The sequence below is a fragment of the Fringilla coelebs genome (genome assembly GCF_963513975.1).
Source record: "Fringilla coelebs genome assembly, chromosome: 16".
Classification (NCBI taxonomy): Eukaryota; Metazoa; Chordata; class Aves; order Passeriformes; family Fringillidae; genus Fringilla; species Fringilla coelebs.
Window position 1 is genome coordinate 772,698 of NC_140042.1, and position 112,807 is coordinate 885,504.

Genomic DNA, 112,807 nt, shown 5'->3' on the forward strand with positions numbered 1-112,807 from the left:
GGGCAGCCACAGCTGCTCTGGGCACCCTGTGCCACCCTCACAGGGGAGAACTTCCTCCCAAAACCCAACATAAATCTCTCCCCTTTTAATTTACAGCCAGTCCCTCTTGTCCTGTCACTATCTGCCCGTGTAAGAAGTTGCTCCTCATGGTTTTCCCAAGGCCCTGGTCCTGAGCAATCCCGTGGGCACCAGGCAGGTGGCTCAGAACAGGGCGCAGGGAAAGGCCAAGTTCTGTGGGACGCCTGCCTCACGACGCCCCTGATCCTGCCAGCCCTGCCCGTCCCCTGTCACCAGCGCCTGACGCCAGCACCCTGCCCGGCCCCCGGCCTGCGCAGAGGCAGCAAAGATATCTCCCACCCACAGCTGAGGGGCTGCAAATTGCGTTGTGAGTGGGGGATTTTGCAGCCTTAATTGTGTTATTTTAACACAGCGTGTGTAGGTGTGAGCAGAGTGCACATGTACCGTTTCCTAGGCTTTGAACAAAGCGAGCTCAAACAGAAGCAAAGTCCGTGTCAGATCGTGTTGGCCCCTGTGGGGCTGGAGGTGGGGACACCCCTGCAGCCCTCTCGCTGCTCCATGAAGGGGGTGTCAGCTCCAGGAGGGAGCTCGGAGCTCTGGCCTCCCCAGGGCTTCGCTAAGGTTTGGGACCAATGAGAATTTGGTGACCTTGGTATCCTGCTCTGCAACTCACACTGCAGGGTCACAGCCTGGCACCCTGACCGGGGCAGCCTGGGCTCCTCCAGCTCCATCACCTCTTCCTGTTCTCTGCCCTGTCCATCATCATCCTCCTGCTCCCGGACCTGGACCCTACTGCGCTGGGCAAAGCAGAAACAAATGTAAAAATCCAGCCCACGCTGCAAAGATTGTACAACTCTTGCAAGAAAAAAGCTGTCCTTGCAGGCAAAAATGTCCTAACCCGAGATCAGTTAGGCTTTGTCCTCCCAAATCCAGCGATGAAAGCTCTGCTGCATTTAAATTGGCAAAGTGACAGGAAGTAAGTAGTCAGAAATAATCCCTAGCTGGATTAGGTTTTTCCTTGAAGGAAGAGAGGCTGAGACAAGGCGAGTTTGGGTCATTAGTGATGCAGAGAGATGCTCCAGCCCTGCCCAGCCTTCACTTCTCTCTCCTGCTCCCGGGGGCTGCGAGGGGATGAGGACTCCAGAGCCTTGGGCACATGTGTTCATCCTTCCCCACTCCTACGAGGGGATTATTTATATCTGCACCACTTTGGAAGCGCTGGCTGCAGTCCCCTGGCTCCAGCAGGACTCCAGTGGTGAGGCTGGGCTGTCCCTGCGTGAAGAGCTGCCGGGGGTGCCCGCGATGCCACTCGTGCCACACTGCAGGGCCCGTGGCACGAGCTGGCTGCCTCGGTGCAAGTTGGAGCAATTCCCTACCAGCTCTGCTCTCCCTGCTGGATTTCCGACAGTTGAGTAGCAACAAAAATAGCAGAGGAGGAACAGAAATCCATTCTGATTAAGCCTCTTTATTCTGAGAGATGCTGGGGGAGCAGGGGTGGCCGTGTGTGGGCCAACACCACGCATCTTCCGGGCCTGGGCGGCCCCTCTGGCAGCAGCTGGTGCCCAGATCTGGGGTGTTTTGCCCACACTTGTGATGTTCCTCCAGCATTTTTTCCCCTCCGTGCTGACACTCTGACTCCCTGACAGGAGGGACAGCCAGGTGGGGCTCAGTCCCTTCTCCCAGGGAACGAGGGACAGGACAAGGGGAAACAGCCTTGATTTCCACCAGGGGAGGCTTAAATTGGATATTTGGGAAAATTTCTACACTGAAAGAGTTGCCAAGTGGTAGAGTCCCCACAGCTGGAGGGATTTAAGAGCCATCCAGATGTGGCACAGAGGACCATGGGTGAGTGGGGCCTTGGCAGTGCTGCAGGAGCAGTTGAACACGATGGGCTTAGAGAACGTTTCCAACCTGGGTGATTCCAGGATCCTTTGATTCCCTGGGCAGACCAAACAGGCAGAGGAGATGGAAAGGGATGGCACAGGACAGCAAGCACCATGGCAGTGCCCCAGGGCTCCCACAGCCGTTCCATGGCCAGCAGCTCCCATCTTCCTGAAGAGAATCCCTTCCCCAAGGTCAGACAGAGAGCAGCCTGTACATGGAGCATGTCTGCATGGGATGGGTGGAAGGATGGACAGGGAACAAAGGCATCTGTGGGCAGTGGGAGCCCAGAGGCAATAAAAGAACAAATAGCAGAAGATTAAACCCATTCTATAGTCAGGTCCAGCCGGACCACGCTGAGCCACAAGGAAAGGTTCACCGCTGCTCCAGCCTGCCACAATTTAATTGATTTGATTTAAATCCTTTGAAGAAGAACTGGATAAGGAATAATGAGGCAAACAGGATTGTAATGCAAATGAAAGAGATGAAAGATGGCTTCAGGGAGACACTCTTGAAGGTCAGCGCCCAATGCAGAGCTGCTCCTGGTCACTCGGTCCAACGTTAATGAGGCTGTGTTCCCTGGATGCTTTGATGGATGGAGGGATGGATCGGGAGGCAAGCACCAGGATGCCCGGCCTTTAATCCCCTCGCTCCGGGCAGATGATCCCTCCCAGCCGCGGGGAGGGTTTACCTGGCTGTCAGGGGAGCCGCGTTCCTGCTGCCCGTGTCACGCTGGGTAAGCACACCTCCTAATCGGGCTTCTCCAGATACTCCAATGGAGGCTCGAACTTCAGAATTAATTAACTTCACTATCAAAAGCTGAGTCATTTGTCACAATGGTTTTGTCATTAGCTCCCATAATTAAGGAAAGTGTCACAAAACCAAATGTTTCACTTACACAAGCCAGGAGAGGAAAAGCTCAGGAGCGTTCCAACAGCAATGAGTCCGGGGAGGGGCTCAGCCAGGCACCCCAAACCCCGGTCCTGGGCACTCCAAATCTCTGTCCTGGGCTGGGAGCTGAGGGGAGAGCAGGTGCTGGGGCTCGGGGGTACCCCCAGGGCTGCCCAGCCCGGAGGAGATGCCAGGGGGTGCCCGCAGTGCCAGGGCTGGCTGAGCCGGGCAGTTTTCCCACCCCCAGGTGAATTGGGGTGTCCCTGGTGACCACCAGCCACACGGGGTGGCAGAGGCGAGGACATTTTGCTGAAAGCTTAGCTAACGTCCCCAAAGACAGGGGGAGAAGCCCCTCCCGACGCACTCACCCGGTTCCACACGGACACAAGCGGAGTTCCTCGATGGAGACAGACAGGGACGGGCAGGCTCTGCGGGGCTGGGCAGGGACTGAGGGCGCGCTGGGCCAGGAGCCGCCCCAGCCCCCGGAGCCCCTGCGGGTGCCGGGGGCTCCCAGAGGGTCCCGACCCCCTGCCCAGTGCCCACCGCTGCAGCCGCCCCATGCCCCAGCCCTGCCCGGTACCCCCAGCCCTGCCCGGTGCTCATACCCCTGCCCGGTGCCCCCAGCCTTGCCCAGAGCCCCCAGCCCTATTCGGAGCCCCCAGCCCTGCCCGGAGCCCCCAGCCCTGCTCGGTGCCCCCAGCCCTGCCCGGCTCCAGGGGCTGCCGCTGCTGCTCTGGGGGAGCCTCTCCGGCAGCTTTCAGTAACTCGTCAGGGGGCAATTAACTGATAATTAACCCTCTCTCCCCTCCCCGCCGTGCCCCTTTCTCCTCCCTGGGACCCGCGCCGGGGCAGCTGCGCTCATGACCAGCTCCGGCCGCACCGCTGGGCAGATTTTTGACCAAACCCCTGAAACTTCCCGGCATTGCCTGCTGTGCCAGAACTCGGTGCGGCCCCTCCGGGGGACCCCGGCCCCAGGACACCCCCACCCCACAGACTCATCCCCACCTCGTGGGCAAAGGAAGCCAAGCTCTCAGGGTTTGTTTAAAATTAAATATTTAATTTTTTCATACATGCAGCAAATTGAATCAAGAGTATATGCCCATCTAAAAGGAGGTCTTCATGAGAACCGTTTGACAACACACAGCAGGTAGTCTAGGATGTAGAAAAGTCATCAAATACTTGCAGGTGAAATCAAAGTCACAAACACAAACTGGTCAACAATAAACATTTTTCTTTTTTTTTTCTTTTTTTTTCTTTTTTTTTTCCTCCTTGCTTTAATTGCCACTTTGAATGTGATCAGAAATAAAGAGCTCAGATGACACTCCCGTGCATGGAGCCAGAGGCTGCGCTCACACAGCTGCTCCTGCCGCAGCACTGGGCGGTGGGAGCAGGTCGCACCCTCCAGGCGCGATCCCAGCCCCTGGGCACAGCCCATCCGTGTGCTGCGCTCCGATCCCCTCGGCTCCTCCCCGGGGTCACAGCCCTGGGACTCACAACCATCGGAGCGCAGCCACCGCCCTGCACTCAACTCCCCTCTGCCTGCAGGGGCTGGCCACGGCACAAACTCCCATTGACTGATTTATTAAATGGATCAAACCAATCGACAGCCCCTTTGGTGATGCTCTCGTGATGAGCAGGCTGCTCAGAGCCCCGGCCAGGGCACACAGACACAGCAGCAGTCCCAGCCAGACGAGTGGAGCTGCACTGGGAGCGGGGCAGGTTCTGGAGCTGCCCCAGACCAGCAGCCAAGGGGCAGCTGTCTGATCCACCCTGTCCCAGGGGAAACCAGCGAGAGCCTGAGCCCACTTACCTGCAGCACTGGGCTGTGATCCACGTGGGACAAAGCCAGCATGTGCCATCCTGCCGACTCAGCCCCTCCCCTGCCCTCCCCCGGGGCTCTGGGTCCCCCCCTGCCAGTCCCACTGAATCAGGGTGGGACACCAGAGCTGGGGACCCTCCCCCTGCATCCCCAGCAGCTCCAGGTATGGATTTCTTGGGCTTTCTCCACACACCTGTGGAGCACCTGGGGACTGGGCACCTGGGCTCTCCTGAGGCTCTCAGCTCTGAGCATCCTCCCAAAGCTCTGCTTTCCCCATCCAACAGTGAAGATTAAATCATCAAATGACATAAACAGTGACTCAACCCCTGTCACCCTGCCCTTCCTTGGAGGAGTCCACACAGATCTGAGTGTCTGTGCAGGGCCAGGCACATCCCACTGTACATTCCTCCACAGAAGATACAGGACATCTGGAAGTGAGTCTTGCAATAGGAGTGTGGCAAGCAGCAGAACGGACAGCATCAGGAATACTCAAGGAATGAGTCCCGAGAAGGGCACCTGGCATTGGCCAAGCTCGCCCTGCAGCGTGGATCTCAATGCCAAACTGCCTCCAAAGCTGCCTGGTGCCACATCCCAGCCTCCCTGCAGGTCCCCTCCGAGCCATCCGCTTCGCTCAGGGTGCAGCAGCGCCTGCTCCATGCACAAGTGTCACCCCAACACAGACACAGCAGCTCCAAACAGAAAGGTGTGAGTCCCCCAGGGCTGCTCCCGCACTGCCCTCAGCCCCGAGACCCTCCAGCACATCCTGGACAGACCCGGGAGCGCCTCCGGAGCCACAGATATGGAAATTAAAAGCATTCACCACTGAAGTGACACTAATTCTGCAGCAGCAGCTTTGAAGTCACAGGAACACACATGCTCTGACGAAGCTGTGGTCTGCAGAGGATGGCCCATGTCCTCGGGGCGTGCTGGGCTTGGGGAGCCCCCACCGGCCCCCGAGCCCTGGGCCTCACCTGCTGCAGAGCCCCTCGTGAACCCCCTCCTCGATCTGGCACAATTTGCAGTTTTTCTGGGTTTGGTTTGGGTTCCTCCAGCCCAGGGCAGGACCCGAGGCCATGGGCTCAGCCCTCACCCCCGGCAGGCACAGGACAGTGCCCGTGGCTGGGTGACAGGGAGGGGACACTCATCCCCTGACAGCACCTCAGCTGCTGGCAGCCTCTAGTTCTCAAGGAATCATTAAAAGAAAAAAATAATTTCCAAAGGCAGAGTTTCATGTTTATAAAAGATCTACAAACTAGAATTTCCTCTATAGAATTCCTCATGATTGATAAAATCTCCCCCATTTCCCTGGGGCCTGGAGGAATGGCTGCATCCAGCGGAAGCAGTGCTGGCTCAGAAAACACACCCGGGGTTCTGCAAACCACTCTGGGCTGTGACAGGAGCGGGGTGACAGGGCCTGGGGGATGCTCACCTGGGGCTCAGCCTCTGCCAACCCAACAGTCAGCCAGGGTCACCCACTGGCTGGCCACGGATGGGCAGTGCCTGCCTGCTTCTGCCTGCTTCTGTCTGCTCCTGCCCTCCTCTGCCTGCTCCTGCCCTCCTCTGCCTGCTTCTGTCTGCTCCTGCCCTCCTCTGCCTGCTCCTGCCCTCCTCTGCCTGCTTCTGTCTGCTCCTGCCCTCCTCTGCCTGCTCCTGCCTGCTCCTGCCCTCCTCTGCCTGCTCCTGCCCTCCTCTGCCTGCTCCTGCCCTCCTCTGCCTGCTCCTGCCCTTCTCTGCCTGCTCCTGCCCTTCTCTGCCTGCTCCTGCCCTTCTCTGCCTGCTCCTGCCCTCTTCTCCCTGTTCCTGCCTGCTCCTGCCCTCCTCTGCCTGCTCCTGCCCTCCTCTGCCGGTTCCTGTCTGCTCCTGTCTTCTTCTGCCTTCCTCTGCCTGCTCCTGCCCTCCTCTGCCTGCTCCTGCCCTCCTCTCCCTGCTCCCACCCGTTCCTGCCTGCTCCTGCCCTCCTCTGCCTGCTCCTGCCCTCACCTGCCCACCCCTGCCTTCTCCCTCCTGTCCTTGCTCCCTCCTTCCTGCTCCTGCCCGCCCCTGCCCTCCCGCACGCCACGGCTCTGCCTCACAAGCAGCTGCTGGAATTGTCTCTTCTCACTCAGAATTTAAAAAAAATTATTACTGACTAAAACCCCCAGGAATTTGGTGGAAATCAGGGAAATCAAGATGTCTGTGAAACCCATGGGTTTGGAGCCTGGAAGAGAATAGCAGAGGGTGGAAAGTAGAAAAGTTTCCGTTATAAATAGCCCTCAGTGCAGCCCTTTGGTCTTGGGCGTGTTTTCAGTCGGTAAATTGTAAACCAAGAATATAAATGTGTTTTGTTTTGGTAGAGTATTAATATCCTTTACAGAGCTGTTACATCTCGACAGTGTCTGTGAAAGATTTATGCGAGTGCTGACAGAGCGTATCAAAACTGCAAACTGTTCCAGATGTTACAAAACCCCCCACCTTTCACTTAGAAAAAGGTTTGCTCTGATTTACAAGAAGTGGCACGGGAGCGGTCGGGAGTCGCGATGCCCGCGGCAGGGAAGGCGGGTGGCGGGAGCTGGGCTGACCCTATGGACAATGCACTGGGAAAGAGAGGTCTAGAAGCAGATTTTTCCACACTGATCAAATATATCCATGTCTTGAACAAAAGGCTCCTCTAAGACAAGCTCACACTCATCGCAAGCTTCAGCACAACGCTTTAAGCGATCAACCATGCTTAGCATTCCACAGCAACGCTTTGGGACTAGCTGGGCCACCGGGATCTCAGCGTCCCGCTGCGAAAATTACAGAGACCGTAGCAGTTTGGTATATTTCTGTTTAAAAATTCTATTAGTCACCACCAACTATAGTTCCTAGAAGTATCACTGACCGGTAACTGGCACCCCGGACACCTCCGGCTAGGGAAGCCAAGCTAGCGAGTGGCACGGACACGGAGAGGCTCCGAGGAGAAGCGGCCGGCGTGTTTGGCGGGAGGGGACGTGTGTCTGCACTGCTAATCCCGGAAGACTAGTGTCCTATGTACAGGGCCACCTGGCGTGGGACAGCGAGGACAGGGCTGCGCCGCGACTACACGTTAATGACAAACTCGGGGTTGGTGTAGGAGAATCCAGCAAACTCGTTCTGGTCCAAGTTCATGATGAAGAGTTTGTCCGTGGGCGTCAGCTCCACCGGCTGCCGGGTGAACTCTTTGTCGAAGTTGGAAGTGTCACGTTTGTCCTTCTGTTAAACGGAAAGCACAGAGTTAATCTGGGGAAGGAGCGAGGCACCGGAGGTGACAGCACCACCAGAGGTGACAGCACCACCAGAGGTGACTGACAGCACCAGGGCGGCAGCAGCACCCGAGGGCACGGCTGGGGGAGCCACGCTGTCCCCTGGGAGCAGCACTGTCCCCAGGGAGCTGTGCTGTCCCCAGGGAGCCGCGCTGTCCCAGAGCTCCACACTCCACGCCGCTGTCTCAAGCTGCCCCCGAGCAGGAACTCACAGCCCTGTAGAACAGAAGCAGCCCCACACCAGCAGCAGGAAGAGGAGAACACCAGTTTAACACGCCTGAGACACACGAGCAGGACACAGAGGGACAGGTGAGAGACGTGTTGGGAAGGGAGCATCCCTCCTGTCCTGTTTGCTGCAGGAGAGAGAGAGCACGGAGCAGTTCTCAGCATGCAGAACCCTCACTGCAACCAGAGCTCGGCACTGCACGGGAGGAAGAGCCTGGAGGAAGCAACATGCCTCGAAATGGCAGCAACAGTCACTACCATGTCAAAATTTGCACAAAATAATCAGCTGTAAGAGCTCTTTCTGCTTTAAGCTTGATTTTTGAATGATGCCGTGATATGGTGTTAAGCAACACTGGTTCATTGATGGAGGATGTGATTTGCTCCAGGGTTGTACAGAGAAAACACACAGCACTTCAAAACCCCTGAGAAGGAAAATTCCACATATGCAACATTTTCTCCTTGCAATTTCTTAAGAAGAACAACTTTGCAGCTACACCCAAGCCAAAAAAGGGAAAAAAAGGACGTTAGTGTCAGGATTAGCACTGGGAACCTGCTATCAGCACTGCGGAGCCAGCGCCGGGAGTGCGTGGGCTGCTCCTCTAAACCCTGCAGATCAGAGAGCGCCTGCCTCAGGGCTGTCCTGCTGTGGGGGGTGACAGAGCTGTGGCTGGAGGGGTGACTGAGCACTGAAGGGACAGCACAAGCACCCCAGCTCCTTCACCCACAGTGACCAGTGGTGGAGGGACACTGGTAGCTGGGAACTGGCTCCGCTCTGCCTCTTTACTAAAGCCACCGGGGACAAAAGGCTTCTCCACCCCTTCTTCCATGTCCCCATCCAGGACAGACCCCAACTCCCTGCTGGAGGTGACCTTCCCCTGCTGTGACACAGGTAGGACCCTGCCAGCCTTGCAGGAACCTGTATTTGTTTTCCGTTTTTCCCAGACTTTGCTTTTGAAGTGTGGCCCCACCATGCCAGGTCCTCGCTGGGCTCTGCTGCACCAGGATTTCCAACCCTGGATTAATCTGCCAGCTTGAACCTAGGAAAGTAACTGGGGGGGCCTGCAGATCCTGCACCCCATCCCAACCCCCATGGCTGAGCCCCCACTGCTGTCCTGGGAAAGGACCTGGCAGGACAGATGCTGTGTCCTCCCTGCAGCCCCTCCTGGCCCAATGGGACACTGGGGCACCCTCATGCCTCGAGCAGGAGCACAGCCAGGACACAGAGCCAGCTTTTCCTGCCAGCCTGGACAGGCCAGAGGCACCAAACTGCAGCTGCAGCTGGATTGAGTCCTGGGAGATGAGCCAGCAGTGCATCAGGACCTTGGGGATGCTTGCAGATTCCACTTGCCCCAGCAGACATCCCATCAGGATGGCTTTAGCCTTGGGCAGGAAGATCAGGAAAAGCCAAGGATGATGGAGCAGAGACGAGGTGGGAAGAAAACAGGTCTGGATGGAGCTCAAGGAGCCGAGAGAGGAGAAGCAGAAGAGGCAGGAGAAGAGGCAGGCCGTGGCTGTGCTGTCAGGCTGTGAGCACAGGGTGATGTTCCACAGGGCACCGGTGTCTGCGGCTCCCAGCCGGGCCCTGGGCACCAGGGTCCCTCCAGGGCTCCTCTCTCCAGCACAGAGAAGGAAGGAGATGTGGATTTGGGGGCACAGAGCAGGAGCAGAGAAGGCAGACAGGGTGAAGGGATCAACTTCAGGTGCAGAGTTCTGCAGGCAAAGGGTGAAGCAGTGGGAATGTGAGGACAAGCCCACCTCGATGGCAGCAGGGTGCCTCAGGGTGCTCCCTGGCCGTGGCCGTGCTCGGGGTCTCTCTGTGGAAAGCTGCCCAAGGCTGCTGGAGAGTTCTGAGACGACTACATGGTTCCTGAAGGCCACATCCATCCAAACAACGTGGGCTAGGACAGCACTGTCCTACCAAGCCAGGAGCTTCTCCTGAGCAGGAAAGCTTTGGGGCGCTGCAAAGGGAATGACACATCCACATGTGACCGGTGCCGGTTGCCACCGTGGTCCCCAGCCCTCGGGAGTGCTCAGCCTGGGAGCCCTGGAGTGGGAAAAGCCTCCTGCTGCTGCTTTGGGCAGCAGAGAGCTCTGGGAGAGGCTGCTGCTGCTTTTGGGCAGCAGAGAGCTCTGGGAGAGGCTGCTGCTGCTTTTGGGCAGCAGAGAGCTCTGGGAGAGGCTGCTGCTGCTTTTGGGCAGCAGAGAGCTCTGGGAGAGGCTGCCGTGTGCCCGGGAGGGGGCTCAGGGCAGCCACGGCCCCGCAGTGCCCTCTCCAGCAGCCCCCACTCCTTGGGCCCCGGCTGGAAGCTGAGCACGGCCGAGTGCGGGCGGCTGGAGTCTTACCTTGAATTCTGCCTGAACTGGTGGCAATTTGCCCTCTGTCAAGATGATGAACAATCTCTCCGGGAGCAGGCAGGGAACGGCTGTGTGGGTCTGATGGAGAGAGGGGAGCGCGGGGGACAATCAGGGCTGACAGTGCCTCCAGCGAGGGGTGAATTGACTCTGGGAGGTGGCGAGGAGCACAGCAGGAGCACAGCAGGAGCACAGCCGCAGGGGTGGCGTGGCGGTGGCACGGTGCGGCGGTGGCACGGTGTGGCGGTGGCACGGCGTGGCAGTGCCCAGGTACGGCTGGCCCGGAGCAGCATTTCTGCCTGGCCCAGGGGTGCGGATCCTCCCTGAGCGCCGCCACGGAGCTCCAGCAGCTCCCGCCGGCGGTCGGGACCTCTCGGAACAACCTTGCAGCGTCCGGAACTTGGCAGCGGCGCATTCCCGGAGGCAGCAGGGAGGTTAACAGCAGCCCGTAATCCCTCTTTAGCTGCAAATGCCAATAGCTTCTAACAAGTGCTCCTGCGAGAGCGGGCAGGGATGGATGAGTCACGCCGGGCTCTGCAGCTCGGGGAGTGCGAGGCGATGCCGCAGCCAGGGATGCGCTGTGCCGGCCCCGACCGTCCTTCCTGCCGTGTCCTCAGCCCCGACCGTCCTTCCTGCCGTGTCCTCAGCCCCGACCGTCCTTCCTGTCGTGTCCTCAGCCCCGACCGTCCTTCCTGGCCTCACCCACACACACCAGCTCCTTCCCCGGCCGTGCTGGAGCCCGGAGCGGTGGGCGCTGCTGCAGGAGGCTGCGGGCGGTGGCTCCCTCCCGGGTGATGCTTCCCGTACATCTCACCTCGGATTTTTGGGACAAACAGAGGAAGAAGGAGGCGCGGCTCCACCGCCACCACTGAGCCAGCAGCATCCCCCAGCAGCCGGGGCAGCTTCCAGCCCCGGCTGTCGGCAGGAATCACCGCGCTGGACTGCAGAAACTCATTATTGCCAAACACAGGCAGGTTTCTGGGGCGGGTTTTCTTACTTTTTATTTTATAATCGGTATCAGAAAAAAATAAATTGGCACGTTACAAATGAAACAGATTGATACAGTGACAGCCCACGAACATCTGCAAGGGTATAAAAGGAAGCAGCGTGAGTGTTGTCCTTTCAAGAGAAACTCACCCTTCCTGAAATGTTTCCTTTGATGCCAGAAACAAGACTCGGGCCATTTTTAAGGATAGAAGTACCCGTTGAAACAAGTTTTTTTACACCCTTCATATCAGAATTCACAATACTGGTCAGAGTTAAGTACCTCCCGTTTGGGTCAATACCATTTTTGACACATTTAAAGCACAGGTAACAAACTCCATCAATGGCTTTGGCATTTGAGAAGAAGAAAAAGCTTTGCTACGGAATGGATGTCGGTGGTGTTTACTAGGGTGACCAAGGATTCAAAGGCAGCTCTTCCAAATTTCCCATTTACCACGGGATGTTTGCTTTGATTTTAAAAAATGCTACTTAGAAACTGTACAAGCAGGAGAAATCTTTGCCAACGGCAGCTCTGCCTTCCCGAATAGCTTATCCCACTGCTGGGGACCCGGCCAGCCCAAAGCATCTGTGCAGGGAAGGGGAGCTGTGGTGGGGCTGGACACACAGCAGGACACGGCCAAAAAAGAGCCAGAACCGGCATCTTGGCTCTCCTGAGCTTTTGGGAGGAGAGACTCTGGGGAACGGTTTCATTAAAAACACTTACTTGCCACTAAGGCTGAGAAGGCTAAACATTAAATTTTCATGGTTATTTCAAACACTAGAAAAAGGAAAGAGCAGGAATTAAAGCACATGATGAAGGGATTTCTCCCAGTTGTCACCGTGTCTCCATTTTCGTTCTGTCACCCACTGAGCTGTTCCCGCTTTCTCCAAACAAAATGTTACAAAAGCCACTTGCAGCATTTCTTGCACATCACTCCCCTCCAGCGACACCCCAAATAACAGGAAGACACTTGAGATACGGTCACTCCAGTAAGGAACTAAAGCAAGCCCATGGATGCGAGTTCTGCAATGGAATGTGTCACCACGACAGCAGCTGGGACCGGATGACAGATGCAGGGATGAGATCTGCACAGCAACTTAGCTCTTGGCTTGAGGCTTAAAAAACTCAGAGTTAACAAAGGAAAATCCTTCGAATTCTGACTGGTCAATGTTCCCGACGACTTCCTGGTCGGGAGGAGTTAGCACGGGCGGGTGCCGGGTGAAAAACCGGTCGAAGTTTTCAGCATTGCGTCCGCACTATGGGAGGAGAAAAGAACGGAGGTGGGTGGGGCGGGAAGGTGGGATGGGCTGCACCGCGGGAAAAGGTGCAGAGCACACCTGGTTAGTCACGGGGGCACGGCACGGCACGGCACGGCACGGCCAGGGCTGGCAAAGCCCGCTGTGCCCCGCAATGCAGCAGCAATGAGATGGGCTGCGATGGCTCACGGTGCTCCTGCCCGCACACCCCTGGCACCTGCTCGCAGGGCAGCGCCCACGGGGGCATCCCCCCTTCCCAGGAGGTTTCCAGGAGCAGGGAATGTCATGGCTGGACTGCTCAGTGTCCTCCTGCTCGAGGAGAGGAGAGCACCCATCCCTGGCCAGGCTGGACAGGGCTGGGAGCAGCCCGGGGCAGTGGGACGTGTCCCTGCCATGGCAAGGTGGCACTGGATGGGATTTAAGGTCCCATCCAACCCAACCCAGTCTGGGATTCCATGGTTCTGATTCCCAGGGCTGTCCCTTCCCTACAGTCCAGTCAGACCACAATAGTCCACAGCCTCACAGTGCCCAGTGGTGCCAAAACCTGATTTAATTTCCTTAGCCATCAAAACAAGGGTGCTGCAGCTTCCCAGGCTGCAAACCCTGATTTAAGGGAGTAACAACAGCAGCCCCTGGGATCAGGTGGGTGCCAGGTCACTGCACAGCCGCAGACCAGGCTCCATCCCTGCCTGTCCCCCACCTGTCACATCCCCACGGCTGGCACTGGGCTGGCCACTGTCCCTCCTGTCACACACAGCCAGCGCTCTGCAGGCTCTGGTTCCTCAGAGAGCGGCTCAGGCAGCAGCTCCCAGTCCCCCAGGCCTCTCTCCCCCTGCCCCAGGGAGAACACACTCTCCCAAGCGCTGCCACAATTTTTCCTGGGCATTTAACTTTCATTTGTTAAGTAAACAGATTTGCATTTTTAATAAACATCAGACTAAATGTAATAAAATATTAATGACAAATACATGCAGAAGTCAACGTTTCCCAATCCCTTCCTCTGCTCAGAGCTTTCAGGGAAGACAACATGAATATCCATCAGCCTCTGATGGGCTGTTCCTTTGGCAGCTCCTGAGTGTCCTTATAGCACCAAGTGAGACACTTGCTCTCCTCAAACCTCTAAACAAAGCTCAAGGGACAATGTTTGACTGGATTTAACTCCAGCTCCAGCCCCTCCAGCATTGACACCGTGGTGCCCTTGCCTTGGTAACACCACATCTTTACATTTCTGCTCTGGCTTGGTTAATCTCCTGCTCCCCAAGGCCTGAGCTCAGCAGGGCTGGACCAGCCCTGCTCTCCTGGGTGCAGAGCTGCTCCCCAGCATGGGACCAGGCCCAGCCTGAGCACTGAGCAGGAGGATGCTCGAGATGTCTGACAAGTCAGCCCCAGCCCAACACCTTCCCCAAACCTCTGCATCACATCAAAACAGCAGCCAAGCCCTGCCAATGGAGCTGCCAGCCCCACAGAGCCTGGCAGGGCACAAGGAGCCAGGCTGGGGTGGCACAGACCGGGAGCAGCACTGCTGCAAAGCGGCTGTGCCAGCCCTGGCAGGGCTCACCTGCCAGCCACAGTGCCACCCAGAGCCCCCCAGGGACCCCAGCCCCACTGCCAGCCCTGGCAGGGCTTACCTGCCAGCCACAGGGCCACCCAGAGCCCCCCAGGGACCCCAGCCCCACTGCCAGCCCCAGCAGAGCTCAGTGCACACCCAGAGCCCCCCAGAGCCCCCAGCCCCTCTGGCAGCCCCAGCAGAGCTCAGTGCACACCCAGAGCCCCCCAGAGCCCCCAGCCCCTCTGGCAGCCCCAGCAGAGCTCAGTGCACACCCAGAGCCCCCCAGAGCCCCCAGCCCCTCTGGCAGCCCCAGCAGCCCCCAGGGCACACCCAGAGCCCCCCAGAGCCCCCCAGGCCCCCTGGCAGCCCCAGCAGAGCTCAGTGCAGACGGGCAGGGCAGCCCACGTGCCGTGTCTGACAGCGCTGCCTGCCTGGTGGCTACAGAGAAATCTGCTGCCTTAGGAAAAAAAAAAGAAAAATAAAAACCACCAAACCAGCAACCCCCTCAGAAGGATTGGAAAATTAATCCTGATGAGAGGCTGCCAGTTATTGGAATAGGAAGCACGAATATATTTTAAAATGCATATTGGCAAGCAAGGATTTCTCACTATCGCACAATGAGGTAAGAATATGTGGATGGAAAATCTGAAAAGTTGCATCTACCCATGGTATTTCCTGCCCTGCTGTGTGGAATTTATGACTTTCTGTTTGGATGCAGATAAAATGGATGACTAAACTCAATACTTTCAAGTTGAAAACTGCCTTTGAGTTTATAGAGGGCACATCCAAGCCTGAGGCCTGGAGGAGGTGAGTCCCAGGCTCCAGGCTTGGCCCAGCCCTGGCTGAGGGAAGCAGGGAGGATCCTGCTCCTCAGTCCTGCTGCTCCAGGCAGAAAAGGTCACTGTCTGCACAGGCACCTTCTTCACAGCTTCCCAAACTGAGCTCCTGCTCCGTGGACACAGATGCCATGTGAAATTTTACATTTATCTAAAGCCATCTAGTGAAGAATTGTCCTCATTTTAGTCTGGTATTAACGTACAGGCATCACTCCATCCTGCCTGGAGAAAGGGGGAGGGTGGGAATTTATCTTACATAAATCCCGGTGTGTCCTGTCCAATATTTATAGCCAGCACAGAATGGCTTTTCCTCCTGAGCTGCAGAAATAAACCTGTCAGCTCCAAAGATGGCCTTGTGTTTAATCACCTCCCTGCTTGATTTCAAATAGAGACAAAAGGCACAATAAAATATTTGCCATGGCTCCCTGGGATGCAGTCAAGGACCACAAGGAGCTGAGGATGCTGCTGCCACCCACCCTGGCTCCAGTGCCAAGGGGAGCTGCTGGGCACCCTCGATTTCCCAGGGTTTTGTCCCAAAGCAGGGCACAGCCATGATCCCACTGACCTTGCAGGCATCTCCGGGCAGGTCTGACCTTCCTGCTGCTGCTCTGGCTCCCTGCACCCTGGGCAGGCTCAGGGCTCTTCTGGCAGTCACATTTGGGGGAATTTGGGTCTCAGCACGACCTTGGGGCCACTCTGGGGGTGCCTGTGCTGCTCAGGGGGACAGGGGTGCCTTTCACTTGTGTCTGGCTCCACTTTGGGATGCTGCAGCTCATCCCTTTATCCCTGCTGCTGACAAAGGGAGCACCCACTGTGAGGGCTCCTGGTGTAGGACCGTCCCTCTGCTAGGGAGAAGCCAAATTTCTGCCTCATACCCTGAAAACAGAGTCTGGGAAATCCCAAAGTCTTTACAGGGCCCTGGGTCTCCCAGAGCAAATCCTGACTGGATTACCAGAGGTGTTTAACCTCAGCACATCCACCTGCCCAGTGTCAGCCCCTCAATCCTTAAATCCCATCTAATTAGGAAATTACTTCTGCAAACATCAGAACTCACCCTGTACAGGCTGAACTAAGGCTACAAAACCCCTATGCATGGAACTGGTGTTTTTACACATCCAGGCCTGTAAGAGGCCTTTCAATATTAATTAACTCCGAGCAGTTAGGGGGAAATTAATTTATGCAATTAAAAATTATTAGATTAAAAGCTATTTTTTTAACCCCCCATGCTGTTGTGAATAATCCCGGGCTCTGCTGTGCGATTTCAGTGCTTTCAAAATGAGACTTTTCAAATCACTAGGCTTTATGTAAAGTAAAGGAGTAATTAGATAGCAAAAACAATAATTATCTCAACGAGAGACAGGGAGAGCAGGGAAGTGTAAATACACTCCCAGGGTAACTGCAGACCCAGGAAAGGAATTGTTATGCACCAGCCAGAGCAGGGAGCAGCCAAGCAGAGCCCCACGTCAGAACCACCAAAGACAAGCCAGCCCCTGATCTGTCTTGTTCCTGACTCTGTGATAAAGGTTAATCAAGCACAAAGCAACACAGGAGCTCCTGGGAATTGAGGAATTGGCTCTGAGCCCCGGCCAGGCGAGGCTGGAGCCTCCATCCACTGGCTGTCAGTGGGAAATGATGGAGCTCTTGGCAGGGGTGTGGATCCCTCCCCAGCAGCAGCAGCAGCGCTGGGCAGGCACTGGGAGCCCCCCGGGGACCCCTGCACCCCCCTGTGCCCCCAGCCCAAACTGCAGAGGGGCCACAGGAGCACGGGAACGTGGCCAGAGGGTTTGTGACTGAGGCACAGGGGGCTCTGTGGGGCCAGGAGGGGCTGGGAAGCTCGGAGACAATCTGCACGGAGCTCTGCTCCCCTTGGCTGGTGCTCCCAGGCCTGAGCATGCACTGCACAAGGGGAAGGCTGGGGACCGGTGGGGGCTGACTCCCAGCCCTCATTTGCATCTTATTCCTTATTTTGAAGCTCTGCATACAGACAATTACTGCAGCCTGACCTTTACAGATGCTAACTATGAAAAAATAAAAGGAAAACAAAATAGATTGAAGCCAAGGAGAAGAGCCAGGCCAGCACCAGCCCCCTGTGCAGCAGCACGTGGCCCTGGTGTGGCCACCAGGGCAATCACAGGTCACAAACACCGGGCCACATGTCCCCTGTCACCCCCAAACCCTCCGAGCAGTGTCCAAGCCCCACTGCCGTCCCTGCTGCTCTGCCCTGTGCTGGCACCAAAGAAACAGCTTTTTCCAGCACTGCTGGAGGAATATCAGCTATCAGCAGGTACCTGAGTTGTCTTAATCCTCCCTAAATCCCAAATCAGCTGCTGTTAATCTCCCTGTCCTATCAAACAGGGAATTTTCCAGGTGCCAGCCGCTGGGTGAAGCGACAGCCGGCAGCTTACAGTCCCCCTCCCCAGGGCTGGTGTCACAGGGATTTCTGGAGGAAGGAGACATTTAAAACAGGACAAAATTTGCACAGTTTAAAGCAGCAGAGCAGTAAGAAAGTGCTTTGGCTGGAATTCAGTTGTTTTTCACTGTAAGCACCAAACACCAACGCTGTGCCCCTGCCCAGGGCAGGCAGTGACACCGGGGACCTGCCCAGGAGGAGAGGGATGGGAGGAGGGCACACAGCAGCAGCAGCTTCACTGGAAAATGGACACAGAGGTGGGAGATGGCAGAAGCTATGGATTCAGGAGACAGGGACTTCTGCAGAATGACCCCTGGTGCCCCTTCAGTGAACCCAGGCATGGGCCAGGATCCCGTGTCTCCCCATCCCCAGCAGGAGGGGGAGCAGCACATTGCCCCTCTGAGGTGGGCACAGCTCAGACTGAGCGTGGCCAAGGACAGCACCCACGAGCTCCCTGCAGAGGCACCACTGCCAGCACTGAGCCTGCCAAAAAACACCTGCCTGAAATTCAAACATCAGCCCCAAAGACAGGCAGGGCAGCCCCAGGGCCAGGGGCAGCTCTCCAGGCCAGCACCCCTGCCCATCCCTGGGGCTGTGGAGGCTCTGCCCAGCCACCACAGGGCTGTTTCACTCCAGTTGGATCAGACAGGAAAGGAGCTGTGGGAGGGAAAAACCTGCTGGAGCAGAGAGGCACAGAGAGAGAGCAGAGCTAAAGGCACCCAGCACCCTCCACCAAAGCAGCTGGCAGTCCCTGAAAGCAGAGTTTTTCCAAGCACCAAAGGGGCCCTCAGAGGAGCAGGGGCTCTGTAAAGCAGAGGTGCAGAAGGTTGTTATGGGCAGGGGGACAGGGAGGCTGCAGGTGAGCACACGGAGCATTCCTGGGCTCTGAGCTGGCCTGGGAGGATGGATTAAGGAATGTCCCCACCCTGACCACAAATACCAGCCATGAGAGCAGGTTCAGGGTGGATTCAGCTCTCTGTGAAACACCAGTGCCCAGCTGGGGGAGGCACAAGAACAGTCCAAGCCTCAAGGACCTGGAGCACCACAGAGACACTTGGACACTGCTGTGACCCTGCCAGGCCCCCAGTGACAAAGAGAAATGGGGAAATCCAGGCAGGGACATCCCTGCTCCTGCAGGGATAAGGGCAGGGAGAGCACAGGGCCATGCAGAGTTTGGGGACACATGGCAGCACCACGGGCAGGGACACCCCCACTGGGGCCCAGGCTGCAGCCCTGCCCTGGTGGCACAGGGACAGATGTCACTGCAGGTACAGCTGGACCAGCAGCACTCAGGCATTCCTGTCTTTTCTGACAAACAGCTTCCAGTTGCTGCCTCCTCCACCTGGGCTTGCCCATTCCCCCAGGCACTCCCAGCTCATCAGGGCTGAGGAGGAGCAGCCAGGATCCCCCTGCAGAGCCAGGCTCCAGCCTCCTTCCACCCTGGAGAGAAGCTGTGGTGAAATCCAGCTCCACTGCCCAGCCAGGCACACTGAGCTCAGCTGGGTGTTGAAATAAAGCTGGGATTAGAGAAAAGAGAGACCTGAGAAAAAGGGAGGGAAAACCCAGCAGACCAACAGACCTGGGATGACAAAACAGGCTGCAGCACAAAGGGCTCCAGGAACTGAAGGTGTGGAGCTCCCACCTCTGCAAGCCAGAGCTGGGGCCAGGCATCAGGGACTGCTCCTGGCCCAGCAGGGCTGTGGCACCTGCCAGGGAACACCCCCTCCAAGGAGACAGGGACCCCCAGGACCCAGCCAGGGTGGGAGAGGCCCTGGAGGCTCCCTGGCTGTGGGACAGGGTGGGGACACAGCAGCGGGACACTGCGGGGGGGGGACACAGCAGTGGGACAGGGGGGGGACACAGCAGTGGGACAGTGGGGGGACACAGCAGTGGGACACTGGGGGGACACAGCAGTGGGACAGTGGGGGGAAACAGCAGTGGGACACTGGGGGGACACAGCAGTGGGACAGGGGGACACAGCAGTGGGACAGTGAGGGGACACAGCAGTGGGACAGGGGGCCCAGCAGTGGGACAGGGGGCCCAGCACACTTACAGCCTTTGGCTTGAAGGGGGGCTGGATCTCCTTGCGCTCCAGCTTGTCCCAGTCGATGTAGCGGAAGAAGGCGTGCTCCTTGATGTCCCGCTCCCCCTCGGGGCCGCAGCCCAGGCGCTTGGCAGGGTGCTTGGTCATCAGCTGGGGACAGCAGGCAGGAAACAGTCACAGCGTGCTCCCCAGAATGTCCCCTCTGGGAAGTGCCCAGGGAGCTGCTGGACACCCCGCATCAGGGTCCCACCTCCTGCAGAGGACACTGAGGAAGGAGCTGGAGTGACTCAGGGACAGGGAAGGCTGGCAGTGCTTTATGAGAGCAGACTGTGCAGATGGCAGGTACACGAGCGCTGGCAGGATGGGCACATCCCCTTCCCGTCTGAGAATGGAACCGGTTTGCCAAGGAACATCCCCGGGGAGCTGGCAGGGCTCCTCAGCACCTGGCTGCAGCAGGGGAGCTGCCCAGAGGTCCCTCTGCTTGGCACAAACTTCTCAGCATCTGCAGAGTCAACTGTAACACCACTGCCCCTTTAAGATGGACAAGCTGCCTCCAACACTTCCATCAGCCCTGGGAGCAATCCCCCTCACCCCCGGGGCAGACACGAGGTGCATTTCTAATGAGAGAGCCAATTTGGAGGAAGAATAGCACAAGCGGTCCATTAATGTTGTTTATCATCTAAACTTCTCCTCTTCACTGGCTCAATAAGGGAAAGGAGCCCCAAGAACTGTAGCTGTACAACATTAATTTCCTGGGGCAGGGTTTGAGCCCTGCTCAGAGATCAGATGGAGATTCCAGAGATTCACAAGACGTTGATAAGGATGGAGAATAAGAGCTCCATACTCACAACAAAAGCAATGCTTTATTAAAAGCAGGGCAGTTCGTGCTGGTGCCAGGGCTGCAGCAAGCCTGGCTCTGTGTCCCAGGGCTGGGGGTCTGTGAGACCCCCAGGGGGGGCAGGAGGTGCCAGTGCTCTGGCTGGGGAGCTGAGACACCTGCCACCGCTGGATACAGGTCAGCCCTGCCACCCCAGGGCACAGAACCTTGCTCAGGAAAGCCCATCTTTAACTGCAACAGGGCACTGAAAGCAAGGGAAACCCTGGGAAAAAACCCAAGCCTAAAACCCTGAGAAGACAAAAACTCCAACAAAGACAAGGAGAGAGCAGAGCCACCAACTGCTCTGTGAGCAAACAGCTCTACATCCCTGGGATCCAGCTGGGACAGCATCTGCAGCTGGAAGAGTGATGGAGAGCAGCTCCACGAGGCAGCATCTCCCTGGAAAGCCCTTCCCCAAACAGCGAGGGCCTGGCAGGCTCTGCAGGCTGGGCAGCCCCTGCTCCTTGATGTACAGCACCCAGCTCGTGCCTGGTGCAGCAGCAAACACGGCCAGCCCTGAGCCTGGCCCTGCACCAGCCCAGGGCTGGGGATGCTCAGCAGCACCGAGCGTCCCCCAGCCCCTGCCTGACCAGGAACATTCTGGATTTTCCCTTTACATCCCAAACAGCACCAGCAAGAGGATGGGAGATGGTGACAGCCTCTGTGGGAATGCCCCTCCAGCCTCCCAGAGGTTTCCGAATTCAGGACTTGATTTTCCTGCTGATTGTGGCAGGGCAGCACCCCCTCCCCGTGCCCCATTCCAGGTGGGAGCTCCTGCAGCAGCTTTTCCCCACGGGACAAGTGAATGCTCCTCTTTAACAGCAGCTCAGGATCCTGGCAACGCCAGGAAGAGGCTCTGAAATGCCGCAGTGGGAGCGTGAAGCGCAGGATGTGTCATTTGTAGATAGAAACACTATTTTGAGATACAGAACATTCAGATATTTTCAATATTAACTATTATAAGCAAACATTTCTTAAATTCCTACACAAACACTTATTTATAGCAGTGTGGCACTGGGGGGTGAGATGAGGCTCAGTCCCAGGCACACAGAACAACATCAGGACCCCGCCAGCCTTGATCCATCACATCCCAAATTAACTCAGGCTGCAATTAAGTCAGGCCTAGGCCCAGTCCATGGAGAGCCCAGCTTGCTATGCTGGGCAAGGCAGAGCCTCACTGCAAATTAAGAGACAGGATAATGAAAATGCTGCCCTGACCTCCTGGAGACACCAGCAGAGCTTCAGGTTGTCCTGAAGGACAACTTATCACAGCTAAGTGGAAGGATGAAGGTTTTGTCTCTGATCTTAGGAAAACTGTTTGGGAATCACATCCATTTTCCCTGAGCATCATTTTCCACTTCAGGCAAAGGTTCTCAGAGCTGCCCTGTCCTCCCCTGGTGAGGCACAGGGTGTCAGGGCAGGAGCCCTCCCTTCCCACCCTCCAGCCAGTTCTCTCCTGCCCCCAGGCCAGCCCCAGTCCCAGCTGTATTTCTGCTCAGTGCAGGGGCACGGGGAGGATGCAGGTGTTATTTTAACCTGGGTTTAGAACACACACAGCTGTGGCTTTAGCACTGGAGGGCACCAGAACCCAAGAGTGTCGGAGGCTGGCCATGCTGGGAGCAGGGGGTGGGCTGGGAGCCCAGGGGGGCAGGCTGTCACTCCCCACACTCCCCCAGCCCAGCAGAGGAGCCAGCCCAGCCCTTACCCCTTTGCAGATGGCCACGGCCTCCTTGGACATGGACTTGGGGTAGGCGACGTTGTGCTCCATGATGGACTGGAAGAGCTCGTCTTCATCTTCTCCCTCAAAGGGGGCCTGGAGCCAAGCAGACACAGCTTCAGGGGCCTTCCTGGGTCCCAAAGCTCCGGGGCTGCTCTGGTCCTCGGCCTGGAGCCAGCCCCGGGCGTGCCACACAGTGACACGAGTCCTGTCACTGCAGTCCCCAGACCATTGTCACCCCCAGCTCGGGGAGCTGCCCACCCACGTGCCAGGCGTGGCAAATGCCACGGCAGCATGTCCTGTGCTCACAGGGGAACGGGACCCAGCCCAGAGGAGCCAAACAATCACCTGGCCAGCCAGCATCTCATAGAGCAGGACTCCGAACGCCCACCAATCCACCGACTTGCCGTAGGGCTGGTAGGCAATGATCTGCAAAGAGCAGCAGCACAAAGATTACAGGGTAATACCAGCAAGAGCAGCGTCACCCCGGCTCTGACACAGGGCAAAGCCACCCTGAGGGTGACTGCAGCGGGTCACAGGGATGGGGTCATTCCCTGGGACACACTTCAGCACTGGAACCCTCCCCGAGGGACCCCCAGACCCCCCCGTGCTCTCAACAGCTCCCTGGGAAATTCAGGGGGGAGCAGTTCACACCACACAGGCCTTTAAAAGGAAAGAGCACTTTAAAGAAACCCCCTGTCCTGTCCTGTGCTGTCCCCACTGCTGGGTTGGGAAGGTCACAGCCCAGCAGGTGACACAGCCTGGCAGGGGACATGCAGCTTTGTTCAGAGGGAGTCACACACGGGCCCTGGGCAGGCTGTCCCTGTCACCTGGGCACACAGAGCCCTGCTTGGAACAGAAGAAGGCCCAGAAATGGGTCAGGCAAATGGCAGGACAGTTTTCCCCTGCAGCCACGCCGGCCTGGGCACGCGGCAGCTCGTGAAGGAGGAGGCACAGGGCAGCAGAAGGACCCAGGCTGGAGCGTGGCCACGGCACCACAGCCACACGGCATTCCTGCTGCTCCCAAAGGCAGGGGGAGCCTCCTCTGGGACCCATGGGCAGCAGGCTTTAATGCCTTTCCTGGGAGCCAAAGGGATTTGCATCCTAATTTCCCATTTGCTGTTCTGCTTTTGGGAAAAGACGAATTACAGCAAGGAGAAGAAAAAAAGAGTTAAAGTGAAAACACTTGGGCAAACACAAGGAGAGCTGGTCATTTGTCCTGCTTTGAAGGAGCATTAATCACCCACAGTCACAAGCTCTGCACCAACAGCACCAGAATTAATCCTGGTGGGATGAGGGATGGAACACACGTTGGATCCAAGAATGGGAAACCTCACTGGGTGCAGCAAACACAACGTGGTTTAGCACAGAAGAGCGCTGATGTCCTAGCAAAGAGAATCTTTCTCTGAAACATTTAAATGAATAAATATTAACTTCATCATTGCAAGTTCAGCAGAGTGACAAGAGTTTAGAGGGATACTTTTAAGTGAAGGGAACAGATATTTGAGAATACTCCTCTGAATTTGGCAAGTCTGGATTAAACTGTGCCCATACAGCACGTCATGGAAGCGTCATGCGTGACTCTATCACATCACTAATAACCACATGCAAAGTCATTTTGTGGGGATCCAGAGCCACGGATGGGGAGCCTCTCCCCATCAGACACACAGCCCCTCACTGCAAACAGTGGGCTGAAGAGATCTAAGGATTTCCACTCCACATGGAAATACTATCCCCTGATAATTCCCTGTTTCTCACTGGTCACGTTGTGCTGGAAGCTTCTATCACACACAGAGTGAGGGGCAGAGCTGAGCCCCTGGGTTTGTCATTTCCAAGGGAGTGAGTGAGGAGCAACCTGCAGTGGGTCTGAGCCTGCCAAGGACAGAACAGGCTCAGAGCTGGCAGCAGGATGGACAGGGGAAAACCCCCAGTGAGGAAATCCCACCGCAGGGAGAGCAGCATGAGGATGTGCTGCTCTTCGAGGTGGAAGCAGGACACAGCACAACAGGCAGGCAGATCCAGCATCCCCGCTCCCTGAGGGGGTGTGGGGACACACAGGGCCGGGGGCACGAACTTTGCAGGCTGATGGTGGGTTCCTGAATCCCTGTTGCAGCTGCAGAGCTGCCCAAAGCCAGGTGACCCCACCTGGGGAGGGAGCACAGGGAGCAGTTCCGTCCCTACCTCGGGCGCGATGTAGTCCGGGGTGCCACAGAAGGTCTTGGTGGTCACCCCGTCCCAGATGTTCTCCTTGCACATGCCAAAGTCAGCGATCTTGATGTGCCCCTCGCTGTCCAGCATCACATTGTCCAGCTTCAGGTCCCTGCAGGGCGAGAGCAGACCGTGACACCGGGCACAGCGCGAGCTCTGCTCGCCGCGGCTCGCACCCAGAGCCTTTGTGGGGAAATGTTTGGGGAAACGAGTGAAAATAAGCCAGAGACTGTCAGGATGGAGTGTTGATTGTACTTTTAACCCACAGGAATGCTGTGCTGGGCACAGTGCTTTGAAGTGCGCGATGGAAAGCACTCATCTGGCAGGAGACCGATTTAATTGATTTTTTCCTTTCACTCCTGTGAAAATCAAAGTGCACTTGGAGCTCTCACGATGGAGAAGCACCTACTCAGCACAAGTCCCTGCCTCACCTGTGCCCTGCCCCCCTGAAATACAAACCAACTGCGTTTCCCTCTGCTGCTCAGCCCCAGAATACCTGTTGGTACCCAGCCCCAGGAGCTCTGCTCCTTTGCACAAACTCCAGCAGTGGGTCCAACTGCAGATCCCCAGATCTGAATCCCAGCCTCGAGCCACCACTCCGGAGGTGGATGCTCCAGCCTCAAGGACACTTCTGTAGCAAGCACTGGGTATTTGGTGCAGTTTGTACATTCTGGCTGGGTTCAAGGCTGTATTTTCTAATTATCATGTCAGTGCTCAGAACCCTGACAGGCCAAAGGCAGGCGGACATGAGCTGGGGCTCGGATTCTGAGGAAGGAAGGAAGCAGAGCCACTGGGGACCAGCAGACCTAGAATCTCTCCGCAGCAGCTGATGGCAAGAAACAGCCCTCACGTCAAGTTTGTTCCACTTCTTTCATCTTTAGCATCTCCTGACTCCAGCAGCACTGTTGGCATCTCCCTTTCCAGAGCACTTAATGGTATCTGACACTCATTAGGATGCTCTGCTCCACCCTGGGCTCTGGGAGCTCTCCCAGGCAGGGAGGAGCGCTGAACGCTGGTTTCAGAGCTCAACCAGCAGCCTGTGAGCCTGGTCCCACACCTGGCAGTGACCCAGCTACCTCTGGGTGCTGGGATCACATTGGGGACGGCAAAGAAGCCTCAGTGGCTGAAGCAGAGGTGACAGGGTGGCAGAGCTCGGAACGAGCCGCTGGCAAGTGACTCCGGTGGCAGTGGTAAGAGAGCAGGGCCCTGCAGCCAGACCCGGGGCTTGGAGCTGGTCCAGGCTGCCAGGGAGCATTTGTGTTGTGTGGAGAGGAGCACATGGAACAGGGGCAGGAGAGAACCAGAGCTGCCTTCCCACGAACAGGGGTAAAGCAGGAACCTCCCCCAAACCAGGGGCACCCGCAGCTCCCAGCTCCCTTTTGGGACACCCCCTGTGCCCGTGGCTGGACTCAGTGATCCCACAGGTCTTTTCCAACCCTAAGGATGCTGTCATGCTGCTGTGGGCAGCTGCCAGCCCCCATGCATGGCACGGGCAGGGAGAGCCCGGGCTGGGGCAGAGCAGGACCCTGGGGCAGCGCTCTGCCCGCGGCTCCGGCTCGGGGTGGGGCTGGGGGAAAGGAGGGAGGCAGGAACGAGCTCACCTACCGATAAATGATGCCTTTGCTCTGCAGGAAGAAGAGCCCGATGGCTATTTCTGCTGCGTAGAACCTGGAAGAGGAGGTTTGAAGGGAAGACTGACAATTACAGGAGAGAAATGAAACCTTCCCAAGCGGGTGGCAGCGAAGGGAATGCATCAGGCGGCTGTGACCAAAGGACCAGGCAGGAATTCCAGAGGAGGATCACAGAGGGATGATCCCAGGCAGCCTGAGCTGGCAGGGATGCCACTGGGGGCTGTCACTTCTGGTTGCACAAATCAAGCAGGAGCTGGACCCACGGCTGCTCCTCACGACACACTGGCAGCATGGTTCAGAAAGTCATCCCTGCTCCTGGAGCCAGCAGGTGCTGCCACACTGCCCTTGGGCATTTCTGGGGGTCAGAGGGCTCTCAGACACCAGTTCAGCCCACCAGGCTGTGCTCAGCATTTGTGGGATTTATGTGAACATCTGAAGGCTCCCAGGAGCACATCCTGCTCTGCCCAACTCTCAAGGAACAGGAACCAAGAGCCCCCAGTTAAAACTTGGGTTGGGCACCCTGGCAGAGGAGCCAAACCCTGCCTGGTGCCCTGGGAAAGGAGCAGGCAGAGCAGAGGCCTGGTGTCTCCCAGGAAACCTCACACCCCCCTGCCTTGTGCCTTTATGTACCTACATTTATCTATTTCACTCCATTATTTACAATACCACGTACCCCAGGGGTGAGGTGGAGGCACCAGCACCAGACAAAGAGTTCTGATGCATCTTGCCATTCCTGATTCCTGCCAGGAGCCCCACTGCAAAGCCTGGGGCTCTGTTTGCAGCCCTGTGGCACAGGTACACCCCACACCACCCCAAGGTGCCAAAGCACTGCACTTACACGGCGTGGGGCTCCTTGAACCTCCCCACCTGCTGGATCTGGTACATCAAGTCCCCACCATTGACGTATTCCATCACAAAGTACAAGCGATCCTGCAGGAAAGAAGGGAGCAATTAGCACCGGGATTATCAGAGCAGGGAATCTGCAGGGGTCAGGAACAGGAGCCAAGGTGACGGGCAGCTCCAGTCTGTAATTCCAGGCAAACACAGCCATCATCCCTGTCCTCCCCACGGGCCCAGAGCACTGATTGCTTGGCAATGCTCAGGACTGCAGCTCTCCCTTCTGCAGACAGATCCACTGGAGAGGGCAAGTGGAGGCATCCCTAAACCAGAGGGTTTTCACTTCCCAGGAATGCATTTGCTCTTCCTGACAGCAGCCATTTTCAGAGTGCAGTTCTGCAGGTTCCTGCTGGCATTTCCCCAGGCACTCCATGGCTCCAGGCAAGGGATGCACAGGGGATAGGAGCAGTTTCCAAGGGGACCAAACTCCATCCACAGCCACCAGGACTGGGCCAGGCCCCAGGAGGGGCTGTGACACCCCCAGCCCTCTCCCAGGATGGCAGTGCTGGGGGGCAGAGGTCTGCAGGGGACCCCTGGTCAGGCTGGGGAGGCAGGAGGGGGCTGCTCCCCTCTCCTCACTCCTTCCAGCCTGGTCTGAGGGGTCCCTCTGGCCATGCTCACATGGGGTTAAGGGGGTCCAGAGGGGAGGACATGGAGCTGCTCCCAGGGCTGGAGCCAGCCTGGGGGAGCTGGGGCTGCTCACCTGGACAAGGTGGCCTCAGAGCCCTTGCAGGGCCTAAAGGGGCTCCAGGAGAGCTGGAGAGGGACTGGGGATAAGGGTCTGCAGTGCCATGGGCCCTCCATGCATGAGCCCAGTGACAGCCCCAGGCTGCCCCATGGCACCCAGAGAGGGAAGGGCACAGAGGCTGGAGCACTGCAGGAGCTGCAGGTTGGCAGCATTACGTAACAAAAAGTTCCCCATTGCTCATTTCCTCCCGAAATAAGCCTTGCCCTGCTTTGCAGACAGGAAGGACAGGGAGCCCACAGGAGATGCAGCTGGAGCACTGCCACAACCAGGGCTGAGGAGAAACTGGGGGCAGCACCCACAGGGCATTTCCCAGCCTGGCAGTGCCCACCCAGAGGAGCTGGGCTCAGCACCCACGGGGCATTTCCCAGCCTGGCAGTGCCCACCCAGAGGAGCTGGGCTCAGCATCCACAGGGCATTTCCCAGCCTGGCAGTGACCACCCAGAGGAGCTGGGCTCAGCATCCACAGGGCATTTCCCAGCCTGGCAGTGCCCACCCAGAGGAGCTGGGCTCAGCAGTGCTGCCCCAGCACAGCCCCCCAGCTCTGGGGCAGCCCCAGGGATGGAGCACAGCAGCACAGGGGCGATGGGGCCGTGTAAAGCACGTGGCACTGATGGGATGGCGTGGGGAATGGGGCTTTTCAGCTGCCTGGGGATTTGGGAGCCCCCCTGAGCGCAGGGCAGCCCCGGCAGGGCCGGCCAGCCCGCGTGTGGCAATGTCACCTTGAGCAGGCAGCGCACGGCAGAGCGGGGCTGGGCTGCAGCTGCCTCCTAAATATATCGATCTGCTTCAAGGAGGAAGAACATTAGAGAGACGGGCTCTTGAGGCAGCCAGCTGAGCTCTAAAAGCAGGAGCTGAGCTCTGCTCTGGGTGGGAAGGGAGCAGGGTGCCCAGCAGAGCCGGGCTGTGACTCAGGCAGGCAGATGGCACGGCTGCCCAGGGGCTGCAGGGGCCGGGCACGGCGCTGGGCTGGCTCTGCCCCTGCCACCAAGGACGGCGTCTGGCCAGGGCTGGAGCATCCCCACCCGCCCGGCAGCACGCAGCACACAGATGGAAACCCACTGCAGAGCCTGGCACGGAGCTGGTGACACTGCCCCGTGCCCGGGCAGCCAGGATGGCGCTGCCAGGGCTCCTTTCAGTGCCCTTCTCATTAACTGCTCCATCCCCTGCCTGACTGCACGCTGGCAGCAAGGGCAGGGCCAGGACAACAGCCACGCTCCCCCTCCACCCCTCACTAGATATTAGAGAAAAATCCTGGAGGGTGGGCAGGCCCTGGCACAGGTGCCCAGAGCTGCTGTGGCTGCCCCTGGATCCCTGGCAGTGTCCCAGGCCAGGCTGGATGAGGCTCAGAACACCCTGGGATAGTCCCTGCCCATGGATGATGTTCAAGGTCCCTTCCAACCCAAACCATTCCAGGATTGTGTGATTCTTCATCTTAGTGAGGCTGTGGCTGCTGTGCCCTTCACTGCCGTGCCCCAGAGGTCACAGCAAAGGCACAGCTCACCTGGGGACACCCAGGGACCCCCCTCAGCCCCCTCCCAGAGCCCAGGCTCTGACCCAGAGCCTTTCAGAGCACCCCAGCACAGGCACCTCTCACCCCCCAGACCCAGGCAGGAGCTCTCTCCTTGCTCATCTTGCCTTGCTCTTTAGAAGGCAGATTTAGGGCTTTTCTCTCTCCTGGAGCCGCTGAGCCAACAGCCTCGGTGGAGAATTGTGCTCTGGCCTGTGCTCCCAGAAATCAAAGTGCTTTGTGCCAGCCTTTGATAATACACCCTGCTATACATTTTGATTACATTACAAATACGATTACTATTAAGCTACTATAGGTCTGCCAGGAATAATCCCGTGCTGACTCACTTCAGATGCCAGGAGATGCTGTGTGGAATAGCTGCTCCTGCCACAGTCTGATTGCTGCGCTGCAAAGCCGGCCCGCAGGCTTTAAATACCCCCAGTGTGTTTGGGAAATGAAATTTCTGGGACAATATTAAAATGTAATCCTCCTGGAAAGCATTGTCATCGTTCTAAAGGACTCTGCCGATTCCCTCTGCTGGCTCCCACTGACGTGCACCTGGACATTCCCATTCACTGCTCGAGGGCCAGGCAGGGATCGTGTTAAAGGTGCCCTGTCCCCCTCTCCGCTCCTGACTCATACAAACCCAATCACACACCCATGGAAAAGTGGATTTCCTGCAGTTTGGATTAGGCTTCTCCCTCTGCTCAGGGCTTTGATCAGAGGAATGAGTCCTGGGAAAAAGTGCAGCACTTGCTGCTGAGCCTTTAGGGGTGCTGTGGGCTGGGGCACCTGGGGGGCTGGGAATCCCCTCTAATGTCACCAGCAGCTCCCTGCTGGACCCACCTCAGGGCCCAGCTGTTGTACATGACACTTTCATGTCACACACACACATTTGGGTCCTGGAGGCACTTTTGCCAGTGGGCTGGAGAAGGTGTGAGGCTGCCAAGGCAGAGAACACACAAGTGCAGCGATGTACAGAGAACATAAAATCCTGGAGGGATTCGGGGTGGAAGGCACCTTAAATCCCATCCAGTGCCACCCCCTGCCGTGGGCAGGGACACCTCCCACTGTCCCAGGTTGCTCCAGGCTGTCCAGCCTGGCCTTGGACACATTCCAGCCCGTTTCCCGAAGTGTCAGCGCAGGGTGCCCATCCCACCAGGCCCTCGGTGTGCCCAGCTGTGGCAGCAGCCCTTACCATGGTCTGGAAGCAGGAGTGGAGCTGGGTGAGGAAGGGAGGCTTCCCCGAGAGCGCCAGCACGCGCTTCTCCACCATGGTGCACTCCACGTCATCGTCCTGGATCACCACGTCCTTCTTCAGGATCTTCACGGCGTACAGCTCGTCCGTGCCCTTCCTCTCAGCCAGCATCACCTGCACAGGGCACAGCACACGCTGGCAGCTGCAGCTGAAACAGCCCCAGCCTGGGGCTGCCCCACAGCCCAGGGGAGAGCTGCAGGTGCCAAACCACCCACAGCTGCCAGGGCTCTCCCCAGGAACATTCAGGGACTCCAAGGAGCAGCAATCTCCTCTCCCACCACCTCACTGCCTCCAGGAGCCCACCCAAGGGGTTTGGTGGGGTCTGAGCCCAGCTCTCCTCAGGGGTTTGGCCCCTCAGAGTGACACCAGCACTGGGGAGGGTGTCAAGAGGCTGAGCCCATCAGATTACAAGGGGGTAAATATTTGAAGTGGAAAAGAGTCAGTCTCTAGTGAATAGTAAGAAAAAGCCCCATGATTTTTTCTGCCTCAGTTCCCCCCTCCACAACAGGGAGCAGACCCCATCATGTGCTGGTTCATCACCCAGCCAAGGCCCCTCTCAGCCAGCAGAACCCACCCAACCTCCCAGTTCCACCCAGTCCCGCCCACCTGCAGGTTTATTCATTGCAGTAAATGGGATTCACTGCTTCTGCTGGTGCCAATCCCTCGGGTTAATCCCATCAGCACAGCCAGGTCCCCTGCCTGACCCAGCAGGCTCCATCAGCCTAAGCTGCTCCTTGGGCTGCCAGCAAATAAACCCGCTCTGAAACCTGCTTTGGTTCCTGTTTCCCTCTCTCACTCTCTCATGGACTGAGATTGGAGCTCTGGGTGGAAATGAATTGCTCTTCATTTGAAGGAGCTGGCAGAAATCCTGCAGTGGCATCAGGAACAGCAGCTCGGGGCTTTGGGGAATAAATTATGTGAAGTCAACATCGACAGGGTGGAACTGAAATGTGCTTCAGGCTGGGCCAGACGGGCAGAGGACACATGAGCGGGTCTCAGGGTGACTTCAGAGGCACCAGGGCCAGCAGAATTAACCCTCTGGTGTTCCAGCCCTCTGCTGCTCCACAGGCTGCCCGGGCAGGGGGGCAGTCCCACCCCGGAGGGATTTCACAGATATCTAGGTGTGGCACTTGGGAACAGGGGGTGGCAGGGCTGGGGTTGGGCTCAGTGGTCCCAGAGGGCTTTCCAAGCAGCTCCTTGTGATGCTGGGGTGGAGCCCAGCAAGGCTCAGGCCTGGGACCAGCTGTGGCTGCCCCTGGATCCCTGGAGTGTCCCAGGCCAGGCTGGACAGGGCTGGGAGCAGCTTGGCACAGTGGGAGGTGTCCCTGCCATGGCAGGGGTGGCACTGGGTGATCTTTAAGGTCTCTTCCAGCCCAAGGCAGCCCCTGTTTCTGTGCCAGGGCAGCAGACACAGCTGCCTCACACAGTGTCTGCACCTCTGCCCTCCCCTGTGGTTCTGCTCAAATGGAACTGGTTTGGTTCATTGCCTCCATTTATCACCATTTTGCACCAGCTGAGCTTTACAAGGCACCACACACAGGTGCTAAAACCAGAGCTAATTTTTAGGTGATAAAAGCAGAACTGCTTTGGTTGCTCAAAATTGGTGGAAAAGAAGTAGTAACCACTCCAGGAACATATTTTGAGGGAAAATTAAACCTGTTACCTGAGTGTAAGAGCATTATATACAATACAAGTTCTATACAGACCTGCCTCACCATCCACAGCCCTGTCAGAGGAAAGGTAACTGAAGCAGGGAGCCTCTGAGCCTGGCATCTGCTTCTGCCCTAAGGGAGCGTGCTGAGGACGTGCTCCCACCCCACTCTGCAGTGAGAGCTTGGCTGGGGTACCCCATCAAAGCAGAACCTGCTCAGGCTGTCCATGGCTGTGAATGGTTCATCAGGCAGCTTGCCAGGCAGCCCAGTGAGCCAGCCCTGCTCCCTGGCACTCACGGGCACAGGGGCACTGCAGCTGCTGAGAGCCAGCTGGGGGACACCTGGGTGGGAGCTGTGTGCCCAGCAGGGCAGGCTGGAACCCCCCAGGGCTGCCCTCCTGAGCACATCTGGGCTGGAACCCCCAGGCCTGCCCTCCTGAGCACATCTGGGCTGGAACCACCCAGGGCTGCCCTCCTGAGCACATCTGGGCTGGAACCCCCCAGGGCTGCCCTCCTGGGCACATCTGGGCTGGCTGGAACCACCCAGGGCTGCCCTCCTGGGCACATCTGGGCTGGAACCACCCAGGGCTGCCCTCCTGAGCACATCTGGGCTGGAACCACCCAGGGCTGCCCTCCTGAGCACATCTGGGCTGGATTCCCTCTCTGTGTCACAGAACCCCAGAACCTTGATGTGGGAATCCCGTTAGTGTCTGTATATAAACTGCTGGTGATACCTTGAGGCTGGAAAAGCCCTCCCAGCCCATGGAGTCCCAGCTGTGCCCAATGCCCACCTTGTCCCCAGAGCACTGAGTGCCACATCCAGCCACTCCTAGGACACCTCCAGGGATGGGCACTCCAAACCTCCCCGGGCAGCCCCTGCCGAAGCCTGAGCACCGTTTCCGTGGGAAATTCCTCCTGGTGTCTGAAGGTGCTCAAACACCAAAGATCCAAACAGCCCAGAGCCCAGGACAGGGATAGGGATGGGTGACAGGGGGAGCAGGGACCAGCCTCGCCCTTGCCCTGTCCTCCTGCCAGGTGTCACACCCAGAGCAGAGCCTGAAGGTCACCCCAGCCCAGAGAGCCTCCCTGCGCTGGAGCCCAGAGGTGCAGCGGCCAAAGGCTCCGCCCTGCTCAGCCAACAACACAAACCCCAGAAAGCCTGACAGCTCCAGAGCACCACAGATTGATCAGCCGCAAAAATATGAGCAAGCCACCTAATTTCACTCTCCTCTATTTATAATACAGCAAAGCAAACCCAGGGTGGCTGTGCCAAGCGCTGCCTCCCTCCGTGGGAGCGTCTCCCTGCCGGTGCCAGCCCCGTGGAGCTGCCACCAGCCACAGTCGAGGGCAGCCCACGGGGACCCCAGAGCTCCAGGGACATCTGTGTCCCGGGGCTGAGCATGCCAAGCCAGGAGCACACACCCCACGGCCCTCTTTCCCAAGGCAGATCCATCTTCCACCCCCCAGGCCTGGCTCGGGGGACCTCCATCTGCCAGCGCTGGGAAGCAGATTGCATTCCTGTTTAACTTTTTATTGCTGCAGAAAAAAGCTGATATTTAACTTGATTTATTCCTGTAATATAGAGTATTTGTTTGGGAATGCTCCAGCATAAGGACTGGAGATATTCTGAACACAGAGAAAGCAAACTCCACCGAGGCCAGCGTGTCGGCACTGCTGACCCCAGAGAGAGCAAAATGCTGAGCAGGACATCTGAGGTGCCAAAGGGTTAACAGAGACAGACAGACAGACAGAGGCTCACTCAAACAGTGTGACTGCAGCCCAAGAGCTCTCCCAGCCAGCAGGGACTGGCAGGAGCGAGGCTGGCAGCAGGCAGCCAGGCGCAGGAGCAGGTGCCAGCCCTGGAGAGGGAAGGACACCGTGCCAGCCTCGGAGAGGGATGGCAGTGCCACGGACACAGCCAGCTGCTGGGCACACAGGGGCTGGGGAGCCGGGCTGTTCTCCGTGCTCCAGGCCCCTCTGCCTGGCCCCTCCCGAACATCTGGCACCTCTGGCGGCACAGGAGGCGGGGACAGGGCGGTGGCACCTGGGTGTCCCCGTGCCGGGATGCCCAGGGATGCCTGGGGAGGCGCAGGCACACGTGAGGGCGAGGCTGCATCTAGCCGGAGGAACCAACGTGCTGTTTTAATTAGCGCTAATTAGCATATTTATAACATGCTGTTCCAGGGAACAGTTTCTGTCACACATTCCCTTATATAAGCCAGAGCCGGCTGAGGAGTTTGCTAATGTTGCTCAAATTTAAGGGGAGAAGGCGGCGGGGGACCCGGCCCAGGCACAGAGCCTCCAGATGCCAGCACTGCTTTGGAAGGGGTGAGGGGCTGGCAGGGAGGGACAGGGGACATTCCTGAGTGAGAGCAGCAGGGCAGGAGGCACGGGGCTGTCCTGCTCCCCGGGATGCCAACCCAACCCACAGCACGGGGCTAGCACGGGCTGAGGCTCTGCGCTCTGCCAGGACCTCCCCATCCCTGTCTGTCACAAATGCCTCCATGGAGCTCTGAGCTCCCCACCTCTGCAGAGGGAGAAAACGCCCATGGAGAAGCTGGGACCTCCCAAAGCTCCAGTGCCAGCAGAAGGCTGGGAAGGAAGGGATGCTCCTGCTGCACCCCTGTGCTCAGGGGAGCATCCCTGCACGCCCTCCTCACCTCCACTACCTGCCCGAGGAACGAGCCTGCAGGCTCAGCAATATTGCCTGCAATTAAGGCAATTCACTAATGAGAGTGGGGCTGGGCCAGCCCTCACAGCAGCAAACGCTGCACCCACCTCCTGCAGAGCCCCAGCGTTCCCTGGAGCACCGGGATCCCCAGTGGAATCAAGAGAGTTGGCAAGACCCCAGGAAAAATTAAGGCTCCAAGTCACATAATTACCAGGAGAATGAAATTCTGTTACCGCTCACAACCGGTCTGGGAAGTTAATTAAAATGTTCCCGTATATTTGTAATTATTAGAGAAGAAGAAAACCCCAACCAAATAAAAAAGAGCTTTAAAGACACAGCTTCCCAAAAGGATGGATTTTGTGGTGGTCCCATCAGACATCTCTGGGGCTCCCAGCACTGTGACACCAGTGCTCCCAGTCCCCCCGGGGTGCTCAGGGCACACAGAGGGCAGCTCACCTTCCCAAAGCTCCCCTTGCCCAGCACCATCAGGAAGTTGAAGTCCGAGAGCTTCATGCGGTCCCGGCTGCCGTTGTTGTCCAGTTTGGAGATGGCATTCCTGGTCTTCTCATCCGCAGCCTTGGACCCCGTGCCAATCTTGGCTCTCTGCAGAGGTGGAGATGGGGCGGGGAGGAGAACATCACTGGGGACAGCAGGGACAATGGGCGTTATAAACCCCGTGGGTGCTCCCAAAATCCCACCTCAGCAGCTCCTTCCCTGCTCAAAAACCACTCTGAGCAATGGGAGCCTTTTCCAGGGGTGTGATGGGGACAGCACCAAGAAAGGCTCTGCAGGAGCCACCAGCCCTGGCACGTGGCACTGCTCTGCTGCTTCCCAGTTAACCTCTGCCAGAGCAACTGGGAATCACCTCTGCCCCTGGTCACCCCTGTGCCCGTGCCAGTGGGACACTGCAGCCTGCCATGCCACCCTGCCCTGAGTGCAGTCATCCAGAGCATGGCAAACAGCCCCAAAGAAGCTCTTTTGGGGCAAAAACTGCCTCTGTCTCTTCCTCACCAGAAAAAGAGGGTGAATATAAATGCATTAAGGTAAAACATGGGACTTTTTATCCAGCTCCACATCCATTGCTGCCCTGTGGTCCCTCCCATTTGAGACAGTCTGTGGTTGTATCTGAAACTGGAGGGGATCACAGAGGAAGCCACAAACCCGTTTGGAACAGTCCAGAACAGAAAGCCTCCTGAACAGACACACACACAGCCCCTCCTTCCCTGACTGACAGACAGACAGACAGCCCCTCCTGCCCCCTGGCCATCACAGGGGACCCTCACCAAGCCCCATTTTTAAGCAGCAGACCCCAGCAGTGGCCGACGCCCCCTGCCCAGGCCAGGGCTGTGCTGATCCTGCTCCCACAAAGGCTCTCCCAGGATTTTTCCCCTCTCCCTCCCAGCAGGGTGAGGCTGTGCCGAGCTCAGCCTAGCATGAAATTCCATTAACCCGATCCCGGCGGCTCCATTTGGCTGCTGCTGGCAGCCCCTGCAGATAGCACCTCCCGGGGAAGCTCAGGCCTCTGCTGCTGCTAATTGCTTCTCACAAGGTTCTCCAGGCTGCAGAATTCCCCACTCAAGGTCACCTGCAGCCCCTCAGAGCATGGGAACAGCTCCTGCACTGCAAACCTGAGGAATGGGCTCTGGGAATTCCACACCCAGGCCCCAGCACACTCCCCTCCTCATCCTCACTCCTCATCCTCACTCCCAGCGCCAGCCACGGCCCAGCTGGAGGGGGATCCCTGCCCTGACCCCGAGTCCCTGCAGGGCAGGAGTGGGGAGCACACAGCAAGGTGAGGGCCAGGTGTGCTCTGGCCCCTCTGCACAAGGTGTTTCCTGATCTGACTGCCCAGACCATTCCAACGCCACTGGAACAGCGTGGAATGCAAAAAAAGCCAGCTGTTGGTTCTTTGTACAGCCAGAACCCACTGGCTGTAGCCAGCTGCTGTGTTAGAACTCTTTCCCTGGATAGTCAGGAAAGTTGTGTATAAATAAGATAAAAAGAAAGGAGAGCAGGAGCTAACTCTCCGGCCTCTGCTACAATTAGAGTTCATGCTGAGAACCATAAGGGCAACTCTCTCATTTCTGTATGGCTCATTGCATGTGGGCCTCCAGATGTACCATGCTCATTCCCAGGGATCTGTGGAGACTTCAGCTACACTGAAAAATGGCCCATTTCTGCTCATTCAGCAATGTCTGATCCATCATTCAGCAAGAACTTCCATGGCTTATTAAGTAGCAAATAGACATTTCTCCTTGGAGCCTCCCTGGGCAGCTGGAGCCTGCTCCACGTCCCCTGCCCTGCCAGGGGAAGAGCTGGCAGGGAGAATCCCTTCCTGGGGCACAGCAGGCAGGCAGCGAGGAAAACCCCCGAGTCCAGGAAAAAATCAATTCACCTCAAATTTCTGCCTCAGTTCCTCGTTTCCTTCCTCTCCCTCGGGAGGCACGGGGACGTTGAAATACTCGCCCTCCTCCTGGCTGAGCAGCTTGAACCTGGAGGGGCAGAGAGGGCAGAGCTCAGGGGCTGAGGGAGGCAGGGCCCCCCTGCTCCAGCACAGCTCTGCCTCCGTGTGCCAGCACCCAGGGGACCCTTCCCGGGTCAGCAGAGCCCCCAGACCCTCCCCCTGGGCAAGCCCCAGACCCTCAGTGGTTGAGGGATGGGTCTGGGTCCCTCTCTGTCCTGGGGACCCCCCAGCCCAGGGAGTGCATCCCCTGCCTGCTTTGGTGGGCACACTGGTGTCCCTGCCAAGCCAGTGCTGACCCCAAACCCACAAACTCACATTCCTTGTGACAGCCACGGGCACGGGTGTGGCAAGCCCCCTTCCAGCAGCTGCCCCACGAGGACAGCCCGTGGCACGTGCCAGTGCTGGGCTGGCACTGCCAACCCCGGGCACACGGACAGGATGCTCCCCCAGAGGAGGAGAAAAGCTTCAGCAGCAATGATCAGAGATGGTGGGAACGCCACGCAGGTAGCAGGAGTGTCACCCTGCTGGGGACACAGCCAGGCTGGATCCAGGGGCTGCTCCAGGACAGAGCCCTGCCTGCACAGCTCTGCCTCTGAGCTTGTTCCTGCGTTAACTGCACTTGTTTGGATATGAAATATGGATCAGAGCTCCTTCTCCTGCAGTTCACTCCAGCCAGCACTGTGACAAGGAAAACTACTTAGATCGCCACTTCCACGCTTTTTAACAGGCTGGGAGGGGCTTTGGGCTGCACCAGGAGCTGGCAGTGCGTGGCACACACCCTGACAGGGGACTGGGGACTGGGGAAGGGACAGGAGGAGCCCTGGCCCATCAGGGCCTGGCAGGTGACCAGCACAATGCCACTGTGTCACTGTCATATTTTCTGGAAAATCCCTTTGCCAGGATTTCTTCTCCTGGGAAGCAGAGAAGCCTCAGAGAAAAATGAAAATAATAATTATCTGATTTGCTTCTCCTGTGTTTGCTGCTTTGGAATGTGCTTTGGACATTGTTTACCAACTGCACATAGTTTGATTGGTTTCATGTGAATTGTTTTGACTTAATGACCAATCACAGTCCAGCTGTGTCAGGACTCTGGAAGGAGTCACGAGATTTTCATGAGCATCTTTTAGCCTTCTGTCTGTATCCTTTCTGCACTCTTTAGTTTCAGTGTAGTATTCTTTAATATAATATAGATCATAAAATAATAAATTACCCTTTTGAGAACATGGAGTCAGATTCATCATTTCCTTCCTGCCACGGGGGACCCCAAAAATACCCCAGCACTGTGCCAGACACTGTGCCCAGCAGAGAGGGGACGGGATGGGGCTGGAGAGCAGAGGGAGCACCCACAGCTCTGCCCAGGAGTGGCCCCCAGCCCACCCAATTGCTCCTCTCCATTCCCCAAGCCCCCAGCCCGAGGCCATGGGGGAGGTGACACAAAGGCAGCCCTGGTGCCACACGGACACCCCCGTGGCAGCAGTGACCCTCAGCAGCCCCAGAGGTGGAGCAGCCCCTTCCACGGAGCTGGGAGGGGTGCCTGGAGCAGGGGGAGGCTGCTGAGGTCTGAGGGGCTGCCCACTCCCAGGCACAAACACCCTGGGCTGCTCTGTGCCCCTGGTGCTGGCAGAACAATCCCATCTCACCATCCATCCACTCCTGACTTCTGCAGCTCGGAGATCCCGAAGGACAGGGAGCCCATGAAATCATTCCTGCTGGTCAGATCCCAGTCCCAGATCTCCACAGACAACCGCCTGTCCTTGTCTGCCTCCTTCAGCTGGCTGCAAGAGAGAAGGGAGAAGGGATGGAGAAGGGATGGAGAAGGGATGGAGAAGGGATGGAGAAGGGATGGAGAAGGGATGGTGCCACCCTGAGCTGCCCCCTCCCCACGTGCCCCCCACGCTCCACATGGACAGGGTGCAAGGGAAGGGATGGTCCTCAGGACCTGCTAGGGTCTCCAACATCTGATTTCCAAAGCACATCTGATTTCCAAAGCACACCTGATTCCAGGGCACACCTGACCCACACAGAGAGCACAGAGCTCCTGCCCAGACACACTCTGCTCTGAGAAGGGTCAGGGCAGAGCTTTGGGTGCTTCTGTGTCACTTACAGAACAAAAAGAATAATTTCTCACTTGAATCAGCTCGATGCCTCTGAATAATTAAATCAGAGCAAATAAAGCCACATTAATTCTTGGTGGTGAGAAAATTCACTTTACAAATTCAAACGTTTTCCTTGTACTTACAATTTAAATGTCTCGTTCCACTCAGGATTCAGGGAGCACTTGATAGTTTTGGTCTTCTGTTTGCTTTCGTTTTTGGGGTCAGGGATTAGTTTGAGCTTCACGTAGGGATCTGACAAGCCATTAGGGTCCATAGGAACTAGGTTTTTAGCATCTCTTACTGGGGAAGAGAAAAAGGATTAAATTCAGTATCCCAGCTATAAAAATACCCAACAACTGACAACTTCCCTGCGTGCCAAGAGTAAGTGTGAAAATAGTGATTAAAAGCAGAATTAAAGTGGATCTGTGCAGACACGGGCATTACATGAGGAGCGACATCATTAGCGCCGAGCAAACGCAGCTCTCGTGCACGGGGGAGGCTGCAGGGTCGGCTCAGGAGATTATTTTTACTTTCTGACAGGCTGGTTTGTTGTTTGCTCTCGGGTTTAAGCAGTTTAAAGCTGATTTGTTTCCTCTTGCCCCCTGGGAAGCAGAATTGCACTGATGTGTGGGGGCCTGGGGCTGGAGCTTCCCTCGAGGGGTGGGAACGGGGATGGGAGGAGGTGGGAGCAGGAACCCAAAGGCACCACAGGAGTGGTCACATCCAGCACCCAGCTCCCCCCTGGTGGCCCTGGGGATGCCCAGGCCACCATCATTGCCCACTGGGCAGCACAGCCCAGCTCTGGGGCCAGCAGCTCCTCCGGGAAGCAGGAGCAGAGCGGGAAGAGCGAACCTGAGATGACTCAGCTGCTTCTAATTGGATTGCAGCTTGGACAAATTAAATACAGCCAGGCTGAGCTGAGTCTCTTCGCCCAGATTAAGTCCAAAAAGGTCTGTCTGCCAGGAGAAGGATGTTATCTTCCCCCCAGGCTGAGCACAGATAGCAGAGGTGGGAAGTCTGATGGGTCAGGATGGAGCTGAGCCGTAACCTGGGGAAAAAGTGTTTGCAAGGAAGGCCAGAGCAGAGCCCCCTCCCCAGGGATCAGGCACAGAGGGCCCTGCCCTGCTGGGAACAGCCTGAAATCCCACAGGTCCCAGCAGCAGCTCTGCTGTGAGGCTCACAGGGGGCTCAGTGCACCCCCTAATCCCACGAGGAGGAGGAGGAGAAGGAGAGAACTCCAGCTGTGTGTGCAGCACCACAGGATGGCCCAAGGTACTTTCAGAGACAGAAGGGTAAAACCAATTGCCCAGTTCCCAACGCACCAGTAAGGAATTTCTGATGAGGCTGGGGACCAGAGAGCTTTGAAAAGCAAATTAATGCCCCCAAATCTGCCATCTATTGCTGTCCTCTCAAAGCACTGCCCAATTTCCAGCTCCATGGAATCGAACTCGTAGCCAAAATTCAACTCTGCATTTATAAACGAGCTCATTTATCAAAGGTGACAGCCCTGAGAGCAGCCTGTGAGGCAGGAGAGGTGTGGGAAGCGTGGCTGCCCCTCCTGCATCCCGAGAGGGCCCTGCAGCAGCCCTGGCCCCCTGCCCCTCCATCCCTGAGAGTGGCACCAGCCAGGGATGCTGTCACAGAATCACCAACTCCTGGGGGGTTTTGGCTCAGAAGGGACCTTAAAGCCCACCCAGTGCCACCCCTCTGGGGCTCCTGTGCCCCCCAGCGCTGCCAGGGCATGGGGAACGATGCTCCTAGTGCCCTGCTGAGCCTGGGCTCCCCCACACCCCCACCCCGAGCTCCTCCTGCCCCCTGCCACCTTCCTGGCTGTGAAACCATCATAGAAACATTCTCAGTGCCCCTCCTGCCCCCTGCCACCTTCCTGGCTGTAAAACCATAATGGAAATACATTCTCAGTGCCCCTGCTGCCCCCTGCCACCTTCCTGGCTGTGAAACCATCATGGAAACGTTCTCAGTGCCCCTCCTGCCTCCTGCCACCTTCCTGGCTGTGAAACCATCATGGAAACGTTCTCAGTGCCCCTCCTGCCTCCTGCCACCTTCCTGGCTGTGAAACCATCATGGAAACGTTCTCAGTGCCCCTCCTGCCCCCTGCCACCTTCCTGGCTGTAAAACCATCATGGAAACGTTCTCAGTGCCCCTCCTGCCTCCTGCCACCTTCCTGGCTCTAAAACCATCATGGAAACGTTCTCAGTGCCCCTCCTGCCCCCCTGCAGCACCGGGAGCCCCAGGGACAGCCCGTGGTGCTGGGGTGGTGCTCAGCCTCCTCCTGCCCCAGGGTCAGCAGAAACACCCCAGGACCCCCGAGGGAGCAGCAGGAGGAGCCCAGGGCTGGCAGGGGCTCTGGGCTGTCACAGCCTGAAGTCCCCTCGCTGGGAGGGGACACGGAAGGATGTCACACGGAACCGCTGCCACTCTGCTCCGTGTGTCCCTGTCCCAAAGCCAGCACAGCCTCCGGAGGCTCATGAGCAGCCCCCTGCTGTTTGTCTGCTGCCCTTCTCTTCTTTAAGGAGCAGGAGGAGCCGTTCCTGGCCCTGCAGTTAATCAGTTTATGCCCTGAAGCATGAGATTTGATTACCTCATGTTATTATCTCAGCGTGCAGACCTCAAAATTTCATTAATGGGAATAATTCTATCTATTCATTTAAAAAAACCAAAATGCTTCTGCTTGACCTTAAGAAACTTCCTGACTTTTCGAGCAGAAATCAACAATGAAGGGAAGGAAAAATGGGAACGTGGAGCAGCACAGCAGCGATACCTCACGGCAGGGGAGCAGTGCTCCTCGCCAACACTTATGGCATTTATTTGACAGCTAAATCTGATGTAAAACACTTTTATATCTCTCATATCCTGACAGTTTTGTGCATCATTAAGAAGCAGTAACATCATTATTAACGGTGATGAGTAAGGATGTTATGATGGCATTTAAAGCGAGCCCTAAATCACTCTGGGCTCCGAGTGTGGCCAGGGAGGTGCCACTGTGGGCTCAGGCCGTGGTCAGGGTGAGATGCTGGCAAGTCCTGGGCATGTCTGGGGTGGGGGGCTCAGGGGGGCAGCGCCCTCCTCTCCACACAGCATGGGGACACCACAGGAAGGAGATGTCACCGCCCTGCCAGGGCAGGCAGAGCTGGGTGAATGATACAGGAATTCACCCTGCAAAGTTTGCAACAGCTTCTCAATAACAGATCAGACAAAATCTCTGAATGACTCCGGCAGCTGTAGCTGCAGAGCTTGGGAAGAGACACCCACGTGTCCCTGGAAAAGGTGGGAGCAGATCAATGTGCCACACTCCAGAGCACGGGGGTCAGGCCAGGAGCTCCCTGTGGCTCTGGCAGCAGGGCAAGACCCTTTCCCAGCTCCCAGGCAGGTGAATGCCCTGGACAAACAAACCTGAGTGATTTCCTGAACTGCCATGGGGTTCCCTTCGATGTGAAATGACAGCAGAGCCCACAACAAGCCCACTCCTGCCCCATCTCCAGGCAGCTGCCCTGGGCTGCCCCTGCCCACTGAGCCTGCTCAGAGCAGGGAGCTCTGCTTCCCACTGCCCTCCAAAGGAAAAGGCCCTGGCACAGGGAAACTCTGGCTGATGGGATGGGGCTGCTGCTGCCCACGGCAAGGGCTTGGAGCTGGATGGCCTTAAAAAACCATCCCAGGATTCTGTGGATCTGCTAAAGCCCTCCCAAAACCTGGGTCCCTGCAAGGTCAGAGCTCCACGCCCTCATCCCAGCCCGTCACCTCTCCTGCCCTGGATCCCACAGCTCTTGGTGGGGTTTTGGAGAGGCAGGGCTGACCCGCAGCACTCATCTTCCCCTGCAGCAGCAGCAGCAGCCCTGGGCAGGAGCAGCCCCATCCCATCCCACCAGCACTCAGGTTGGTGCCCTGGGGAGTTAAAACACGCAATCAATGCTCTGGTGAGAGTGTATGTGCACAGGCTCACACAGGGGGAAAGGCACAGGACTCCACAGCTGCGCCTGCCTGGGCCGGTGATTATTAATTAACGCGCTTCCAGCTCGTTTATCTAATCAGCATAATTGGTGTCAGTTTTGGTCACTGTTTTCCCTCGTCAGGTGGGTGAAGAGGGAAGCTCCGTGCCCCAGGAGGCTCAGGACTGCCAGGGAGCTGGGCAGGAACATCGGGGACACAGGCACAGGGACATCCCCGAGGGAGGGGAGAGCACAGGGCACCCTCTGCTCCATGCACAGACAGACAGACAGACAGGGCAAAGGCCACGCTGGAGACTCCCAGTGCCCAGAGCACAGCCCCTGCAGCTCTGCCTCCTCATCATTCAATCTCTGCACCTCCCTGGCCTCTCCCCGAGCCCAGCTCTGGGGGTGCAGGTGCGGTGGGGTGCTGTGGCACAGGACAGCTCAGCTGAGCTGGGAGGAGCTGGCTCTGGTGCAGAGCCCTGCACACAGCTCCCAGCCTGCAGCAGCCCTGGCTTTGATGCCCCCCAGCCCTGCCAGCCCTCGTTTCCCAGGCTCAGACACCCACAGCCCTCGGTGGGACAGGCTCAGCACCACCTGCACTGCCAGCTCTGCCATTGCAGAGGCACACCTGTGCAGGGCCTCCCTGCCACGCTCATTTCCTGCATTTCCTACTTCATTCCACAGCCTTTTGCCACTAACAAGGCACTTGATCAAAGCCCAGAGCAGCACAGGGATGTGAAGGTGCATTTGCTCCTGTCCCACAGCAGCCAGGCGATGCCCTGGGGCCAGAGACACATCCCACACTCTAAATATTGGGGAGGAATTGTTCCCTGTGAGGTGGGCAGGCCCTGGCAGGGGTGCCCAGAGCAGCTGTGGCTGCCATGGATCCCTGGCAGTGTCCCAGGCCAGGCTGGACAGGGCTGGGAGCGGCTGGGCAGTGGAAGGTCTCCCTGCCCATGAGCTTTGGAGATGAATTTTAAGGTCCTTTCCAATCCCAACCATTGCAGGACTCGATGATTCTGTGAAAATCTGTGTTTTCCACCGGGAGGGAAAGCCCGGCTTTGCAAAGAGAAGGGGAAAACTCGGAGTGAGAGAGGAGAGAAGTGCAGAGCTGGAGAGCGCTCGGCAAATCCCGGCGGGTTTGTCGGCTCGGCAGCAGAACCCAAGCGGAGTTGGCCGTGCCCGTGCTGCCGCCTGCAGGCACCGGGCACCTTCCCGCGGCACCGCGGCTGCTCCGGCCCCCTGCCTTCCCCTGCATCCCCCTCATCCTCCTACAGTCCTCTGCACCCCACTGCATCCCCCTCATCCCCCTGCAGCCCCCTCCATCCCCCTGCATCCCCCTGCCTCCCTCTGCATCCCCCTCCATCCCCCTCATCCACCTCATCCCCCTGTCTCCCTCTGCATCCCCCTCATCCCCCTGCCTCCCCCTCATCCCCCTCCATCCCACTCATCCCCCTGCATCCCTCCCGCCCCGCTGGGATTCCTGCAGAGCCTGCCAAGGGCATTTCCCACCACCGGAGCAGCCCGGCTCTGCCCCTGCCCGCGGCGCTCCCCGACGTGCCCCCTGTGCCCCCCGGGGCGGGTCCTGCGGGAATTGTCGGGTCGGGGAATTCCTCTGAGTCCATCCAGTTTAGCTGTTGTTCCAGCACTGCCCCGGCCACCACTGCAGCTCTGTCCCACGTCCCCAAGCGCCACCTCCACAGGGCTGTTCAATCCCCTCAGGGATGGGGACTCCCCCCTGCCCTGGGCAGCTGTGCCAGCGCTGGGCAGCCCCTCCAGGAGGAAATTCTCCCAAATATCCACCCTGAGCCTGCCCTGGCCCGGCCTGGGGCCGTTCCCTCTGCTCCTGTCCCTGTTCCCTGGAGCACAGCCCGACCCCCCGGCTGTCCCCTCCTGGCAGGAGCTGTGCAGAGCCACAAGGGCCCCCTGAGCCTCCTTTGCTCCAGCCTGAGCCCCTGCCCAGCTCCCTCAGCCCCTCCTGGGGCTCCAGCCCCTCGGTGTCCCTGTTGTGAGGGCCCAGAGCTGCCCCAGGGCTCCTCAGCAGTGCCAGCACAGCCTTGGGTGGCTCCATCTCCCAAGGGCTGGGTGCCCCCCTGTGTTCTGGGGGCCATCTGGGCTCCCCAGTGCCCAGCTCTCCCCTCCCAAAGCACTCCCACTCGGCTCTGGAGAGCTCAGCACGCTTCCCTTCCTTTCTGGAAAAGCCAACAGCTGACACGTTTGCACCAACACCTCCAGAACGGGCCAGAAATAAACCAGCCTTTCAAAGCCAGCTGAAGAGATGGAAATCCAGCTGCACAGAACGGGGCTGGGCAGCTCCTCCCTGCCCCTGGGGCGGTGGGAACACGGCAGCAGGGAGCCCGTGGTGCCCGCAGCAGGGTGGGATCTGCACCCCACCGGCATCCGATGGAGGCTGGAGGGAACCACAGGGTCATAAGGGCTGGAAAAGACCTCCAGGGTCACTAAGGTCTCCAGGGTCACTAAGGTCTCCAGGGTCACTAAGATCTCCAGGGTCACTAAGATCTCCAGGGTCACTAAGATCTCCAGGGTCACTAAGGTCTCCAGGGTCACTATGTCCAACCTTCAGGAAGGTGCCCGGGAAGCAGGACTTGTGCAAACGTAGTTCTGCCTGCTTCACTGAGGCTCTCCTTTAAGGACAAACCCAACAAAAAATAAATTATAAAGTCCTCCACAACTTTTTTCAGTTTCTCATTAACATTTTCAACAGCTTGATGTTTTTCCTGAGAGCTCTCCTGGTGGCTCTCCGGGGGGACGAGCCCCCGCCAGAGCAGCAGGAGCGCCGCGGGATCCCACGGAGCCCAGCCCGTCCCACAGACACAGCCCCGGGATGTCACAGCTCCTCCGGGGTGACAGGACGTGGGAGCCAGGCTGCTGCGGAGGGCCACCGAGGGCGGGCAGGATGGGGAAGGCTCCGGTGCTGCCCCGGGTGTCCCAGCCGGGCTCCCGCCCCCTCGGGGCCACTTCACACCCGGTGTGACTCACCGGGGAACAACCGCGACAGCCCGCCGGGGCTGCCTGCTCCCCGCGTGGGCAGGAGCCCTTCCCAGCCCCTCCCGACCCAGCACAGCCCCGCAGGGATGTCACAGCCCCGCAGGGATGTCACTGCCGTGCCCACCGACAGCCATCCCCGCCTCCCGGCCCGCTGGCACTGCTCTGGCGGCCCCACAGTGGGGACGAGAGGCTTCAGAGGAACGCGGCTCAATGGTTTGTGAGGTGTTCTAGGTCACGGGGAAGCATTATCTCCTGGGAACTCAAAATCCAGGCGGCAAAAGCCTCTGGAGATGGGACAGTCCTGTTCCCCGGCACAAACCACACCCTCCCCGGGGTTCTGCAGGTGCTGAAATTCTTCATCACTCAAAAACTGCTTGGGAAAGTCTGTGCCTGGGAGTGCCATCACACAGGGAGCCCTGGAGCCCCCGCCAGGCTCTGCCAGAGGAGGCTGAAAGCCTTGTCCTGCCTTGCAGGGGCTCCTGGGCACTGGCAGCAGGCACAGCAACCCCTGGCAGCCCCTGGCAGTCTCTAACAGTCCCTGGCAGCCCTGGCACTCCCTGGCAGCCCCTGACAGCCCCTGGCACTCCCTGAGCCCCTGGCACTCCTTGGCAGCCCCTGACAGCCCTTGCAACCCCTGGCAGTCTCTAACAGCCCCTGGCAGCCCCTGGCAGACCCTGGCATTCCCTGGAAACCCCAGGCAGCCCCTGGCACTCCCTGGAAACCCCAGGCAGCCCCTGGCACTCCCTGGCAGCCCTGGCAGCACGTACCTACGACGGTGAGCACGTCCTTGTCGATGTCGGCGCGGATGTAGATGCGGCCCCGGCGCTCCGTGTGGTCGGTCCCGCACAGGCTGGGCACGTTCATCACGCAGCGCTTGTGCACGTTCATCATGCAGGCTGGGGGACACAGGGGACACAGGGGACACTCAGCACGCGGGGCAGGGCACGGGGACAGCCTGCCCTGCTCCCAGACCGGGCTGATTGAGGGACTGCCGGGGGAACGCAGAGCAAAGGGCTCCGCAGGGGCAGCTGGAGGCTCCGCAGAGCCTGGGCCCAGGGACACCCGCAGGAACCCAGGGCCAGCAGCTCTGGGCCCTGCCCGACAGACCCCAGGGCTCTGGGCCCTGCCCCACAGACCCCAGGGCTCTGGGCCCTGCCCCACAGACCCCAGGGCTCTGGGCCCTCTGCGACTGCTGCGGTTCTGCTGACTCATTAAAGCTCTCTGCCATCGCCCCCAGGGCGCTCAGCTGGCTCCAGCAGGAGCCAAAAGGGGCATTAAAAACTCCCCGTGTATCTGCACACGCAGAGAGGCACGGGGATCTATCTATCTATAGAGATCCATATATCAGTATTTACATTTTCGAGCGGCTCACTTCCCCTTGGCAGGATTCCCAAGGTTCTAAGGAATAAGCTGTTCCCAGACAGCCAAGCTTCCCCATCCCTGAGCAAGGAGCAGCCGAGCTCGCACATGCCGCACGTCCCAGTCCCCTTAAATAGGAACACGCAGGATTAACTTGGAAAATTACCGCTGCCATCCCTTCCCTCTGCTTCCAGCCCCCGTGTTCTGCTCCCTGCGCAGCAATTCCCCCGCCGCAGCGCCGGGAGAGCGGCGGCAGCGCCCGGCCGCAGCCACAGGGTGTCACTCGGAGCCAGCGCTGGAGAGCGGCTCCGGCGGGCACGGCGCGGCGCGGGGATGCTGCGGGGGGAAGGATGCGCGGGGGGATGCAGGGGAGGGCGGGTACCGCGGGATGCTGCGGGGGATGCTGCTGTGGGGGTGCTTCTGGAGAGGAGTTCGGGGGATGCTGCCGCAGGGGGGATGTGGGGGTGCTGTACAGAGGGGTGCGGGGGGATGCTGCTGCAGAGGGAATGGGGAGCCTCCCCCAAGGCAGCGCCTTGCCCTCCCCTCTGCCGGCAGCAGCCCCGGGGACTGCCCACACCGGGTGAGGAGGTGTGCCGGTGTCCCTCGGGCACCCAGAGCCCTGCAGCTCCACACTGCTGGCACAGGGCACGGGCTCTTGGCTGCAGCCCTGGATCCTGGGGTCCTGAGCCCCCACGGGGTGGCCGAGCCCCCCTCCTGTTGGTCACTTACTGTCACATTTCATCCCCTGGTGAATGAGCCCGTAGAGCAAGGACCCGCAGTGGTCACAGAAGGTGGGGCTGGAGTACGTGTGGATTTTAAATTTGTGTTTGCTCCGGGGATCCTGGGAGGAAAACAAAGGACAAAGATTATGAACTTGCATCAGATGTTGGCAAGGCACCCCTGCTCTCCCCGTTCCGAGTGCCAGCTGGCTCCGGAGGTGCTGCTAATGGACTTCAGTCAACTGCCACCGACTCCTGGGGACCTCTTCCAGCAGCCACCAGCATCCAGCTTCATTGCTCTTCGTCTGTGTTGCCATAACAATGAAAAAGCAATGCGCTGCCTTGGCTGGGGATTCACTGGTTTTCAATAACTCAGTCTTAGCATGGAAAGCACCAGGTGAAAGTGGCAGGTACGAGGCAACAGAAGGGCTGGACGCTGCCCAGCCTCCATCACCCGTGATTCCATCTGTATTCAGCCTGCCCAGGAAACATCTCCTGTGCTCTGGTGCCAGCCCTCCCTTCACACTGCCAGGCATTCAGGCTGCTTAGGGGATACTTTTTTTTTAAGCTTTCTTAAAAGCAAGGGCAGATTTTTGCCCAGCAGCAGAGGGTGTAGACCCAACAGAGCCCAGTTTATCCCTTGTGCAGGCACTGGGCAAACTCCTGGGCTCCAGCAAGGTCAAGGAGTTAGAGCCGAACAAACCAAAACCATGGAATCAGAATGGATTGGGGGGGAATTTAAATCCCACCCAGTGCCACCCCTGCCATGGCAGGGACACCTCCCACTGCCCCAGGGTGCCCCAAGCCCTTTCCAGCCTGGCCTGGGGCACTGCCAGGGATCCAGGGACAGCCACAGCTGCTCTGGGCACCTGTGCCAGAGAAAATTTCCAGAAGAAACAGCTTCTCAGCAGGGACACAGAGCCCAGCACTGGGACAAAGCACTGAGGCAGAGCAAGGGTTTGGCCTTTCTTGGCATGATCTGTGCAAGAGAGGACAGTCCCGGGAGCTCAGGAGAGCCTGGAGCAGGGGCTGGGCAGGGGGAGCTGCTGGGCTCAAACCCCAGGAGCAGCACAGGCCAGGGGAAGGCTCCAGCAGGAGCAGCTTGATTTCAGCTCACGTTAATTGTTTAAGGGTTAGGGATGAGGCTCAGCTCCCAGCTCTGTCATTCGAGCTGAGCAGCTTTTTAATGGCCTGGAAAGCTGCCCGGGCATTAGCAAAGACACCTTTTCAGGGCACTGTGAGCAGAGTAAATAAATAAAGAGTGGAATCAGAAGCGAGCTGTAACATCACCACCAATACATTCCATCCCCCTGAAATTAATTTCCCAGCACTGTTGCATCGGAGCCTCCAGCTGCATTAATCACCAACATTCTGCTCTGGTGCTCAGCACCACAGAAAACCCCAATGGCACCCAGGAGGGGAAAACCAACAGAATTTCCTCTAACTTGGTCTGTGCCGTGGCTGGGATCAGGCACAGGCTTCAGCCAGGCACTGAAACTGGAAATACCTCACATTTTACCCCGAGGAAACCCTGCAGACACAGCTCCCAGCAGGGCTCCAGCTGGTGGAATGGCAGGGAAGGCTGAGGGGACAAGGGGCACAATCAGCCTGTCCTCTGGACACCCCAAGCAGCCACTGACTCCTCAGCTCTGAGAGCCTTTGGCATTCCTCAGGCATTTATGGGAGAGCAGAGAAATTAAGCCTGGATTTTAGAACAGGAGATGGGGGGAGTTTCCCCCACGAGGCAGCCAGGACTCAACCTTGAGATGGTCTGGAAAGTTCCATGCCAGGCCATGCTGTGATCCTGATTGCCTAGCCAGTGTCCTGGGAGAGAGAGGAGCTCTAGGGCTGCCCAGCCCTGCATCCTGCAGAGCCCCCAGGCACAGCACAGCACCCCTGCCTCAGGCAGGGCAGGGGACACGGGGCAGGGGACACGGGGCAGGGGACGTGTGCCAGCACGTGCCACCCGAGGGATCACCCCCGAGCTGCTGTGCTCCCTTCCAGGAACAGAGCCTCCTGCTCAGGCAAGTCAGTCATTCATAAAAAACACCGGCTCTGTGCAGAAGGAGGCAATTCCCACTCGATGAGAAGGATGCTGAACTCCCACTGGCACCCAGAGTTCGAGAAGCTGGAGCTGGAAAAGCAGAGTCAGAGCAGGCTGTGCTCCCCAGGGCAGGCTGGGCTCCCCAGGGCAGGCTGGGCTCCCCAGGGCAGGCTGGGCTCCCCAGAGCAGCCCCCCTGCTCCCAGCCCTGCCCTGAGACACCCCCAGGCACAGGGGCAGAGCCAGGGGCTGTGATGGAGCAGCCAGGCCTGCAGAGGAAGAGCTGCAGGGCTCTGGCTGAGAGGGGCTCGTGTCACCTTGGCCAGCGCCGCAGAAAGTGCCAGAAAGTGGCAATGGTGGGGATCATTTCTGAGCGGGGCTGGAGTGGCTGTGCAAGGAGACTATTTTTGTACCACGGAGACAGGACTGACGAGAACACTGCGTATGCAGATGCTGAGACTTAAAACAAGAATGGTTAAAAAGAAGTTTGCCAAGAAAAGAAAAGGCTCCACTCCTCCCCCACCAGCGCTGAGCCAGCCTGAAGAAGGGGGCAGGAACAGCTTTCTTTGGAGCAGAGCTGGAAAATGCCATGAGCAGAGCCAGTGCATGGCATGGCATGGCATGGCATGGCATGGCATGGCTTCCCTTCCCTGGCAATGATGCTGCAGAGCCAGCACCTCCTGCAATATCCCATCTGAAGTTTCTCCTGTTTCCTTGTCTAAATAAGAATAAAATCCCTCCCTGGAGGTGGGCAGGCCCTGGCACAGGTGCCCAGAGCAGCTGTGGCTGTCCCTGGGTCCCTGGAGTGTCCCAGGCCAGGCTGGATGGGGCTGGGGGCAGTGGAAGGTGGCAGTGCCCACACTGGGGCAGCTGGACCCACACTGACAGCCAGGGGTGTTTGGAACCTCTGCGCTCACATTTGCTGCATTTGACAGAACACAGAGCTGTGCCTTCAAGATTAGGGGCTGCTGCTTTCCCCGTCTCATTGCAAAGAAAGCTTTAAATTATCTCTGCTGAAGAAGAATTAGCACAGTTCACAGGAAGAGACCATTTCAAAGCGAATTTCATAGTGATTTAAACAGCATAATAGCAAATACAACTCAGCCACAGCTTACTGCCTGCACCCAACAAACCCTGGCAGGGACATCAACCCAAAAGCTTGCATCTGATCCCCACATTTCCCATGTGGAAAATCCCCTGGGTGTGCAGGGAACAGCTCCCAGCAGACAGAAGTGGCCTGGCTTCCCTTCCAGGGAAAGCACAGGCGGCAGGAGGCTGGGGCAGGGCTGGCCCTGTGACAGCTGCAGGTGGCATCCTGTCACCTTGCAGGTTGTTCCTAGGGACAGGACAGGGAGCAGCCCTGCTGGGGGGGAGCTGCTGCCTGGCCCTGCTCCCCACCTGCCTGCACAGGGCTGGGAAAGCACCTTGGCTGAGACAGAGCAAAACCACAGGGGCACCTGGGCATTGCTGCAGCAGGCAGTGACAGCAGAAGGGCTTTCTGCAGTTTGCAGCATTCCAGAGCCCCCAGGGCACAGGAATGGGGCAGCTCCTGGGTGTAAATACACACCTGGGGAAGGACAGGATGGGGCAGCTCCTGGGTGTAAATACAACACCTGGGGAAGGACAGGATGGGGCAGCTCCTGGGTGTAAATACAACACCTGGGGAGGGAGCAGCAGCCTTGGGCACTGTGCTGGGGCTGCTCCTGTGTCAAAGGCAGCCTGCCCCTGGCAGCTCCCTGCCAGCAAACACCTTCTAGTGACAGAGACCTCGTCCTGTCTCAGACGGCTGCAGAGGGATAGGGATGACAGTCGTTCTCCTCTGGCTGCTGCTGCCAACACCAAACAGAACACTCTCTCTTTCTGAGCAGCAGGAAAAAGCCAAGCTCAGCTCTCTGCCAGAGCAGTTTGCATCTCAACATCCTTCAGACATGTTTGGTAACTCACACGTGCCTTGGGAGTCGTTTCACTGCGCCTCCAGGAGCGGGGGGCTCCCACGGCTCCTTCCTGCACCTCCAGCTGCTGGCACAGCACAGAGAGCCCCAAACCCTCCCTGCTGCAGGACTCTGCTCCCCAGCTGGGCACAGGCTGCACCACCCACCCCATCACCCTCCCAAGGGGGACAACCCCAGCTCAGCCCCAGGCCGGGCACTGCGGAGCCCAGGAAGGGCACGGAGCCAACACCCGCCCCAGCCCCTCCGAGCTGGGCTCACAGAGCCTGCCCAGAGCTGCTCAGCCCCTGGGCTGCAGCCACGGCAGCCTGGCAGGAGGAAGAGAGGGCTCTGGTGGGGCTGGGCAGGCAGCAGAAGGTGCTGGGAGGGAGCAGGGCAGAGACATCTTCATCCCACGGGAACTGTCAGCGGCAGCAGGTGCCCTGCTCCGGGGGCAGATGGCACAGCACGAGAGCTGGAGAAGTTAATTAGCAGGACAACAGAAAGCAGCAAGTCGCAGGAAGGTTGTGAGGATTTGCCAAAGCACTGGCCAGGGCAGCCCAGAATGACAGGAGCTGTGAGCAGGGATCCAGAAGGAAGGAAAGGAGCTGTGAGCAGGGATCCAGAAGGATGGAGCTGTGAGCAGGGATCCAGAAGGAAGGAAAGGGGCTGTGAGCAGGGATCCAGAAGGATGGAGCTGTGAGCAGGGATCAGAAGGAAAGGAGCTGTGAGCAGAGATCAGGGATCAGAAGGAAAGGAGCTGTGAGCAGGGATCCAGAAGAATGGGAGCTGTGAGCAGGGATCAGGGATCCAGAAGGATGGGAGCTGTGAGCAGGGATCAGGGATCCAGAAGGATGAGAGCCGTGAGCAGGGATCAGAAGGAAAGGAGCTGTGAGCAGAGATCAGGGATCAGAAGGAAAGGAGCTGTGAGCAGGGATCCAGAAGGAAGGAAAGGAGCTGTGAGCAGGGATTCATAAGGATCGAGCTATGAGCAGGGATCCAGAAGGATCGAGCTGTGAGCAGGGATCGGGGTCCTGTGCTCAGGGCCAGCCCTGGGGTACACCATGGAGCCCTTTCCATGGAGAAATCCTTCCTGGAATCCTTCCTGAAGTCCTCTCCCCACGCCACCAACGGGGACAATTTGCACACAAAATTGAAATGTAGCTACACTGGCCTGTTACCTTCCCAGAGCAACTCTGATATTTATTAACACATCCTGATTAGATGACCTTTAGCAGGATCGTGCAAAGAAGGTCATTTTAATGATTATTTTCTCTACAATTTAAATAATTATGCATTCTACTAATAGCTCCAGCTATAATTAGGTTTGCCAACTGGAATACATTACAGGGGCTGGCTCAGGGTCCTGGAGACCTGGCTGTGGGTCAGTCACAGACAGGGAGGGGGCTTTGGGCTGTCAGCCCCTCCTCCCCAGTTCTCCCTTCAGGAGAGACCCCAGGCACACAGGACAGCAGCGAGGAGCCCTGCCTGCAGCGCTGTGCAGCACAAACACAGCCCCGTGTCTGCAGCGCCAGTGGTTCCAGCTACAGCTCCATTCCCTGCTGCAAGAAGCAATTAATCTTTCATTTTTTCCTGCTTGGAGACACCATCATGTGTAATTAGTCCTCTCTCCCAGATGGAAGCTCCTGCTCGGCAGCCTTGCCAAGGTTAAACACACAGCCCCACTCCCCCTCTCCTCAAGGAGGCTCAAACGCAGCCAGATCAAACAGAAACAGCCCAAAGTGGGAGCACTCAGCAGACAGGGGCTCTGGCATTGCCCTGCTCTGCTCCCCAGAGTGCAGCACCAGCTCCCCCAGGTTCTCTGTGCACACATCAGCCTCCAGCTCCCAGTGCAGAGCTCCAGCCCAGCAACTGGAATCACCCAGCTGTTAAACTGGAAACTTGCAGGCGGACCACAAGCACTGCACAGGTACAAAATGCTTTTCTCCTCAGTTCTCCAGCACTGTGAAGACACAGAGATCAAGGAGTGAAGTTAGAAGATATTTTTAACACATTTTTCGTCCTTGGCTCCAGGTCCAAGCCACAGGGAAGAGCAGCTCTGGGCTCCCAGCAAAGCCCCAGCCCAGGCTGCAGCATCCCTGCCCTGCTGCCCTCCCTGTCCAGCTCAGCAGAACCCCCGGCCCACTGCAAGGTTTGACACTGCAAGAAAATAAACTCCTTTCTGTGGGGTTCACTGGAGAGCCATATTCATGGAGGAGCTGCCAAAACCCAGCCCTGTGAGCAGCACAGCCTGAAGGCAGCAGACCTGCCACCAATGCAGGTGGCTCTGATCCTCACTGTGGTGAGCAGAGGGAAACTCCAGCTTGCATCATTCCCAGCAGAGCCCCTGGCCTGGCTCAGTGCTGAGGCCAACAAGGCATTACTGGGTGCTGAAGCAGCTCTTCCTCTCCTGATTCAAAGCTCCTTCAGGATGATATGATTATATAATTACAAATATGACATATTAGAGATATAATTATGCTGCTGGAAGAGCAAGATTGGCAGTGCAGGAGGAAGGGAGCCTGCCCTGCCTGCATCCCCCAGTGACACCCCTGTGTCACAGGGGCGGGGGACAGACCCAAGGGGCTCTGGCAGCCTTTGCTGAAGAGAAGAAAAAGAAAAATTTAAAAAAAAAAGCAATAAAAGGGCCATTTTCTTCCTGCCTTAGTCCCAGGAGCTGCATTCCATCTTGGTTTTCAGAAGTTATGCATTAAAAGGTTAACGAGCAGTGCTGGGCAGCTGTTACCTGTCTGCTGCCCGTGCCACGGTGCCACTGCTGCCCAGGGACAGCAGGGAGTGACAGGGAGTGTGAGCCAGGGCCTTTACAGCAGCCCTGCTACGGAGTGGGCTCTGTTCAAGCTGTGACCATTTCATTCAGACCCTTCCCTTCCCTTCCCTTCCCTTCCCTTCCCTTCCCTTCCCTTCCCTTCCCTTCCCTTCCCTTCCCTTCCCTTCCCTTCCCTTCCCTTCCCTTCCCTTCCCTTCCCTTCCCTTCCCTTCCCTTCCCTTCCCTTCCCTTCCCTTCCCTTCCCTTCCCTTCCCTTCCCTTCCCTTCCCTTCCCTTCCCTGGCAGAGTCACCCAGAGCTGCTGCAGAGCCTGGCTGGGACCTGCCTGTCCCTGTGTGCCACTGCTGGGGCAGGGCTGGGGCCAGGGCAGGCAAGATGTGCAGTGCAGCCCCAGAGGGGACAGGAGAGGCGCCCTGGCAGTGCCCAGGTGCCCCAGCAGTGCCCTGGCACACGGTGTCACAGTGCCACACGGTGTCACAGCGAGGGACAAAGGGCTCTGGGACCTCGACCAGCTCTCTGTGGGGTGTGGCACACGTGAGGACATCTGCCACGTGCCCACGTGCCACAGAGGGACACCTGCACTGCCCGGGTGGCCGGCTGGAGCCTCGGGGAGGGCTCACCCAGCCCCACTCCCTCGTTTGCTCAGCTCTCGGTGCCCCGGCAGTGGCAGCAGGGAGCAGAACTGCCTGCAGCAGAGACAGGACAGTGGGCAGCTCAGAGCCTGCACTTCCCCCTCTGCAGCCCCATCCCCCGGGTGAGCTGCTCTGCCAGGGCCCTGGCACAGAGGCTGTGCCCACACCACAGAGCCCTGTCCCTGGCACAGACCCGGCAGTGCCCCGCAGAGGCAGCGGGGATGCTCCGGCCCCAGCCCAGCCCCAGCCTCGCCCCTCGCTCCAGGCTGGCAGCAGCTCCTGCCCACGCCTCCAGCAGCAGCCCCTGCTGGTCCCTGGCACAGGAAGCCCTGGGGGGCTCCTGTCCCACGGGTGGGTGACAGCAGTGCCACCCTGCCAGCCCCTCCTGGGTGGCCCGGTGCAGGGAGGGCCGTGGGTGCCGCAGCTGTCCCGGGAGGCTGCACGGACAGCAGGGCTAAGGGAGGGGAAACAGGCACCAGAACAAAGCTCCCCAACTGCTGCTGCCCCCCAGCCCCGGCCCCCAAAGCCCTTTCCTGCCTCCCTGCCAGGGCACAGCCCCGTTTTGGGACACGAGGCGTGTTTAGCCTCCACCTTCCGCTGCCTGTTACGCCGCCTGCTCCCACCACTTCTATTTTTAAGGGTGAGAGCTGTGGTGCTCTGTCGTTTCCCCAATTCGAGCTCCTCTCTCCCAGCAGTTCCCCAAATTAGCCAGTTTCCACGGAAAAGCCCAGAACCTGCCAGACAGACCTGAGTGGTGCTGGCAGAGCCGGGCTCCCCAGCTCCGCTGTCCCCAAGCCAGGGGATCCACAGGGAAAGAAATCCTGGGGGAAACGAGGCTGGGACTCGGCTAGCAAGGGGTGGGGTGGTTTCCTGGCACGAGGGATGGAAGGACATTGGGGCAAGGCTGCAGGCTCAGCCCCAAAGGGAAATCTCTGCCTCCCCATGTTCCCTCTGCTCCGCTGAGCACAAGTTCCTGGGTGGTTGGAGTGTTTTAAGTATCCCAGAAACCCATGAGAGTCCCCACAGCTACAGAATCCCAATCCCCAGAGGGATGTAAAAGCCATGTGGATGTGGCATGGGGAGGTGGGGCAGTGCTGGCCTTGGAAGTGCTGGGGAATGGTTGGACTTGATGATTCTTAGAGTCCCTTCCAACCTACACCATCCCATAAACTGTGGAACAGCAACCCTGGGGTGCCCTCAGCCCAGGGAGCTGGAGCAGCATCTCCTGCAGGTGCTGTCAGCCCAGGGAGCTGGAGGAGCACCTCCTGCAGGTACTGTCAGCCCAGGGAGTGGAGCAGCATCTCCTGCAGGTGCTGTCAGCCCAGGGAGCTGGAGGAGCACCTCCTGCAGGTGCTGTCAGCCCAGGGAGTGGAGCAGCATCTCCTGCAGGTGCCCTCAGCCCAGGGAGCTGGAGGAGCACCTCCTGCAGGTGCTGTCAGCCCAGGGAGCTGGAGGAACACCTCCTGCAGGTGCTGTCAGCCCAGGGAGTGGAGCAGCATCTCCTGCAGGTGCTGTCAGCCCAGGGAGCTGGAGGAGCACCTCCTGCAGGTGCTGTCAGCCCAGGGAGTGGAGCAGCATCTCCTGCAGGTGCCCTCAGCCCAGGGAGCTGGAGGAGCACCTCCTGCAGGTGCTGTCAGCCCAGGGAGCTGGAGGAGCACCTCCTGCAGGTGCTGTCAGCCCAGGGAGCTGGAGGAACACCTCCTGCAGGTGCTGTCAGCCCAGGGAGTGGAGCAGCATCTCCTGCAGGTGCCCTCAGCCCAGGGAGCTGGAGGAGCACCTCCTGCAGGTGCTGTCAGCCCAGGGAGTGGAGCAGCACCTCCTGCAGGTGCTGTCAGCCCAGGGAGCTGGAGGAGCACCTCCTGCAGGTGCTGTCTGCCCAATGAGCCCCAGCCCAGGATTTGTACTTACATCCGAGGCAGGGCCCTTGTCAGCACCAGGGCAGGAGAAGGTGACGAATTCATGGCACCTCTTGTGCACCACGAAGCAGCAAACTGCAAAGAGAGCACAGGGACGGGGTCAGGGCATGGCACCACGACAGCCAAGAGGTAACAAAACAAACCACAGCCACGTGGATTTCTGAGCAGTGCCAGGAGGGTTTTTAGCAACCCCCTGGCAGGATTTTCTTATGGAATATCCCCAGCCAGAGCAGGCCTTTTGGTAAAACCCAGCAGAACAAAGTGTTGGGTGAACGTCAGAGGAGGGCTGGGAACAATTCTGTTCTCTGAGCTCATTGTCACTCGTGGCACACGCTCTGAGGTCACTGCTGGGAATAAAAAGAGGGAGAATCTGGCGCTCACAGCATCTGAGCTGAAAAGTGCATGTGGCCAAAAATGGAAGATTGTACCGAAGGGAACAGGTGGGCAATCTTCCTCCCACAGCTCTGCTTTTCTCCAGCATCTCCCCAGCCTCCGTTTGCCAGACCAGAAGACACACACGTCTTCCTCCCCTCACACACGTCAATGCCAGCCTTGCCCTTCTGGGAGAGGGAAATCAATCCCCACTGCCACTGCCCAGGCTCCAAGAGAAGAATCCAGAGCTAAACCCCCATCCCCATAACCACCAAACCCTTTCAGCACGTGCCTGCTTGAAGTTGCCAGCGCTGTTTCTGCAGTTGGTGCAGCCAAAGCTCTGTATTTCAAGGCTGATATTTTTCCCCAAATGCCAAATAAGCACCTCACCTTCGGTGACAGACCCTAAAGAATCACTTGTCACAGCAGGTAACTTCAGCTGATGGCCCAGACCCTCCTTAAGGGTCTCAGCCCCTCTGACCCTGCAGCTGGAGGTGGCAGCACTGCTGGGGCCCCCCAGGCTGGGGAGCAGAGGCAGCAGCTCGCAGCCATGTCACCTCTGTCACCTCCTGGCTGCCAGGACTGGCCTGGCCACCTGCACTCTGCATCCAGCCCCAGGGATGCCCAGCCCAGGGATGCTCAGCCCAGGGATGCTCAGCCCCAGGGATGCCCAGCCCAGGGATGCTCAGCCCAGGGATGCTCAGCCCAGGGATGCCCAGCCCCAGGGATGCCCAGCCCAGGGATGCTCAGCCCCAGGGATGCCCAGCCCCAGGGATGCCCAGCCCCAGGGATGCTCAGCCCCAGGGATGCCCAGCCCCAGGGATGCTCAGCACAGGGATGCTCAGCTCAGGGATGCCCAGCCCCAGGATGCCCAGCACAGGGATGCTCAGCCCCAGGGATGCTCAGCTCTGAGCACCCCTGCCATGCCTGTCCCACAGGTGAGACCTCAGCCCCAGGGGCCCAAAGGGAGCCCAGGGAAGCAGCCCTGGTTTGCTGAGGGAGCCCAGGGAAGCAGCCCTGGTTTGCTCTGGGGGAGCCCAGGGAAGCAGCCCTGGTTTGCTCTGGGGGAGCCCAGGGAAGCAGCCCTGGTTTGCTCTGGGGGAGCCCGGGCACCACACTCTGCTCTGCCCCAGGGCTCTCCCATCCACCACATCCTTTCCCAGAGCTGGAGTCACACTGAATAAGAGGCTCTGCAAGATGAGGAGCAGGCACTGAGGGTTGGAGACAGAGCACAGGAACCAAACTGAGCTGGGCAAGAGCAGAGCGGGTTCCAGTTGCAGCAACTTGGGATTTTTTCCTAAGGAACAAGGAAAAGGCAAGTGACATCAGCCATGAACCTCACAATCCCCTCTTTGTGCCCTGCCACATCCAGCTGTAAATTCATTTTCCTTTTCACATTTTCCATTGTGAACAAAAACAAACCCAGAAGGTTTTAGAGGCAGAACAGCTGCCAAGAGCTCTCTCCTCGCAGGACCTCTCACTTGCTTTTCTGAGTCAAACAAACAAACATTTTCTTGAAAGCATTGCTCACCATTTCTGTCATTTGTATATGGAGACAGAAGCATCTGGGAAGCAGGAAGGAAGAAATTAGAACTCTATTAGCAGGGATTTCTCCTGAAGTGTGTGTACAAACTCAGAGAGCTCCGTGACACCCCGAGCACAGGCACTGCTGCCAGAGGCTGGGCTCAGCTGGGAGCTGAGGGGAGCTGGGGCCAGCCCAGCTCTGCAGGGAAACCAGAGGGCCACCAGGCTGGACTTGCCATGGAATGGTTTGGGTGGGGAGGGACCTGAAAGGCCATCCCTGGCCTGGCTGGACAGGGCTTGGGGCACCCAGGGACAGTGGGAGGTGCCCCTGCCACGGCAGGGGTGGCACTGGGTGGGCTCTGGGGGCCCTTCCACCCAAACCATCCCAGGATTCTGTGGTTCTGACCTGTGCAAGGATGATCCACTGGAAGGTGGGCAAGCAGAACCCCTCCCTGCAGGGGCAAGGCAGAGCAGCAGCGGGGGCTCTGCACCCTCTGCCTCCAAGGGAGCTCCACAGGCCTCAGCAGGCTCCACTGCAGCCCTGCCCCGTGCCCAGGTGAGTGCTCCACCCATGCACAAGGACAACAGGGCCAACAGGTGAGCCAGGAGCAGGATCTCAGGGCAGCAATCCTGCCCCAGCTCCCATGACCTGCCCAATGGACGTGAGGAGGCTGCAGGGATCTCCCCACTGCCGTGCCCCCCTGCTGCCATCACACTTCAGCAGCTCCAGCCCATGTCTGTGTCAGTTCAGACACCCCAGCACGAGCAGCAGCTTTCCCAGGATGCTAATTAGACAGTTAATTTGTAAATCTCATCATTTGGGTGATAAAGCTATCAAATCCCACCGGTTGGCTGCAAACATCCCAAGCCATTTGTGCACAACAAGAATGAAAGATTGGCCTTTCCCATTCCTTACTGCATAATGCAGGAGGGGTTCCTGGCCCTAAACTCTCCTTCAGGGCCAGCTCCCTGCAGGGCTCTGGGGAGATGTGCCTGTCCTGCGAGAAGGGAAGGACACAAACCCTGTGGAAGGCAAGAGGCAGAACCCTGAGCCCAGCAACTCTCCACAGCCTTAGGAGATTTGCTGGGATGCACATTTTTCACAGCAGCCCCAGCACAGCGTCTCAGATCTGAAAGGATTTGCACCAAAACAGCAGGGCAAGATCACACACCTCTGTTCCCTGGGATCCTGACACAGTCCTGGGAGGAAAGATCTCCTGGAAGGTTGGGTTTGAGAGCTAAGAAACCACAACAGCAGCAGGGCATTCTCAAACCCTAGGAAACATCTTATTGTGGAGGATGAAGAGAGAGAAAATGCTAGAAAATGCTAACACAGTATTGCTTAAATATATATATACACACACACACACACAGAGGCATCTTGGCTTAAACCACTGCTCACAAACCCTCCAGAAAAACCACCAAGCAGCTTCCCTGCTGACTGCAGGGGCTGCCAATCAGAGGAACCACATCAAAACGTGTTCCAGCCGTTTGAAGGTTGCAGAACACACGTCTGGCTGCAGCTCCAGCAGGGCAGGGCAGGGCTGGCCCTGGGAAAGGAGCAGCACAGCTGCCCAAGGCCCTGGCATCCCCAGCATGCAGTGGTCAAGCTGCAGGGCTGCAGCTCTGAGCAGCAGCTGCTGCATGCCTTGGAGCCCTGCAGCAAACTCCTGCAGCAGCAGCAGCAGTGCCAGGAGCAGCCCTCCCAGCCCTCCCAGCCCAGGCTGCACACTCCTGGCTCCTGCAGGATTTCCCTCCTCTCCCGTTTCCAGCATGGAAAGGCTCGGCAGTGTTCCCTGCCATCCCTCACCTCACACGCTCCCTCTCTCCCACACTTTGCCCAAAGGTGCCCCAAGATTTGCACTCAGAATACAAGATCCCTCCTAGGCTGGGGTTTGTGCCCAGGAGAAGCCCAAAGAGCCCTCTGTCTGAGCCTCAAGCTCCTCACACAGGCTCCCCGGGAGCAGCCCAGCCCAGCCCAGGCATTCCCAGGAACGGGAAAGGCCAGGAAGGGCTCAAGCAGTGCTTGACTGGCGGCTCCTGAGGCTGCTGAGCCCCTCCTGAAGAGCATCAACCCCTGGCACCTCGGCACACGGAGCAGCAGGGTGACAAATGCCCTGCTGGGACACGGGCGGTGCACTTGGCCCCATCTCCCAGACGGAGCATCCTGGCTGCAGCAGGGCACCCAGCGCTGCCCAGCATCTCCCTGCAGGGCACCCAGCCCTGCCCAGCAGCCCCTGCAGGGCACCCAGCCCTGCCCAGCAGCTCCTGCCGGGCACCCAGCCCTGCCCAGCAGCCCCTGCAGGGCACCCAGCCCTGCCCAGCAGCCCCTGCAGGGCACCCAGCCCTGCCCAGCAGCCCCTGCAGGGCACCCAGCCCTGCCCAGCAGCCCCTGCAGGGCACCCAGCCCTGCCCAGCAGCCCCTGCAGGGCACCCAGCCCTGCCCAGCAGCCCCTGCAGGGCACCCAGCCCTGCCCAGCGGCCCCTGCAGGGCACCCAGCCCTGCCCAGCGGCTCCTGCAGGGCACCCAGCCCTGCCCAGCGGCTCCTGCAGGGCACCCAGCGCTGCCCAGCAGCCCCTGCAGGGCACCCAGCCCTGCCCAGCAGCTCCTGCAGGGCACCCTGCCTTCCCCCAGCCCCGTTTGGGGCTCCAACTGCACGGCATGAGCTCCTGGTCCCGATGTCCTGGGGAAGGAATCACCCATTTCCCCGCGCCCTTTGCCGGATGAATAATGCAGGGAGGTCAGCTCGGATGGCTGCTGAGCCCAGCCCTTCCCAGAACACACATCCCACCGAAGGGAAGCCTTTGTTCCTCTCCTCGGGCCAGGGAGGGCTCTGGAAGCACCGGGAACAGCCGTGGATACAGCGTGTCAAGTGAGGGAGACAGATGGAGAGTTAACAGAGACAGAGGAAGGTTCAAGCAAGATTCATCTAAAAATCAAAGCCAGGGAGGAGTTCGAGCATCCCCAGGGAGCTGCTGGAGCTGAGCTTTGGCAGATGGCTCCGATATCAGGGAAGCTCAAAGATTATTTCAAGCATATCTCAGTGTGTAGCTGCTCCCTTCCAACCTGTGGATATTCTCATTTGGAGAACGTCTCCTCTTCCCGAGGAACAACAGCTTTAGGAAACAGCTTGGAATTCAGATTAGCAAAACTGAAGGAAACAAAATAACACCAAAAAAAAAAAAAAAAAAAAAAGAAAAAAGATAAAGAGGCTTTTTAAGGGAGCTTTGTGCTGCTCCACCTACGCTGGGCAAACCCCCGGGGTCAGAGGCACCAGCCCGGCCCCGGGGAGGGACCAAAATGTGCCCCAGGCAGAGCTGCCCACGACTTTCCTTTCCGTGCTAAAAAATCACACTCACGACATCAAACAGAGGCAGCGAAGCATGGTAATCATAAAATAAGGGGAAAGAAGGGCTCCAGGAGGGGAAGTCCTGAATTTCTGACAGCGCTTTACAGCTTTTAATCACTTAGAGCACACAGAGAGAGAAGCTGAGCTAAAATTTGTGCTCTTTGGATTTAATCCCCAGCTTTGGTTAAAAGCTTTCTGGGGTTCTTACAGCACAGCGATCGTCAGCTCCTCAAACTTCAGCTGTTTTCCCGCTGTCAGCTCCAGGGAGGCAGAGCGAAAGCAGCTGTGATCCTCAGGGATTTCTGGGCAGCACCAGGAACAGCTCCCGGGCTGGGGGGGACATGGGGCAGGTCCGGGAGCATGGGCTGGTGCTCCTCGGCTGGGGCACGAAGGGAGGGATGGCACCGGGGCTCTGGGATGGCACCGGGGCTCTGGGATGGCACTGGAGCCTGGGATGGCACCGGGAGCCTGGGATGGCACCGGGGCCTGGGATGGCACTGGGAGCCTGGGATGGCACTGGGAGCCTGGGATGGCACCGGGGCCCTGGGATGGCACTGGGAGCCTGGGATGGCACCGGGGGCTGGGATGGCACCAGGAGCTGGGATGGCACCGGAGCCCTGGGATGGCACCGGGGGCTGGGATGGCACCGGGAGCCTGGGATGGCACCGGGAGCCTGGGATGGCACTGGGACCCTGGGATGGCACTGCGGCCCTGGGATGGCACCGGGAGCCTGGGATGGCACCGGGGCCCTGGGATGGCACTGGGACCCTGGGATGGCACTGCGGCCCTGGGATGGCACCGGGGCCCTGGGATGGCACCGGGGCCCTGGGATGGCACTGCAGCCCTGGGATGGCACTGGGAGCCTGGGATGGCACCATCAATGCCAAGCTGCAGCAGAGCTGGGCACAAGTGGCACCTGCAGCTTCTGGGGTAAGCCTGGCCAGCACAGCTGCTGTGCCCCCAGTGCCCCCAGTGCCCCCAGCAGCTGGGCAGGAGGGGCAGGGAGGCTGCCGTGCCTGTGCTGCCCAAAGGGACACCTTTACCACCCCTCTTTTTTCACTGGAAGGGGCTGAGTATTTCGGGCCCAGCCACGTGCTGTCAGAAGGACTCCATGAACAAAACACCCCGAGCCGCCTGCAGTTTTCCATGAAACACCAGAATGAAGTGACAACATCCTCTGCATGACAATGAAGGCGCTGGAGCCAGCGGGATGAGGAGCATCAATCATCCCCGGCAGGGGAAGGGGAGTGGGTGGGCACGGGACCATGGCAGCAGCAGAGCTGGGATGGGGAGAGATGCTCGCTCTGCAGTACCAGGGGTGCAGCTGGCCCGGGTTCTGTGGCACATTTGGATGTGGCAGAGGCTGAGCTCCTCCACCCAGGGCACGGCACAAGTCCAGCTCCTGCTCCTTCTCCAAATTGTTTGGGTCAAAAAAGCTGCTTGGGAGCAGCGGGCTGAGCATCCCAACATCCACTGATGCCCTGGGGGAGCAGCTCTTGCCCTGCCCTGTGCCTGTCCCCAGAGCACGCAGGTGCACGGCCCAGTCCCACCACAAACCAGGCACGGAGCAGCTCCTGGGGAAGCCTCAGAGGGCTCTGTGCAGCCCCAGGGCACGCAGGCACCACTCACCCCCTCCCCAGGGGCAGGGCTGGAGGCAGATCCGGGCACTGTTTCCCTGCAGGCGCCTTCGTGGCAGCTCCACTCCCACCCCGACAGGAGCCCTGCAGGCACAGAGGGGAAGGAGCTTCCCCCAGCCCCTCCTCGCAGCCAGCTCACACACCGCAGCAGCGTCAGGCCGTTTTTCAAGCTGGAATTTGGTTCTTTCCATGCTACCAGTCTCTTCTAACTCGTTCCCAAAAGCCTGGGTTCCAAGCCCTGGGATCCCAGGAGGCTGGCACGGTGAGAGGGACACGCTGGGCTGGAGGGGACAGCCCCACACCGGGGGCAAGCAGGGACACGGTGATGTGGGAGGAGGGACAGCCAGGGGCTGGCCAAGGTCACGCAGGGGAGAAGCTCCTGCCATGCAGAGTTGATGGACAGACTCGGTTTGTACCTCAGACAAGTGGGGACAGGCATCAAGGGCGCCCTGCAGCCCCTCTGAGCCCAGACCTGACCCCGAGGGGCTGGGCTGTGTCCCTGGGGACAGCCCTGAGGACAGCCCTGGTGCCGGCAACCAGCTCCACTCACCCACACCCACCCAGCAGCCCCAGCCCACAACGACACCCTCAGCTCCTCAGCAGCCAGAGATGAAAAATAAGCACTCTGTGATTAATCAAAGCCCCGAGGGAGCAGATTAAACGGTCCTGGCAATTAGTTCTGGGTTTCTTAGGAAGGCACTGGAAGCCAGTGGAAAGCTGCAGCAGTCCCTGAGGATGAGCACCGAGTCCTCCTAAAGCCCTGCACCAGTTACACAACTGTGGCGATGTGTTAAATTACAGATGGTCTCAATTAAAAGTGCAGAGATGGAAAGGAGGCTCGGAAAAAAAAAAAAAAAACAACTCCACATGAGAAGAAAGAGAAGATCATTAAAAACTTGGCAGCCTACTTTGACTCTGGTGACCTGGTAATTTAATATTGTAATTGAAACTCCGGGTCAGACTCTTGAGAGGAGGGAGAAATATGGGAAGGTATCCCGGCAGGATCAGTGCTGCCCAGAGGAGAGGTCAGGATTAGGAGAGGGCAGCCCCAGCACAGATAACCCCAGCAGGGCTCCCACAGCTCCCAGCCCCAGCAGATGCCTGCTTTGAAGCCATTCCTTTTTGTCACAGCGTATTAATCCTGTTCCAGGCAGATAAAAACCCAGTCCCCAAAGTGCTCATCATGCAACTCAGTTAAAGCTGGATTTTGTAGCTTATCTCTGAGACAGAGAGGGGAACTTCACTCCCATCTTCTTCCTTGCATCCCCCCCCATCCCCCTTAATTTTGGACATTCTGAGCACTGTCTTATTTCCAAAAGCAGAGCCCTAGGGTGCTGCCCAGGAGCACTGCCTGCACCTCCCAACGGGCCAGGAGCTGCAGGGACACCAGGCTGGTGAAGCCTTTCAGCGCTGAAAGGGCCCCAGTTCCAGCTGTGCCTGCAGCTGGTGCCCACCCAGCTGTCCCTGCCCTGCTGGCACTGGTGCCACTGGCCAGAGGCAGAGGGAACAGCCCCAGGGGTGGCTCCAGCCTGGGCACAGGGACACGGTGAGGGGTTAGGGAGCCCTCCCAAAGGGGCTCTGCCAGGGCCCTCACCTTCCCTCCAGAGGTGTGACCAGGGAGCCACGAGCTGGGGTCCAGCACCAGCCCCCAAACGTCCCAATTTCAGCTCTTTGGGCAAAACCCCATCAGGAGCAGAGCACGAGCCCAGAGTTACTGCACAGCAAGGGCTGGGAGGCATTATACCCTGCTAAAGAGCACGGGCTGTAACCCTGCTCCCCTCTGCATGTCTAAAAAAAACACTACACTGCATGGTCCCTCTGCTTTCCAGGAAGTGCAGAAAACAGAAATAATCATGAACACAACAGCAACATATTTTTTTGTGTCTGATATGAAGAGTAATGACTTCCCTGCTGCTGCCTCAGGCTTATTTTCAGCTGGCAGCATCTTAGGAGGGTTTGTTCTCCACACTCCAAACAATGTTTGAAGGGTTTCTTGAACACCCAGGAACGTGAACAGCTCGATCTAACTGCAAGTGAAAGCATCAATTAGCCAGGGCCCTGCTAAGGTGAAGCTGCCTTCAGAGGGTTTGTATTTGGTGTTGCAGTTGTGTTGCTGTGCACAGCCCTGCCTTCCCAACACCGAGCACTGTGTCCCCTCTGCCACCAGCACAGCCCTTCCCTGGTGACAGCACAGGAACCCCTGGCATGAACTGGGGGTTTCAGAGATCCCTCCCAGTCCAAACGTGCCCTGGCAGCACTTTGGGCACAGGCACAACAGCTCCTGCCATAACACACCATCAGCAAACCATCAGACCATCCCAAGGTGGTTGTCTGTCCCTCTCTGTCCTGCTGTGGGATGTGTTCTTGCAGCCCCTCCCTGCTGCTGCATGGCACAGCCTCAGCCAGGGGCTTTGGCACAGGGCAGGGCTCCCTTGGCCCTGTAAGAGCAGCGTGCCCCCAGAGCTCTGCAGCTGAGGGGGGCTCTGGGGGGCCACGGGGGCTGGAGGCTGCACCCCCAGCACCCCCAGCCCTGGCAGTGTTATCACAGCAGCTCCATCTGCTCGGGCAGTGCTGACTCACAGCCCCCACGCTCCCCATGGCCCCCACGCTCTGCACCCTCCCACAGCACCCAGAGCCACCCCGTGGGGCTCAGACTCAGCCAGGAGCTGCTCCATGGGCATTGGGGCTGCTGGAAAAGGGAGAAATAAAACCAAGCAGTGTTTGGTCCTGGCTGTCTGTGCTTTAAAGAGCTCCCAGCTCCCACAGCAGGAGGATCAAACAAACACCCCAGGCTGCTGCAGGCAGGGGAGGGATGTTCTCCACCACCAAAGGGCTTCCCCAAAAAGCCACCAGCAGCTCTCACCCCCCAGCAGAGGGTCTCCAGAGAAATGCCCATCAGGCAGCACCAGGAGCCAGGCAGTGCCCAGGGAAGCAGCAGCCGCCCGGGGCAAAGGGATGGGTCCAGCCCCTGAGCACATCCCAGGATCCCCGAGCACATCCCTGGGATCCCCGAGCCCATCCCGGGATCCCGAGCCCATCCCGGGATCCCCGAGCCCATCCCGGGATCCCTGAGCACATCCCGGGATCCCCGAGCAGCATCCCGGGATCCCCGAGCACATCCCGGGATCCCTGAGCAGCATCCCTGCTGCATTTCCTGCACCCCAGGATCCCTCAGCCAGCCTGGGACCCCTCTGCTGGTGCCATCCCAGTGCCAGCAGCCCTGGCTCTGTTTTCAGGAGAAATTTGCAATTTCAGAAACACTCTGCCTGTGCCAGATGCGCTGTTAACCCCTTCACCCAGGGCTGGCCCTCCAGCACCTGTGCCAAAGTGTCAGGGAAAGGAACCAGGGGAGCGACCCCAGGTATTACCAGGCACCTCCAAGAGCCCCTGCCCAGCCAGCCCCCAGCCAGCCGCTCATCCCTCAGGTGAAATGCTGCCAGCAGCACCACTCTGAAACACTGCACACACTCGCCTAATTCCCAAGAAACAGGAAAGGAGACCATCCCAAGCCTTGCTGCAGCCTCTCCCACTCCCTCCTGCAGCTCCAGGCCCAGTTTGTGCTGTGAGGAAACTCCCACGGGATTTGTCCTGGGACAGCCGATCCCCGGAGCGCTGCCTCCCACCAGAGACACCGAGAGGCTGGCGAGGAGAGCAGGCACAAACACGGCACAGGAAAATCTCAATGGTCTGGAAAACTTCCAGGCCAGGGAAAAAACCGTCTGTCAGGAACGGGCCTTTGCACACGAGAACAAACAGCAGGGCTGGGGGAAAGGGCAGGGGGGAGGGATGGAGGGAGGGAGGGATGCCCACAGAGGTCCTGGAGACAGCCAGGCTGAGCTCAGGGCAGCAGGAGCTCTCCGGGGGACACACCAACACATGGGAGCCCCCAGACCGGTCTCACCCCCACCCCAGACACTGCTCTGCCCGGTCCTGGCACACATCAGGCACAGAGCTGGGCACAGAGCTGGGCACAGAGCTGCAATCCCCCCCCAGTTTTGTTCCACAACAACCCCAAAATACAGCTCTGCACAGGGGCTGGGGGATGGAGCACTCCAGTCATGGCTGGGGCATCCACAACCTGCCTTCCAGCTGCTCTCAGCCCTGCTCAGCCCTAAACTCGGGAGGGAGGGAGGGAGGGAGGGAGGGAGGGAGGGAGGGAGGGAGGGAGGGAGGGAGGGAGGGAGGGAGGGAGGGAGGGAGGGAGGGAGGGAGGGAGGGAGGGAGGGAGGGAGGGAGGGAGGGAGCTGCCAAGATAAGAAACGCTGCCACTTCCTGTGCAGGAAGCAGCAGCTGCAGGGAGGGAGGGCTGCAGCAGGGCACAGCACAGCACAGCAAGCCTTGGGCCACCCGGAGGATGCTCAGTCCCGGCTCCTGCCGAGGGTTTGGCTTTCCCTGGCTTGGCTGGGGCTCATCCTCCTGGTGAGGCAGACCCCGGCCAAGCCCTGGCATGGGGCTCACCCCGACTGCCAGCCCAGCCTGGCTGCACCTGGGGGGCTTTGGCACCTGGCAGGGCACGGAGAAGGAAGGGAAGGAGGGAGGGAGGATGCTCGCTGCTCTGCTGGGCCCCAGCCAGGAGAGGAATGCTCACTTCCCGGAGAGGTTTGCCAGCAGCAGCAGGAGCAGCAGAACCCCTCAGTGCTGCCCTGGCAGCTGCAGCCCCTGGGCTGCAGGAAGGGGAGGGCATCTCACAGCTCTGCTCTCCTGCCTGGAGAACAGGCCCTTGTCCCTGCCAGGCTGCAGCAGGTGCTGTGCACAGCCACATCTCTGCTCCAAGATGCTCAAAGGGCTGCAGCTGGCACCGTGCTCGTGTACTTGGCACCGTGCTGGATGCTCCGCGGATAAGATATTAAAATAACATTTCCAACATGCAGATTTACTGTGTCTGCCCCCCCTGCTCCAGCCAGAGCTGTTCAGAGCAGGGTTTTATTGATGCTGCCAGACAGGCAGCGCAGAGCTGGAGGAGTCACCTTGCTACGGGAGGAGTGGGCAGCTCTGTCCCAGGGATCTGTCTGTCCCTGTCCCCAGCTGTCCCCCGGGGAGCTCTGGGATGCAGCAGCGCGTGGGACGAGCTCAGGAACCTACTCAAGGTGATGGCCATGGAGAGCTGGGACACAGGAGCACCAGCCCTCGGCCAAGGTCAGCGGGGAAGGTGAAATCAGACACTACCTGCAGGATCACATTGAGGGAAGGGTTTTAAAACACATTGCTGGGGAGGAGGAAATCAAACCTGCTCCACGTTTTACCTTATTTTAAAAGAAATTATGATTTAAGTGAATTTTGTTGTAACAAAGTGGCTGAAGCCTTTGCCTTCTGCTGTCCTAAAAAACTCCATCAAGCCAGGGACTGAGTTTGCTGTTTGTGGGGAGCAGTCCTGTGCAATTACACAGCACTGGGCTCCATGAGAACGTTATCTGGGCTGGCAGCTCGAGGGGGAGGAGGGCAGGGGAGAGGAGAGGAGCTGTTTTATTTTTGTGGAGCCCTGCAAAGGGCTTTCCTGGCTCACTGTGCCCGTCCCCGTCCCTGCTGGCCAGTGGGACTTTATTAATGCTCACGATGTGCCCTACTTCTTAACGCAGCTCCCTCCCGCTGAAAGAACCCATTTGCATTTTTAAAGACATTTGGATAAGCAATTTAGCACATCCCCAGCTCGCCAGGCTGCAGAACCCTCACCCGAAGCACAGGGATGCAGCCCCAGAGCTCCTGCCAGCCCTGGTGCCACCCAGAGTGGCCCCAAGGCCAAGAGGGGACATTCCATCCCAATCCTGTGCTGGCACAGCACCCACCCCACCCCAGCCATCGTGCCCAGAGGCAGCTTCACATCCAGGCTGTTTTAACAGAGCAATGAAGGGGAGAGCTCCACCATAAGAGACTAAGTGGGACGATAAAAATCCCTGAGCTCACCCAAAATGTCTCCCAGCTGTTCTGCAGCACTTGAGAGGAACAAATTGGGGCAGATTTCAGAAATACTGAGCTGTGCTGAGCTCTGTGTGCCCAGCCATGTCTGCAGCTCTCACTGGCCTCTTCCCGTGTGCCCTTTGCTGAGCAGAGAGGAGCCTCTCTGCCGGGCCTGGGAAGCTGCCAGCACAGCCAGGATGAGAAGGAGCAGAAGCTCCTGGCGACCCCTCAAAGCTGCAGCTCCATCTCTCACGCAAGCAGCAGCCCCCAGCTGTGTGCCCAGCTTTTCCATGCCACCAGTTTGGTTTTTGGAATACAACCCTGACCTTCAGCAGAAGGGACAGTTTACCCATGACACACTGCAAGGCACCTCAGCAGGCAGGAAAACCAGCTGCAGCCACTGCATCCAGAGCCCCACCCCAGGTCCCAGCCGCCTTCCCACCCGGAGATTCCCCGTCCTTTTGGCAGGGATCTCGGTGCAGCTCCCCCAGCATCCCCCGCTCGCCCGGTGCCTGGCAGCAGCTGCAGAGCGCGGGGAACGCTGCGGGCCGGCCCCAGCCCTGCCCCGCACGGCCCCGCAGGAGGAACGGCGCTCCTGGGAGGGTAAAGGCTGCCCGGAGCTGCTGGGCTTGCACAAGGAGACACGCAGCACCCAAAAGGATCATTCCTTTTACCCAGCACCCCAGCTCCTCCGAGGGGATGCTCCCCCTCCACGCTGCCTCCAGGGCTGCCCCAAAGCCGCTCTGAAGTTCCTGCCGAGGCAAACTGCTGTCCGCTGGAAGGGTCTGGGGTGAGAACACCCCTAGGAGAGGCGCCCGTTCCAGCAGATCTCCTTTCAGCCCGGCTGCCAGCCCTGTCCCTCGCAGCCACCCCCCGTGCCCAGCCCAGGGTCCCCCAGCTGCCGCCCCTGCCCTTCCCTGGCAGCGACATCCCAGCGCCAGCCTCAGCCCGGATTGGCAGCTGCTCGGGGGCGGCTTTCCATCTCCGAGCGCACGGCACCCGCTCCTCAGCACATGATCCAGTAATAAATATTTGGAAAGATCTGTTATTTTTACATAAACAGTCACAACACATCGCCGAGCTGGGGAAGGAGCCGGCTCCTGGCTGCCGAGCGCTGCTCCGACCCCGCTGTCCCCCTGTCCCCTCCCGCTCGCCCGGCACCGCCGGGGAGCTCCGGGGGCTGCGGGACTCGCTCCTCCCGGCCCGCGGAGCCTCCGGGGCCTCGCTCGGCATCTCCTCCGCCCCCCGAAGCCCCACCGAAGCCTTGCAGGAGCGCCGCTCCATCAGCTCTCCCAGCTCCCTTCCCGTACGATCACAGAAGGGCAGAGGCTGGAGGGCATTTCTGGAGGTCGCCTTGTCCTGCTCAGCCAGGGCCAGCAGCCCAGACCGTGCCCAGCTGGCTCTTGAGTATCTCCAAGCAGGGAGACTCCACACCGCGCCTGGGCAGCCGGTTCCAGCCCTCCCCTTGCCCGGGGCTGCTGTAACGGGAACACCTCGGGCTCATCTTCCCTTCCCCCTGCATCTCCTGGTGCCGCCATCCCCAGCACCATCAGCCTGGCAGAGCTGCCAAAGGCTCCTGAGCCCCCACGCAGCTCTGAGCTGGAATCAGCTGGGTCCCTCTGTAAATCACTGCCTGCACCACAGACAGCTTGTCCCGAGAATTATGGAGGCTGGAGCAAAAGGAGGGGAAGCAGGTTCAGCCCAGGACTCCAACTCACTTGCCAGCCACCCTGAGGGAGGCTCCTCTCTGCCCTTCGGCCTCTGGAACATCAAACGCCCACCAAAAGGTCCCTCCCCAAAAATTCACGCTTTGCACCCTGCCAGGATGCCAATTCACAGCAAACTGCTTCTCAAATAAACTGCATCCACATGCTGAATCTCCTCCTGGACTGCACCTTCTCCTGCCTTTCATCATCCTTCCTCCTTCGGCAGCTCCAGGACCTTCCTCCCCTCCCATCCTCACCTGCACCGCCGCTGGGCCACGCCCCGTGCGGCACCCACCTGCGTCAGCTCCCTGCCGGCTGGGGGCCATTCACAGCAATTACCTCCTCGCTCTCTTTCATTACCGGATTATTGGGGATGGCAAAGGCTGACCCCGGTGTATTCAGCTCGTTAATGGAATTACAGCTCCTTCCGGGCAGGGAGCGAGGAGAGCTGCAGCCCCAGGTGCTGGAGCTGCCCTGTCCCCTCTGCTGGAGCTGCTCTGGCCCTGTCCCCTCTGCAGGAGCTGCAGGGACAGGGACCCCAGGGCTCCCGGGCTTTGCCTTGGCTCAGGAGCAGCTCTTTTCAGGGTGCCCAGCTCGCTCTGGGCTCTCACCCCGCCCTGCAAGCCCTGCTGTGCCAGGATCCCTCCCAGAGCATCCCCCCAGCACTCAGGCTGCAGCTGGGGAGAGCAGCAGGCTCCCCCCACACCCAGAAATGCCCAGAGGGGTCAGGGGGTGACCAGGCAGGGCTGGGGTGCTGCCCCAGCCCTTTCCTCTCTGGGGTGAGTGTTTGCAGACCCACAGCCCCTCCTCCCTGCCAGCCCTGGCTCCTGGGGCACAAGGGCAATGTTCACATCTCCCTCCAGAGCAGCTCTTTGCTATGAAGCTCTAGCTCAACACAAACCTTTTTGCTGCTCTTTTCAGCGCTGCAGTTTCCCAGAGGAGCCGGGCTGAGTGCTGGGGAACTCAGGGGGCTGGGGAAGGGCTGGAGCTCCATCCCCACCTGAGCAAGCCACTGCTAGGGGGGTTCAGAAAACAGGAAAGGGTTTCCAGAAGCAAGAGAGGGTGAGCAAGCTGCCAGGAGCAGACACAACTTCTGGTGGTGCTGCTGTGATTGTGCAGTGCCCGTTCAAGAGGGCCAAGTTCACCAAGATGAGTTTCGGCTGGGCTAACGTGACTGCAGAACAATTCCTCTGGAGCTGCTTGCTCCACGTCCGGGGTTTGGCCTACATAAGATGCCATCACTCCTCCAGCAGGCTGCTGACGTCCCCTCAGCGAGGAAGGAACATTCTGGATGGTGTTTGTTAGAAAAACCAAATGTAAGGAAACACCGAGAGCGCTGAGCATCTCCTCCATCCTGCCAATTACAGGCTGGTTCAGGCCTCCCCTTCTGTACCTGCCCCTGGTGCACCTGACAAAGACTGCAGCCTCTGCACTGGCAATCTTATAGAAAAATATCCCAAATATAAATTGATGCAATATTAGGAGGCAAAATACTCTCTATGGCAACCTGAAAGGTCTTAATTATCCCCGCAGGTGGCAGAAGGAGCAGCCCCACACACAGGGAGCTGGCAAAGCGGGCTTTGAGTGGGTATTGAGGGGAAAATCTCATTCAACCCCGGGAGAGTTCAGGCAGCTCCTCCAGCAGGGAAAGATCCTTGAACTCCCTGCACCACCCCAAAAACTATTGTGTTTGTGACTTCAGATCCATCTGAGTGCCTTAACTAGCAGGGAGAGGGAATCAAATGAGGTTTCCAACTCCAGAACGCCCGTTCCCGTGGCAACAGCAGCCCTGTGCTGGCTGGGAAGGCCGTGGGATGGGGATGGGATGGCAGAGCCTGCCCCAGCCCCAGCCTGGGGCACGTGGGGTGCACAGAAATCACCAAATCACAGAATGCTGGGCTTGGGAGAGACCTCAGAGCCCACCCAGTGCCACCCCTGCCATGGCAGGGACACCTCCCACTGCCCCAGGCTGCTCCAGCCCTGTCCAGCCTGGCCTGGGACACTCCAGGGATCCAGGGACAGCCACAGCTGCTCTGGGCACCTCACAGGGAAGGATTCCTTCCCAGTACCCAACCTAAGCCTCCCCTCTCAGTCTGAAGCTGCTCCCCCTCGCTCCATCCCTGTCTCCCACATGAAGCACATCCTGGGAATCCCAGTGCCCAAGCCAGCTGGTTTGTAAGGATGTGCTCTGATGGCTCAGAACAGAAGGGCCAGTGGCAGCTGCAGGGAGGAGAAGGTGTTTAACCACCACTGAAACAGAAATTGCCTCCAGGGAAAAAGCCTCCAGGTGGGCACACTCGAATTGGGAGTTACTGCTGTAGGAACATTTCCTTTGGAAATTATCAACTCTCCAGTGAATTCCTGACCAGCTGGTAAGACAGTGCTTAGACATCATTATTTCTACAAATACAACAACCAGAAAAAAAAACCAAAAAAACCCAACAATCAATGTTCAGCAGAATCAGCCTGAAGTCAACTTCCAAGAGAAATTTGCTGAGTAATTCTGGAGCAGAAAAAGCTCCTTTTCAGTTCTTCTCTAGGAGGGTGGTGAGGTCCTGGCACAGGTGCCCAGAGCAGCTGTGGCTGCCCCTGGATCCCTGGAGTGTCCCAGGCCAGGCTGGACAGGGCTTGGGGCACCCTGGGACAGTGGGAGGTGTCCCTGCCATGGCAGGGGTGGCACTGGGTGGGCTCTGAGGTCCCTTCCAACCCAACCCATCCCATGAGCTGGCAGCTTTCCTCCCCCCAGCACTCCTGCTCCTTGCAAACACTTTCCACACAATTTCATGGATGGAATTTCATTCTTTCCTTGAGAAAGATCCAAAGTTCTTGTCATTGGGCACATGTGACTGCAGAGGGACAGGAACACAGCTCAGCTGAGCTCTGCCAGGCACCTAGGGCGAGCACCACCTCAGCATGCACCTCCAGCTGGCACAGGGCACTGAGAGCCGCCCGTGAGGAGCAGGGCTAGCGCATCCCAGGCTCCCAGGGAGGAGGAGGAGAGGAGCAGCACAATGCCCAGCTCCAGGCAGGTCAGTGCTGCTGCCTGGGGAGGCACTGACCCGCCCTGCAGGGACAGCACAGCAGTTTGGCACAGCCTGCAGAGCAGCTCTGGGCCAGCCCTGCCTCACCCGGCCTGCCTGGGCTCACACACTGCAGGAACCCCTGCACCCCCAGCTCCCCAAAATCCAGGCACACGCCCCAAAGCCCGGCCTCGGGCTGCTGCTAAACACAATCCCAGACCACGCTGAGCACATCAGGGGAGCTCCTCCTGCACTCCCCCACGCTTTCCATCAGAAAAAACCTCCTACAAATTTTATTATCAGCTTCTAGTAACAAGTCTGGAGCAAGGAATTCTCGAGGCAAAGGCTGGGGATGGAGCCCTGCTCCCACAGCTTCCTGCAGGCCCAGGGGAGCCGTCCCAGGAGCTCTCGCCCCCGCTGGGGAGCCTTCAGCGCAGCCCTGGCATCCTCCAGCACATCCACAGGCAGGTGGATCATTCTCACGTCAAGGGGAAGATGGACCGAGTCAAAACAGAGGAGGATTCCTTTGAAAGGGCCTCTGCAGGGACGGTGCAGCGCTGGGATGACAGAACCAGGCGGCGTCCCCGGGGACCCAGCTCAAGACAGCTCCCTGCTCACTCGAGCACACAGGTGGGAGAGCAATTAGGAGAAGAGCAAGGAGCTGCTCCCCCTCCCAGCCTGCCCACTCACACCCCTGCACGGTGCTGCAGTGCTGGGGGACAGCCCCCCAAAACTGCCAGCATGGGCAGAGCCTGCAGCCAGCCCCCCAAAACTGCCAGCATGGGCAGAGCCTGCAGCCAGCCCCCCAAAACTGCCAGGGCAGATAGAGCCTGCAGCCAGCCCCCCAAAACTGCCAGCATGGGCAGGGTCTGCAGCCAGCCACCCAAAACTGCCAGGGCAGGCAGAGCCTGCAGCCAGCCCCCCAAAACTGCCAGCATGGGCAGAGCCTGCAGCCAGCCCCCCAAAACTGCCAGCATGGGCAGAGCCTGCAGCCAGCCCCCCAAAACTGCCAGCACAGGCAGAGCCTGCAGCCAGCCCCCCAAAACTGCCAGCATGGGCAGAGCCTGCAGCCAGCCCCCCAAAACTGCCAGCCCCCCAAAACTGCCAGCCCCCCAAACTGCCAGCACAGGCAGAGCCTGCAGCCAGCCCCCCAAAACTGCCAGCATGGGCAGAGCCTGCAGCCAGCCCCCCAAAACTGCCAGCCCCCCAAAACTGCCAGCCCCCCAAAACTGCCAGCACAGGCAGAGGCTGCAGCCAGCCCCCCAAAACTGCCAGCACGGGCAGGGTCTGCAGCCAGCCCCCCAAAACTGCCAGCATGGGCAGGGTCTTCAGCCAGCCCCCCAAAACTGCCAGCATGGGCAGGGTCTGCAGCAAGCCCCCCAAAACTGCCAGGGCATGCAGAGCCTGCAGCCAGCCCCCCAAAACTGCCAGCACAGGCAGAGGCTGCAGGCAGCCCCCCTTGGCAGGAGCTGGACCTTTGGGCACGGTAAGGTGACAGCCCAAGGCTGCTGAGGGTGCAGGGAGCAGTGTGTGCGTGACCCCAGAGCAGCCCCTGCTCCTGCCCCACACCTGCTGCAGCCAGGAGCAGCAGGACCCTGCCCTGCAGGACCCCGCCCAGCAGGACCCTCCCCAGCAGGACCCTCCCCAGCAGGACCCTGCCCAGCAGGAACTGGGGCTCAGGCCCCCCAGACACGAAACAAGACAAGTTGGGGCTGAGCAGTGAGAACCTGCCGGTGTCAGAAATAGCTCTGGGGAAGCGATACCGCCGACCACGCTCCGGGGCGCACACGGGGGCTGCCGGGGCGCAGCTCCTGGCACTGCCCTGCTGCTGCCCCTTCCTGCTCTCCCGGGGCCAGCACAGAGCCCCCCGAGCAGCAGCGCTGCAGGAGGGCCTGGAGGGAGCTGAGGGTGACGCTGCTGCAGTCCCCGGTGCTGCTGTGGGTGCAGCCTGACCTCAGACTTCCTCTGGCTGCCCCGAGCCAAGGCAGCGGCACAGCCTGCCCCACACCCAGGCGGTGCCCCCTCTCCTCTGGGCTGCTGTCCCTGTGCCCCCCGTGCCCCCACACGGGCCCTGTGAAGTTCCCAGAGGGCTGGCAGTGAGTCGGCGCAGCAAGGACAGCCTAAGAACCAAACTAATTAAAACACTCATCCAAGGCCACGTGCTGCCCAGAGCCAGGAGCCCAGGCAGAGGCAGGGGCACCATCCCAGGCCTGGCTCCCACCTCCTGCAGCAGATGGCTCAGGGAACGAGTCCTCCATCACACAGGAGTCGGGGGCCGTGCTCCCCACCAGGCACAGGGGGCTCGGAGGAGCTTTTCCTCAGCCTGGTGCCTGCAGAGGTCACGCTGCAGCTGGAGCCACAGCTGCCCACCAAGGGAGGCTGGACACGGTGGTGGCTGCAGGCAGCCCGTGACACCAGGGACAGAAAAGAGCTGGGACAGCCAGGCCATGCAGGAGGAGCAGGTCAGGCTCATCCTGTATTCATCCTTCCCCTCCTCTTTTCCAGGGGTCACAGTGGAATTTCATGACCAAGACTTAAACACCCCAAGGTCAAAGAGGGCTCTGAGCCCTCGCATTCCACAGATCCAAAAGCAATGCCTTAAGCAGGTCTGAGCAACTCCCAGGGGCTGGGCAGGACCTAAACCCTCCCCTGGCACTGCCTGCTGTCGCTGACGTTATGGAAATGCTGCCCCAAGAGATCCTGGGACATCCATTAGCAGGGTGACACCCCCAGGGACGGGCCGGGGGAGCTGCAAGAGGACAGGGGCTGGTGCCAGGGTTTGTGGGCATCCACGGGCACAGCTGGAACACGGCTTGGCCTTCCTCCAGCAGCAAATACAACAGGGAGAGCCCTCCCCGGGCACACAGAATCCCTGGGGCTGGAAAAGCCCTCTGAGCCCTCCTCAGACCCCAAACCCACTGCTCTGGAGCGTGGCAGAGCAGCAGCATTCTAACCACTGGCTTACACGGCTAACCAGCGCTTGGTTAAACCCTGTCTGCTGCTGAGAGCGTGTCCTGCATGCAGCTGAGACGGAAAATGAGCTTGAAACCAAATCCAGTGGGTGCAGTGGGCAGGGAGGGCGGCAGAGCCGGGCTGGGGCGGGTCCTGGGTGGGCAGCGATGCCCCCCGAGCGGCAGCCCCGCCGTGGTGGGGGAGAAGACAGACTTACAGCAGCTCTGGAGCGGATTCTGGCACTAAAGCACAGAGATGCTGAGTGCCTCACCCCTTGCCACCCTCCCCAGCAAGTGAGACAGAGCAGATGCGAGTCCCTCTCGTGGATTTCTGATTTAATATCCGCGTGTACCCAGAGCAGCCTCATGCTAACAAACCCTGACAGGAGATAAGTAACCATCCAGCCACGAGCCCTGCAAGAATCACACCAGACAATTAAACAGCCCTTCCCAAAATAGCCTACCTGACCTGCTACCACTCCTGACTATCAATCCAGCCCTCCCTGCAGAGAAGCTGCTACAGTTGAGTCAAACCTCAAAATACTCCCCCAAAATAGAGCCAAGCCAGTGCCGTGTCTGTAAGCGATCCTCCCCTTCCTCAATTTAGACTGCTCAGAAACCTTCACAGAGAGAAAAATCACTGGGTGTCAGGCAGAGCAGAGGCAGATGCTGATGGCAAACACGGCAGAGCGAGGGAAGGCTGCGAGCCCGGGGTGCAGCCAGCTGGGGTGGCACAGTGACAGGGGACACCACGCCGGCAGCTCCACCTGCTCGCGGGGAGCTCAGGGAAGAAATTCCAGTCTGCAGCTGCAAAGGTCCCTGGCTGGTGCTTGCCATGGTCTGCAGAGCAAGGGACAGCTGTGCAGCACAGACAGGCTGCCTGTGCAGGGGAGTGGGGCTCTGCCTGCACCCCGTGGGGCTTCCAGGACCCCCTCTGCCTGCCCCACATCCCCCGGGCCTTGCTGGTTGCCAGCCCCTTTCCAGAGCCCTGGCTCACACCAAGGAGCTGCACCAAGGAGCTGCTGAGCACCAGGAGGGAGGGCTCTGTGCCTGGGCTCTGCCGTGCCAGCTGCTGTGAGCCCACAGTGCCCAGGTTCACCCCAAAGCCTGCACACAGCCACACCGCCCCTGCCTTCCAGCCCAGGGGAACAGGAGAAGGCTGAGCCCGAGGAATGACACAGGGGTTGGCTGGAAAGGACCTGTAAGGACCTGTAAGACCATCCCATGCCACCCCCTGCCATGGGCAGGGACACCTTCCACTGCCCCAGGCTGCCCAGAGCTCCATCCAGCCTGGCCTTGGACCCTTCCAGAAGGAACCTCGCAGTGCCATGTGAAGGCAGCTCAGGCTCACAGCGGGCTGGCACAGCCTGCTGCCAGCAGCATTCCTGGGGGAAGGCAGGGCACCCCGTGACAGCAAGCTAAACCACGCAGGAGAAGTTTCTGTCAGGGGATGGTGGCACCGGGGAGGCTGGGTGTCACCTCCCCCAGACACACAGCTGAGTTACCCCAAGCCCTGGCACAGCAGGCTTCCCCACCTGCCACGTGGATGCAAATAAACGTTTAAAAATGCCCCTTCCTCACACATTGCACAAAGACCTGAAATGCACCCTTTGATTCTCCATCTAAGCCTCTTTCAGAGCTGTGTGATTTCCATTCCTCTGCCAGTGAGAGTCACTCACAGGAAGTTACTGCACGGTTTCCGCGTTACTTCAGCACAGCCCTGCATACCAAACCTGGCTCTTGCACAGAGCTCCACAGTGTGCCCCAGGAAGGCACCGAGGCCACCAGGACTGTCCTGCCAGGATGTGCCTCGTCCTGCCCAGCTCCCCAGGGTGTGGGGGGACACCAGAGCTGTTCCCACAGGACAGACAGCGGGGCAGCAGCACAGAGCCAGAGGCTGTGCAGAGAGGAGCAGCAGGGCCGTGGTCCTGCCCATCCTGCCCTCCAGAACAGCTCCAGGCACAGCAGGGCTCTGCCCCTCGGGAGGGCACACGGCAGGGCACAGCCCCTGGCAGCACCAAGGAGCTCCAGCTGGGCCACGCAGAGGCCGAAGGCTCTGCCACAACTCGCCATCACCGAGTACAAACGTGGATTTTTGGGGCTCATTCCACCAGATCCACCACTGCATCCTGTCCCCGCGGGCTGCCCTGCTCCCTCCTCCTGCAGCTCACCTTCTGCAGCAGCCCCTTCCCCACACTGCCACGGGGAGGGGGCTGCTCCCTCCCACCCAAGAGCAGCAAGCAGAGGTTTCTGTGCAGGACAGGACAAACAGCACAGGTCTGCTCGGTGCCCTGGGTACCAGCCATGCTCCTGCAGCAGCAGCAGTGCTCCCAGCCAGGGCAGCAGCACAGCTCCCGCTCCCAGGAGGGCACGCTGAGCCCCAAGGTGATGCTGAGCCCTCGCAATTACGCCGCTCGTTTCGGTGTAATGGCTTGGCAGGGCCTGGACAGCAAATAAAACCTGAGCAGGACAAGAGCTGAATGTGCAATAGGCCGATCAAAGGAGCAGCTGTCCTGACAGGCAGCCGCCTCCCACGGCCACTGCAGAGCAATTAGAGGAGCCCACCAGGCCCCGAGGAGCGGAGGAAGATGAGATACGAGCTCGTTATCAGACATCCCCCGGCCCAGCTCCTCACAGGGAGGAACATCAAAGCCAAAGGGCAGCAGGGTGGGGCTGGAACGTGAGCAGCAGCATCCACACAGCCCTGTGCCGCCAGAGCAGCAGCGATGCCAGGGCTCCAGCACTGCCCCCCGTGCCTGGCAGCCCTGCCTCACACCCAGCCACACCTGCCCCAGGTTCCGTGTCTGAAACGAAGCCCTCCACCCTGCCAGCTCAGTTTCAGCCCCGTGCTAACAGACGGGTGGCAGCAGCTCCCCAGAGCCTGTGGGATGCTCCCACAGCAGCAGATGATGGTCCTGAGCGTGCCCATCCCAGCCTGGTGGGGCCAAGGCAGCGGCACCTCCGGGGGGCTCCAGCCCACCCGCATCCCTGTTCCCTAAACCGTCGTTCCCAAAGCCCAAAGCTTCAGCACCCCGTGCGAGTCAGCAGGGAGCTGACAGCTATTATTTTAGGAGTCTCCATATGGACCCATTGCAGCATCTTGCTGCTCTAATTTAGGGCACAGGCTGCCAGGGAGGGGATGCTGCTTCCACCCCCGGGGGATGTTGGACTTGGAGCACCTTCCCGTCCCTAAAGGGGTTCCGGGGGGGAGGATTCCAGGGGGCTGCCCCGTCCCTGGGGGCATCCAAGGCCAGCCTGGGACAGTGGAAGGCGTCCCTGCCATGGCACTGGACGGGCTGGAAGGTCCATCCAAGCCAGCCAGCACCACCATCCAGCCGGTCCCACGGAGCTCCCCTGGGTGCCCCAGCCCAGGGCAAGGAGGGCAGCCCTGGCTGGGAGCCCTCTGCTTCCCCTTTTGGAGGGCACCAGATGGGCCACGTTATTCTGAACCCTCTCTAAGTGCTGACACAACACTGCTCCCTCACATGACTTTCCTCTTGCTTTTTAAAGAAGTTTTCTTGTTTCGCTCTGACACAGTGGAAGTGACTTTCCAGCCAGGCAGGAGTGATAAGGGAAGAACTTGCTGCAGGGCCACCCGATCCAGGAGTGAGATAAGTGACCAGGCCCCACAGCAAGGAAGGGGCCCCCTGTGCTGGGGCATGCAGGGCAGCCCCTCCACCCACAGCAGGAAAGGTTTGCTGCCTGCAGACCCCAGAGAGCAGGAAAGATCCAGCAAAGGGCAAGGTGACCCAACTATGGGGTTGGCTGCATATGGGGAGTGATGGAGAAGGCTGCAAACCCCAGCAGGGGTGGCACAGATGGTGGGGGATACCACGAAGCCACAGAGTCCTGGCTGGAGGGAGGGTTGGCCGCTGTGAGGACCATCACACAGGATGGGGCTGCTGCCAACCCCAAGCAGCCACAGCAGGAAAGGCAGAGCAAACCAGAGCATGTGGAGGGCAGCCTCCCCCTGCCCCTGGTGGGGTGTGCAGCCACAGGGTGACACCCCACAGCAGGTACCCACTGGAGCCAGCATTCCCCTGCAAGAATCCAGCCTTATAATTTCTGCAATTAAAAAGGGAGTTCTTCAGCTGCGAGTTAAAATAGAAGTTTTTGTCACAAATTACCGGCTTTCACTCCCCTCATACCTGAGCTTAAACTGAAACTGAAATGGAAATTTACAGGAGAATGAGAAAGTGAGTCAGCCTGCCCTTCCCAACAGGCATTTATTTCCATCCTCTCGGACTCAGTTAATAGTAACAGCAGAGGAATTAAGTTTATTCCAAATTTACAGAGCCCAGAAGAGGGGAGGTGGTTTTGGAGGGAACTCCACAGCAGCAGGGACCATGGGATCTGCTGCTGGGGCTCCTGTCCCGGTCCCAGCAGGCAGCACAGGCTACAGGGACCCTTCCTGCTCTGCAGGGCCTGGCCCCAGGGCAGGATGTGCTGTGGTATGTCACCCACGTTATCCCACTTTTCCCACCCACACCACCCTGGGGAAAAGGCTAAAATGACCTAAAAGATAAACCAGCCTCTTGCCTCCTAACCTGCTGGGCCAAACTGCAGCCAGGTGACAGCAGAGGGACTGCACCTTGCAAAGCCTGGCACAGAGGCCAGGACAGCTGGGAATTCCCAGCTCTCAGCTGGGAGAGGAACAGCAACATTCCCAGGAAACCAGAGATGAGAGCACAGCCACGCTCCCACCACGAGGAGCAGGAGCCAGGCAGGGCCAGGAGCTGCTCTGAGGAGAGACAGCCCAGGGAGCAGGGGCCAGGACAGCCCTGCCATGGCTCAGCACCAGGACACGGTCCCTCCTGCCCAACACAAACCCTGGTGACACAGCAGCACCCCAAACACCCAGCCTGTGACACTCTGGGCAGCACTCAGGCAGAGCCTGGAGCAGGAGCCAGCCTGAGGGCGTGGGGTTTGCTCTCATTTTGCACTTGAGCGAGCTGACAACACAGGAGAAACAAAAAAAAATGTCCAAAACACATTTCAAAGTGTTCAAAACACATTTCAAAGCACCTTGTCCTCCAGCAGCAGAGCTGAGGTTCAGGAGATGCACGGCAAAGCTTCCTACCCTACTACACATCTCTAGGGGATTCAGGTCAGCAGAGGGGCTGCTGGCAGAGCAGAAAAATCCCTTTAGGTACATAATAAGGTAGAATTGAATTCTGCTCCAAGGTGGAGAGACAAAAGCCATTTGTCATGCAGCATTCGCTGACAGGACATGTCCACAGCCCAGCCCTGCCTCCCTCCCCGCAGAGCTGAGTGCTGCAAACAAAGGAATTCACACCCCAGCTCTTGGGGACCAACATCCACCCAGCTGCAGAGAGGGAAGGGATCTGAGCTAGAGTTTGAAGTTATTTTAGAAGAATTCTCGAGGAGGGTTGAGCACCCGACCGAAATGCAAATCACCATCATGGCTTCCTGAGCAAATGAGCTATTGCTGCATTTTTTCCAGTCCGGCAGCATCTTGCTCTGAAGATCTAATAGCAGCCCTACTGAGCAGCAGCTAATTAAAGCCTTTCCTCCTGCCAAAACCCCAGATTCAGTCTCTAAATGACCCAGTAAGTGAGACTTGTTCCACCTCAGAAGCCCTGGGAGACACCGGGTCGGCAGCTCTGCCCTTGTCCCCGCCGTGGCTGTGCCCTGTGCCAAGGCAGAGCCACCAGGGGCTGATCCCTGCTCTCAGGGGATGGTTCAGAGGGAACCCACCCAGTGACACACCCACAACCCTCCTTGCCACGAGGCTCTGAGGCTCCTCTCCATCAACACAAGCGAGCAAGGCAAATTTGGAGATCAATGGACTGAGCTACTGGAGATGGTCCTCAGACACACGGTCACACAGAAGAGAATTAGCCCAGTTTTAGAGCCATTCCTGGGGCAGAAATCTGCCCTGACAGGCCAGGACGGGACACAGGTCCTGCTCAGCCTTTCTGCCCCTTGCACACAGGGATGGCCCTCTCGGTAGCTCCATCATGCTCAGAAACCCCCTGGCAATTACAGATGTTGCATGAAAGGGCACTCGGCTCCAATCAGACCCCCAAAAAGCAAATTATTCCATCCAACTCTCCAGAAACCAAGGGAACGTGGAGACACTGATCCCTGCCCCAGCAGGGCTGGGTGCCCAAGGAGCCCAAACAAAACCTGGGGCAGAGCACACCAGCAAAGCCTCTCCCAGAGCCCATCTCCATCAGCAGACCCAGCAAAGGCACCTCCACAGCAAAGGCGGTACCGAGGCACGGGAATTATAAACAACTATTGGGGCGTCATTTCCAGCTGTGCAGAAATCTTCTGGGGGGGCATTACCTATCCTGAGTGATAACAGAGGGGCTCCAGAGCTGTCCCTGCCAGCATGGCACAGCACAGCCTGGCACAGCACAGCCTGGCACAGCTCCTGCACGACAGGGACCGTGCATCTGCCCCAGGCACCACTTCTGTCCCTTAGGCTGCCCTCCCACCTTGGCTGCTCTCAGTTAAGGCCAGGGTCTGGAGCACAGCCCGGGATTTCTCCTAAGCCAAGCTCAAGAAAAGCTTTGAAGAGCAGTGAATGCCAAGGAAGGGCAGAACCAAAGCCTGGTTCTCAGGAACAGCCCCTGGAGCCCTGCCAGGCTCCATCATCCCCCTGTCCCATGCCAGGCTCCATCATCCCTGTCCCCTGCCAGCTCCATCCCTGTGGCACAGGCTCCATCCCTGTCCCCTGCCAGCTCCATCCCTGTGGCACAGGCTCCATCCCTGTCCCCTGCCAGCTCCATCCCTGTGGCACAGGCTCCATCCCTGTCCCCTGCCAGCCCCATCCCCGTGGCACAGGCTCCATCCCTGTCCCCTGCCAGCCCCATCCCCGTGGCACAGGCTCCATCCCTGTCCCCTGCCAGCTCCATCCCCGTGGCACAGGCTCCATCCCTGTCCCCTGCCAGCCCCATCCCCGTGGCACAGGCTCCATCCCTGTCCCCTGCCAGCTCCATCCCCGTGGCACAGGCTCCATCCCTGTTCCCTGCCAGCCCCATCCCCGTGGCACAGGCTCCATCCGTGCCCGCAGGCAGGGCTGCTCCCCGGGAGCTGCTCCCGCTCTGAATCAGCCTCTCCCCAGCAGCGCTGCGCTGGGAGGGCTCCGGAGCCGGAGACACAGTAAATAATGACTTTGCACTGCGTCAGGAGCTAATCCACTCAGTGATGCAAATGAAATTCATGGGCCACTTCCCCCTCACTCCGGCTCCTCAGTGATATTATAAAACAATCCTGACTTCATCGCGATGTCACCGCGGCTGCAGGAAGCCTTCAGGGGAGCCAGGACGACTTTCACTCCTCTTCACCACCTCACTTTCTCATTCTTCTGCTATAATTGGAAATCATGAAAATGCATTTGTTCATGTGCTCCGAGTGTCAGCTATTCAATGTGCTTGTGCTCTCCGTGCAGACCAGCAGAATAAAGGTATTTAACCGTTCCCCCCAAAGGTGAAGCTATTCCTGTTGCATCCTTTCACATGGCAACAAAAGATAGGGAGGAATCCACCAGCAGGATCAGCTGGAACACGCTGGCAGCACAGCACGAGGAAGAGGAAGAACAGCTGAAGGCTGAGATTTAGACATCTGAATCTTTTTTAGCTTCCCTGCTGCTGACTAAATATCAAATGTAGGAAGACGAGAGCAGAACCACAAGAGACTGGAGATTTTAAACATAGAATCAGAGAATCCTGGAATGGTTTGGGTTGGAAGGGACCTTAAAGCTCATCTCCTTCCACCCCCCTGCCAGGGCAGGGACACCTCCCACTGTCCCAGGCTGCTCCAAGCCCCAACATCCACCCTGGCCTTGGGCACTGCCAGGGATCCAGGGGCAGCCACAGCTGCTCTGGGCACCCTGTGCCAGGGCCTGCCCACCCTCACAGGGAACAATTCCCAATTCCCAACATCCCATCCATCCCTGCCCTCAGCGTGGGAGCCATTCCCTGTGACCTGTCCCTCCATCCCTTGTCCCCAGTCCCTCTCCAGCTCTCCTGGAGCCCCTTCAGGCCCTGCCAGGGCTCTGAGCTCTCCCTGGAGCCTCCTCCCCTCCAGGTGAGCACCCCCAGCCTGGCTCCAGCCCTGGAGCAGCTCTGGACTCCTCTGGACTGGCTCCAGCAGCCCCATGTCCCCAAGCACAACCCCTGAGTGACAGCACAGGCAGAGCCACAGCTCACAGCTCCTGCTGCAGACCTCCCTGCACAGACACCAGCTATCCCCCATTTTCCCAACCACACCCCAAAAATACGCAACTCATCTCCTGCTTAGTGCTGGAAAGCTTCCCTTGTTCCAAAGACTGAGCTTCCCACCCAAAGAGGGAAGCTCACAGACTGGCTCCTCGGAGAAACCCAGATTTAAGTAGATGCAAAAAAGCCAGTTTTCAGGGAGCTGTGCCATAACAAGCCTCAAGTTTGCAAATCCAGTAACTTCCATGTACTGGAGCTTATTAATATTGGATTTTTTGGCAGGCGCTGCCTTGTCCAGCTCGGATTAGCAGCAAGTATATTCTGCTTGTCAGATTTAAACAAGATGTATAAATCTGGCACAAAAGCAAGACCAAATATGGAAGCAAATTATTTAAATTGACAAGATGTAGCTCACAAGCTTTAAGCACTGGCAGTCAGTGCCCACCAGCTGGGGCAGGGAGGCTCCTGCTCTGGGCCACAGGAGTTCAGTTCTCCACCCAGGGGCACACGAGGTTACCCACCCCAAACGCTCACTGATCCCAGCACCAGGCTGCACTGGGATTTATTCTGTTTTCCCACACGATGGGAAGAGCAGGAGGGGATAAACAGCGGAGGGAGTCAGCCCAAAATCCCTCAAAAGCAAACAGCTTGAGCAGAGGCACAGGAGGGGACACGCAGCCCTGTCCCCGTGCGGGACACGTGGCTGCAGAGGCCACCCCGTGCTGTGGCAGGGACATGGCCAGGGAATGGCCAGTGGCCAGCAGGGCCCAGCAGCTGCCAGGGAGGAGCAGCAGAGCAGAGCAGAGCCCCATCTGCCCCGCCGTGCTGCGGGAGCAGAGCTGTCACCTCTCATGAAAGGCGCTGCCCGTCACAGGGGACGGCCTCAGCTGTCAGAAGCCACGGCCAGGGCTCCAGGAGGGGCCCTGGGAGGGCTCAGCCAGCTCCCACCCGTGAGCAGGAGTCATCCTCAGCAGGGGAAAAGCCAGGGCTGCTGGCAGGTGATGAGTTACAGGCTTCAGGTGCCTCTCACAGAGAGAACATTGCCATTTGTTTCGTTTTTCCAGTCCAAACCAGGATCAATCCCTCAGAGCCTGCAGCAAAGTGGTCCCTGGAGCCCGGGGAAGCACAGCAAAGCCACACAAGCCACCTGCACACAGGAGGAGCCCTTTGGCCAGAGCCACCCCTTTGGCACCCTCTGCAAAGGGGAGGAGACCCCTCTGGGGTGCTGAGGAGAGACCCCACAGCCTCTCCACGTGGTGCCCTGGGGATCCCCAGCTCTGGGAGGAGGCAGCCTGTCCCTGCAGGGCTCTGGGGGCTGCCAGCAGGAGCAGGCTGTGGTTTGGAGCTGTGCCTTCCCTTCCCAGGAACAGCTACAGCCAGCACTGCCGCTTCTGGGAATTGCTTCTGCTTAACACAGAATTCAGCGGCTACCAACCACCACCAGAGCCTTCTTCCTGTCCCCCCCATCCCCTCTGTGGCTCTTGTGGAAAAACTGAGTGCCTGGTGCTGGCTCCTGCAGGGCAGGGCCAGTCTGTGCCCTTCTCTGGGGGGCAGCAGCCCCTGACACCCGCCCTGATGGGGCTGGAGAGCCCCAGAGAGATTCACACCCTCTTCCATCGGTCAGGGCAAAACTCAGGCAGTTACTGTGTACCCATCCCTGACGTTCTTGGCACCTTTTTGCCTCCTGGGACTCCTGGCCATGGCACAGAGCCCACCAACACCAGCCTAGACCAGCAGTGGGTGGGTGGGTGGATGGATGGATGGATGGATGGGCAGGCTCAGAGCTGGGGAACAGCAGCCCAGGGCTGTCCTTTCCCTGCAGAAAGGCAAGCCCAGGGGACAGCCCCTGTCTCTGCCCCCCTGAGCTCCAGATGGCCCAGCCCCACGTCTCTGTTCAGGTACCAGTATGAGGGCACTGTGCCACCCCAGGGAGCCCCTGCAGGGCCCCACTCCAAGGAGCACAGCGCCCGTGCTTTCTGCTAAATCCCAAAGTACGGGACCGAGTCATTCCAGGGAATGGAAAAGTCCTTGGCCAGGCTTCATCTCCTCCAGCCTCACCTGGGAGGTCTGGAGGGGCTCTGAGCTCCCTGTGCCCTCTGTCCCCTCCCTCACCCATCACCCATGTCTGGGGGGCAGCATACAGGGCAAGCCCAGAGCACGGGGCTGCCGACCCAGGGCTGCAGGCAGGACCCCCCCACCAGGACTCCTGTTTTTGTGCTGTTGCCTTTTCCAAAGAGCTCCTTTTTGACAGCCTGCAGCCTCCAAGGGCTCAGGAACACGCTGCCAAGCACCTGGGGCTACTCTTCCCCTACAGGGAGCTCCTTACTCACCCTTGCTGAGTGGCTCTGATGTATGGGCTGGCAGAGCAGTGACTCACGAAGCCACGCTGGTGGGATTAACCTCACCAGCACTCTGCACCACGCTCTGTGCTGCCACTGGGGCCCGAGCTGGACCACAGGCACTCACAGGCCACCAGCCCAGCGTGGGTCTGGCAGCTGTGTCCCTGTGCAGCCGATCCTCTCAGGGCTGGCTGCTGCAGGGAAAGCCCCAAACGCTTCACCTGGGCACGATCCCACGCCAGGCACCACTGCAAGCATCCCCTCTGTCAGCACACACCTGCAGGCCAGGGGAAAGCACCTCCACCTTGCCCTTCTGAGCACACCCTTGTAACAGGGCGATCCAGGCACTCCTGCCCTGGCTGGATCGCAGGCACAGCCCGGAGGTGATTCCATTCCCCAGGCACTGTCACCGTGCCAATGGATCCAACGGGGCTCACACGGCGCTGAGGGACCTCTCTGGTGCTCTCAGGTCTTCGCCTGGGGAGCTGCAGGAGGAGGAGGAGGAGGAGCTGTGCTGGCTGGAAGGAGGAAGGGCAGCAGCCCACAGCGAGGGCTTGCACAACTCGCCTCCCTCCAGCTCCTACAGAAAGCCCAGCAGATAACAGAACCCACGCCAAGTTCTGAGAGCAGGTTCAGCCCCTGCTCCTCAGCAGACACCAAAGCCTCAAGGTCTTGCTGTGTTTCCCAGTGCCCACCCACAGCTCGCTGCCAGGGAAGGGTGCCCCGCACACCTGCCGGGGATCTGTGGGATCGCACACGTGGGAGCGAGCGGGCGTGCAGAAATGCCTGCACTGTTGGCTGAGAAGTCTCCTTAGAGACAGCCCAGGCATGAAATCCCCCAGGAAGTCTCAATGGCTGGAGAAGAACCATGGCAGGGGCTCAGGACCGGGGTGCTTTAACCCCGGCAGGGGTGTCAGAGCCATCAGGCACCGTGCTGCACGCCCTCCTGCCACCCCGAGGCACCCCAGAGCCCAGCTCCAAACCCCACGGGCAGCATCCTACGGCTGGCACCTGCCAGCCACGGCAAGGAACCAGACCACCTCATTACCCGGCCCGAGATCGTTTTAGGATGACAGCTATCTCCGGAGATAAGAAAGAAAAATCCACCCTGCAGCTGCGGGGGGAGGGAAGGAGAAACCACTTCCACTGCGAGAGAGAGCCGAGTGAGCCCCTGTGTGCTCACGGGGACGGCGGTGGGACAGAGCTGTCCCTGCCCCCCAGCCCAGCCCCAAAACAGCTCCCGACAGAGCAGATCCCGGCAAAAACCCCTCCCTCCAAAACCCCTCCCCACAGCCCAGGTGCACAGCGCAGGGGAGGGCGGGACCAGCCAGGCCAGCCCAGGTGACAGCTCTAGGGCCAGCCTGGCAGGGACCCTGCTGGGGACACAGCTCCCACTCTGTCAGCTCTGTGTGCACCGGGCCGTGCAGCACCACAGCCCAGCCGCGGGGCCAGCCCCACTTCCCTTTTCTGCTGTGCCTGCTCTGCAGCACTGCCCTGCTGCCCCAGCCCCTCTGGGGACACCCTGCTGGCTGGGGACACCTTAGGGACAGACACCCCACTGGTTGGGGACACCCTGCCGGCCTGGGGACACACACCCTGCTGGCTGGGGACACCCTGCCAGCCTGGGGACGCCTTGGGGACAGACACCCCACTGGATGGGGCCACCCTGCTGGCCAGGGGACAGACACACACCCCGCTGGCCTGGGGGGACACCTTGGGGACACACACCCCCCTGGCCTGGGGACACGGCTCCAGCACGCCAAGCTGCGTTGCCACCACACAAAAACCCCCCCGAAATCACGTTTCCAATTTCTGCAGCATTATATAATTAGCATCATTTGTGTTGCAAAAGTAATTGCAGTAACATTTTTAATTAGTCTATTTGAACACTAACATTTCTCCAGTGTGCATAATATGTTGACACGAAATTACTGGGTTTGAGGCAACTCGGGATGATTGGAGTTTGTTTTGCTTTTGTTTCTAACTTGGTTAGTGCAGTCAATAGGAGCCGGCAGGCAGCCCGCAGGCGGCTCGGGCTGCAGGGGAGAGCGAAGTGTGATGGGTTTCACTTCCGTCTGGGGGGAGGAAGGGTGCCTGGTGAGGGCTCTGAACAAGAGAGAAATACTTGCTTGAGAGGAAAGGCCGGGTGATATTTTCCAGCTGCTCAGTTCTGCTCTCAGATGTTGACTCGTGCGAACGCAAAACAGAAGGAGAGCGCTGGCCTTGGAGCGCAGGGAGAGGGAAACCTGGAGGGAGGAATTCTGCACACTGCAAGCCTTGGAAGCAGATCTAATCTGAAGAGTCTCTTTGCTCACTGAGTCACAAGCGGGGACAAGAAGTAAACATTCTCCCCAGAAAAGTTACTGCATGACATCCAAGCACACATTACCAAATTACGCTTTTTTCCCCCTTTCTCTTCAGGAAGAATCAAGATTCTCCTTTCCAAGAGCTTTTCTACATGGTACACACGAAAGCGGCGACAGATGCAGGTTATTTTTTGCTCCCAAGTGTGAATCATGTTCCACTGCTCCTCACCTCTGCCCAGCCACAGCGACTCCAGGCTGAGCAAACCCAGCTCCGGGGGCCACGTCCCCCTCACAGGATCACATCCCTGACCCACACGAGGACCAGGAGCTGCCTGGACAGAGCAGAAACGGCCCCGAGGGTGCCAAGGCGGGGGAAACACCCGCAGGGAGGAGAAAGCTGCCAGTTCCCAGCAGCAGCACGTTCCCAGAAGGCGACCAGAACTTCACTGTCAGAAGCTTTCAAAGCAGTTCCCTTTTCTTTAGCATCCTACAGCACTTCCTACGTCGGGAGAGCCAAGGCTTGGCTTCCCCAGGCTGCAGACACCGAGGGGCTGCTCCCTCCCTCCCAAAGCATTCCTGGCGCTGGCACTGCCGGGATGAGCCCCAGCCTGGGAAGGGCAGAACACACACTCCTTTTCTCTGTTCCTGAGCAGCTCCTGCACCTTCCAGCTGCAGCAGGGCCAGAGAGCCCCTCTGTACCGCGGGCGGAGAGGCAGCCAGGGGGCACCGAGCCTCCCTCGGGAGGAGTTCATCTTCCTGGCAGCTCCAGGCACATCCTCAGCTTCCAACACCCACAAGATATTGATTTCTTTTTGTTCGCCCGCCAGAAGCAGCCCTGCTCCTGGAGGGGCGCGCACAGCCCTCCCTGCCCACACCCAGACACTCTCCGGCTCACCAGAGAGACGTTGGCCCAGGAAGTGTTCAGATGAGCACGAGGATAAGGAGGAGATTGTGTGCGAGGATAAGCAGCAGATTAGCGGGCAATTAAGTGGCATTTTGTGGTACCCATTAGTATTTCAAGCTACAAAGAGTCAGTTTCTGCTAACTTCCTGCCAAAAGTCACAAGTAATGAGCTAATTAACAATCTAATTATTGCAAATGCCCTAGAAAGAAATCAGGGCACAGGTGAAAACCTACTTAAAGCGGGCACAGCAGCAGCAACAGCTGAGAGCAGACAGGCGTGTGCCCCAGCTGCATTCCAGCCATCCCACAGCACGACGGGACGAGACACGCGGGGAAGTTGTTGAAGTTAAATTATAGCTGTGCTCGCTAAAGGGAGAGCAGACCCTCACCCCAGAGCCCCGTGGGGCTGAAGAACCCCTGCACAAAAGCCAGCCCCAGGATTTTCTGCCTCCGTGTCAATATTTGCCAAGCTCTACAGCAGCTGTGGCACAACCTGTGGGGCACAGACCCAAAGCTGGGGGTCCCCGCACAGTCCAGCACGAGCACGGCTCCCCTGGCACCGCTGGAGCGGGGCAGTGCCAGCCCTGGCACCCCCAGTTCTGCCTCCCAAGCCCCGGGGCAGCCGTGATTCCAGAGCAGATGGCAGTGGCAGAGACCTCAGGGTTGAATTCCCGAGCTGGAAATGCCCTGCAGGGACACACGGCGTGTCCTGCACCCCGAGCTGGAAATGCCCTGCAGGGACACACCCCGGGGCACTGCTGGGTGCCCTCGCCCCACAGCTGCCTCCCCCACGGGAGCACCTTCACCTGGGCACCTCAGCCCCTCCCAGCTGGGCTCTGGGGAAGCCCACCGAGCAGTGATCTTAGGAAGGCAGAGGCTGGGCTGGTGTGCAGAGCTGGAGCTGCAGGATTCCCTGCTGCACAGCCAACATCCCCTGTGGCACACACCCCTGGAACACCAGAGTGACCTGCCAAGGGGGTTCTTAAGGGAGAAGGGGATGTCACAGACGTGTCACGCACCCCTGGGGGTGGCACTGACACCCTGGCAGTGCTGCTGGTGCCACTGCAGCTCACAAGGGCTCCTGCCCCCCCCTCCTGCTCGACCGCTCCGAGCCCAGCTCCTCCGGCCCACCCGCTGCCCTCGCAGCCAGGGCAGCTTCAACACTGCCCAAAAACATCTGAGGGTGAACCTTGAAGCAAGAGCACAGTTACAGGTTTGGATAACAGCTCCTGACAGCTGGAAGAGACTTGGAAAGGCGCCAGTTACCCGACACTGGATGCTCAGGTAGATCTGAGCAGGCTCTGAAATAATGCAGGCAAACCCTGCCGGGCTGGTACGTGGTCCCCACCTCTCCACAACACACTCTGGATTTCACAGACATGGTGTTTGCACAAATACTCCTCACTGTAAGGAAAGTCAGGGAATTCACAGCCAGGAAAGCCTGGGAAGACCAAACCAGAGATCTGAGGCGCACAGAATTCCTCTCAGTAACGAGACTGAACTGCCCATGTGTGAAACCTCAGGTACCAGGGGAAGCTGTGACCTTGAGAAACAGCCCTAGGATACATTTTAGTCTCCATATCCACTCTCCTCTGCCTGCCAACACCTGTCCAGGCCTTCAGGCCGGGCGTTGGGAGGTGGCAGGGAGATGGCTTTGGTATTTTAAGGTTATATGCATGTGGCAAGTGTAAAGGATGAGGAGCAGCATCGTTTAAATTGGATTAGCCTCACACTGCTCGTACAGGCAGCTGCAGGGATGCTCCAGACCCAGCCCAGCTCCTCACACCCACTGTGCCACGCCAAAACCCCAAGGACAGCTGTGAAGAGGAGCCTTTCAGAGCTCTAAAGCACGTTTGTTTGCATGCCAAATACCTCAGCTTGGGAGTCAGCCACCCACCAGAATAAAACTCTGTCCCAAATATTCACAAAAGCAAAATTTCACTGCCAGCAGCTGTGAGCAGCAGCCCCGTTTGAACCCCACACAGGTGGGACCCACGGGCCAGGGTGAGCCCGAGCAGGAGCAGCCCCCAGCTGGGCTGGCTACAACAGCAACCTGATAACGCCTGGGTAATTCAGCCGAATTTCCCGGGGGGACATCCCAGATCCCTGAAGAGCCTCTCCAGAATCCCAGCATTATCAGAACAAAGAATTATGGTCATAGTAACCCGGCTACTGCAACATATTTGGTTATAAAGCCTCATTTTTTTTTTCCCCAGCAACACAAGTAAGCCATTCAAGTCCTCGCCGGCTGCGCAGTTCCAGCCGCGGAGCAGCCCTCGCCCAGCCCGTTCGCCACCCAACACATGTTTTGGTGTTAAGTACATTAAAAACAAACTCCCCTCGGCCTTTTTAGGGGGATTTAGCTGAAGTGCCGGGCGCTTATCTCTGCTAACGACACTCGACCGGCTTAAAGGCACCGACTAGTTGCTGGGTTGATTAAAAAATGACTAAGCTGCTCCGCGCTGCCGCGGGGATGCTCGGGCCGGTGCCGCGGGGACGCTGCCCGCAGGGGACGCGGGGCCGGACCCGGGGGCGGACGCGGAGCGCGGACCCCCTCAGCCCCCGGCAGCGCCACACTCACCTTGACACTGGAAGCCCTGCTTGCCGAAGCCCCTGCGGAGAGAGAGGCGGAGTGAGACACCGGCCCCGGCCCCGCGGCGCGGCCGCCCTGCCCGAGCCGCCGGCCGGAGGGGAGCGGGCACCGGGGGACGGGACGGGACGGGACGGGACGGGGGGAGCCGGGACGGGAGGAGAGGGGCCCGGAGCGTGGCGAGGGCGAGCCCGAGGAGGGTGTCCCGCCGAGCCGGTGTCCCGGAGCGGCTGCGGCGGTCCGGGGGAAGGCTCACCAGATGAAGTCCGTGCAGTGGCTGCAGAAGGTGGGCTGCTTGAAGAAGCGCGCCGTGAACTTGTGGTTCTTCACCTCGTGCACGTTCTTCTGCCGCAGGGCGCCCTTGCGGGCGAAGCGCACCGGGCCCTCCTCGCCCTCGGGGGCCGGCGCTGCCGCCGGCGGCTCGGCCATGCTGCGCGGGGGCTGCGGGCCCGGCCCGGCCCGCTCCGCTGCTCCGCCGGGGCTGCCGCTGCTCCGGCTGCGCTGCCGGGGCCGCGCTCGGGGCCGCTGCCCGCAGCTGGCGGGAGGCTCCGACACCGCCCGCCGGGCCACGCCCCCTCATTTACATGCGGTACCGCCCCGCCCTCATCTGCATCGCCGGCCGCGCCCCCGGCACCTCGCTGCACCGCGAGCCCCGCCCCCCGCGCGCCTTGGCACGGCCACGCCCCCCTCGATTTGCATGTTGGTTTGCATGGGGCCCGGCCCCGCCCTTCATTTGCATAGAGCGTCTGCATCCCGTGGGGATGCCCGGGGAGCACCGGGCACCGACAAGGATGGACACTGGGCATGGGCAGGGATGGACAGCGGGAATGGGCAGGGATGGACAGAGGGAACAGGCAGGGATGGACACTGGGCATGGGCAGGGATGGACACTGGGCATGGGCAGGGATGGACAGTGGGCATGGACAGGGATGGACAGCGGGAATGGGCAGGGATGGACACCAGGAATGGGCAGGGATGGACACTGGGCATGGGCAGGGATGGACAGAGGGAACGGGCAGGGATGGACACCAGGAATGGGGCAGGGATGGACAGCGGGAACGGGCAGGGATGGACAGTGGGAACGGGCAGGGATGGACACCAGGAATGGGCAGGGATGGACAGAGGGAACGGGCAGGGATGGACAGTGGGAACGGGCAGGGATGGACACCAGGAATGGGCAGGGATGGACAGCGGGAACGGGCAGGGATGGACAGTGGGAACGGGCAGGGATGGACAGTGGGAACGGGCAGGGATGGACACAGGGAATGGGCAGGGATGGACAGCGGGAATGGGCAGGGATGGACAGTGGGAATGGGCAGGGATGGATAGCAGGAACGGGCAGGGATGGACACAGGGAATGGGCAGGGATGGACAGCGGGAATGGGCAGAGATGGACACCAGGAATGGGCAGGGATGACCCCTCTGGCAGCCCACGTGAGGCAGGGCTCTTGGCAGGGTCACCAAGGCAGGGACATCATCCTGTCTCACTGCCTGAGCCAGTGGGTGGGGAAAGGAGCAGGACTCAGTGGGAATTAGATATGGATGTCTTCGTGCCAGCCATGGGGACGCCTGAACTGCTCCATGCCCTCTGCAGGACTGGCAGTGACACTGCTGGGTCCTCCTGAGCCCCAGACTTCCCACTGTTGAGGCCAGACTGGTTTTTTCTACCCTAATTTTCTGCAGAACATGAGTCAGGTCCAGAGGGGATCCAGGCAGGAGCTCAGGCACAGCAGCTGTGCCAGGCTGGGTGCTGGGCTCACACTGACACAGGGCTCACACAAACACAAGGCTCACACAGACACTGGGCACAAACCACCAGCTCAGTTGGCCTCTGGAAATGATGTTTTGAATTTGCAGTTGGAATAATGATCTTTTTTTACCAACCCACTGCAAGCATCTCAGCTGGCTGGCACAGAGGAGTTTTCCAACCACATCCGCCATTCATCTCTCTCACTCCCTGACAGCACCCACAGAAGTGGAAAATCAGATCCATCAGCCTCCTCCTCTGACATCCAGGTCTCCCTGGGCCGCCTGGTGCTGCACTGTCCTGCTCTGGGTGCTGAGGAGATCAGAATTCAAATTCAAAACACGAGACAATTCCAAGTGAAACGTAACCGTATTTCCATTAAAAAGTCTTTCTAAATTCTCATTTCTGGGACTGAATTCTGTATCTGCACCCACGTGATCCTTCCCCTTTTGAGGCCCAGGACCATCCCTGCTCCGCTGTGATCCAGCCCTCCATCCTACATGCTCTTTCTCTGAAGAAAGCCCCACTCACTCCATGGAATTAAACACCCAGGAGGCTTTCCTGAAATAGGCCCAGGGCTGTTATTATGCAGCTGCTTTAAAAGGTTTACTGCAGTAATAAAACAGGGCTGACCTGTCCTGCTGATGTCACCCTCCCAGGAACAGCAGGCTGGTTCCATCTCTCGGCACCGTCTGATTTTCCTGCTAAGAAGGAGAAACCAATGGCAGCCGTCCCTGCCGGTGCTGTGCCGTGCTGGGAGGGGACGAGGGAACGTCCCCGGGGTGTGGGGGCCACACGTGGGGCTTTCTGTGCGCAGCAGCCCTGGCCACACCGGGGGTCCCCCTGCCCCGGGAGCCCCGCTCACGGCGGGCTCAGCCAGGGAGCTGTGGGGCAGAAATAACTCCTCCTGCACGGGAAGGAACCCAGCAATAATGGGAATAATTACAGGGCGGTTTGGCTCCTTCCCTCTGCGCTGTTTGAGGGGAGAGGGGTGTTCCCCTCAGCGCTGCTGCACTGCACGTGGAGCCGCTCCAGCCTGGGTTCTGCTCATTTTAACTGTAAACCCAGGGCTCTGCCTGTTTCTGCCTTGTTGTTTTTTACTGTATGTTCCCATTTTCCAAGGACAGCCCCCATAACTGCTGCATGTGGAATGCAGAGAATATGGCTTTCATTTCCCCCTACGAGTGTTGATAATCATGATAATCATGCTCAAACTTTTGTCACTGCTGGGCCGTGGTACAAAAGTACAAAAGCCAGGTACAGTTCTTGCTCTCAGGGGATCGCTTTCTTCTTCCCTTAGTTTACGTAATTCTACTTAATTTTACTTTTTTCATTATTTAGTGCGCTCTGAGTCACGTCATATTAAAGGCAGGATCTTCATGGCCGTGCTAATTTTCACAAAAGCTGAGGACCCAGATCCCCCCAGCGCTCTGAGACCTGGGGATGAACATCCCAGCAGCTCCTTCCTCTGAGGAAGCTGTTATATTTATTAAAGCAAGGGCAGTCCCCCAGGTGTGCAGAGGGACTCACTCACACAAACAACCCTGAGCAGCCGCTCTCGGGGGAGCACCGTGGTGGAGCAGAGGGGAAACCAGCCCAGTTCGCTCCTGTTCCCATCAAAGTCTGCCATCTAACGCTGTTTTCCCCTCCACCAGCTCCTGCTGCAGAGAAGGCACCGAACCCCCCAGCGCTGTGGGAAGAGGTGTCTCACTGCCTGCCACGCAGGGATCTCCATGGAGCTGCCACAGCCGAGCTCGGCTGCCTCCCCGGCTGCCGGGGCAAGGAGGCAGCGGGAGCAGGGCAGCCTCCCCTGGAGCGTGATTCACATCCTCAGGAAGGGACCTCATCCTCCCCCTCCTCATCCTCCCCGCAGGCAGCCGAGGAGCTGCTCTGGGAAGGGGGAGCTCGAGCTGGGAAATGTGGGAGCCCGGCGTGAGCTGCGGGGTCGGGGCAGGAGCCGGGAACTCGAACCTCGCCAGGAAATCCCGCAGCCCCACCAGCGGGGCTCGGGGGCTCGGCTGACAGCGAGGGGTGGGCTGCGCTGGACAGCGCCCGCCGCAGCCGGCCCCAGAGCCCAGCAAAGGGACACAACCCCACAGCCCAGCAGAATTTCCCCATTTCCTGGGAAAGCTCTGCCCCACACGGGTGTGCGGGAGCCCCTGGGTGTGCGGGAGCCCCTGGGTGTGCGGGAGCCGCCGTCCCGATCCCGGATCCCGGAGCAGCCGCTCCTGCGGGAGCGCCCGGCGGGCACGGCAGCCTCCAGCCCGCGCTGATGTGGGGATGTTGCTGCCCGCACCGGCCTCCTCTGAAGAGTTCAAAAAAGCTGGAGAACAGATTCCTCTCTCTTTTTTAATCTCCTTCTCCTTCGGGACCCAGGTCTGCCACAGGAAACAGGTGGAGGAAAAGTCCAGCTGTAATTAAACATAGAGGTGCCTGAGCAGCGCTCGGCAGCTTCCACATCCGTTTGTCCTCTTGGCCTCACCCAGCAGGCCAGGAGGGATCCTGGAGTAGGGACAGGGACCCTGGAGAAGGGGCAGGGATCCTGGAACCGCGATCCTGGAACAGGGATCCAGGAGCAGGGACAGGCATCCTGGAACAGAGACAGGGATCTTCTTGGGCAGAAAATCCTGATCCCCGCAAACCCTGGAGGATCTTGTCACTGCTCACAGCAGCTGGCTCTTCAGCCCCCGCTCAGAGGCTGCTCGGGGGTCCCCGGGGGCAGCACAGCCGCGGTCAGACCCCACGGGACAAAGGGCCCGGGGGCAGAACCGCAGCTGGAGCCGCAGCTGGAGCCGCAGGCCGGGGCATCCCGGGGGGGCAGAGCTGGGGAGGGGAGGGGGCCTGCCCCGGGTTCCGTGGGGACACTGGGGACGGGCGGGGTGACAGGCACCCCCCGCAGCGGGCTGGCATCAGCTGCTCTGGTTTTTCCCTTTCTGCTTTCACAGTTTTCGCGTGTTCCACGTCCTCCGTGCAGCGAGGATGGAGCGGGGAGAGAGATGCTGCGTTCATGTGAGGAGAGACCCAGCTCCCCACGCGCCGGCGGCAGGAGATCCTTCACAGCCGCCGCTGGGCGAGAAAAAGCCCAAACCTTGGCGCCTGAGCTTACATAAAGCTCCGGAGCGGCCGGAGCGAGGGGACAGCCGCGGGGACGCGGGGACAGCCGCGGAGGCACGGCCACAGCGCCGCCCGGCTGGAGCAGCCCCTGCTCCCGTCCTGGATGTGAACATCCATCATTTCCTTTGCCTCCAGCAGCCCCGCCGCGCCCGGCCGTGCGGATGTGGAATGTCTGCCTGCTCCGGGATGGGACGGGCGGGACCCGGGCAGGGCTGTCCTGAGGACATCGGGACACTGCGGGGCCACAGAGGGCTCCCGGCGGCCGTGGCCCCCAGAGCACCTCTGCCCGCCGGGAGGAGAGTGAACACGGCGGGCAGAGACACCCAGGTGTGCTGGGCAGAGAGGAGGAAACCCGGGCGGAGCAAACACGGAACTGCCGCCCCCGAGGGTGCCCTGAGCACGGGGGATGCAGCAGCTGGCAGGGAGCTGCAGGAAGGAGTTAAACTGGGTTCCCTCCATCCCCGTCCCCAGGCTCGCGGCTTGCCCAGGACTCCCAGGGTGCAGGAGTGGCCTGGGACTGCAGTTCCCAGGCTGTGAGGGGCAGCAGGGCCGTGCCAGAGGAGTGAAACACTCCCAGCTCAGAGCTGCAGCGCCTGGTGTCCGGGGTTTGTGCGAACACATCCTCATTCCTCAGAGCCAAGGGCCTTTCTCCATCCCTCCTCTCGGCAGGGCGTGCTGCAGGTGGATGGGTGGGATGAGGAGCCGGCGCTGTTCCCTGCCCGGGGCTGCACAGCCTCAGCTCCCTGCAGTGAGGGACACTGCCCAGAGGTGCTCCGAGCCCTGCGCAGCCTCAGGGACACTGCCCAGAGCTGCTCCGAGCCGTGCACAGCCTCAGGGACAGTGCCCAGAGCTGCTCCGAGCCCTGCACAGCCTCAGGGACACTGCCCAGAGCTGCTCCGAGCCCTGCACAGCCTCAGGGACACTGCCCAGAGGTGCTCCGAGCCCTGCACAGCCTCAGGGACACTGCCCAGAGCTGCTCCGAGCCCTGCACAGCCTCTGCTGCCTGCAGTGGGGACACGGCCACCCCACCTGCCCAGAGCTGCTCCGAGCCCCGCCGGCTCAGGGTGCTCGCATGGCTCGGCACATGCCAAACATGCTTAGGCTATTTAAATATTTCATATTCCTGGCTGCTGGCTTGCAGGGAGAACAAATTAATTCTGTTTTATGTACCCAGAAACGGCCCACATCAAACCGCCTTCCTGCACAGTTGGTTGAGCAAAGTTTGTGGTGAAATCCTTGGGGTGTTGTTGCTTGGTTCCCAAACCATCTGATCAATAATTGGCTTCCATGTCCTATAACTCCACAGGAAGTTGTGGTTATTCCTTGCTATTGATCCAACTTTTTAATTTCTTCTGTGTTCCACACTGGGTTAGTGCAGGGGGAGGTCAGGGTGGTGGCAGGGGCAGAGTGGCACTGTCACCTCCACACCTCTCACCGGGGTGCAAAGGGGAGCTGCGGGCTTGGGACAGCCAAGCAACAGCATGAAGAGTCAAGGACAGCATTACATTTTTATGCTGGATTAAAAAGCAAGACTCAAACTCAACAGCAAGACCGAACTGTGAGTGATAGGCTCGAGCTGGTGCAAGATGAAGAGAAAGCCCCAGGGAGAGCTCAGAGCCACTTCCAGAGCCTGTGGGATTTCCAGGAGAGCTGGAGAGAGACTGGGGGAAGGGATGGAGGGACAGCACACAGGGAATGGCTTCCACTGCCAGAGAGCAAGGCTGGATGGGATATTGGGAAGGAATTCCTGGCTGGGAGGGTGGGCAGGCCCTGGCACAGGTGCCCAGAGCAGCTGTGGCTGCCCCTGGATCCCTGGCAGTGCCCAAGGACAGGGCTCGGAGCAGCCTGGTGGCACAGCCCAGCTCTGGAGGCAGAGCCAAGGGGAAGCAGGAGGGGAGCAGAGCCACCAAGCCTCTGCTGTCCCCGGGCCGGGCTGCAGCACCTGCCTGCTCCGGGCTGCACAGTAATTCTGCTTGTGCCATGGCAAACTCCAGCTGCTCTCTCCCAGGAGCTGAATTTCTCTGCAGCTTCCTTCTCCCGAGGGAAGGCTGGTTTTATACCCATCATTCATCACATTGCTCAGAAAATTCATCTCATAATGAATTCTTCACCCAGCCCTTCCAGGAGCCTCATTTAAATAACAACGAGGCTCATTAACGGCGCAGGGCTGATCCCTGAACAATGATTTCTTCATTAAGCTTTGCCTGGGAGGGTTTTCCTCCCAGCCGAGCCAGTAATCCCTTCCCTCGCAGCCGCCCTCCGCTGCTCCTCACTGCCGGGCCCCATCGGGCGCAGCAGGGGCCGGGATGTGCCGGGGTGCTCGTTTCCAGAACCCTGTAACCCGGGCGCCTCAGGCCTGGGATATGGAAATCCCAGATGTTCCTGCGATGCCTTTGGCCTTTGGCCACCCCGGCTTATCCGGCCTGGCCGGGGGCCTGCCCTGGGTGCTGAAATCCCTGCACGCAGAGGCTGCACAGCGCATCGGGGCTCGCTGGGTTTGTGCCCCTGCGGCTCCGGGCTCTGCCCCTCCCCAGGAGCCCCAGCCCGGCTGTCCCGGGCACTTCCCGGCACGGACCAGCCCGGGATGGAGCGCAGGGAGGGGCTCGCTGTTTCTCACCGCCCTTATCTCGTGTTGTTTTCCACTGCAGATTATTCCAGCCTGAGGGCGAGCGGGCAGGCGGGAGCTGCGGCCGGGAGTGCCGGAGTCCTGCCTCGCTGTGCTCTGGTGTCCCCCTGGTCACCCTCTCCAGGGCCACATCCCGCGCATCGCGTCCCTTCAGCTCCTCACCGGGAGGAAAAACGATGAAAAAAATGTTGCAGGCAGAGGACAACATACCTGTCATAAATTTCCAGAAATATTTTGAAAAAGTTTCATTAAAAAAAAAAAAAAAAAGAGCAACAGAAAGAAAGTCCCCTAGAAAGACTTGGGGCTTCAGCAGTTTAGGACCCAAATTAATTTTGGAAAACACTTGCATGAGGCTTTCCCTGGTCTCTGCTGAAATGACTCGGGCTGGTTTTGCCGCTCTGCCTCGGCTGCTCCTGTGTTCAATGGCCCCGAGGGCACCGCGGGGCAGCAGGTGGGAGGACACGGTGTCCCCGGAGCCCTGGCGGTGTCCCCGGAGCCCTGGCGGTGTCCCCGGAGCCCTGGCGGTGTCCCCGGGGTCCTGCCGGTGTCCCCGGGGTCCTGCCGCAGTGCCCGGCCCGGCGCAGGGATAGGGAGCCCGGCGCCGGCCGAGTGGGAATTTTCTGCAGCAAATCCCAGCGGGTTGTTTTACTCCACGAGCTGCGAGGTTTATTTATCCCTCCCTCACTCTTGCTCATCTGTGTTTGTCAGCCAGATCGTACCGGTTGCCATCTGCAGGAAGCTGTAAATTGTTTTCTGGCTTTTCCCTCTCTGCTGCGGCTCCTGCAGCTCCCTCATGCTCCTCAGAGCCGGGATCCGCAGCACCGGGACGGGCAGTGCCTGACCCCGGCCGTGCTGCGGTCCTGCAGGGCCACAGAGCCCCCAGAAGCTTTGGGGCTTTTCCCGTGATGGTGGCCGTGGGGATTTCCTTGCGCGTCGGGCCGTGGCCGCCCCCGGGCTGTGTCCTGCCCAGGCTGTGCCCTGTCTCCCGGGGGTCGCGCTGGCACTGACACACTGCAGGGGCTCGGAGCCCACCCCATTCCCAGCTCTCCCTCTCCATTCCTTCTCCCAGTGTCCCCATGAAACCCAGCTGCTCCTGCACCCCCAGGACAGCCCGTGAGATGTCACCTGGGCTCCCCAGGCATCCTCCCCGCTCCGGAAGCAAGGAGGATGAACTGTCCATAACCCCAAATTTTCCTGGCTGGCATCCATCAGGTCCTGCGAGCTCCTTTATAAACCCACATTTGGGTGCTAAGAGCCATCCTGCTTTTTCCCCACCCCACCCCGTTCATTCCAGACGGAATTTCTTCCCCTGAAAGGACTGGCTGGACTGGCAGCAGGTGCTCGAATGTAATTAAATCCCGTTGCTCTTTCCGCTGGAATAGGAGCGCTCCAGGGAATTCCCTGCCCGTGGGGCCCTGGGATCCCCCACCCGTGGGACCCCCGCCCGTGTCCGGGGTAGCCCCGGGCAGCCGCGCTCCCTCCGCTCCGCCCGGCTCGGGATGTCACCGTTCCCATGGCAACGGGAGTTCTGGAAAAAAAAACAAAACAAGGAGGAAAGAGCTGAGGGAAGAGCTCGGAATGGGAAGGGGGCTGGGAGAAGAGCAGGCCTGGGGCGTTCAGTCCCCAGAGGCCACCCCAGCCCACAGGGACATCTCGAGGATGCTCAGGGGGCCCGAAGCACGGCGGGGACCCAACTCGGACCCCGCGGCCACCCACCGGCCCAGGCGGGGGGGACCCGGGCCCGGGACCCCGTCAGACCGGCAGCACCGCCGCGGGGGCAGGCGACAAGGGGACAAGGGGACGAGGGGACAAGGGGACAGCCACCTCCCTGACAGCCGCTCCGGAGCCCATGCCGGGTGAGCGGCCCTGGCAGCTAGCCCCCCCTGCCACCCCTCTGGTCTCCTCCGGGCCGAGCCGCGCCAGGCCGAGCTGCCGGAGCCGGCCGGGGCTGCCGGGCACGGCGGTGACCCGGGGCAGAGGCAGCCCCGAGGCGCCAGCGCCGCCTCCATCGGCAGCCCGAGGGTTCCTCCATCAGCCCCGCGCTCTCTGCACAGTGTTGATCATTTTGATGGAGCATTTGTTTTAATTTCCCAAATGAGGAAGCAATCTTGTAAATATTGTGCGGTAATTAAAAAGGCTATTTATTGTGCGGCATTCTGGCTGCTGCCGGCGCAGAACGCGAGCGGCGTTCCCCTCCGAGCCCTCGCTCCCGCCGGCCCCAGGCGGCCCCGGGGTGGCACGGAGCTGCCCGCACCCGCGGTCCCGCCGCTCGCCGCTGGCGACCCGCGGGAGCTGACAGCCCCGGGAGAGACAGCGACACGGCACGGGCTGCCGCTGAGGATCGCCGGTGTGACCCCGGACTGCCACTCTCGCCGTATTTGCATGAGCACAAACGAGTTCTCCGAGGCTTTCCCTGCTGTGGTTTCTGTCTGTTATTTCTTCTCCACAAACATTCAAAGTGGCAAAAGCTGAAAAAAAAAATAACACTTGCAAATAAATGTCTGTGCAAATCCATTCTAAAACCCCTTTAAAATGTAAATCCTTCAGCTCCAGCAGTGCTGGGCACAGGAAGCCTTCGGAGGCTGGATGTCGGCAAGGAGGGGGGGTCTGCTCCTCCTGCACTGCGGGGAATGGGGCTCCAGGGAGCGGGGGTCCCCAGGGGACACCTCTGTGCCAGCCCCTCTCCGGAGAGCCCCAGCGGGGGGACGATGCCAATGAGAGGAAATGAAAGATCAGTGCAGTGACGAGAAGGAGAAGTGGGGTGGACCGGGGGCGGGGGGAAACCCCTCTTCCCACATTTCCCTCCCACCGGCCTCGCTCCAGGGCCGTGCCCGCTCTGCCACAGGGAGCAGCTGTGGCACCGAGCGGCCCGGTCCCCGGCACTGAGCTGGGACTGTGCCCGCTGTCCCCGGCCGGGGCTTGGAAATGGGGAGCACGGCAGGCACCGTGCTGGGGGGCTGCTCCGGGGGCAGGGAGGTGCCACAGAGCTGGGGACACGGGGCAGAGCTGGGGACACGGGGCAGTGCTGGGGGCACGGGGCAGAGCTGGACACACGGGGCAGTGCTGGGGGATTGCCATGGGGGCGAGGGACATGGCACAGCGGCGAGGGGCGTGTCACGGTGCTGGGGCCACGGCACATCACTGGGGAGGTGGCACGGTGCCGAGGGATGCTGCGCAGCCTCAGGGCCCGGCCCCAGCCCCGCGGGCACAGCCGAGCCGGGCGGGCAGGAGCCCATCCCCACCCCGCCTGCAGCGGCCGCCGGTGGCGCGGCTGCCGAAGCTTCCCCAGAATTCCATCCCCACTCCCACTCCTCCATCCCTCGCTCCCAGCTCCTACATGCAGCTGCCAGCTCACGCGCAGAGCTGGCTCCGCGCGTCATCGCCCACCTCCGCTGTCCCCCGGGCGGGCCCACGCAGCCACCCAGCCCCGCCCGGCCCCGGAGCACCCCTGGGAGCCCCTGGCACCGGCACCGGGAGCTGCCGGGGCGGGCACCGCGCCCGAGATGAGCCGGGGGTTCGCCCTCTGCAGCCGCTGCGGGTCTGCCTGATGGGCACCACGAGCTAAAAGGAGTCATTCACCTCTTCTTTGCAGGCTGGGATTTCTCCAGCTGCAGAAAACCTTTGGAGCTGAGCAACAGGAGAATTCCCAGATGCCCTCACGGGGCACGTTCTAATAGTGCCCATCCATCCTAACCCCCCCAGCCACGCTCCTGGCACCCCTCCCGGGGCTGCCTGTGCTCGGGGGCTGCTGTTTTAGCAGCAGGCTTCGGGGGAACACACTGCCAGAGCCCTGCACTCCTGCTGAAGGGAGGATCAGGAAGGGAAAACGCTGGGAGCCGATCCTTTCCCAGACTGTGGGTGAGGGCTGCTGAGCAGCAGGCACAGGCAAGAGCTGGCTGTTCTCCTGCAGCACCCTGATTGTTTTCCCTGTGTTCCCAAAGTGCTGGCACCGGGCACAGCTGGTGGCACCTGGGCCGGCATGTGCCTGCTGTCTGTGCAGCCTCTGGCATCTCTCCCAAATGCCCTGAGCTCATCCCAGCTCTCCACCAGGCAGGGGCTGAGTGCTGGTGCCTCTCCAGCCCCTCATGTCAGCAGTGACCACGCTGTGACTGCCCGTGGCAGCAGGATCCTGCACCCCCTACTCCTGAGCGCCATCCCCACCCCTACGGAGCCATTTCCATCCCAACAGGCACCAGAACCTGGGAAACCCCGGGCAACATCCCAGCAGATCCATGTGCTGATAAAAACACGGTGCAGACCCATGTCCAGGCCTGATGCAAATTTAATTGAATGGGAATGAGATGTATTTTATGTCCTTAAAGCACATTAAGTGCTTGGAAGTTAATTGGTATTTAATTAGCATAAATCAAGCACTTTAATAATACTCAAGGAAAAACAACGTGGTGTTACAGATGCTTTGTCAAAAGTCACCCTGACAAACGAAAGATGAATGTGCCCAACACATCAGCACACGAGGCTGTGCACGGGCTGTCCCCCTGCTGTCCCCTGCACCCGGGCACCCGGGCAGAGGCACCACTGCCCTGCAGGGACCTGCGAGCCCCCTGCCCTGCACCTCTGGGCAGAGGTGCCTTGAAGCTGGGGTGCAGCAGGGAGATGGGGGGTGGGATGGATCTGGGATACAGGAGGGAGCTGGGGTGCAGGATGGATTTGGGGTGCAGGGGGAATCTGGGACGCAGGCAGTCCCTGCGGCGCAGGATGGATTTGGGGTGCAGGATGGATTTGGGTGCAGGGCTCCGGGACGCAGCCGCGGTGCAGGAGGCTGCCCGGTGCAGAGCAGCCGCAGCCAAGCACGTTTCCTGCGGGCTCGAGCATCCTCTCGAAAGGGGAAGGAGGGAGTCCGTCACGCCCGGGGGCCCCAGCCCCGCTCCCACCGAGCGCTGTGCCCCGGGCAGGGGCGGGGACGCGCTGGGGTCCCCCCAGCACCCCACGGGCTCCCTTCGGGGAGGAAACAGCCATTCTGCTCCATGTTTGGTTCGGCATTTTTGTGGCGTTGCCATGGCAACCGTCCCGGTGACATCTTCATGCTATTTGTCTCCTTCTGGGGGTTGCACCATTTTCCTCCCTGAATGAGCAGCTGCCGGGCTCCCGGCTCACCTGGAGCCCCCGGAGCCTCCCGGGGCTCTCGGTTCCTGCCCAGCCCGGGGGGGCGCGGCAGCCGCCCCCCACCCCGAGCCAGGGATGCTCCATTCCCGGCCTTCCCTCGCTCCGGCATCTCCGCAGCGCTGTCCTTCTCTAAAAACACATCTCTGTGCGTGCCTGTGCCCTGCGCGGGTCACCTCCCGGCACGGCAAAGCAGAAAACGAGCTGAAAATAGAGAGGTGACATTGGCAGCGCCCTGCCAGCCTCACGGGGACAGTTGGGAACTGCCCTGGCACAGCGAGAGCCACCAGCGAGAGCGGGAGGAGGCGTCTGCCCTACCCGGGAGCTGTCCAGCCCCGCTGCTGCCCGAGGGGGAGCAGCCCGAGCCAAGCCCGGCTCCTGCCCGGGGCAGGGGCTCTGACCCGGCTCGGGACAGCCCGGCCCTTTCCCTCTCCTGCCTCCAGCCCCGCTCCTGCCCGGTGCCCCGCGGCTGGGCAGGATGGGCGGCCCGGGCTGCGGGCACAGCTCTCTCGGCACGGCCCCTGCCCAGGGCACCTCCGAGCCACGCCGGGGGCTGGGAAAGCAACAGGCATTTCCCGAACCATCGTTTCCCAAAATCCTGAGTGACTTAGCCAGGAAACACCAGGGGGTGTCTGTCTGGGGCTGGGGGTGCCAGGGCAGCCCCCGGGCGGGGCACGGTCCCCACGAACGCCCCCAGGGGAGGCTGGAGGCCGCAGGATGAGTCAGGGCAGCGCTGCCGGAGGGGACGGATGCCCGGCTGACGCAAAGCTGCTGCGCTGGCTCCTCTCCCCCTGCCCACACAGCTCCAGCCTCCCCTTCCGCTGACTCTCCTGCCTCTGGCAGCGCCCCCTCTGCCGAGCAGCCCCCGGCCCGCAGCACTGCCCCCTGGCACGGCAGGGCAGGCAGAGCCAGGTTTCCATCCTCGCCCAGCAGCACAGGATCTGTGGCTGGCCCACGGGTGCCAGGGAGGTGCCGAGGGGGGCAGGATGAAGGGGAAGTGGCAGGGGCAGGAGGTTCCACGCTGGCTGGGCTGGGCTGCACCCAGTGCCCACGGATGGGGTGCTGTGCCCGCTGTCACTTCAGGAGCAGGCGGGTGGCCTGGTCACCCAGCAGGAGCCTTTGGGGAGGAAAAACAGACAGAAATCCGGGCTCAGTGCTCCTGCCATGGCAACAAGGACATGGGCGCTGCACCAGCCTGAGGCTGATTGGCCACACAAGACACGGGTGAAGCAAAGGCACGTGTGGACACGGGCTGGGAAAGGAGTCTCCAGCCCTTGGACACCCCTCTGGAAAAGCATCTGCTGGGAGCCTTGCCCAGTGGAGGAGGCAGCAGCCTGGGGCAAAGGGAAGGTCAGGGTGGCAGGGTGCCAGTGCCATGCAGATGCCACGTACCTCACCAGCCCCGCGACGAGGAGCGCGGCCGCCATGGGCCCTACCCAGTAGAGCCAGTGGTAGTTCCAGCAGTTCGCCACCAGAGCCGGCCCGAAGGCTCGGGCTGGGTTCATGCAGGCTCCGGACAGGCCGCCCCTGTAAGCGGAACACGGTGGCTGCGCCATCCCAGCGGGACACGGGAGCAGCGCCCTCCCCTCGGCGCTGCGATGGGGCAGTGAGGGGGTGGGCAGCAGCATCCCCCTCCCGGGGCCCCGTCCCGGGGCTCTGCTGGGCGCTGGGCTCGGGCCAAGGGAGCCAGGCTCTGCTCGGGAGGGCTGCACGCCACGCACGGCTCGCACACGGGAGCAGGGCGGCAGCAATCACAGCTTTAGGGTAAATATTTGCCGAGGGGTTTGCGTAAACACGGCCCGGGGTCCTGCCGGAGCGGGTGGGCGCTGCCTTAACCCATTAACATCGCTAATTGCGTGCGCTCCTTATCCCGCACGGTGGCACCGGAGCGGGGCCGAGCCTGGCAGTGCTGCCAGCGGCCGCGGGGACACGAGGGACACAAACGAGGGACACAAACGAGGGACACAAACGAGGGACACAAACGAGGGACACAAACCCCTGTTTGCTCAGGGCTTCCCAGGGCAAACGCAGGCCGGGCAGGCCCGGGGTTTATCGCCCACGGCGGGGGCTCAGGGCAGTGCCGGCTGCCGTGCCACGTGCAGGGAGGAGCTGAGGCTGCTGCGGCTCCCGGCTGAGCCCGGCCTGCTCCTGTCCCCGGCCCATCAGCCCTCCCAAACTGCCAGAGCGCCCGCTGGGCTCATTTGACGGCCTCCCTGGTCAGGGCAGGGTTCTTGCAGTGGCAGGGGTCCTTGCACTGCTGCAGGAGGGCAGGTCTGTCCCATCCCATCCCATCCCATCCCATCCCATCCCATCCCATCCCATCCCATCCCATCCCATCCCATCCCATCCCATCCCATCCCATCCCATCCCATCCCATCCCATCCCATCCCATCCCATCCCATCCCATCCCGGGTGCAGCAGCTCGCGGTGGGATTTGGGGTGCCCCGGAGGGTGCTCAGAGCTGTCCTCGGTCCCACCCCACCGCCCCGGTCCCTCCTGAGCCCCACCCGGTGCCAGCAGCCCCCGGAGCGCTGGCCCTGGTGGCTCTGTGGGTCCCGCGGGGACAGAGGGACAGAGGGACAGAGGGACAGGGGCTCACCCCGCCAGGATGCCGGCGGTGACGGTGAGGCCGATGCAGAGCGGGGCCAGCGGGGTGCTGGTCCTGCCGTTGACGGCTCCCATGCAGACCACCAGGAGCAGGAAGGAGCTCAGCAGGATCTCGGCGCCCAGGGCGGCGGGCAGCTGCTCTCCGGCCGCGGGGCCGCCGAAGGCTCCGCCGCTGGCGTTGCCGAAGCGCTCGCTCGGTGCCACCGCCTGCGGGGAGAGCCGGCGGTGCCCAGGCTGTGCCCCGTGCCAGCAGCCGGGCTCGCTGCCGGGCCGGCGTGGGCGGCTTAAAGAGGAGCTAAACTGCGGGAGGAGAGGCAGCTCCGAGCTCCTGGCAAGCACAGCCCCGACCGAGAAGGCTCCGGGCACCTCCGGGGTACCGGGGGTAACCGCTCCCGGCCGGGGGAGAGAGAGCCCCGGCTGCCCGGGGGTGTGGGGGCACGGTGCTGGGAACGGGCAGCACCGAACCCAAACAGCCCTTAGGGCACAGTGCTGGGGGAACGGGCACGGGGAAAGGTCTGGGGGAGCACGGGGAAACAGCTGGGGGAGCAGGGCAGCGCCGCAGAGGCACCCTGAGTCCTCCTGTAGCCCTTAGAGGGCACAGCAAATTCCGCAGAGCAGAGGTTCGCTGCCCCCAGAGCCCGCAGCAGGCGGGGAGGCCAGGCCAGCCGGGCAGGGCAGGGACGGTCCCCGTGCCCCAGGGACACCCCCGGGTCCGTACCTTTGCCAGGCCAGCTCCGATGACCCCTCCGCAGAGCTGGCACAGCCAGTAGGGGATGAGCATGGTGATGTGCAGCCCCCCGAGCAGGCACACGGCCAGGGACACGGCGGGGTTGAAGTGGCCTCCGCTGCCGGGGAGAGAGAGAGGAGCATCAGCAGAGGGCTCACCCAGCTCGGGGCTCCCTCCCGGGCTGGCCTGGAAGCACGGATGCTTTCCCGGTCCTTCCGTGCTGCAGGGGAGCAGGATCCGGCTGTGTCCTCTCTCTGCAAAGCAGCAGGCTGGGCACACAGCCCCTCCTGCAGCCCAGCAGGGATAGTCTGAGGGACAGGACTTGGGGATGTGTCGCTGTGAGCAGCTCTGCCAGGGCAGCTGTGGGCAGGGGGCTGGGCAGAGCTGCAGGAATGCAGCGGTGGGGCTGGCACCAGCCTGGCAGGACATCCCCAGCAGAGCAGGGCTGCTGGGCCAGGCCCTCAGTACCAGACCCAAATCCTTCACCTCAGAAAGCACAAGCAAGTCAGACACAGAGGCCCTCTAATTAATACTGATTACCATGAGACACAGGTTAATGAACAGGTTTCATAACTGATCAGCCTGATAATTGCTGGTGATGAGTCAGAGAGTCTGGGAACCATCAGCACATCTGACTGCTCTGCTGGGATTGGGCCCCCAGGAGAGAAGGGAGCTGGGCTGCTCAGGGCTGGTGCCTGGCTGGACAGGGCTCCCCTACACCACCCCCTGGGCTCAGGGGGGACCTGGCTGCACACAAACCCACCTGGGGAGCAGCCTGGCTGGGGAACCCCTCCTGGGCAGGGCTCCTCTCCAGCCTCCGTGGGCTCAACCCTTCCCTGGGCTCAATCCTTCCCTGGGCTCAATCCTTCCCTGGGCTCAATCCTTCCCTGGGCTCAACCCTTCCTAGGGCTCAATCCTTCCCAGGGCTCAATCCTCCCCTGGGCTCAATCCTCCCCTGGGCTCAATCCTTCCCAGGGCTCAATCCTCCCCTGGGCTCAATCCTCCCCTGGGCTCAATCCTTCCCAGGGCTCAATCCTCCCCTGGGCTCAATCCTCCCCTGGGCTCAATCCTCCCCTGGGCTCAATCCTTCTCCGGGCTCAATCCTCCCCTGGGCAGGCCCTGGCACAGGGTGCCCAGAGCAGCTGTGGCTGCCCCTGGATCCCTGGCAGTGCCCAAAGCCAGGCTGGACAGGGCTTGGAGCAGCCTGGGACAGTGGGAGGTGTCCCTGCCCTGGCAGGGGTGGAATTTGGTGGGATTTAAGGTCCTTTCTAATCAAACCATTTCAGGATTCAGTGTGAACCTGCAGCCCCTCACTGAAGCCCCCCTGTTTCACCGTGCCAGGGTTGGGGGGCAGCAGGACCTGGCACAGAGGGTCAGGAGTGCCACTGCCCAAACCCCACCCGGGCTGCTCTCCCTCCCACCAGGCACTGCTGAATTATCACCCCATTGCTCTGGACCCCAGGGCCTGCCCCTGATCCTGGCCCGGCCACCCGGGGCAGCCTGGAGAGTCCCATCCCCGGCTGTGTGGAGCTGACACGGGGAAGGGAATGAAACTCCCCTGGGACTCTTGCAGCATCTTCCCTGGGGGTAAATCCACACCTCAGCTCCACACAACAGCTTTTCAGTGCTTTTCAGTCATTGAAACCCTGGCTTTTAAACCTGAAAATACTCACAGGAGGAGCACAGTTGGGTCAAAATGCTTTGCTCTGACATCCTTGTGAAAGGAACCATCTCAGCTCCACAGAGAATCACAAAATCATAGAATGCTTTGGGCTGGAAGGGCCCTTCAATATCTCCTAGTTCCAACTCCCAGAGGAGAATATTCCCTCTCCAGCTTGACCATTTTTATTAAAAGGGGCTAAAAACTGAAACACTGCAATCCAAAGCCAGGTGAACAGCCCCAAACCCACGGTGCTGCGGGTGCCACCAAAGATGCCACCACCCCTGCCACCACCCCCCAAGGGGCCACGCTGCCCACCAGGGCTCGGAAGGCAGCGGGTGGGAGCCAGGGCCACCTCCCCTGCTTACCTGATGTCCCCCAGCACGGCCACGGTGGCAGCCAGGGCCAGCCCGTGCGCCAGGGCGGGCTGCAGGCGGCCCGCGCCCCCCGGCTGCTCCAGCGCGGCCAGGCAGCCCGTGCAGGTGAAGAGGGCAGTGCCCAGCAGCTCGGCCAGGCACGGCTGCACCCGCCGCTCGTAGCAGGAGGAGGAGGGCTTGGCCTCGGGCTCCATCGCTGCTGCAGCAGGCACGGTGCCCGGGAGTGCCCTGGCACGGCCGGGCAGGCTGCAGGCTCTCAGCGGGGACCCAGCCCAGGAGGCTGCCGGGCTGCCCCTGACCGTCTGAGAGGCAGCGCTGGACGGGAGGGAGGCTCTAAATACAGATTGGATTTGCATTGCTAAGGGAAAAAAAAGGGGTCATAAAAGCTGTTGGGCCGGCCCCCAGGGATATCAAAGCTCGTTATCACTGCCAAGCCTTGCTTCAAGGCTTGGGGGC

General features: G+C 59.7%; 2 protein-coding genes across 2 annotated transcripts; both read right to left on the reverse strand.

Annotated features, from left to right (window-relative positions):
* Positions 1-11,487: 11,487 nt before the first annotated feature.
* PRKCB (protein kinase C beta) lies at positions 11,488-94,801 on the reverse strand (the record flags this gene model as incomplete). The annotated part of the gene is made up of 17 exons (XM_084216727.1): positions 11,488-12,687; positions 19,536-19,676; positions 22,109-22,216; positions 22,469-22,549; positions 24,302-24,440; positions 25,934-25,996; positions 26,798-26,889; positions 30,310-30,483; positions 35,148-35,294; positions 37,087-37,183; positions 38,796-38,930; positions 39,395-39,551; positions 46,975-47,103; positions 48,296-48,407; positions 57,583-57,665; positions 94,364-94,395; positions 94,629-94,801. 17 exons carry the CDS (start codon positions 94,799-94,801, stop codon positions 12,529-12,531), a joined length of 2,022 nt encoding a protein of 673 aa, XP_084072853.1. The 3' UTR covers positions 11,488-12,528.
* Positions 94,802-108,054: 13,253 nt separating this feature from the next.
* Positions 108,055-112,545, reverse strand: AQP8 (aquaporin 8; the record flags this gene model as incomplete). Its single annotated transcript, XM_084216234.1, has 5 exons — positions 108,055-108,097; positions 108,373-108,507; positions 109,580-109,794; positions 110,306-110,432; positions 112,343-112,545. 5 exons carry the CDS (start codon positions 112,543-112,545, stop codon positions 108,055-108,057), a joined length of 723 nt encoding a protein of 240 aa, XP_084072360.1.
* Positions 112,546-112,807: the final 262 nt, after the last annotated feature.